This window comes from Tachypleus tridentatus, chromosome 10, assembly GCF_004210375.1.
Source record: "Tachypleus tridentatus isolate NWPU-2018 chromosome 10, ASM421037v1, whole genome shotgun sequence".
Lineage (NCBI taxonomy): Eukaryota > Metazoa > Arthropoda > Merostomata > Xiphosura > Limulidae > Tachypleus > Tachypleus tridentatus.
The window spans coordinates 133,195,223-133,327,910 of NC_134834.1; the positions used below are offsets into that span (position 1 = coordinate 133,195,223).

Genomic DNA, 132,688 nt, shown 5'->3' on the forward strand with positions numbered 1-132,688 from the left:
CAATATAAAGGAACGCCTTTATACCTATATTAATATAATAAATAAAATTATATATTCAAACATCTAATACCGCCCTCTACATTTCGACACACAGTTACACAACCCCTTTCAAACATGTGGTCAGCTTCCGGTCAGTTACCTCTTTCTTTGTGAACCTGACGATGACCGAAGAAGGTCGAAACGTTGTTCGCTCTTCTATGTAAAGTGTTTTCTCAGCCCAAACGAGCCGTTTTTGCATATAATTTCTCAACAAGTGGGTTTCTCGTCATCACTGATCACCTACAATAACATATCTTGTGGTGACAACATCTTCATTGATTTGAGATACATATAAGTAACCCTGGTAATATTGTTTGTTTGTTTGTTTTGAATTTCGCACAAAGCTACTCGAGGGCTATCTGAGCTAGCCGTCCCTAATTTAGCAGCTAGTCATCACAACCCACCGCCAACTCTTGGGCTACTCTTTTACCAACGAATAGTGGGATTGACCATCACATAATAACGCCCCTACGGCTGAAAGGGCGAGCATGTTTGGTGCGACCGGGATTCGAACCCGCGACCCTCGGATTACGAGTCGAACGCCTTAACACACTTGACCTCCTGGTAATGTTTGCGCAGGAAAAATTTATGGAATGAAAACTGAGAGAGATCGAACACAGTAAAAATCCATTTTTATTTCAAACAAAAAGCACAGAACGAATCCACTAAGCGTTGTATGGTGCTTCTGTAGATATTATACAGATTTGAGAAAAATGTATGCAGAAATTAAATAGAGGACTTAACTGTCAGGAAAAGCCATGTTATTTAAAATTCGTACAAGTTTTTGTCAGTTGTATGAGTAAAATTTTTGTTTACAACTTTCAACCACTTTCTTATATATCATCTAATGATGCCAGGTAAACCCGACAAATTGTTAACAAAAAAAACAAACAAAAAACATTTTATTATGTTGAACCGATAAAAACGTTTGTATTTGTTTGTTTCTGAACTTCGCTCAAAGTTACACAAGGGCTATCGGCGCTAGCCGTCCCTAATTTAGCAGGGTAAGACTACAGGGAAGGCAGCTAGTCAACATTACCCACCGCCAACTCTTGGTCTAGTATTTTACTAACGAAGAGTGGGATTGACCGTAACATTATAACGCCTCCACGGTTGAAAGGGCGAGTATGTTTGGTGCGACGGTGATTTTGTGAATATGTGCAGGAAACTGTTCTAGACTGAAAGGGTATGTCATTGTATACAAAAAAATAATGACGTAATCTCACAGAACGCAAGCTCTATCCATATCTTTGTTATCCCATGTGAAATTATGAATAATTTAACCTCTAAGGATTTCTTAATTTAAAAATGACGATATTGCTAGAGATAATAATAAAGTCCATGAGAAATGTCTAAAATTATTTAAATGAGACAGGGTACATTATGAAATGATTATTTGGTAAGTAAGTACATTTCAGTAACTTACATGATACTACCCTGTAGGCCCGGCATGGCCAAGCGTGTTAAGGCGTGCGACTCGTAATCTGAGGGTCGCGGGTTCGCATCCACTTCGCGCCAAACATGTTCGCCCTTTCAGCCGTGGTGGCGTTATAATGTGACGGTCAATCCCACTATTCGTTGGTAAAAGAGTAGCCCAAGAGTTGGCGGTGGGTGGTGATGACTAGCTGCCTTCCCTCTAGTCTTACACTGCTAAATTAGGGACGGCTAGCACAGATAGCCCTCGAGTAGCTTTGTGCGAAATTCCAAAAAAACAACAAACAAACAAACTGATCGTGCGGAAAGCATAATTAGTTAAACAAAAATAGAAAGTAAATATGAGACCTAACCTATCATTCTATTTACCACTTGTCATTACGTTATATGGTTTTTCAGTCCTTTGTTTCAGTTTAAGCTATTTTGTTTTGGACTTATTTATTTTTAAACAAAAGAAAATAGGCTAGAAGCGGGACTGAATTTTAGGCGCATGACTGGAACCGACTCATTGGTTTCGGACAATATCACCCTTCATATTGACAAGGGCATCTCGAAAGAGCAAGACTAGATTTCCTATAGTGATGGAGTGTACATTACATAAAAGGCATTTTGAATTGTCATTTACTTACTAAATGAATCTAAATTATATACGATTAAAAGACTATGTAGCATTGATGCTTATAATTTATTATTCTGAAAATACAGGGTAGTTTTGTTCAGGGGTCGCGGGTTCGAATCCTGGTCGCACCAAACATGCTCGCCCTTTCAGCCGTGGTGGCGTTATAGTGTGACGGTTAATCTAACTATTCGTTGGTAAAAGAGTAGCCTAAGAGTTGGTGGTGGGTGGTGATGACTAGCTGCCTTCCCTCTGGCCTCACTGCTAAATTAGGGATGGCTAGCGCAGATAACCCTCATGTAGCTTTGGGCGAAATTTAAAAAACGAACAAAATAAACTTTTGATAGAATCATCTGCGTCTGATTGTGAAATTTTAGATTTAAGACACTCATATTTAAGGTGAAAGTTAAATGCTCTTTACTCTTTGGCTCCTTAAAACCAATATTTAGAGGAAAAAATAAAAACTAAGATAAAATGGGTACAAAAAGTAATACATCATGTTGCAATAAGTTCAGTGTGCCCTGTTTTCTATTTACTGCATTTCACCTATTACAACTGAAATGCTGTTCTATTAGGAATGATTCATCACATAATTACACGATAGTTTAAAATAGCTTGTTAAAACAAATTAATTAATAAAAATTAGACTTTAAGTATATAAAAATATTAATAAAGTTTTTTTCACGCAAAATTTTGTCTCACAATATAAGGTGGCAGCACTTTTACACTTTTATTAACCAAATGCGTTATGAAGTAATATTTTTTTATATTGCCTACTGCAGTAGTGATGTATGCATAGGCCTAACGCTGATACAAAAGTACAAGCTCAACAACCAATAAGCAGGATGTAGTTTTGCAGCCAAAATAGTTATGTTGACGTTATTCTGGGGTTCACCATGGAGTTATATTTTAGATTATTTATATTTCGTAAATTGTTATATGCACTGACAATTTACATATTGTATTAACTAAGGAAAAGGTTAAGAAAATAAAAAATAAGAAAACTGGACGTATCGAATCATTACCACTACCAGGTAGGCGTGACTCTAAATGGTAAAACATTGAAATTAAGAACTAACACTAGAAAGTAGAATAGAATTGTTGTTTACAGACTAAAGCAGTAAAAACAGAGCTGATATTTGGAAAAGTACACGGACGTTGGCTGCGGCTAAAATATTTCTGTTTTTTGCTCACATTACTGCTGTACAAAAGAAAATTGGTCCAGCCGTGTTAAATATGGAAATTATGATTCATTAGTACACATTATAGCCTTTTATAGCATTCTTCTACACACTGGCAGTGATACTGATAAGCTTACCATTTTCTTTTAAGATTAAGTTATACTGATAGGTTCAATGCTATTAATTTTTTATAATTCAAATACTTTATCTGTTCATTGTGTTAGCTGTTAACAGAAAATAACCACCACTTACATTATAAAGCTGTTTTTGAGATATCATAAGAAAATAAAATATCAACCATTCATATTGGCACTGGTCATGAATTTGCTACAGCAAGAAAGTGGTAGATAGGCTTATATATAACAAGTACCTATTGTTCACATGTTTCCATGGGAGGGACAGATAACCAGTCCTTTCTCTTCTCAGTGTAGCATAATACAAAACCATAAACTTTTATAGGGTTATTTGAAGGTTATAAAGTGGCCATAGCGATGATTTCAAAACGTAATCCTAATTTAACCTTTAAATTATTGACTTTTTCATATTATTCATTGCTGTTAAGGTTTACATATTTCCTTTAACACCATGTGAAAAACTTAAAGAAAGAGGTTAAATCACTCATTTTCTTTGTGAAATATTTAGGGAATCGTAGCAATAATTAGTGAGATAAATTGCAATATTGATAGTCTTTTTGTTTATATTTTTGATTCATAGATTGTAACTTATTACTAGGGACATGTAACCATTAATTCAAAACCATAAATCCATAAGAAATTTAATGTGTCATAAGTTTAGAAAAGTGTTTGAAAAAAAGGAGAGCCATACAGGTTGTTCAAGTTTTAAGGTACAAACTATTGCTGTACTTCTGTATCATTGTCTTAAAAACATCATTCTTTCAGTAGAAACCTGTCGAATGTTCTTGGTGCTTTAGTTCTTACATCCAGTAGTTTTAACTGTTTGTGCCATATATAGGACATAACCAATTACTGTATAAATTGATTATGTTGCTGAACTACTGTCATCAAAATATAACGTAATATAATGAACAAATAAATTATAAGGAAGTATAATTGTCACTTTGCTACAAAACAGTAATTAAATATGGTAAAGTGACCCTCTTATATATCATGAGTTAGTATTTAAAACAAATTCAATATGAAAGATTCAAATGTTATTACAAAAACTTTAACCTTTCTATTCTTACAAAAAAATTACCTTATGCCTTGTAACATAAATACTTTGGAGCTTACTATTGAAACGCTGCTCATTGTGTAGGAGTGTGTATGTGGTGTCATCTCAGTGCTTTGGCAAACTAAGGATGTTATAATATGCATTGTAGAATGAAAATGCAGTGACGGTGAAATCCAACATTGAACTTTTGTTGAAATAAACTGTGAATTAAACAGTGCTTTCTTATTCCTAAAGAGTTCATAGTTTTTGTTCTGATCTAATCTGTTCCGATTCCCTGATGTTACATTTAATTCTTATACTCATTTTTTGTGTGCTTTTGTAAATATATTTGGGCAAAATTATTTTTTGCTTACTTTTACGATATTGAAGATGAAATCTCAGTCTGAAATGTTCATTGAACACAATACTTTTTGATATTACTGTAATTTTGGTTGTTTTATTATTACACCCTTTATACAAGTAATATTTATGTTGTCAGCTAGTGAGGTATTACATTAGGTTATAAATTATTTTCTTTATTATTAATACTAGCTCTAGGTTGAAGTATTTGCTGTGGTTTTCATTATGTATGTGGCTTTTTTGGAGGTGGGTGAGATGAGGACATTCTAACTCTGGTATCTTGATGTTTTGAAAACCTTTGAAGTTCCTCACATAACATTTAATGATTTGGATCTTTGTGAAACTGTAGAAAATTTAAAAGTATATATAATCTTTGTTTAATGTTAGAAGCTTCATGGAAAGTAATGCATCCAAGTTTAATGATGATAGAAAGATGTTTGGAAAGGTAGATTCTTTTATTCAAAAGGACTTTGTCAGTCTTGGAAAATTAAGAAGAAAATGGGAAATGGGTTATAGAGAAGTTAAGTAAATGGGATATGAAAGGAATAGGATTTAGGTGTTAATGGTGATAAAAAGTGTATAGCTATCAGAGCATGAAAATAAGTACCACCTGCACACAGTTATAAAAATTGTTAGACCTTAGTGTGGCATAAAATAATTACTCCTAAAAACTATTTATTTCTAGTATTTCCTACCTGCCCCTCATTTTCAAATACCTAAGCATTCACAACAAACATCTAAAACTGTCACATCAAACTTTGAGGACTTTCCTTCTTTGGTCTTATATCATCATATGGCTGAAACCTGAGCCATGGTAGGCTAGCTTAGATATAAATAGATTTGGACACGGATTTAAGTGGGTTATAAAGATAAATATCAAATTGAGTTGAGATATTGACAAATTAGATTTTATTAGATCTAGGCCCAAATCTAGTGTTTGGCTTGCATTTATCCATATAACTAGACTAATGGAAATCTGAGCTTCAATTCTAGCAATGATACTAAAAATGAAGTATTACATAACTTGGTCTCCAACTTTAAAGGCTTCATCAGTATTCCAAAGATTTATGTTCATGTCTTCTGACTGGCATTAGGACCCCTGCAGTATTTCAGTGATACTTATGTTAGGTATATCCCTCAAAACAGTATATATCAAGTTAATAATAATAATTGTATGTATGCATTAACTTTGTGACCAACACACATTTGAATTCTGATCAGGCAAAGATTGTTTGGCAACTTAGTAAATAGTTAATTGATCTACAAGTTGTCATTATTTTTAGTCAAGAAAACTATTTTTAATGGTTTTTAACAGTGAGATCATGAAGTAATACAATTAAAAATTTAGATATTGATTTATGTTCAAAGCACATTCCCTTTATGCTTACCAGAAATTACAATATTGCCTTATCAATATGTAGCATGAGATGGTTGCCAGCTAAGTGCATGCTTTTAAATCTTTATGTGCCCAATATAATTTTTAGGAGCATTTGCCCTTTATTCAGTCAGTCCCTTGAATTATTTTGTAACCTTTAATAAAGTATCTTGCTCTTTTCTCAAAAGAAAGTAAGTTATGATATCTTAACCCTTCCATCCCCAAAATCATCCTGGAAGCACTCCTATCAATTCTTTCCAATAAATCAATACTCATTTTTGATAAGGAGACACTATAGAGAGTTCCAAGTGAGATCTAAGTAGTACAGGATAGGCAGAAAGTCTGGGCACCCACCCTCATGAAAAGGAATTTATTCTTATTGACATACATATGTATCTCACATTCACACATATAACAAAAGTTTTTCATTGATCCAAAATGTTTGTCTGTTGGCTTTTATTTTCATGACATAGGATGTTTCCACTTGAGATGTGACATTCTTATAAGTAATCTAGAAATGACCATAGTGAAGTATTTAAAATTTTTTTTTGTTTCTAAACAATAATCAGTTGTTTCATTTTGCTCTCTTGCCATAATCATTACTAAAACCTGAAAAACTAAATTGTTAACATGCACTTTAACCAAGGAAGGGTGCCTAGTCTGTTTGCCCACTCTGTAGTTTGTATGTAGAGAATTACCTCTTTTTGTCTTTTAGTCAGTGCGTGTAAATATACCTTCAATTTCCATTAGCTTTACAACAACTAACAGAACACAGCTTTGTTGGCTTCAGTGAGTTATCCACCACAACATTAAGATTGACTTTTTTCAGTTATGTTATTGTATTGGTTCCCATTTCTGTTAAATGGGTGACTAAAATTATGATAATCCAAATAATGAATTCCATTACTGTGTAAGCATAAACCCTTGCACTTATTGTAATTAATGGTAATTTGCCAAATATTTATTGAATTTATCAGTTGATCAAAGGTATTCTATAATACTTTTAACATCATCAATAGAGTAAAAAAAATAAAATGTTTAATATCTTCTGCAAACTTTGAAAATTATGCTACTAGCAGTATCATTCATGTAAATAAGAAAAAAGCAAAGACCCAAGCATTTACCACTGAGACAGTTCATTAGTAACAAGAGTTCATTATATTCTTGGAATGGTAAATCATGATTACATGCACTGCAATTGTCATATCAGAAAACTTCACATATTTACCTTAACCCTCATTAATCAGATCTCTGGAGCATAAAGTGGAGAATTTGCTGAAATTTTGATAGAGTTATAGCTTTTGAGTTTTAATTATATAACATTTCTAATGTGAAACAAAATCTAAGAGTATTGAAAAGAAAATATCAAAAAGTTCTTTTCAAATAGAATTATTAACAAAGTAAAAGCCTGCAAATAATTTGTTAAACTGAAGTTGCTTCTAATTACACCATTATTGCTATAAATATTATTAATGTAGTAGGTCACAGGCATTATAGTATGTATTATAAGGTATTATATGGCCATATAAGGTTGTCCTTGCATATCTACCTTTTATTTTTTTACAAAATAATTGATTCTTATCTTAAAGGTCTGTAAAGTGCTAGTCTCCATATTGAAAGTATAAACTCATTCCATAAGGTGCTTGACCTGTTAGGAAAATAAAACTGCCTTAACTGAAACCTAGCCTGTCTTTTTCCAAACTTTTAACTTTTGTCCTGTTATTTTATTACTGTTAGAACATGGCATAAACAAACCAGAAGTCTTTATCTTGCTGATCCCTTGTATAGATGTGTAAGCTTTAGTAACATAATCTGTTATATTTCCTCTCTCCTAAAATAAAAATAAGAGATCTTAACTTATCTATGTAAGATAATATTAGTAGTCATTCTCTGAACTTTCTGAAATTAGTCAATATCCTTTCTTACATAGAGAGAAACTTGTAAATAGCATTCCAGGTGAGGCCTAACTTATGATTTATTATGTTACAGATGCTATAAGCATTATACACTTTCAAGTTCATCAGTCAGTTTTGAAACATCTCAATTTCCTAATGTATTTTTTAACCAAAGAATCCCAAAGAGCCAATCTTTGGCTATAAAAGGAGCTTTAAACACCAACTTTACATGTACCCAGAATATAAAAGGTTAATTGAAGTTTAGTCTAATTTTATCTGAGTTAAATAAACTAAAAGATCTAGTCTGTAAGTAACAAACATTTTTCTGTTACATTAGTAAAACAGTTTTTATTTTTATTTATTAATGTAAAAGCATGAAGTGATATCAGGTACAACTAGCTAAAAATACTCAGATAAAGGTGAATGAAAATAGCCTCTTTAAGGCTATATATTTAATAATGTAAAGGCATGATGTGATAATATTAGATTCAATTAACTAAAAATACTCAGAGATGAATGAAAATAACCTCTCTAAGCTGATCAGCCTTTAAATTTCCAAGTTTACAGTTCACTTGATAGAGCTCTTAAAGCTCTCTCTGTGATACAATTGACTTTGATAAATGTTTTGACATGCAAGTTTATGGAGGCTATTTATTCATCTGGTGAGAGAAACCATTTTTATAACAAAAGTATCTTAACAGCTGTCAAAGATTAAGTTGGCTTGGTATTCTAATGTAATTTGTCCTGAAGTGTGGATCTTTAAAAAATTTTGTTAATATTTTCTTTTGATTATGGATGTGAAAAGTGTTTTGATGACTAATTCTAAATTTCTGCTGAAAGTTTGTGTTTTTGTGCTGTTTTTTGTTTTTCCTAGTATATAATGCTTTATCATTTTCTGTTTTGTTAGTATTTTTTTCAGTCAATTTAGTTGTTGGTTGTAGTGTTTATATATGGCCAAGTCATGTTCTTGGATTTGGGGACAAAATATTCTTATAAAGAAATTTAGTGATCAGTTGTTTTGACTTTAGTAGAATATGTATTTTGTATGTATAATAATGTTGATATAAAACTTGGGTTTATCTTTGCTTTTGTAGGTTTAGTTTCTTGTCTTGCCTGTCATGAAGTTAATCATTGGGATGGAAGCTCTTTTTTGAGAGGCTGAAAATTTTGGAACATATCTTGGCCACAGAGTTTGGCTTTTTGTTATAGCTAATTTCTTTTTTTTTTTAAGTGGCTGAATTATTAAATGTCTGCTTTCAGTTAACAATGGTGCACAAATTTCTGCATATCATCTGACAAGGATATCAAGGAATAATTAAAAAAAGCTGTTTCCTTCATAAATACTTTATAATTTTGTTCATCAAGTTTCTTGAGTTTAGATAGTGAAGAAAATATTGGTAGTTTGTATTTCCAATCACAAGGCATTCTTACAGATGACTGATCCAGATAACACAGGCCTGTGAATTTAAATTTGATGAAAGTAGTTTTCGTTTTAATAACAGATTTTCCACAATTCAGCTAAACAAATTTAAAAAGTAATATTCATCTTTCTTTCATGTAAGGATTTTTACAAATCGGGAAGATAAAAATCCTTTACTTAGACCAAATTTACCACATATATAACAGAATATATTTGAGTCATTTACATATCCTATTGGTGCCACCACAATTAATAAGTGATATTGAAAAGAAAAAAATGTCAGAGTGCACACACAAACAGTTACTATCCAGAAAGGACGTTATGTGGTTTGTTAACCATTTATATGCTAGTTGTGTTTCTCATGGGTTCTAGAACAATCGGTATTACTTTCAAGTTGTGACTGGTCATGAGAAATCTGTAGCGAGTGGTTTTTAACATTTTAAACATAACAAAAGGTAACCCAGTTTCAAAGAAAATAAGTCACTTGTGTAAAAGTACACATGACATTTTGTGGAAAATCTTAAGTTATTGAGAAAAATGGATATTATTTAAGGATTTGGTATACAGGAATTACTGTAGAGCATGTAAACATTTTAAGACAATAAAACCACTGCAGGCCTTTGTAATTGGAGATTTGAAGAGTACTGGACTACAGTGTGTGACTGTATCTCTCCCCAATCCCTGATTGGCATAACTTGGAACTAAAGTCAAATTTGGAAGGTGAACAATCATAACAATTCTTATTTACAATAACAAACACTAAACAAAAACAAGAGCAGTTTTATTATTGTAGGTGTGAAATTGGTAAGAGACATGTTGTTAAACCTTTAATTAGTTTAGTTTGTTTCTCTCCGTAAGTTAAACTAAAATCCCATGAACCTTAAATGAAAACAAAAGTTACAGTTTAAATATTTAATCATTACACCAAGCTAAATCATAACTCAGGTCACAATAATTGAACTTTTATTAAAAATACACTTTAACTAAATTGCTCTTGCTAAAATTTAAGTACCAACATTGGAAATACTTGTATTAACCAAGAAGCTTAAAGTTTTTCATGTTAGTAATCACTGGATTCTAGTTAGAAAGTAATAACTTTAAATGAAACAAAAGATTAAAATGTTCTTTGACAAGTTAAAAGTTATTTTAATTTTTGAGAAATCATGTGAAATTTGTTATCTGCAAAGACAATTATGGCTTTAAATACAAAACATTAGCACTTGCAAAGTCAGGTTTGCACACATCACACACAGTTCTTATCTGCTGTGAACCGAGTACTAAGGCATGGTGGCCCCTGACTATTATCCAAGTCTTATTTCTGAACATCATATGCTATCTTCCTTAAAAGAATCTTGGTTAATTGCAAATTATGAACTAATATATTGTATACACCTAAAGAGGTTGAAATGTCTACTTGAACAACTCTGTATCTGAACTAGAAACCCTGAAAAATACTTTAATTTCAAAAAGTTTATTTATTAGCTAATAGGTTAGCAAATACATTGTACTGTCTTATACTGCATCTGTAATAATGCAAAGGAAAAAAATAGTGCTATCAATATGGCATCTCCAGAAATGTTTTAATACAGAATTATGAAAATACTAGCAGTTATTATCAACAAAAAAGTTTAATAATTGATTCAAATACAAAAAACTGAAGATCAACTGAAACTCTTAAGATAATAACAATATAGAATGTGCTATTCCAATAATCTGATGAATATGATTCTTATTATTATCATCCCCATAGTTTGAACATGGTTTTAAAATAACCGTTTCACTTTCAAATACTATAAATAAATTCTTGATCTTTATCAGTTCTCTTAACTGTGAAACAAAGTTTCAGATATCAGTGTACTTACCTAAATTTCTCCTCCTTCAAAACTCCAATATTTTCAAGTTTCTTTCTAAATTTCCCAGTATATAATTTAAAATTTTTGTAATTGAAATTTAGTACACATGTCCTTTTCAGTTTGCTAATTCTAGCATTAGGCTTTTTAGTTAAAAAAAAACAAACAGAAAATTGGCTGGTCATGATATTTATCATCAACCAATTTGCAAATGCTTCTGCCTAAATAATATAGATACCAAAGCTGTTAATACATAAACAACTAAAGGCCCAAAACAGACCAAGTCATCTGGTCTACAAATTGTAAGAAATCCCCTAACTTTTTTTGTCTATTTATTATGCTTCCCATTAATTTAAAGAGTATCAAATGTAGTAATTAATCTCTTACAAAACACTTTATCCTATGCTTTCTGAAATAAAAAGTATAAAAATTTGCTGGGAAAGTTTTATCCAAAGTAGCCCTTTTTTAAAATTATTCTAAGTATTGTTGATTAAAAAATATATATTGTGTGAGAGCTGTGCAAAGCTTTTAGTTTCTTTATACTTTCCTTACCAAAGCATCCCACCTGAGGTTGTGTTTTCCTTCCTTGGTTGGCCATACTGTTTCAGAACAGATAATCTGCCATTGCTCCTTTTGGCCTTCGAATCCAGGTTCAGTTGGATGAATTGGGTTTGTACTTGGATAACACTGCTGTATCCACTGGTCAGCCCATCCCACCATGGCCTCTTACAGTCCCCAAATGTGACCTATCTTTACGTCATCTGAGAAAAGCAGATATTCTTGATTGGAAATACTGACTGTTATTTGCTGAACATCTTTTGAACCATCCTTCCATTCCTATTTATACAGATGATTTGAAATCAGGTGACTGTGTAGGTTGTGTTATGGTTTGTTGAGGTTCAGTGGTTGCACGCAGAATCCCCTCCACAGCTTCTGTGTTCACTGCTGAACTGTATGCCATTTCTCTTGCCCTGGATCACATAGAAGCTAAGCAGTACTCACACTGCACTATTTATACTGACTTGCTTAGTCTTCTACTGTCCTTGGAATCGCTTCACATTAGTTCACACCCTGTTCTCACCGATATTGAAAACTGACTGGCCCATTTCTCTTTAACATCTACTTCTATCCAGTTTTTCTGGATACCGGGTCACGTTGGTATTCACGGGAAAGAGCTCACTGACATCACAGCTAAATCTATTTGCTCTAGCACTATCACCACTGTGCCTATTCCATAATTGGACTATGGTCCTGTATTTAAGGCTTGGCTCCATGCTAGCTGGCAGTCGACTTGGAGTGAGTAATGCAAAAACACCTTTTTCAAATAAAGCCCTATATTAGACTTTGGTCATCTTGCTTCCATAAGAATCGGAAAGAGGAAGTTGTTTTAATTAGACTAGATATTGGTCACAGTTTTTGACTCATGGTTTTCTTTTATCTGGAACTGATGCAACAATGTGTAGTTTTTGTAACACTCGGATCACAATAAGCTACATTTTACTTTCTTGCCATCCTTACAATTCTTAATGACAACACCATTTTAAATATGTTCTTTCCCAAGGTTTGTCCATAATGTTAAACAGTGTTATTGGTGATGGTGACACTGTCCACCTTGGAAATGTTTTCAGTTTTTTAAAGGCCATTTAATTTTTTTTTTTTAATTTATACATTAGACCATTTTTTAGTATGATTCCCTTTTAAGAATCACAGTCCATCTAGTTTGATTTGAAATTGGAAAATGGCTGTAACATCAAATAACTGGAAACCAGGACTGGAAAAGCCAACTTCAGGTGACTGATGGTGATTTTTATACTTACCTGTTAGTCTTCCTAGCAAGTTATGATAATTAGTTATGCTACAGAAAGTCCTTTACACCTTGTATTACTTTAGTTTTTCTCTTAACATTGTGGACTAGATGTAAACATTGGTTTTATGCTATTTATGTTTTTTTAACTTTTTGTTTTACCATGATTTCCCTTTGTGAATTTTACTAAATTTACTTTAATTTTAACTTTTTGCTGGATGTTTGGTGCAGATAGCCTAGCTGCTATGTGCCATAAAACACCAAATCAACCAACCAACCAACCAATCTTTATATTTAAAAAAATTGCATTTTAAAAAAAATGTGTCAAAGATGACATTTATTGTGAACAGGATGGATACCATACAAGATGTGGAGAGGAAGAGGAGGTTACAAGAACTGGAGGAACTCTTGGTGGACCATATGTCAGAAATCAACATTGATAGTTTACTGGTAAGGACAAAAGATGAATCTGTACCATTTTGATGAATGTTGTTATTAAGTTTTATTTTATAGTAGTATTGTTAGGTTAATTTTTTTTACCTTTGCATACTATATTATTATTTTTTAAACATTTCTGTACTTTCACCTTTAAATATTATGTTGCTTTTTGAGCAAGTTCCAATACAATGCCTTCTCTCTTTTTGCATAATTGCTTTTCTCATTCAGTGCAGCCCTGTATATAAACAAAATATTTCTCTTGCCACTAGTCTTGATACATCCACCTACCCCACATAGTAAATGTTGTACATTTGTGCTTCAGCATACAAATAAGCCTTCGACAAAACTCTACTAACAGTGACAAATCCTAATGGCATGTTTGGCTTCACGTATGTGGTAGAACTCTATCTTCATTTTCCAGTTTTTGAAGATGTGTTCAAATTTTGTCCATGTTTTATTTTGATTTTTAATTTTTTTTTCTTTTCCCACAACTTTTTTGCTTCTGCTTCTTTCTTTCTTTTTTTTAAATATGATTCACCTTCAGTTAATGTAGGTTATGACCTCTATATGTGGTCTCTATTGTTTCCTGATCTCAGACCTTTTGTAGTGAACCTGGACAAAATGATAAACATTTGAATAGTTTGTTTTTTTTACCATCTTATCCTTCTATGCAATTCCATAATCTTCCTTTCATTGCCCTCAGATTGTTTTCATCTTTTCTAGATATTGTGTTACAGGTATGTCTTGTGTCTTCTCCTTTCCTTTTACATTTTGCCTCTACCTCTAACTACCTCCCCCCTGCAGTTTCCAGATATTGAGGTCTATGCTGACCAGTTTGTGCTATAGTTATGTTCTTGGGTCCAGTACCTTCTTTTTCTTGCATTCCAATTGAGTGTTTTTATTTTAAGTTTTCTCCTTCATGTTTATTTATTTTTGTCTCCTTTGTCCTTTTTATCCTATGCCTCTTCCTGATTAGGACTTCACTATGGTTTTTCATGCCCTTACCCTACCTACTTTTAAACCTTTGGCCACCTGTTCCCTGTACCATTTGTCCATCAAGGCCTAATTTTTGTTCCTGTTTGCCTGTGATCATTGTCGGTCAGATATTTTCACCCTTAATGTATATGTCCATTATCATGGGAAATATCATGGAGAGAGGAAAGGTTCCAATGAAAACAAATGGAAAGGAGAACACAGAAAAAAGTCATGTGGGCAACATAAAAATGTACAGTATGAACAGAAAAGAGCAGATGATCCAGACTGAAATGGGAAATGGAAGGAAGGGAAATGTGACATCACCTTCATGAGTTGTCAACATGTTGAGAAACAAACTCAATCCAGATATAGAACACTGGCAAAGTGATAATGCACATATGATACATAATCACTTTAACACATATAGAACATGGCTTTTTTTCTGTGCCTCCAAGAGAATCGTTTTCAAAACAAATGAAAAGCCTTTTGACCTCCGTGGTTAAAAAGGTTGATGAATCAACTTCCACACCCATCTCTGTTCCTCCCATACCTTCCAACAAACCTCAAGATCCATGTCCTTCAGTTTCAAATACAGGCATTTCTTCTGATACATCTTTTTCTCCCACCACAAGAGACAAAACAATTATTCGTTTGCATCCTCAGTCACTGGATTCCCCTTCCAATAACAAAAACCTGCCCACCCGACCCAGAGCAGGATCCATGGAGGTTGACAGACCTCCTCCGACTAAAGACAGTAAAGAAAAAAGACGTGGTCGTAAACCGAAGGGTTCTCCAGCCACTTCACCTACCCGTCCTTAAAAATGGCCACCTTGATACAATGGAACTGTCGAGGTTTACAATCTAATCTGGATGATATCAAAACGCTGATTGCTTCCTACCATCCTGTTTGTCTTTCTTTACAAGAAACATTTCTCAAAACTGCTGATACTGTCTCCATTCGGCAGTTTTCTCTGTACAGAAATGACAGGTTGTGTGATGGTCGAGTACATGGAGGGGTGGCACTGTTGGTTGATCAACACGTGCCCACCCTGTCTTTTGTCACTCAACACACCCTTGGAGGCTGTAGCCATCCGTGTTTCCTTGTTCTCTCTACCTGTCCCCTGGAGAGACATTTGATCAATCAGATCTTGATGCTCTCGTTGAACAGTTGCCATCTCCATTTCTAATCCTAGGGGATTTTAATGGACATCATCCCCTCTGGGGAAGTGCTATTATTGATGGGAGGGGCCGATCTGTAGAGCGGATGCTCTCTGATCACAATCTTTCTCTTTCAGTACTGGTTCTTCCACTTATTTTCATGCACCTAGTCAGTCCTTTACCACTATTGATCTCTCAGTTTGCTCCCCTTCATTATTCTCCCATTTTTCATAGAGGGTTTACAGTAATCCACTAGGCAGTGATCATTTTCCGATCCTTTTGAGAGAGACTGGCCGTGGTTGATGCCACCCTACCCGCGTGCCCTGGTGGAAGCTGGATCAGGCAGACTGGTCTACTTGATCCTGCCATCGTAAATCAGCCATCAATAGACGACTGTGTAGCAGCGGTAACTGACTGTATTACACATGCAGCTGCTTAGTGTATTCCTAAAACCTCGACACGTTTTCCACGATATCCTCATCCGTGGTGGAATCCTGCTTGCCACTTAGCACGGAAGGCTCAAAAGCGAGCCTGGGATACTTTTCGTAGATATCCCACACTTTCAAACCGGGTTGCTTACCAACGGGCCCGTGCACATGCTAGGTGGGTAAGACGTCAAAGCCAGAAGGAATCTTGGATTAAGTTCACAACCAGCATATCGTCTACCACCAGTTCCAAGATCATATGGGACAGGATTCGAAAGGTTAATGGGCACTACAATTCTGTCCCCCTCTCGATCTTACTCTCTTATGGTCAGGAGGTGACTGATGTTCGGAACATCGCTAACACTCTAGGTGAAGCTTTTGCTGGGTATTTAGCACTTCTGCTTGTTCCTCCACCTTCCTGGCCATCAAGACTCGGGCAGAGCGATCACCTCTTTCCTTTCGAACTGACTGTTTCTTTGACTATAATTGTCCCTTTACCCTGGTGGAACTAAAAATGGCCCTTCATCGGTCTGCCAGTACGTCTGTTGGACCTGATGATATTCATTATGACATGCTGCACCATCTATCTCCTGCTTCTCTTGATGTCCTTCTGATTGTTTTCAACCTGATCTGGCAGGAGAATGTTTTTCCTGATGCCTGGTGCCAGGCTATTATTTTACCTTTCTCTAAGCCAGGGAAAGATCCCAAGATTCCTTCAAACTACCGTCCAATTTCTTTGACGAGCTGTCTCTGTAAGACATTAGAAAGGATGGTTAATGCTTGTCTTGTTTGGTTCCTCGAATCAAACAACCTCCTCTCGCCCACCCAGTGTGGGTTCCGTCGACAGCACTCCACCACAGACCACCTAATTTGTCTTGAAACATCTATCAGAGAAGCCTTTCTCAACCGCCAACATCTTGTATCAATATTCTTTGACATAGAGAAGGCTTATGACACAACATGGAGGTATGGCGTTTTGTGAGACCTCCATACATATGGGTTACGTGGCCATCTATCCATGTTTATTAAAAATTTTTTAATGGACAGGAGATTCCAAGTTGGTGTGGGTTCGACACTTTCCCGTTCTTTTGTACAGGAACTTGGAGTCCCTCAATGATGTGTATTGAGTGTTACTCTCTTCAGTATAAAGATAAATGCTATCACTGAACAACTCCCTCTCACTGTTGCGAATGGGCTGTATGTCGACAACTTTCACATCTCATGTCAGTCGTCAAACATGAGATATATTGAGCGGCAACTACAAACTGCCCTCAATTGTGTACGGAAGTGGACTCTGGCGAACGGCTTTAATTTCTCTCTCTCCAAAACTGTATGCATGCACTTTTGCCTTCGATGGGATATTCACCCTGATCCTGAACTTCATATCGGTGAAGTTTTGCTTCCAGTGGTCCCGGAGACCAAGTTCTTGGGGCTTATCTTTGATCGTAAACTGACCTTTATACCACACTTAAAGCACCTTCGGGTCAAATGCACAAGAGCACTGAACATCCTCCGTGTTCTCTCTTCTACCAGTTGGGGGCAGATCTCTGTTCAATGTTAAAGGTATATCGTGCTCTTATTAGATCGAAACTCGATTATGGATCAATGGTCTATGGCTCTGCCAGACCCTCGGCCTTAAAGATGCTGGACCCCATTCATCACCAAGGACTTCGACTCTGCACTGGGGCTTTCCGTACCTCTCCAGTTCAAAGTATATACATTGAATTTCATGAACCTTCTCTACACCTTTGCCGTTTGCAACTATCTTTACAATATACTTCGAAACTTCATTCCTTACCAAAGCATTCCACCTGGAAATGTGTTTTCCTTCCTCTGTGGGCAGTACTTTTTCAGAACAGACGATCTGTCATTGCTCCGTTTGGCTTTCGCATCCGGGCGCAATTGGATGAATTGGGTCTGTCCTTGGATAACATTGCAGATTCCACAGGTCGGCCCATCCCACCATGGCTTATTATAGCCCCCAAATGTGACCTTTCTTTCAGTCACCTAAAAAAGGCAGATACTCCAGATTGGAAATACCGTCTTTTATTCAATGAATATCTTTCAAACAATCATTCAGTTCCCATTTATACAGATGGTTCCAAATCAGGTAACTCAGTGGGCTCTGCTATGGTTTGCTATGGGTCAGTAGTTGCGCGCAGAATCCCTTCTACAGCTTCTGTGTTCACTGCTGAACTGTATGCCATATCTCTTGCCCTGGATCATATTGCAGCTGAGCAGTACTCCAACCGCACTATTTATACTGATTCGCTTAGTTATATACTTGCATTGGAATCGCTACACTTTACCTCACATCCTATTCTCGCTGATATTCGAAACCGACTGGCCCATTTCTCATTAGCAGCTACTTCAATCTAGTTTTTCTGGATACCAGGCCATGTTGGTATTCGTGGGAACGAGCTTGCAGACATGGCAGCTAAATATGTCTGCTTCAGCACCATCACTCTTGTGCCTATTCCGTACATGGACTATGGTGTTATCTTCAAGGCTCGGCTCCGTGCCAGCTGGCAGTCCACTTGGAGTGAGCAACGCGACAACAAACTTTTTCAAATCAAACCCAAAATTGGACTTTGGCCGTCTAGCTTCCGTAAAGTTTGGAAAGAGGAAGTTGTTCTCACTAGGCTATGCATTGGTCACAGTTTTTTTAACTCATCATTTTCTTTTATCTGGAACTGATGCACCAATGTGTAGTTTGTGTAACACTCAAATCACTATCAGCCACGTTTTACTTTCTTGCCATCGTTACAATTCTCAACGAAGGCAATATTTTAAACATATTTTTTCCCAGAGTCAGTCTGTAACATTGGACAGAGTTATTGGTGATGGTGACTCTGTCCACCTTGATAATGTTTTAAATTTTTTAATGGCCATTAATCTTTTTAATCTCATTTAAGTGTTGCATATTTATTCATTACACCTTTTTAATTGTGGTTCCTTTTTTACAGTTTTAATCTCTCTCATTCATTTTGACATTGGACAATGGCCAGAACATTAAATAACTCGACACCAGGACTGGAAAGGTCAACTTCAGGTGACTAACGCTACTATTTGAACTATCCGTTTGAACTACTCATTAGTCGTCCTGGCGAGTTGTTATTATACTTTTGCTGCATATCATTTCACACTTTTACTACTTAACTTTTTAGTACTGGCCATATTGACTCATAACCCGGAACCAGGACTGGAAAGACCAACTTCAGGTGACTGATGGTGGTTTTTATACTTACCTGTTAGTCTTCCTGGTGGGTTATGATCATTACCATTCTGCTACAGGTAGTCCTTTACAACTTTGTTGACTGGATGTCACCATTGGTTTTTACACCATTTTCTGTTTTAATTGCTGTTTTGTTTTTACCTTCATTTACTTTTACAAATTTTACTCCATTTACTTGACTTTATCTTGTTACTGGACATTTGGCTACTCATTGTTACAATTTTGCTATGTATCTTTTAAAGCTTCTATTCTTTTACATTTTGATACTGGTTGCTATGACACATAACCCAGAACCAGGACTGGAAAGACCAACTTCAGGTGACTGATGGTGGTTTTTATACTTACCTGTTAGTCTTCCTGGCGGGTTATGATCATTACCTTTTTGCTAGAGTAAATACCTTACAACTTCTTATACTCTGCCTTCTATCTTAACATTGTAGACTAGGTGTCAACATTGGTTTTATACTTTTTTGTTTTACCTTCATTTCCATTTATGTCTATTACTACATTTATTTATTTTTTTTTATTTTTTTTTACATTTTTACCGAATGTCTGGCGCAGATAGCCTCGCTGCTTTGTGCCATAAAACACTAAATCAATCAATCAATCAGTGTACATTTTAGATCCTGTTCTGCAGTGGGTGGTGCCTGTCCAGGTGTACTAAATCATAAAAGTTGCACCGTATGGCTGTCTGAGTCTGTAATGCCCACTCTTGAGATGGGATGTTCTATAAGTCCACTAGTATGTTCATTCACAATGTTTTGTGTCATAACTATGTCCATCCCAGACCATACCAACTCATGAACTATTATGAGTAAAGAAGTGTCAAGATGGTTGTCCATCCTTCTGAGCCTGATTGAAAAGGTCAGGACTGGCCTGCTTTTAAAAATAGTTTTATGGTCACCCATTACACTTCCTCTAGTGTTGCATTATAGATGATTTGAAGTCTCTTATTGCCTCAATCCTGAAGAGAAATACATGATTTTGTATGGTTATGGACTGGAGATGATCTAACAAAATGCCATTCAACTCTTTGGCTGGAATCCCTCATTCTATCATCACTTGGATGCTAGTTCCTAAATGGTCTGGTGTTGGATTAAAGCTGAATCAGCCAATGTAATTCCTCATATAGGTGGCTGATAAGTGGCCCTCATTCTACTGTGGCATGGGTGGTAAATTCCCAATGCTGCTTGGTTTTGGATTTGAGTGAACCATTACATAGCATTACTTCTTTCTGTCATCACCCAGATATTGGTTCCAGGGTGTCCTGTTTTCACTCGTACTGGTTTTGTGCACATGCCTTGCTTGGGTAGTTGGAATGAAAACTTTTTTCTTTCTGTTTCTGAAGGCTGAAGTGAAAATGTTTGGGACTTTCCTCCTACTGAGGACCAGAAGACAAATACATTATGCTGCCTGGTTATGAACTGGAGTTGCTCTACCATTTGTAGTCTGATGTGCCTTAACCACTTGATTGATACCATTTGGCACATCCATTTTTTCTGCATTTGTTCCTTTTCTACCTAAATTAGCAACAGATTTTCATGGTGGGCAAAGTGTTTAAATGTGGTGCAGTCACACTCCATGGATTGTTTTTTAAGAAATTATAACTTTCAATACAACACTTTATTTCCACTCATGTAATAGCTAGAAGCACACATTTACCTAAAATAATGTATTTCTGATAGATACCTCTTCTCCCACTTCCCACCCTTCCTCTCCACACTTCTAGTAGTAGTGTTTGTTTTTGCCTAATATCAAAGTGAAGATTGAGGGAACCAGCTGCACCAAAAGAGTGTATTGTACTCATACTTGTGGAAGATTGTTGTATACGTATTTTCATGCTACATCACAGCTGTACATGGGATATTAGCAAGCAAACATTTTGTGCATATAAAGAGCAGCAATGCACAAGAAAAACTATTTTGTGAAAGGAAGTGAGTATCTATTGGAAATACATTTCTAGTTTAAGAAAATTAAAACTTTCTAGAAGGTCAAATTCAAAATAGTGTTATATGCATGAATAGATAGATTATAATAGCAGTGAATAATTGTACAAGTTAAATAATTATTTTCCACTCTTTAAGAAGCTAGGAGAAATTTACATTAATGGCTTCTAATTCTTTTCCAGCTGATGATCAACTAGTTTTGATCTCTAAATTCCACAGACAGCTTCATACAGTGCTAAAATTTTAAAGTAATTTTAAAACATTAAATTTCATTATCTATTTTTTAAAATGCACAGAAATTGTATTGTGGGCCAGCTGAAATCTTCTCATGGATCCATGATTGGGAAACTGATGTATGTGAACTAAGAAAATTTTGTACTATGAATCATTCTTAAATTGAGAAAATGAAGGATTTTTTGAGATGCAGGAGTTTGACTTCATTAAATATGAAAGTAAAAAAAAATGGAATTAATTCAAACAAGTTACTCTACTGCTGAATTCATTTAGTGTATATCAATGTTATAACCTATGATACAAAACCCTAAGCTAGAATTTGAGCTTGTTTTAAATTCCCAACCTAATTATTTTATTATAATAATCTTATACACACAAGGAATAAGTGTATTACTATTTTCCCCACCTTTAGAAACTGTTAATTTTATAGTGTCTTATAATTGAAGGATGTTTTACACTGTTTGAGATTTTCTTTATTACACTACAGCTATTCCTCATACTATAAATAATATTTTTAGAAGCATGACAGTATTCTTTATTCCACAAGCAATATATGTATGTATGTCATTAGTAAACACCGAAATATATTTCTGATGAAGAATTAAAATAATACATCTGCCCCTTAATTTCAAATTCTACTGTAAGTAAAAGATTGTTACACGACATTTGTACCTCAAAACTATTAGAATACATATTGCATTGAAGTAACCTATTTGATGTTCTTGAACTTGTGTATGAAGTTACATTTGCTACGTAGATTTGAAACAAATCCATTATTACTCAAACTTCATTATTATAAAAATGTAGATAACTCATAATTTTATATTAAGGAAGCATAAGAACTATGTATAATTTTTTATTATTTTATTATTTTCAAAGGCATATTTATATCCCAATGGTGTATTTAAATTACATGATATAATTAGTTTAGTTGGAAAATGGGGTCTGGTTCTTGCTAATGAATATCTTGTATCCTGATTATTAGAGTATTGGCCCAATAAAAACTAGATCATAATTCCTTGTTAGTTTGTTTTGTAATAAACCTGTTGAACTGTGGCTTACCTACTGGACATTTATGATGCTTAGAATAGTAAGTATTGTATTCAGTTGTTGGCCATTGACCTTAAAGCATTTTCATAGACAATCTGACATGGTTTTATCTACCAACTGTGCACTTGTTTTTAGCTTGATGAAGCCTATGATACTAAGTGTAATATGAATGATTTGTGTATGTATTATATGGAAACAAGAATTATCATAGTGTACATGAGTGTATTACATGGAATTCAGAATTATTACATAATACATGCAGCCATACATTGGTATACCTGTTACTGAAACACTTAGTATGACCATAAACTCATAGTTGCAGTTTGAATTTTCAAGCTAACTTATTGATCCTTATATATATATGATATAAAATACAGCATGACATTAAAATCCACATTTCACTTAAGGGTACAATTATTTTATCAGTTTAAAACAATGAAACATAACTATGAAGATAAAGTGTTTGTGACTTGTAGTATTGTTTGTGTATATACATTGTTGTTCAATATTGTAGCTTACTGTACGATTTGAGCATGTAAACTTATTGCTAAATGATCACAACTCAGAATTCTTATGCTCTGTTTTACAATTAGATGAGTATTTAAAACTTAACATTAGACTTAATATTAGTTTTTGACATTTACAAATTATTCTAGAATAAACGATTACCAATGTTCAACAAGAAATGCCTCTAGCTTCCTTAACAAGTCTTAATATCTAGAGACTAAAATATACTAGTCTACAATGTTTTTGCTTAATTCAAAAGCTCTGGTTAAAAAAACATTGTATATTAAATATTACCAAGGTGATGATGTATTCAGATCATTTAATCCTGTAAATCTTAGTGTGCTAAAATATGGTTGAAAATGTGAAATATTATAACATTTGTTTTAACTTTTTTGTTATAGTTATGGCTCTTTTATTTTGTCTTGGACTCATCACAGGCTATGATCTTGCACTGTAGTTAGTTGCTTTTTTTTTCCCTAAGTAATGATAATTTTATAGACACAATGCAATCTTTAATCAAATGTTGTCAATTTTTGTTTGTTTGTTTGGTAATGGTAAGTTTTTCCTCTATAGGACACAGTGCAAGCTCTGATCTTAGACTGTGATCATCTTGCTCTAAGAAGAATGAAAAATTTTGAAAGTTTCTTAAACAGATGTAAGTAGACAAAAACTAATTAAAACATAAAGCTGATCCTACTTTTAAATATACTAGGTTTATTAAGTTTATACGATAAATTTCTGTAAAGATTTTCTTTGAAAAGGGGCATGAAAATTATTAGTCTGCTAATAAATCTTAACAGCCAACTGCAGAATTGTTAGTTGAAAATTAAATAAAATGACTTATTATTGACGTAAGTTATTTTTCTATAATCTGGAAATAATGAAGCTCTCTCGAATAAATTATTAAAAAAAACTAGATACAAAATATTAGCTAAAATAACACTTGATTTTTTATCTCCATAAACAGAACATATAATCATTCACTACATTATTAAAATCTGAGCATGAAGTGAGTATATTAGTGATATTTCAAGAATAACTTTCCATACATAAAAACTAACTTGAAATTAATTTTCTGACCTTTAGCCTGTCTGCATGCAGTTAATTGGCATTTAAATATCAGAATTCCACTGCCAAGCATAAAATATAGATAACTAGCAAAGGTGCTATTCAACTCAGGTTAAAAAATAATACTAAATGGGAGTGTGGGATGCAACCTTCTACTACTTTTGACTGTAGTATACAATCTGTTGTCCCATGCAAAGTTACGTGTGCTACATGCACCATTAAATGTAACTTTTGTTACTGACCATTGAGCTCAGTTGAGCCCTCATTCATAAAATTAAGGTGATAAAATTGAAACTAAACCTTTTATCCTCTAATAGGTTTTGAAACAAATCATAATTGTTGAAATATTTGCTGAAAGGAATTTTTAAATATAATTAAAAACCTGGTATTTTTGCACTGTGTATGAAAATAATAATTGTGAAAACAGTTGAATTTTTGTTCTGTGGGGTAAGCAATGGGGAAAAAATTATGAAACATTTAAACAAGTTTTGCCATAGTTAGCCATTAATTTAAGGTTCTGATTCATTATAATGATGGAAAAATTCCACTTGTATTGACATATATGTTTGAATAATATTGCAACATTTTCTGGCTAATTTCAATTTCATTATAGATGAATTACCTGGCAGGAATGTAGTTAGCTGTCGGATGAAGCCAAGTGACTTCATTGTGATTAAAACTATTGGAAGAGGAGCTTTTGGTGAAGTTCAGCTGGTATGCTTCAATTTTATATTTTAGTGTCATTAAAACTAAGGGAAAAGATATTTTGGTGAAGTTTATGGGATACATTTATATAATGTGCTTGTAATGATGAAAAAAAAATTGGAAGATAACATTTGTTGAAGTGGTTATTTGTATAAAATAACTTTTCTGTGATTAAAACAAGAAAGAAACGATTTTGTGTAAAGTTGACCTGGAGTATTTTTATGGTATACATTGTAAGTTGATGGTTTCTTCTGTTGACATAATCCAGATGGTGGCTTCATACATATAGTTACATGTAAACAGGAACAGATGGCTTACCTCAGGTGTGAAGCTTCTTTCTTGTAGAAACTTTTCCTGTTGGAATAATTTGTGAAAGTTAATAAACTTTGTCACAAGTAAAGTTTATTTTTAAAATATTTTTTTAGTTTATTTGTTCTTCAATGAAGGTTAAGATTTATATACTTGATGAAGAGTTGGTATTGCTTAATATAGATAAATTACTGTCAGTTTTTTTTCCTTTTAACACAACATTTAAAGTATTTGCTTTTAGCTTTAGGTGTTGTAAATGTGACTTAAGTTGCATAAATACATATTAATTATACAGAATGTTAAGTTACATTTTAATAATCATGTTTAAAATTGTTTCACAAGTAAAACTTGCAAGGAATATGACATAGCCTAAGGCTAAATTTACTAGTTTATAGACAATAAAAAGAGAATTTATCAGATATCTTTTATTTTAGGCTTGATGGAACATTTTATTTGCAGATTTTCTTTGATAGTGTTATATTTCTCAAACTGCTTAATTGATTAGAAATTGGTAGTAAACTTTTAAATGTTTGTAACTTGCATGAAAGGTAGAAATAAAAATTGTGGAATTTAATTTTTCAAGCTTGGTAGTGTAGTTTTTGGGGAATAAAAAACTATTTCAAGATCTAAACTGGAATTCTCTTTACAAATAATCTAGTCTGTCTTCCTAATTTATTGTTTTCATGCACTTGTTTAGATGCTAATTATGAATATTACAGATATCATAAATAATTGCCCAATGAAACTATTACTTGACAAACTTTAAAAGCTGTTAAAATTACTTTTAGGAGAAAAAAACTAATGATTTGGTGAAATGATCTTTATCGGGAGATTTTAAACTAACTTTTCTTGGTTCCAATTAAAATGAGTGAACCACATTACAAGCTTTATAAGCAATACCTAAGGAAATAACATTTGTTATTAAAAAGATAATTTTTTTCTATTGTCAAAAGTGTCAAGTAGTCATTATATTATTTTTATGTTTTTCTTCAAAAATAACATTAAACATTGAAATGTTCAGGTCCGACAGAAGTTCACAAGACAAGTTTATGCAATGAAACTCCTTAGTAAATTTGAAATGGTAGGTAAAAATGTTCAGAACTGTTGAATGAATGAAATATAAAGTATTTATTGTATATTTTCTGTAAATCTAGTAGTTTTAACTATTTTTATAGTTAAACATGTTTTAAGTAACTATTGAAAGAAGAAAATGTATCCTTATGAGAGAACTGATTAGAAAAAATTAAAAAAAAGGGTTTTATTTGAAATTTTATAGTTAAACATGTTTTAAGTAACTATTGAAAGAAGAAAATGTATCCTTATGAGAGAACTGATTAGAAAAAATTAAAAAAAAGGGTTTTATTTGAAATTTTATAGTTAGATATCTAATTGATTTATTCTGTATTGCATATTGGTATATACAAGACATTTTAATACTAGCAATAAATACCCTTATCACAGCAAATTGCTGTTTTTCTCTAGTTGGAGCCTAATTGTTTTGCTTTACAGCTTCTTCAGAAACATTTTACTGTAACTAGACTGTACAGGGCTTCAAAATGTTTAAATAATAAGTAATAAAACATTTTGATTATGTAAAATAATGTAAAAATGAGAGTACCAAAAGAAATGCAAACTAGAATATAAGGATGATACAACTATACATAGATCATTTGTACATCACTTTCAATACTGAAATTTAATGCATCATTGTAAAATTCACAAGCACAAAATGGTCATGAAGTTGGTTGAATTAAACAACTTGACTTGGTCTTCCTTGTACATAAGTCCAGGATGCTAGTTACATTAAATTAATGTCTACTGTGATATGACCATGATATTATTATAAACAGAATGGAATACCAATAGTCAGGAATATGTAACTTACAACTGCAGTAATATTGGAATCAAGTGTATGTTTTACAGTGTAGAATTAAATTTTAATGATGAAAGTCATGTAAGGATGATATGTATAGTTTTATCATTCCTATATTTTTGTTTGCATTCTTTTTGGCACTGCCACTTCTGCATCATTTTACATGTACAGAATTTTTTTATTAATTATTTTATGATGTTTTTTCCCTGACTGAAAGTTAGTGTATTCTATGAACATTTGTAATAAAACTTAATATTACTTGTATTTATTTTTTTTTACTCCTTCACCTCGCATAATATAGAGGTTGGCTCACCATAGACACTAATTGTATAATGTATGAAGAATTTAGTATTTTACATGTTACAGTAACCTAATGTTAATTTATTATTGGTTGGTAATTCCTGTTTCGTTCAGTGCTTAAGTTTTTTTAAAGGAACACAATATTTCTATAAAAAAGGCTAACTTTAAGGTGTAATGATAACATTGTTTACACTTGAATTATATTTTCTTTAAATTACAAACTACAATTAAGTGATGACATTGTGCACTGCCCAAAAACACACTGAGTGGATTTATGTTTAAACTGATGTTAGTGATAAAGTAGTTGTAGAGTTATCTCAACTGAAACATGAAGAAGAAAAATAAACAACTTGGCGAGTTGGTCACTTTCTGGTTTACAATCTTAGCATTGATTTCTTGCCATGTTTTGGGGTTTGTTGGGTAGAGATATAAAAAAGTGAGTTGCAGTCATATTTTAAAGTAAAACTCTCTGTCAATGTTGATATTTTTAGCATGCATATTTGTATTATGCTTATTGAGTACTTTGACTCTATCCCTACATAGTGTACAGATTGTGATTCTAATCCAATCTAAAGCATGCATTTCTACAGTGTTTTTTGACATGTTAAGTACTGAAGCTTATTGTGCAAAGAAAGATATTGTTGAAATAATGAACTGTTACTTGTAGTGAAAATAAGTTCTGTCCAAGTTACAAATTGAAATAACTTAAAGATACAATTAAAAATAAATTAATATTATAGGCACCATTCTAATGTCCTTATTCATCTGTGGTCATAGTTGAATAAGAACAAAGGATGATACTTATACTTTTGTTTTTTTGTTGGTTATTTTAATCCTATCTTGTTATTTATATCTGTAACTTTGATAGAACTTTTGTACATTACAGGCAACAGTTAGTTATTTCAACAACTTTTCTTTCAACAATAAGCTTTACTGCTTAATATGTCAAATGCATTCTGTAGAAATGCATGCTATAGATTCTATTAGAATTTATTATTTAAACCATTGGAAATTTTTTATCAGTTACAGTTTGTGTTTCAGTGGAACAATTCTGAAGAAGCTGTAAAGTGAAACATTGAGTGTCCAGTTAAAAAAACATAACAGTTTGGTGCTATAGAGTAGTTTATTTCTAGTGTGAAAATGTAAATACAGTGCTTTTTGTCAAATGCAGTTCTTTTGAATTAATTTGGAATGCATGTTAATCCAAGAGCTATTTCCTGGCATACTTGTTGTGATTGCACTCTCTTAAAGAGCTGTGGTTTGTTTCTCGAGGATCCCATGCATGCTTCATGGGTATATGTAGTCCATTGAATATGCAATTCAGCCCTCTTTTCTTTGATGAAATGGAAACTTTCCATCTTGTGCAGTCTGTAAAGCAAACTCCTACATTTTGGTTAGGACAGTTGATCTTGTTGTAGTGCATATGGAAGTATTGAAAATTCTAGTGTATTCATATGTTTAGTCAAACATGTGCACAAAGTTTATATGTTGATATAGGATTTTTCCTAATGACAATACATGTATAAGTGAAACTTTAAAACAGGTTACACGTGCATGCAAATTTAAACTTTTCAAAAATTTTTGGTTTTAGTAACAGGTTTTCAATAATTCATCTGCCCAAATTTTGAACATAATATTAATATCTTTTTATCAAGTAAGGATTTTTTTAACAAATCAATAGGGAAAAACTTATTTAGATCAAAGGAAGGTTATTGGTGTCAAATGATTATGCATCCTCATTCATCCTGATTTATTTTTGTGAAATCTGAGTCTTTTAGTCACAAAACTTTTGTGGTTTTTCTTTTGTGCCCTATGTCAAAAGCATCTTTTTTCAATGACCAATAGTAAATCAGCTATCATGTAGATGTTCCACCTTCTCTGATACCTCCTCTCCATTTTCCTGATGTCTTGATAAAACCTTTCACCTTATTATTTGCTGACAACACCAAGATTTTCAGGAAAATATTTAGTATGTGAGTTTAGGAAATAAACTTTCAAGCTAATATTACAACCCAACTCCTTGAATTTATCAACCATGTTATTGACGGTATTTTTGTAATTTGGATTGTTGTTCTTTCCAAAAAAGTTGTCATTAATATCTTTAAAGACAGTCCATGCTTTTTTTTTTTTAACACTCCTACGAAAAGTGGGGCCTAATAGGCCCCAGAGCAACTTGAAAGGTTATTAATATTAGGCTATTAATTTTGTATTTAAATGAAATTGCCATTTAAATCCATTAATGAATGGATTAACGAGATTCCCACTGTCCCTATCTACTATCTAGCGAAACCACAGCCAGGGGAACGGGCTTGGAGAAATCAGGACTAGAAACGTCTTTTCGTAGGAGTGTTAATTTTCCTTATTGTCTTTTCAAAGTGTTTATCCAAAGTAAATTTCTTAATCTGAGGCCCCCCCCAAAAAAAATCCTTTTAAATTTTACTTCTGAAAAAAAAAACTGGGAGTTGCTCTCATACGTACTTGAAATAGCCACCATCTTTAGCTAATGAATTTATAAACTGCTTCAACAAGACCAGTTTTATAGAAAGTGGAGGTTATATGACTTTCTTTGTGTCAACCAAAGTTTCAGGTTAAGCATTTTTAAATCCTGATATCAGTCTGAGTGTGCATGGTCATTGCTTCTTTGTTCAGTGCTCATTTCATGCTCTGCTGTCCCATTCACACAAAAAACAAACTTTGTATAGTTGGATTGTTGGCCCAATAACATACAAAAAGACTTTCAAGCAATAGGAACAGATGCATATTTGTTGCCATTGTGGAGGAGAACACCTTTTAGATTTCATTTTGAAGAAACAGTGATGAATAGTTGTCACTCAATTGTTCTGCAGACTGCATCTTCTAGCACTGATGTTAATTCAGCAATATTGTTGCAATAATTCAATGAACCTTCTTATGAAAAGTATACTGTAAAATGATCTCCTGGGAAAAAAGTAAGTTCTTAGCCTAAATTATGCACCACAAAATCTCTGAAGAATCCTTTGTAGGGCCTAAATCTCTCACTAAATCATTAAGTTCACTTTGTATGAAAAGTTGTGGTTCACCAGATATTTCAAGGTAAAAACATTCCCTTTCATCATTTGTGTTGACATCAGATTCAAAATTAGATTTCACAGAGTCTCCAGTGGAGTAGGTGTAGGTACATCAAGTTCATGAGCAACAGATCTGATTGTAGATTGGTGATTCAGATAAAAAAAAATTTTTTCAATATTGTAGGCTTGTACATTATATGAGCAAAAATAGCAGTCATCTTTGTGGTTTCTAGGCTCATGCCAGACCATTGGAATTCCAAAAGGCAAAATATTTTTTTTACCTTTATTCCATTGTCTCAACTGTTTAACACAAATGATGAATACTTTATACAGAACTCATGATTTGTATTAGCCCCCAAATTTTATTCCAAATGACACAAAATATGTTTCTGATGAATTCTGTAATATTTTGCCTTAGTTTCATTTTAACAAATGTATAACAGAATATTTTTCTGTCATTTACACAAACTCTTCTTGCCATAGCAACAAATAAATATATGAGTGCATGCATGAACAAATACTATCCAGAAATGACATGCCATGTGGCCTTTTAGCCATTTTTATTCTAGAAGTATGTTTCTCGTGGGTTTTATAATGATAGGTAAGTTCTCACGTCACAATTAGTCTAGAGAAATCTCTAGCTAGTGGTTGTCAATGCTTTAAGCATAAGAGAATGTGAGCCATTTTCAATGACAATGATTCACTTACATAAAAGTACATATGTCATTTTATGTAAACTGTGTGATTGGAAAAAATGGATATTCTTAGATTCAACATACAGGAATTAATGTAGAATATGTACAGATTTCAATACAATAAGACTGTTGCAGACTTGTGTTATTGAACAGGCCAATGACTACAGATGAGAACAGGTATCTGAAGTCTTTTCTTTATGAACATACATATTATGCAGAACTAACATAATCTGTTCGTTTTTCAGCAAGTTACACAACTAAGTACTTGTACATTTGTTGAATAATAGTGCTTTCTTTTGGTCAAATATGCACTCAAGGAATATTATTATTTACAGCTAAAAATAAATGAGGTGCTAGTTTTACATGTGTTTAAACAACCAAAAATGGAAATGGTTGCTAAGTATATGTAATAAATGAAAAAAAAATCAGAAAGCATACTGTTACATACAAGCACAGATATTGTTCAATAAATATATTTCATTTTCATTTAGAATAGATAACCAATATTCATGTAGTATGTTATGATTTTAAGCTTGAACATTATAGTAAAATTTTTGCTTTGTATCATACTACTATTTAATGATATACCTGTTACAAACAACTGCCATTATTATTTTGTGTTTGTATATTATATTTCTGCTAGCTACACAACCAAAATACCTTTTTTAAGTTTTATAATGGGTTGTAATATTACTTTTGATTCTTTGAAGAAATGTGTTTTTTTTCTGTTATTTAGATTAAAAGATCTGACTCTGCATTTTTCTGGGAAGAACGTTTTATTATGGCACATGCGAACACAGACTGGATAGTGAAAGTATGTTTATTTGTATTGGATTGGCTCATGCCAATAATCTGAATTAAAAGGGTTTTCTTTAATTTTTATTGTACTGAGCATTATTATACTGTGCTAATTAACAAATAAAGATAAAGCTAACACAGGAATTTGTGACATAGTAAATGTGCAATGTGACTGTCAAACAGCAATTTCTGTGAACTGTTTGGACTTCTAGTCCTTATTTTTTGTGTCAGGCAATGAAAATAGAAAAACATAGGTATTTACAGATGTGTATTATTGAATACTTGAAAAATCTTTGTTGCTGTGAAATATTTCTTTTACTATTATGTGTATAAAAATATAAGTTTAAGTATTGAAGTTAATTGCAAGTTTATATCTGAAGACAGTAATGAAGACAAAAGCAAATTGTGAACTAAAAATAGTTTTTATCTTTCTCTGCCCATTTTCTGCACTTGGTACTTTAAGTTTTGACTTAAATATGTATATTTGAACTGAATACTTTTTCTCTTGAAATTTATAATCACTTTCATAATGCGTGTTGATTATTAATGTTTAGTGCTGCAATTATTTATTAAGTAAAAGATGCGTTTTAGTCATGAAAAATATACGTTCAAGTAAATTTCATAGGGTATAGTAAAGACTTGATCAGCTTCATTGATAGTTTAGCTTATGTTTGCAGTCACTAATATTTCGGATTTTATCTTTTTTTATCCTTTTTAGTTTAAATGAATATATTTACTGAACACAGACAAAGTAAGTCTTTCTTGCTACATTTAGAAAGCAACAATTAAAAGGATTTTTAACATTATTATTGTATAGCTGAAACCGTATTTATGTTAAAATTGAACCCTACATTAATTTCAAGGAAAGACAATACATTTAATCAATGACAAAAATGTTTAAGACATTTTGGGAGGAGAGTAGATTAATGAAAAGTCTTTCTGACAAGTGATGTGGTATCAGTGAGATTGTAGTTGAATCAATTTAGTTTGCATCTTTTTGCAATGGAATTTGTTAAAATTTGATGCATTAATATCTACTAAGTAGATATAGTTAAGAACTTACTATGTGTTATTGACTTTTATTTCCTATCTCAGTTACACTTTGCATTCCAAGATAGTAAGTATCTTTATATGGTGATGGACTACATGCCTGGTGGTGACTTAGTCAATTTAATGAGCAACTATGATGTGCCAGAAAAATGGGCCAAGTTTTATTGTGCTGAAGTGGTTCTAGCTGTGGATGCCATTCATTCCATGGGCTTTGTTCACAGGTTAGTAGTCCAAAGGATATTGTGTATAGTATAAGTGTGATAAACTCTGCATATATAATTTTTCTGATGGTCTTAACTTACAACAAGTAACCTATGGTAATGTACATATTTCAGAGGCAGACGATATAAATGCTACCAATTCAGAATAGTGTTGGTGTTTTTACTCTTATCTGGGGCAAGTAATAATCATATTTTTTGTTGTTAACCTGTATACTGCATTATTTGATTTTTATGCTAAAAAATAAAGTTAAATAATGGCTTGTATGCTTTATGTTAAATATGTCCATATGTAAGTTTCAAAATCAAAGTGAACATCTGAACTACATTTATAATAGAAAATGGTCTCCCACATCTGTGCTGTATGTGTTGAGATTTTACTTTGTTACATTCTTACTATCAATGTATAGCAATAAAGTTAATATTTAACATTTATTGTTAATTTTTATATTATTTAAATTTTAACTCCTTTCAAAAAAAAAAAAAAAAAAGCCCAGCATAGTCGTATGGTTAAGGCACTCTACTTGTAATCTGAGCGTTGTGGGTTTGAATTCTAGTCACACCAAAACATGCTTGCCCTTTCAGCTGTGGGAGTGTTATAATGTGACGGTCAATCCCACTATTCATTGGTAAAAGAGTAGCCCAACAGTTGGTGTTGGGTGGTGATTACTAGTTGCCTTCCCTCTAGTCTTACACTGCTAAATTAGGGATGGCTAGTGCAGATAGCCCTTGTGTAGCTTTGTGTGAAATTCAAAACAAACCAAATCAGACCATTAAAAAAACCAAAAAACCCTGAAGCAAAATTCTTATACTTCTGTTTGGTGCACAATTTCAGTTAGTTATTACAGTATTTTAACAGTTGTACTTCGTAACTTGAGAACAACTCGACTAAACTGAATCTTCCATATATAAAGAGTCTGTGTCAATTGCTTTGTTTACACATTCTTCTCTCCAGTTCTGTAGGGCATGTTTAGAAGGAAGAGAAATTAATTTCTTGGAATCTTTGACAAGTGCCAGGCCTACTCTACACATACATTTGTGATTTCTCAGCCAATTACACATAGTTTAGTTATATGTTTGGAACCAATGGAAAAACTACATTTTGAAACACTACTTCACAACAGTTATTTTAAAATTGGCCCAAAGAATTTCATAGAGAATTTGTCAAACACTCTTAGCATTATTACTGCTTGTGTCCTCACTAGTGCTTTAGCATTATTTCTCACCTACAAGTATGTTTGTTAAATAGACAATTAAATTTTATGCTGGTTTTTTGTTTCATATTTTAGTTAATTATGTGTTACGTATGTGTTAAAATGTATGTTAGAATGGTTTAATGATACTTTTAGATACCCCTTGATGTGGATCCCTGTACGTGGTGAGGGGACCTCCCAGAAAAGGTTCTGTAATTTCAGTTTACCTCCTCTGGGATCTAAACATCCTCCTGCATGTTTGCCTTGCATGGTGACCTGTGAAGGGGAGGAGAGGATCCTGGTGGTTGAGGGGTCCAATTCCAACACAACACTTTGGTTTTGAATTCCTGTAGAAAGGCGGTCTTGGTGCCCCCCCCCCCAAATCAGACGGCTAGCCCATTTGGGCCAGGATCAACTGAGTGCCAGCATAGGACGTCCTCAACAGGTGTAGTGGACATTATGTCTGATACTAGTATTTGGGTATTGTGCTCAAAAAACCCTGGCATTGCTGCAGTGATCTTATATGGCACTGTACTGCATCCCCTCATAGGGCTCCATGGTGGGTGGGGTCAGTGGGCACTGATTTTTTTTTTTTTTATTATGGATACTCTTCAAATAAAAAAAACAAACAAGCATGACAGTATAGAGAAAAATCTGACTACTGGCAAATGACCGTGCATTGATGACTCTGTACGGTCAAACTCAAACTCACAACTTGAATTTGTTCTGCAATTTTTAATTATACATTCTTGAACTAAAAAAACACTTATTGCAGATGTCTCCATTTTTTATTCAGAAGGATTTAGAATGGCTTGATATATCATGTAATTTTCCACCACAATACATGAATTAAGTTTCAGGTGAACTAGAATGCTAATCTTCTGTTGACAAACCCATGATCTATACAAATGTTTTTTGTATAAATAACGCCCTCTCTGGCTTCTACACCTTATCATTGTAGGATCATAGCTAAAAGAGTGAGTAGAGATAAGTACGTACTGTTAAGTAAATATTTTCATAAATAAAAAATGTATTTATTTCCAATAATACTTTTCTTTTAAGCTGTCCCACCCTTCCTCCTCACAAAGATCTAGTGTTAGAGACTGGGATTGAGTCAGTCTCAAAAGAATTAAAACATCATCTAAATGGTCTGCTCGTATAGAGGGTGTATGGATGTAGGAAACAAAGCTGATAGTAGAGTAATAGCTATAAATGTGAAAAGAGTTAAGTATTAATGGAAATACATTTTTTGATTGAAGAAAATATTAATTGGAAAATATTGCACATTATATTTTATACATAAACAAATCAAGATGTGTGGACCTGTTAAAAACATCAGTGAAAACAGATGATGGGTTAAAATAGGTTTCAGTTGATACTGATTTATTTGTTAAGATGATCAGATCAAATTTTATCATATATTTGTGGAGCTAAATCTTTTCAGAAACATAATAAGACATCTAAAGTAATTAAATTACAGATAATTTTATGAATTTTGATTTTAAAATCAGGATAAACTCAAACACTGTAGTCTTGTATGTATTTCTATTGAAGCATTTTAAAATGTATTCTTGAAGAATAAAAAGTTTCTATGCAAAACAGTACTCAAGGTAAATGTCTGTAGATAAAGAATGGCATGGCAAACTTCTTAGTAATGTTTAAAGTTTCAGTGTTATTTATGTGCATGGTAAGTTTCATAAAACATTAACTAAAATTTGAGAAACAAAGCCAATTTTTGGCATTTAACTCTTTCAGAATGGGGATAATTTTGTGAACACATCAGGTTTTAGTGAGTTCATTCAAAATTTAATTAAATAGCTTTCTTCTTATTGTGTGTAAAAAAACTTGGCATAAAACAGTTAATAATCCAAATTTTAATATTATTCATGTTTTAAATTCCTAATTTCATAATGTAATATTTTAAAAAAATCCTCAATTTCCACTAGGGGGAGAAGTGTGATGTTTGCTGCCTGGTATCCTGTCTTCTCTAATTTATTTACCACCCATCTAAGAAGTACAAAATTTAATGTAAATTACTTATTATGATATCATCATCACTCAGGCAAAGTATAATTTACATGACCTTCAATCGTATTTAGTTAGAGAGCAATAAAATAGAAAATCAGACCCCTCTTGTCACATTGTCTTTCAGAAATTGTACTTTCTGACATTTAATACTATATTATTCATAACCAATAAAAAGCCAAGGTTTTAGTCTTATCAAATGACATACATTATATAGTTTTCTGTATAGAGAATTGTCAATTTCACTTCAAGTTCAAGCTTGATTTTCACAGGAAACAGCTGAATTTTTGCTGGCTGTTTTCATATAATTAGAAAACCAGAAAAATGTGATAGTTATAGGTCATTCTCTGCATTATTTAATTAAATAAAAAAGTTATTTACTGCAGTAGTGTCATCAGTATATTAAAAGTGTTAACTGTCATTAACAGTCAACAACAACAATAACAAAAATTATTGTTTTTCATTATTGTAAAAAAATGAAAAAAAAAGTTTTGTTACATTAGGTTACAAATAATATTTTATTCCAATTTTCTGAATGCTAAGTTTATTTATTATGTCTGTTATTGTGCAGCTATATAATGTGAACTGAATAATAGCCAGTGAAACTTCACTTTAACTATGTTTGATAGATTAGGTAAAATAAAGAACAAATTTTTTTTTTCTTTTGGAATATGCTCGTAAGTAGCCTGTGCACTGTAATTTGATAAGGTAATAAGAGCTTCACATACAGCAGTTGATTTACAAATCTTATTTTGGAAATATTAATTTAAACATGGTTAAAAATGCAATAAAACAATAACATTTAATTATAAACAATTATATGTTACAAGTTTAATACTATTTAGGAAAACAAATGTTTCATGTTACAAGATGAAGTCATTCTAGAAAGAAAAAAATATAACTTAGACTTATTTCAAATTTTTTATATTGGTCAAATTGACTGACCTTGTATGTAGGATGTGGGTAGAGTAAATAGCTGATAGATGTAAAGTTTTACTGAAAATAACATTTTATGATTATTTAGGAGGTTTGAGATTACACAAATAAAATTAGAAAATTGTTATTTCAAATTATTGAAAGTATTTTTAATCTTAACATGAAAATCACTTTGCACTGAGACTGGTATACATAACTGCTCTATATTTACAGACAAGCATTTATTAAAAGTACTTTAATTTTTTTTTCTGTACAAAAGTCATATGTAGAAAGTCTGTCAAATTTTGTGAGGATACACATACTCTATTAAAAGTTGTAGTATGAAAACTGTAATGAATACAAAATACTTGCAAATTCACTCAACTCAAGCAAGCCTGTGTGGAAAGAGTTAACACTTTCACAACAGGTCACAGGTCAGAGGCCATGTCATTGTGTTTGTTGACTTGAATTCAAAACTTTATTGAACTACTGTTTTATGAATTTGTATCAGTAAGTTTGGGATCAAATTGTAGATATAAATCAAACATTAATATTATATAGAAGTTAATTCCTTAATTTAAAAGTAAATTTTAAAATAACACATTTAAATATAATTTTAGTGGGTCACGTGATATGTTGAATGCAGTGCTGTTTAAAATTAGATGTTTATGATGTCAAAGTACTATGTCTATAGTTTCATGCTAATTGGAAATTCGAATTACCAATATTAACAGGCTAACATATAAAATAAGTACCTCGTATGTTTTAATTTTGCTAAGATAAATAAGGCTTATGTACTTAATCAAACACAGTTGCCCCCTTCACCTCTTTCCATTTTTGGAAATGGTCCCTTATACACACTTATTTCAATATATGATGTGAATAACCAATCAACATCTTGGAAATCCCCCTTGTGGTTTTCTTGTCCACTATAATCTGTGAAAAGACTACTGTGTTTTTTCAAATCAAGATTTCAAGAAGGTAGGTTGTGTTTTTAGTCTCCTTGAAGTTTCATATTTTTCTAAACCTAAGTACATCTTAGCTACTAAGCTTAATAAATTATAGTGTAGTGCTGTGATATCTGTGTAGTTATTTATGATTTTTGATTATTTAACCATATACATAAAACCTAAAAACATTTTGTTTGTTATTCTCCACATGCAAAATTTTAAAAGGCTTTGCAACCTGTGTCCAGTAGCAACCAACTTCAAAAATCGTAGGTAGAAGAGATAATTGCTTTTATATTTATTGTCCTACATTTTAAGAAAACCAAGTTTGATAATTTATTTCTAAATAGTAATAATCTACATATATCTGTAATGTGTAATTGAAATGTGAGTGAATATTACAAAATACTAGTCCAATAAAACCCAGATAGATAGAAAGAAGCATAAATTATAAATTTTTTTATGTTGGTTATGAGATTGGTCAGGTGAAAAAAACCCACATACTTAGGGTATATAAAATAACATAAAATATAATTTTTCCTGAAAAGAAATATTTGAAATGTATGTAGAAGGTTTTAGAGATTATGCAAAAAATAGTTGAGATATATGGGAAGAATAATTTTTAATTGTAACATGAAATCATTTTGCACCAATAGACTAGTAAAGAAACACTCAATGTTTTCACAAATAAATCTTTTAGAAAAATGTTTCATGAAATCTAATTTGTTGAGTACGAAAGAATTGTAATCTTTACTAAAATTGAACTATTTTTTGATGCTCCATCAAAAGTTATAGTACAAATACTTAATGTGTGCAAATGTGCAGATGAACTCGTGTATTATACCAAGCCAATTGTGAAAGGGTTATGTGAAACCTTGGAGAATGTACAATTATGTTTGAAAAGTCATAATGAACATTTATCTTTAAATAATTGTGTGATATACAATGAAGTATTTCTTAATGGGCATTTATTACTTTACTTTGGTATTCATATAGTTAAAGAACTTTCCATCATGTTTACAGAGATGTGAAACCTGACAACATGTTGCTGGACAAACATGGACATCTCAAACTGGCAGATTTTGGAACTTGCATGAGAATGGATCAGGTGTGCACAGTTCAGTCTTTGGTCACCTTTAAATGAATTGTTTATAATACTTAAGAATTATTTTCCCTTCTCTGAAGATTTTTGAACAGCTTTTTACAAGGTTCATTGAGAACTGTTATATTAGTTTGTTGCACAGGTTCTAAACATTATAAATCTGTCCACATCTGTTTTAAAATATCTAGGTTGATTTTTGGTGATATAAAATTATTACTCTTAATTGATAGTCAAATATATTATCTATATTGTTTTTCTGTTATATGAAACAAGAGTTAATTTACCTGTCTACTAATTCTAAATGCGAAGAAATAGTGTAGAAGCAGTTTGTGTAATTAATTATCTAAATATATTTAAGGCTTTGCTGTATATGTTAATAGAAATTCATTTTCATTACACTGTTGCACAGTATTAATAGGTACTTTAAAAAACATTATTTACTTGATAGATCCTCATCTTTCTAATTTCCATATATTTGAAGAATTAAAGTTGTTTTTAACTTAGTGTTTTTATTTACTATTATTTGGTAGGTTAACAGTTTTTATATATAGAACTATGTTCATATTAAGGATGGTCTTGTGAGATCTGACACAGCTGTGGGAACCCCTGACTATATATCTCCTGAAGTCCTCAAATCCCAAGGAGGAGAAGGGTTGTATGGGAGGGAGTGTGACTGGTGGTCTGTGGGTGTCTTTTTATATGAAATGTTGGTTGGTAAGTATTTCTCATATTCATCACATGTAATTTGATAATTTTTCTTCCACTGTACAGCTACCACTTTGTAGTCATATTGTTGATTTTGAAGCAAGTTAATATACTATAACTGTCACTTGTTTAAGGATGAAAAAAGTGCATTCACTGATTTTTTAAAACAACCATTAAATTCTGGTAAAAATTAAAAAATAGAGATTTTACCCAGTAACGATAAAGTATTTAAATAAAAGGTTTAATAACTAACAATACAAGAAATGTTTGATTGGAGTCAAAAGATTTTAGATACTTGTGAGTGGCAGAAAGAAATATATATATACACAAATAATTTTGAGCAAAATCTTTAGTTATGTATTTCTTGATGAATGAGTCTTTTTTTTTTAAATTAACTCTTCAACTTTAAATTCTTACAACATCAGTAACTCTCATGAAAGTTCTTTATAAAAATGAAACTAGTTGATGAAATAGTTTTAAATTTGTTTTGCATGATCCTAAGGTTATGTAGTTTTAGAAAAATAAGGGAATTAGATTTTTTCTACTGTTTATAGTGAAACATTTGTTAAATACAAATAATACATAGCTAATTAAAATATGTACATAAAACCTAAATGCAGTCTGTTTAACAAATTAATACATATAAGGTGAGAAATACTTGCCAACCACTAGGTATGTTCCAAGAGAACAATGAACTAAGCTTCTTTTCTATGTCATGTTACAAATTCATACACTGTTAGAGATTTTTTAAGCTATAACTGAATAGTGCAAAATATTCATTTTTTATTGGTTGTAAGTCATGTCATTCAACTTCAAACTGTCACCTAGCAACATAACTTTGACTTTGCAAGTGGTTGTGGCTGTCTTTAAGTTCAGAAATATGAGAATGTAAAACCCTTATCAAGAAATTTTTGGAAACTTTCCAAAGACTAATGAAAGACAGATGGAACTTTAATTTGACCTTGGATGCTGACAGTCTTTATTCTTACAGTATCGTAAAGTTTAGACTTATAAACACAAGTAGATTACGTGACAGCAAAAGCTGCAGTAATAAAATGTTTCTTTTTAAAATAAAGAAATAAAACTTAGATAATATAAAACATTAAGTTGTAACATACTTGATAATAGTACCTTCATTAAAATACATTCTTATTAAAGTGGTTTAATTAAATTTTGAATACAACTCAATAACATGTGCAGAAGGGATTTAAAAATGGAATTATTATCAGATTAAATGCGTCTTTCAGATGGTTGAAAGTAGATTAGTTAAAATGCATTTTTGTCATAAGAACATTTTGATGTATTAGTTTTGTGTTTTCTTTCAGATTTTACATTTGTAAACTGCTGTGAAACTGTTGCTTTCTATTTTTATAACTAGCATATTAGTTGCTAATTATAACACTACAAATTGATAATCTAAGGAAGAGCATAAAATACATAACCTATTCTTGGTTAGAATTTTGAAAGATTAATTGTTTTCCAGGTGACACTCCTTTCTATGCTGATTCTCTAGTCGGTACTTATGGAAAAATTATGGATCACAAAAACTCTCTCCACTTTCCTGAAGACATTGAAATCTCCACAGATGCTAAAATGCTTATATGTGCCTTTCTTACTGACAGGTGATGTGAAGATGGCATTTGATTAGTCAGTGTGTTTATGCTAACTACCTATTTAAGTAGGCTTCTTTGTAGTGATAATTAAAGTAGCTTATTTGTTTTTGGTCTGCATAATTGAATGTCATAATCTGAAATATGAATACTCATGAAAGTTAACTAGAAATGTGTATGAAATGAGATTATATTTCAGAAATGCTACTCACCTCTGTAGAGAACTTAGAACTATTACCTCATATTACTATCCAAAAGTTTTTTGTATCTGCCAAACTTTAAACGAAACTTTCACCCCTACGTATATTAATGTGTACTGCACCAGTCTGCAATGTAATCAATGTTAGACTATAATCCTTTTCCAGCAGGAGAGTAACACTTCTTCCATGTGTAATAGTCCATTTGAGCACATTCTGGATGACTAAAAACTCATTATTTCCTTGTTACTTTTTTTTTGTCTCATACTTTTTATTTCATTAAGATTTATGAATTTTTGTACTTATTATTTTACTGTTAGTTGTTCAAATTATGTTAATATTTTCACATTTAGTTATGAAATTTTGAGACAAATTTCAGAGTTTGTTTATGGTTTCTTTGTCAGCACTATTTCTTAACATTATTGGCCCACTGTGTTGGCTTAGATTATAATTTATCGGTATAACTATCGAAGGTATACATACAATGGACAAACTAGACCTGCTTTGTGAAACGTGTTAAAGAGTAATTGGTTTTGTGAATAAGCTCATCCATAAACTCTCATATTCATGTTGTTGATACCTCTCAAGGCAATAACACTATAACATGCATTGCTTGTTACTGTTTTTAGTAGTGACTGAAGAAACTCTGATAGTCATGTTACCATCATTCTGTGGGTGGCTTTTTCATTCTAACCTTGGATCTATGATTACTGATGTTCTGATTCTCTTGCTTAAACTGAGCCTGCTCTGTCTATTGATTATTTTCACTTATTAACATGGGATGGGTAACTCCATATTTTTTCTTTGCTAAGTTGTTAACACAAGTATGAGACTATTTTTTTATTCTGCTTAATCTCAGCTATCATCCTGCTTGTACCTCTTTCATGGTGAGGTGGCATTGCTGGTTGATCAGTGTGTGCCCACCCTGTCCTTGTCACTTGATACACCCTTGGAGGCTGTAGCCATTCGTGTTTCCTTAGGTCATACCATCACTATTTGTTCTTTCTACCTGCTTCCTGAAGAGATCTATGACCATTCATACCTTGATGCCTGTATTGAGCAGTTACCATCCTATTTTTTACTACTGGGGGATTTTAATGGACATAATCCACTTTGGGGTGCTGCTAGTATTGATGGGAGAGGTTGTGCTTTAGAGCATAGGCTCTTGAACCATAACCTGTGTCTCTTCAATACTGGTTCTTATGCTTATTTTCATGCACCTAGTCAGTATTTTACTGCTATAGATCTTTCTGTGTGCTCCCCTTCACTTGGAGAGTCAATGGTAATCTACTGGTTAGTGATCATTTTCCTATCATTTTAAGAGAGACTGGCCGTGGTTGATGCCATCTGACTTTCATGCTTCAATGACAGTTGGACCAGGCTAACTGGCCTTCTTTCATCACTCTCTCAGAACTTGATCCTGCCATCTTGTGTAAGCCATCGATAGACATTGATGTGTGGCAGCAGTGACTGACTGTGTTGTCTAGGCAACTACTCAGTGTATTCCTAAAACCTCGACACATTTCCCACAGTATCTTTGTCCTTGGTGGAATCTTGCCTGCCACATGACAAGAAAAGCTCAAGAATGAGCTTGGAATACCTTTTATAGATATTCCGCGCTTTTAAACCATGTTGCATTTCAGCAGGCCCGTGGACATGCTCAGGAGATCAGATATCAAACCCAAATCTTGGAATCTAGCATTTCTTTTACCACCAGTTTCAAAATCGTATGGGACAAAATTTAAAAGGTCAGGGGGCAATATAATTCTGTCCCCCTCTCGATCTTGCTCTCTGGCCAGAAAGTAGCTGATACCCAGAGCATTACTGATACTCTAGGTGAAAGCTCTTGCTGGGTATCTAGCACTTCTGCTTCATCCTCTAACTTCTTAACCATCAATACTTGGGCAGAGTAATCACCTCTTTCCTTTCAGGATGATCATCTCTATGACTATAATCACTCCCTCACAGTGGTGGAACTCAAACTAGTAGTACATCGGTTGAACCTGATGATATTCATTATGAGATGGTGCACCATCTCTTGCCTGCCTCTCTTGCTATTCTTCTGATTGGCAGAAGAATGTTTTTCCTGATGCATGGTGCCATGCTATCGTACCATGCTATCGTACTCCTAAACCTGGGAAGGATCCCAAGAATCCTTTGAACTGCCATCCAGTTCCTTTGATGAGCTGTCTCAATAAGATCATAGAGAAGATGGTTAATGCTCATCTTGTTTGGTTCCTCAAATCAAACAACCTCCTCTTACCCACTCAGCGTGGGTTCTGAAGACATTACTCCACCATGAACCACCTGATTTGATTTGAAACCTTTCTCAAAGGACAACATCTTGTTTCTGTATTTTTGACTTTGAGAAAGCTTATGATACTAAATGGAGGTGTGGTATCTTGCAAGACCACTCATATAGGTTGCATGGCAAGTTACCAAATTTTATTAAAAATTTTTTTAATGAATCAGCAATTCCAGGTTTGTGTGGGTTTGACACTTTCCTATTCTTTCCCACAGAAATTTGGAGTCCCTAAGGGCTGTGTCTTGAGTGTCAGACTTTTCATTATAAAGATTAATGGCATCAGTAAAAAACTACCCCATACATTTGCAAATGGTTTCTTCCTCGACAACTTCCACATCTCGTGTCAGTTGTCAGATATGAGGTATGCTGAGCGGCAGCTATAGACTGCCCTCAATCATTTACTGACATGGAGTACAGTAAACAGTTTCAACCTTTTTTCCTCCAAAACTGTTTGCATGCACTTTTGTCGTCAACAGGGTATTCACCCTTATCCTGAACTCTGTATTGGTGAAGTTGTGCTTCCCGTGGTTCCTTAGACAAAGTTCTTGGGGCTTATATATTACTGCAAGTTGACCTTTATTCCACACATCAAGCAGCTATGTGTCAAGTGTACAAGGGTACTGAACATCTACTGTGTCCTCTCTTCTATCTCTTTAGGGGGTGGATCGATGTTCCATGCTAAAAATCTATTGCACCCTTATTCAGTCAAAACTAGACTATGGGTCTCTGGTCTATAGCTCTGTCAGGACTTCAGCCTTAAACATTGGACCCTGTTCACCATTAGTGGCTTTGGCTCTGCACAGGGGCCTTTTGCACTTTTCCAGTCCAGAGTTTGTACACCAGAATCCCGTGAACCCCATCTACACCTTCGTTAGTTGCAACTGTCTTTAATGTATGCTTCAAAACTTTGATCTATACCACAGCATCTCACATGGGGTTATGTTTTCCTTCCTTAGTGGGCCACACTTTTTCTTAATAGATGGTCTGCCACCGTTCCTTTTAGCCTTTGTCTCTAGGTGCATTTGGATGAATGGGTTTATCTTTGGATGACATAGCAGTATCTATAGGTCAGCTCATCCCACCATGGCTAATTACTATCCCCAAATGCGACCTTTCTTTGAGTCATCTAAAAAAGACAAATACTCCTGATTGGAAGTATTGCCTTCTATTTGCCGAATATCTTTCGAACCTTCCTTCCATTCCCATTTATACAGATGGTTTGAAATTAGATGACCCTGTAGGCTCTGCCATTGTTTGCCATGATTTGGTTGTTGCACACAGTATCCCCTCTACAATTTCTGTGTTCCTTGCCAAATTGTATTCCATTTCTCTTGCCCTGGATCACATAGAAGCTATGCAATACACAAACTGTACTATCTATACTGATTTTCAAAACCGACTGGCTCATTTTTCTTTAACATCTACTTTTCTTCTGATGCAAGAATAGATGGTGCAAGGATAGATCCAGTTCTACTGAATTTCAGACCATCTTGGTATTTGCAAGAATGAGATTGCCAACACTACAGCCAAGTCTGTCTGCTCTGGCACTATCATTGCTGTGCCTATTCCATACATGGTCTGTGGTTCTGTATTCAAGTCTTGGCTCTGTGCCAGTTGGCAGTAAACTTGGTGTGAGCAATGTGAAAACAAGCTTTTCCAAATAAAACCCTTTATTGGACTTTGGACATCTTGTTCCCATAAGAATCGGAAAGAGGAAGTTGTACTCACTAGACTAAGCATTGGTCACAGTTTTTTAACTCGTCGTTTTCTTTTATCTGGGACTGATGCACCAATGTGTTGTTTGCATGACACTCACATCACAATAAGTCACATTTTACTCTCTTGCCATCATTACAACTCTCAATGACGGCACTATTTTAGACATTTTGTCCTAAGGTTTACCCTTCACGTTGGACAGTGTCATCGGCAATAGTGACAATGTCCACCTAACAAATGTTTTTTAGTTTTTTAAAGGCCATTAACATTTTTAACACTATTTAAGTTTTTAATTCATAAATTAGACCTAGTACAACTAGTTTGATGTGAAATTAGAAAGTGACCGTAATGTCAAATAACTCAAAACCAGGACTGGAAAGGCCAACATCAGGTGACTAATGCTGATGTTTGAACTTACCCATTAATCATCCTTGTAAGTTATACTAATTTTATACTACATTCTTTTACAACTTCTGTTACTTTACTTTCTCAATGTGGCTGTAACGTCACATAACTCGAAGCCAGGACCGGAAAGGCCAACTTCAGGTAACTACTGCTGGAGTTTGTACTTACCTGTTAGTTGTCCTGATGAGTTATGACCATTCAACTTATGCCACAGAGTGTCCTTTAAAACTAATATTACTATAATTTCTCTCTTACTGCCCTACACTAGATATAGAAATTGGATTTCATGCTGTTTAAGTTTTAATTCAAAAATTCAGATTTGTCTTGTTTTACCTTCATTTTATTTTTACAAACTTTAATACTTTTACTTTACTTTACTTTTAACTTTTTACCAGATGTTTGGCACAGATAGCCTAGTTGCTTTGCTCCATAAAATGCCAAACCCACCCGCCAACTCAACTTTTTTTCCACGGTGCACCAGTTATCTTAGTTTTTTTGTTTCTGGGATATGCTTGGTTGGAATGATCATACTTTATGGAATCATGTCCCTTAATTTTAACTTGGGAACATACATGTGTTATCTTTTGTTTGTGATTAGGATTTTTTTTTTTATATAGAGTTCCTTGTACACTGGAAACTTGTGTTGAAGCAGCTTATAAGCAGTATTTTCTGCTTGCTTTGCTTTTCCTCTTTCATCAGTCCACGGAACTCCAAGTTTCTCATCCTTGGGTGCATTATAGAGTCCTCTCTCTCTCTCTCCTGCTCCTCTTGTTCTCAATGTTTTTCAACATCTCCCCTCCCTCTTAGAAGACTGGGTGTTTTAAGTTGTGGGGAGTGGCTTGATTGTAGAGTCATCTGTTGGCTTTATTTTAGTGGAAGCATTCTACTTTTTTCACTTTACAGAAGATCTTTAGGTCAAACACGTGCTTTATCATGGGATTTCCCTGTCTTTCCATGTTCAACCTCCTATTTCCACTCACCTAGTTTCCTTGCATATTTGGCACATTTGGAGGAAGATATACCTTCTTTACAAGTCATAAACTCCATGGACTAGTTCTTGACCCCAAACTGGAGTTTTACTCATCTTTTTGTCATTCCAAAAATGCCAAGCAGTTAGTGACCTGTCATTATTATTGTTATTGTTGAACTAATGTTTTGCCAACCCTTATTTCAAAATTGTTGATTTTCTTAGTGTGAGGTGGGTACTCTCTCCTGGGCAGTGGATGACCAAAGTCAGTGTTTTGGAAGGATTTACATGTACATTGTGTTTTGTTGACTCTACCAGTTTCTTTAATTTGTTCATGAAGGTAAGATTTTTCAATTCTAATCCCTTTTTTGGGGGGGTTGGCTATGACACCATATGTTTTCATTTGGGACCTGAAGGCAGAGGATGCACTAATTTGGCCTACATTTCTGCTGCTGCATAGTGTTTGTCTCCTTGTGTCATCTAATAAGGGATTCTTGATTGTAATATTGATTTTCCTTTCAGGAATCATCTCATCAGGATTGGTTGGTCAAGGTTTTTAAGCCTGTGTTACTTCCACCCAGTTTTTGATTCACTTAAACAAATTTCTTTGAGTTAGTAGTCAGTTTAAATATGAGTTTAAAATGCTACTGTATGGGTTTCATTTTTCCACAGTGCATAGAATACAAATGATTTATTCTGGAGTTGTGTTTTAAACCAAAGAACTGTACAATACTCTGCTTATATTTTATTTTATTATATTTTTAAAAGCTTTTTCAACTCTGTTGTGGGGTAGGCTTAGTTGTGTTTGAAATATGAAGCTTCAGTTACCAAAGCTCTTGTGTTTCCTTCTCTTTCTGCACAAGAGCTTCTGTCTCATCTGGGGATTCTGAGTTATCTCAAATCCCTTATTCCTCACAGAAGTCTTCCCATATGCATCATTTTCAGTGGTCTCTGATAAATAACTGAAGTGTGTCAAGAAACCCACTATAGTTTCTTATGCCTCTCACTGTTGTGTTGACTTAGACAGTTCCACATGACACTAATCATCCATTTTCCTTCAATTTCTCCAGATTTATGTTTCTTAATAGATGTCTCTGCTTTGGTAAGTGCAGGTGGTATCCAGAAGAGTGGAATTTCTTCATACCAGTGTCCAAAATACCTGGGCTGCTTGAAGAAAAAAACAAGCTTGGTGGATTTCCCATTCTTATAAATGATGATAAAGCTAATTATAATAAAAGAATAATTAATTTGTGTTAAATAATATTGTGTTATTGCACCTTACCATAAAAGTCTGATCTGTAAATGACAAATAAAATTGTTAATACTTGCAATTAACTTAACCCAGTTCATACCCTATCAGTTGCTCCTCATGAAAACTAATGATATAAGTGACACATAGACCACTGCTGCATCCATAGTATCTTAATTGGCCTTGTGAGCCCTGATATTGAGTGTGGAAGACTTCATAGATGTATTGTAGTTGATATAACAAATTATTCTTTACTCTTGTTTGTAAGTTTTAGAGTTGCCATCATCTTCTGTTTTATCTGTTTGATCATCTTCATATGGCCCATTTAGACAACTCCACTGTCGTTGCCAAATTTATGTGACAGAGGTGTTTGCTTTCAGGATCTCTGTTTTGTGACTTAAGACTTTTTGTTTTGGGCTCATGACTACCAATACACTTATCAACCTGTCACATACTAGAAGATTTTTACTTTGTAGTAGATTGGCTCTTTCAACTAAAGGGATACTTTCAAATGATGTGATTTCTATCTTTTCTGATGCTTCAGTAGTTATATTCTCACTTTGGAGGTACTCTCATTGATACCTTTGCAACTCCTTTTACCACCAGGTTTCCACTTTTCTAGTCACCTGTACAGTACTATGTATTTTTGGTTATAAATACTCTGTGTTAGCTTTAATCCAGTATCTAACTATATTTTTGTTAGTGACTTTCAGCTATTATTCTTTTATTTTTTCACATCTTCTAGATCTCTTGTGAGCCTCTTTCATTAGTTATTGTTCTCTTCTGTTTTGTTTGTTTATTGGAATCCCTATTTAGTTATCTGAACTCTCACATGTCCCCTATTCAAACCTGTTATCCACCTGTTCTCTGTGCCAACTTCCTCCAATGATGCATCCTCTTTTTGCTCCTGCTTATGGTAATGTTACTGTGACATTTTTACTTTGGATACCTGCTGCATTCTTTACCAAGGGGCATGTTAATTTTATTCCCCAACTGTTCCTTCCTCTCCTGTACGGGTTATTCATGGTTATGTTTTTTTATGTAGGATTTCTCTTTTTCTTGTGAGTCATCTCTTTTTATTTTGACTACATATCTAACTTATTCAGCTTATCTATTCTTTCATGTTGGATGATGTTTTAAGCCTTTTTTTCATCTTACTCTTCTTAAAATTAGTCGTGTCTTGGGTTCTTTTGTCTCTTCATTGATGTCTCAAGGATGAGATCCTGCATTGAAGGATGTGGATGGCCCTCACCACATTTTTATTTCATTATTTACACCACAAAGAAGCTTCATTTCCATTTCTACAATCTTTTTAGAGGCTCTAAGGAGGTGAGTTGGTACTTTTTTTTTATTACAACTTCTACATCACCATTATTAAATCTGTATACAAGAAAATGATGGACCCTGCCACATGGTCTGCGTTTCCATGCTGGGATAACTTTACTCTCGTAAAATCTTCAAAGATTGGGGGATAATAGTAAGTAATAAGTCCATCTGCCCTTGCTCAGTACCTGCTTTTGAGGTGGGATGTTCTGTGAGACTGCTTTGATGGTTTATTTACCTTCCAGGCTGTTTTTAAGAAGAAAAAGAAGAAAAAACGTGATTCTGCACTCGTATTTGCCTAGTTCCTGTTGGCCCTATTTATTGTAAGCCCTTGTTTAGTCTGTCAGTATAGGACTTTATACAAGTGATAGAAAATTCCTGTGAAGTCATGTACCTTTTCAGTGTCATCTGTTATGCAAAATTATTCTTCCATCTTTTCATCCAGTGAAGTAATGAAAGAATCTTTGCTTCCCCAGACCCAACCACTTAGCAGATTGATGTAAAAAATTCCACCTTCTGGTTACCGTAATCCTGTTTCAGTGCACCCCTTGATCAGAAGTAGGGTTGGAGTATTACCTGAAAGTGTATTAAAGGCTAGTCCTATACAGAACCAAATCCTTTCAAATGGTTAGGTCAGTCACGTAGTCCTTTTATTGCTGTAGGATGGATGTCTGTGACCTTGCACCTGCTTATCTTACTGCATATTCCAGTTAAGTATTTCTCGTGTATTGGACAGTATAATTTACTGCTTTATCCACAGTACACGCCCATACCAGCTAACTTGTATTCTGAATTTTCTTCATCTAGCTCTCAGTTCTGTGGAGTGGTGAGTAGTATTTCTGAAGTTAATATTTTTCCTACCTGGAAATATATTTCAGATAGATATTTATCTCTCAGTAAAACCAACCACTCAGCTTTCTTTCCACGTACAATGTTTTTTGCCTTATCAACAATGAGCTAGTGACAATGCACAGTGTACTTTCTGGCTTCATTTTTCAAGAAGGATGAGTTATTTTCCTGTTGATTGAGGATTATAATCTGACTGCATTATACACTGGCTGTGTACATATGAGAGCTTATTTAAAGGCTTGTAACCTGTGCACAAACAAAGATCTTTTTGGCAGTTACACAAGGTAATAATTCTCAATTCTGTGGACAGATGAAAGTCTCTCTGAAGTATATTTTCTGACAAAAGAAATATAAACTTCTGTAAGAAATTACTTTTTTTGTAAGAAGCAACTTCATTGATATATAATTTATTTAAAAATTTAATTAGGTAAATTTATTTGGAGATCCTCAAAAAGTTTCAAAAACAACTTTTGTTGAGCAGTATTCAGATAAAATACATTTGTTGTTTCATTTAACAAGTAATTTAATGTTGGTAACATTTAACATTTCTATAATGATTGTTAGTTTGTATTATTCATTTTTTCATAGAAAAAAATGTTAAAGTAAGTATTTAAATTTTATGATTCAAAAAAATACATTACAGAAATTTTTGTAGGCTAAAACTTTATGGCTAAAGTGCAATATGTTTACTAGATTTTGTTTTTTTTTTCAGTAAAGTAGAATTTTTCAATTTCTACAGGTCACAACGATTAGGAAGAAATGGCATTGATGAAATTAAAAAACGACGTTTTTTCCAGAATGACCAGTGGACATTTGAAAACATTAGAGAATGTAATGTTTTTGGTTTTTTTATCCAAATAGCTAAAAGATAAAACTGTAAAATTATTTAAATTTGTATTGCATCCTTGAAATATAAGTGTATGCAATGTTTGCAAGAAAGAGGTTTAGCTTGCAAAATGTTTTTGATTCACTGGTGATGATGTTTGACAGTCAGATTACATTAACTATAAAGTTTAATAGCATGTTTTTTTTTTCACACATCAGTATTGTATTATAAATGTTAAACATTTTGTCGAATCACCAAAGCCATAGGAAAAAATGCTGCCTAGATGACATGTATTGGCTATTGGTTTCAACTTGACCAATGTTGTATAGTATTTCAACAAATACCTCGGTGTGGATTCCTGTACGTGGTGAGGGGACCTCGCAGGGAAGGTTCTGTTCTTTCAGTTTACCTTCTCTGAGATCTAAACATCCACCCACGTGTTTTCTGTGCGTGGCGACCCGTGAAGGGGAGGAGAGAATCCTGGTGGTTGAAGAGTCCAACCCTAACACACCACTTTGAATTCCTGTAGACAGGCAGCTTTGGGGTGGCCCCTCTGGGGTCAGTCGGCTGGTTCACTTGGGCTAGGGTAAACCAGTTGCCAGTGTTGGATGTTCTTGACAGGTATTTTGGACATTGTATCTGATGCTTGTGTTTGGGTATAGTGCTCATGAAACCCTGGCATTGCTGCAGTGTCCTTGTTTGACATTGTGGTATCTCCCCCGTAGGGCTCAATGGTGGGTGGGGTCAGTGGGCAATAAAATTTTCTTTTTTTTATTATGGATCCTCAAAATAAGAACTTAAATAAAATGGTAAAAACAGTCCATAGGTAAACAACCATGTCAACATCTCTAACACCTGTTGTACTTCATTTTCTTATTCCACATTCTCTTTCAGACAAACCTTTAGGGCAAATGTCTCCCTTTTCATTCAGAAGGGACTAGAGCAGGGAGTTCCCAACCGGTTGCATGGGGGTCGCGAAGCCTTGGCAAGGGAGTCACGAAGCCTTGGCAGGGGAGTCGCATAGCCTTGTTAGAAGTAGCTTGGGATAACATTAATTTTATTTCATCAATTACATTTTCATGTCACGAGTGCCAAAAGGTTGGGAACCCCTGGAGTAGAGGGACTTACTGGCTCTCCAAAGTCAGTAAAGAAGCTTGGATCTGGTGACATATTGGTGGAAATATCCACATCTCAACATAGTGAACTCCTCTTGCATTCAAAGGCAATTGGGGATATACCTATTGAGGTTACACCTCATGCTACTTTGAATTCATCACGAGAGGTTATTGTTGAGGAATTTAAAGAACATCTCCAAGTCAGAGATTCTCGCTGGTTTCTCCACTCAAAGAGTTTCTGCAGAGAGAGGTGTATCTCCACTCGCAAAGATGGAATTACGATGCCAACCAATATTCTCGTTCTGACGTTTACATCACCACGTCCATCTGCCACCATCGATGCAGGTCACCTTCATTGCAAAGTACAGCCATACATTCCAAACCCTCTCAGATGTTTCCAGTGTCAGCAGTTCAGTCACTCAGAGATGTCATGTTGTGGTTTTTTGATGTGTGCTAATTGTGGTGACAAGGACCATGATGCCTATGAGTGTGAAACGGACCTTCATTGCATCAATTGCAATGGCTCTCACCCATCCTTCTTTCATTCTTGCCCTAAATGGTTGGAAGAAAAAGAGGTGCAGCATTTAAAAACGATTCATAACATTACTCATCCTGAGGCTCAAAAGTTGCTGTCCACCACTTCATCTTGGACGTATGCAGCTGCACTTTGTTCCACTACTACAGGGTTGACAATAATCCATGAGGCAGTGATCATTTTCCTATAATGTTGAGAGAGCCTGGCGTGGTTGATGCCACCCAACCCATGTGCCCCAATGGAAGCTAGATCACACAAATTGGCCCTCTTTCACTGCTCTTGCAGAACTTGATCCTGCCATTGTTTGTAAGCCACCAGTAGACAACTATAAGGCAGTAGTAACTGACTGTATTTGTATTACACAAGCAGCTGCTCAGTGTATTTCTAAAACCTCAACATATTTTCCGTGATATCCTTGTTCGTGGTGGAATCCTGCCTGCCACATGGCAATGAAGGCTCAAAAACGGGTCTGAGATACTTTTTGTAGATATCCCACACTCTTGAATAGCACTGCTTTCCAGCAGACCCATGCACGTGCTCGGTGGATAAGACATCAAATCCAAAAGGAATCTTGGATTAAGTTCACAACCAGCATATTTTCTACCACCGGTTCCAAAGTCATATGGGACAAGATTCGAAAGGTCAGTGGGCACTATAATTCTGTCTCCTTCTCGATCTTACTCTCTGATGGCCAAGAAGTAGTTGATACCCAGAGTATTGCTGATACTGTAGGTGAAAGCTTTTGCCGAGTATCTAGCACTTCTGCTTCTTCCTCCACCTTCTGAGCCATGAAGTCTCGGGCAGAGCAATCACCTCTTTTCTTTCGAGCTGATTGTCTTTATGAATATAATCATCCCTTTACACTGGTGGATCTCAAACTGGCCCTTCATCAGTCTGATAGTACATTAGTTGGAACTGATGATATACACTATGAAATGCTATGCCATCTATCTCCTGCTTCTCTTGCTATTCTTCTGATTGTTTTTAACCGGATCTGGCAGGAGAATGTTTTTACTGATGCCTGGCACCAGGCTATTGTCCTACCTTTCTCTAAGTCTGAGAAGGATCTTAAGATTCCTTCAAACTACCATCCAATTGCTTTGACAAGCTGTTTGTGTAAGATGTCATAGAGAATGGTTAATGCTTGTCTTGTTTGGTTCATCGAATCAAACAACCTCCTTCCGCCCACCCAGCGTGTGTTCTGATGACAGGGCTTCGCCGTGGAGCACCTAATTGGACTTGAAATGTCAATCAGAGAAGCCTTTCTCAAATAACGTCTTGTATTAATATTCTTTGACATTAAGAAGGCTTATGATACAACATGGAGGTATAGCATTTTGCGAGACCTCCATTTATTTGGGTTACATGGCCATTTGCCCATTTTTATTAAGAGAAGAGATTCCATATTTGTGTGAGTTTGACACTTTCCCATTCTTTTCTACAGGAACTTGGAGTCCCTCAGGGCTGTGTTTTGAGTGTCACACTTTTAAGTATAAAGATTATTGCCACCACTGAACAACTTCCTCTTACTGTTGAAAACGGGATCTATGTCGACGACTTTCACATCGCATGTCAGTTATCGAACATGAGGTTTCTTGAGCAGCAGCTACAGACTGCTCTTAATCATTTACTGAAGTGGACAACAGCAAACGACTTTAACTTTTCTCTCTCTAAAACCAGTTGCATGCACTTTCACTACCAACAGGGTATTCATCCTGATCCTGAACTCCATATCGGTGAAGTTGTGCTGCCTGTGGTCTTTGAGACAAAGTTCTTGGGGCACATCTTTGACTGTAAGCTAACCTTTATACCACACACCAAGCAACTATGGGTCAAATGTGCAGGAGCATTGTACATTCTCCATGTCTTCTCTTCTACCATTTGGGGAGAGGATCAATGTTCTATGCTAAAGATATATCGTACTCTTGTTCGATTGAAACTCGACTATGGATCACTGGTCTACGGCTTTGCCAGAACCTCACCCTTAAAGATGCTTTCCTCACTTCCCCAGTTCAGAGCTTATACGTAGAGTCTCATGAACCTTCTTTGCACTTCCTCTGTTTGCAGCTGTCTTTACTATATGCTTCGAAACTTTGTTCCTTACCAAAGCATCCCATCTCGGTAAGCCATCCTTTTTCAGAACAGATGATCTGTCATTGCTCCTTTTGGCCTTTGTATCTAGGCACAGTTGGAAGAATTGGGTCTGTACTTGGATAACATTGCTGTATCCACTGGGCAGCCCATCCCACCATGGCTTCTTACAGTCCCCAAATGTGACCTACCTTTAAGTCATTTAAGATAAGCAGACACTCCAAATTGGAAATGCTGTCTGTTATTTGCTGAACATCTTTCGAACCATTCTTTCATTCCTATTTATACAGATTGTTTGAAATCAGGTGACTCTGTGGGCTCTGCCATGGTTTGTTGTGGTTCAGTGGTTGCACGCAGAATCCCCTTTACAGCATCTGTTCACTGCTGAACTGTATGCCGTTTCTCTTACCCTGTATCACATAGAAGGATCAGAAAGAGGAAGTTGTTCTAACTAGACTAGGCATTGGTCACAGTATTTAACTCATTTTTTTCTTTTATCTGGAACTGATGCACTAATGTGTAGTCTTTGTGTAACACTCAGGTCACAATAAGCTACATTTTACTTTCTTGCCATCCTTATGACTCTCAACAACAGCACCACTTTAAATATGTTCTGTTCCAAGGTTTGACCATAACATTATACAGTGTTATTGGTGTTGGTGACACTGTCCACCTTGGAAATGTTTTAGGTTTTTTTAAAGGCAGTTAATCTTTTTAATGCCATTTTTAAGTTTTTTTTAATTTATATATTAAACCATTTTTTAGTATGATTTCCTTTTAAGAATCATAATCCATCTAGTTTGATTTGAAATTAGAAAATGGCTGTAACATTAAATAACTCGAAACCAGGACTGAAAAGGCCAACTTCAGGTGACTAACGCTGCTATTTGAACTACTCGTTAGTTATCCTGGCAGGTTATTATTAAAATTTTGCTACAAGTCTTTTAAACCTTCTATTTCTTTACTTTTTGAAAATGGCTATAACGTCAAATAACTCGGAACCAGGACTGGAAAGGCCAACTTCAGGTGACTGATGGTGATTTTTTACTTACCTCTTAGTCTTCATGGCGAGTTATGACAATTACAGTTATGCTACAGAATTGTCCTTTACAACTTGTAATACTGTAGTTTTTCTCTTAACATTGTAGACTAGATGTAAACATTGGTTTTATGTTATTTTTGTTTTTTTAAACTTTGTTTTATTTTACCTTAATTTCCTTTTGTGAATTTTACTAAATTTACTTTAATTTTAACTTTTTACCTTATGTTTGGTGCAGATAGCCTAGCTGCTTTGTGCCATAAAACACCAAATCAACCAACCAACCAACCATTTCAACAAAATGTTTAATATTATTTAGCCATACTTTTAACCATTTAATGAAATCAAGTATCTTAACTACTGAATAATAACTAAAGGCATTGTTAAAATATAAGACAGAATTTTTTTATAGTGGTTCAGGTGCTTGAAATTTGTACATTTTTATAAAATAAAACCAGAGTTAGTTTGGGAGTTTTTAGAAATTTACTTAAACTTTTAGGCGTACCACCAGTTGTACCTGAGTTGGCAAGTGATGATGACACCAGTAATTTTGATGAAATAGAAAAAGATGATAGTTCAGAAGAAAGCTTTCCCCCACCAAAAACTTTTGCAGGCAACAATCTTCCATTTATAGGCTTTACATACTCAGGGGATTACCAGTAAGTAATAGTACCTGAAGAATTTCTGAAAATACTGTTATCAGTAATTATAAATTTGTTTTATTGTATCTTTTCCAGTATTAATTGTAATAGTCTTGGTAAGTGTGAAGCCTTTGTTTCTGGTTAGAACAAATTGTATATATAATTATACTGGTAATTTAAAGTTTTTTTTGTCAGTATTTGTTATAATAATCTTAGTAAGTGTGAAGCTCTTGTTAGTTATTATTTCATTCACAAAGATATTGATTATAAAAATGTTCACTTTTGAGAAGGATGTTTTTTTTTTGTTTAAGTTATAATAGGATTACTAATTATAATTCTTTTTTCTTTTTTGGCATTTCTGTTGATTAGTTTTGGTAATTATAAAGCATTTTATAACTTTCCTTGTTTGAAAGAAAATCAGCTACGATGATACAATCTGTTAGTATAGGAATATTTGTTAGGTTTTTGTATTTTGTTTTTTTTTGACAGAATAACATCATGTTTTTTGTATTTTACATTAGGTATAGTGATACTAGTAACCACAAAGTAGTTTTTATGCTGTGGTATTTTCTGTCATGTTTCAGTTGTTATGTGTGGCAAATACAAAATTTTTGTTTTTTAATTTTTAATCATGCTTTGGAAGTTTTTACACCACACCAAAAAGATATAATAAGGCTTTACAATGATAAATTTAATTTTAAAATTTTAAAGGATGATGTAATTATTTATCTTTAATAATTTTTTCATTGAATTTTTTAAAAACAAGTCAAAGTAATGTGAAGGCCTTTTATTTTATTGAGTATAAGTATACGTAATAGCTTATTGATATGAAGTGTAGATAGCAGATTTTTTTATTTTTGGAGACAGTGTTGTGAATTTGAAGAAACCAGGTTCTGCATTTTGCATCTAAGTCCTTATAGCAGTCAAATCATAATTACATGTTAAGATACCAAGTGAATATTCTCCCCCACCAAATGTGAAAGGACAGTTTATTTTATATAAATGAGAATCTACTCTTTCTATTGGTTGTGAACATGTTCGTCAGCCAGGTAAGTGTGGTTAGCGAATAAAATGAGATAGAAAGAGGTGGTTCTCTTATGGGTTGGAACATTTTTTGATATCTCAGCAAATGAAAAAGATAGGAGGTTAAAAGTTTAAAATCTTACATATAGTTATATATAATTTGTATTTGTAATTGATTGGAATGTACCAATATATTTATTTTACTAGTTAGACATAGAAAAGTGAAGTTTCAAATTTTCTGTACATTTCTTTTTGAAATTAAGTTAGAAAATATCAAATTTCAATTATAAAGTATAATTTCATGCCATGCTTGTTAATATACATAAATAGTAAAGTAATTTTGAAGGTAACATTGTAAAAGTCATGGTGTGCACTTTGATGCAGTTGTACAGACATTGAAAAGTTTAAAGTGAGTATGGGTAATAGATGTGAAAATGTTTGTTCAAATTTTTGCTATTCATTTGCCTCATCTGCTAATTGTACCAAAATGTCAGATGTTGTGGTTATTAAAAACTGTTCTCTTTGTTAGTTAACTAGATTTTTAGGATTCAGGTGATATTTTGACAATGTGCTGTCTGTGAAATAACTTCTTAATATTAATTATAGGGATCATTTATAATTATGATAGTTGTGATTTATTTAAGTGATAATATAGCCCAGAAAATATACCTCTTCAGGAAAAATTAGGAAAAGATTAAATTTGACAGATGTTAGTATTAAACATACTCTGTAATGGATCAAAATCTGTAAGAATTGTGACTTTTGGTTCCCCCCCACCAATATGCTATAATTGGTGAATTATGACTTTCTTTCACAAATGAAATTGGATTTCTCACAAAAGTATATACAGTAGACATCAAAATATATTTATTGTAATGCTGTCTTGCATACAAGAGTTTTGAAACTTCTATTATTCAGGGGAAAAATGCTTTAGGTCAGGGTTTTTTTTTGGGTTTTTTAATACAGCCAGTAGTCACTAACAGAAATTTTTTGGGCATATCCTGAAAATTACAAAATTTCACTAAACCTCTTTATCTTCATCTACATTTATATAAATGTAATTACATGCCAATTTACCTGTTATATGGAATTGGCCATTTTCAGTTACTTTTCTGTAAAGATACATGGCTTGAGCTTCAAAAGAAGATTAGTTAGTGCTTTTTTATGATATTTGTTGTATTGCAGTTATAACTTTCAATAGACTTTTATATATAGGTTTGTATATATATGTACAAGACAAGGATAATACAAGACATAATTTGTAGGAGGGGTCCTTGAGAAACATTTGAAAGCCCTGTTTTGCATGCTGCAGTTTTGGTTTGTGTTTGTTATACTTAGGTTACCACACATGTATAATTCTGTCAGTCCTCAAAAAAATTATTTTGCTTTCAATATTTTACAACTCAGCAAGGTTCAGAATACAGATTTATGGTGATTTAAATATTATGTCATAAAAATATTGTGAAAAATTTAAGTATAACTCTCAGCATGAGTTCAGTCAGTTTCACCTGACCACTTGACAAGTATTTATAGAATTAATACTTCCAAATAGACAGATTACAAAGAAGATGCATAAATTTATTAAATTTTTTTTAGTGAAATGTTTATCCCAATTGTTATTTTTGTACCAATTATAACAATTTGAAATTAAAAGGCATGAATCTGCAGTTTTATTTTACTTTACTGTCACTGAGGCACCTATTAAAAAGTCAGTTCATATTTGATATTTGAAAAAATTAATCAGTTTATTGATAGTGTGGTAAATATTGTTTCCCTTACCATATTTCATAAACCAGCTTTTCTAATTTTTTATTTTTGGATGATGATTATTATTAGATGCTTAAGTTCTAAGGTATGGTGGTATTTAGGCATATTTTCTGGGGTTTTCTTCAGGTTTTTGTAGATTTATTCATCCAAGATTTTCCTACCTTTTATGTATTATAATTTTTCTACTATCTACACCATTATAAGTTGTATTTCATTTGAGGTACATGCAGCTGCATGTTACACTATCAAATTACATTACTCATTAGCTACTACAAGCTGCTTCAGTGCATGCTTCATGAGACATTTTTATTATATTACTTATTTAAATTAATCATAACTAATCAAAAAGTGATGCCTAATTTTACATTTTAGTTACATTTATAGTAATAAATATAGAATAAACATCAAAAACAAGAAATGAAGTACATACCTAGTCTTCTAATTCTTACTGTCAGTTGTCAAGTATACATAAGCCTACTATTTTATATAAATGGTACTAATGCACCAAATTATTTCTTTTTATTAATTAATGCAACAAAGAACATAGAATAATAACAAAAAAAGGACAATTTCTCTTAACTCTCAAAAATGTTCTGGCTTTTTAACTGTTTGACAAAAACTGTTATAAATTCATCTAGTCCAACTGTTAAGTTTCCCACAGGAATGAAGGTTTTACTCTGAGTGAAATTACTGAGTTTCTGTTTAAAACAACATATTATTCACCTCCATTACTGTATAAAATAATAAAATGCAAGTAAATGAATGTGTATAATACAGTAGTATGTATATTACAAATTAGTTGTGATTTCTCAAAGTTTATGTATTAAACCTTTTTTTATTTTATCATTCTTTGAGACATTCTGCAGCTGAGATAATGAATTTGAAATGCTGGAAGGGGAACAATAGAGGAAAGCACGGGTTTAGTTTTTAGGGACTTTTTCTATACTAATTTTTTGTTAAATTTCAATTTCTTCTCTGTATCTATTTTCTGGACTAGTATAAGAGTTTTAGCATTCTATGTAGTATTAAATGATCTTTTCTTAGGAAAAACTATTTCCATAAATCATTTGTCAAAATTCAAGATGTTTCATAAAGTATTAATAAATCATCTGTGGAATATTTAAGTTTCATAAAATGTCCTAAACTGCAAGTCTCTCTGAATTAGGTATCATGATATATTCGTTTTATTCAAAACAAACTTTAAAGTCAATTTGATAAAAAGTTCATTGAAAAGTTGCTGAAGATTTTTATATAAGGTGAGCTATGTATGCTTGTCTTACTAAAAACTTATTGATTTTAGATTGTTATCAGGAAAACGAAAACACCATGAAGCCATTGATGAAGTGAGTTGTGAATTTATACTTTAGAAATGTCCACATAAAATATTTTATTGTTTTAATTGAAAGATAAAATATCAAAGGTATTGAAGATGACACAGAACTTTAAAATTTAGCATTTTTATTGCTGTCTTTTTCATAGTATTTCATAGTATTTAATCTATAGGTTTGTGCAATAGTGTTTAATCTGTAGCATAATTATTATTTGAACTCAGTAGCTTGAGTTTCTTAATATGTGACTTAATCATCAGCTGTTACATTGTGCTATGTTTGTTGCTTTATAAATTTCCAAGTAGCTTTGGTCTTGTGAGTACTTGATGAATGCAAACACATGATCGTTTTTCTTACAATTTGAAGATGATTTTAAATTCAGGAAAATTAATAAAGAAAAATAATAAACAGATTTTATTGTAATTTTTCCTTGTTTATAAATTAACTGTGTACTAGTTATATAACTTTATTTCTGTCTCTTGGGCATTATTTCATGCATTCTTCTCTGTTTACCTTTTTACTTTGTGGAAACTTTATTAGAGTGAATGTTGAATATTATATTTTTAAGTTTCTTTAACCTAAGACATTGCCATTAAAAACTTAGAACAAATTAATCACATGTTTGTATGGTTCTGTTGGCACTTTAAGGTGTGGTAGATATTAAAATGTTGTTTTTACTGAGAATACATCAGCAATTAACAAATTTTGTTGGTTGTATGGTTCTTAGTCTTTATCACAGGATGTAAGGAACAAATTGGAGAGCCTGGAGAATGAGTTGTACAACTTAAGAAATCAAAATGAAGAACTCGAACAGAAGTATAGGTATAAAATTCTTCTCATAATTGTATACATGTAAGAGTCAATTGAATATTAGTATCTCATATGTTATAGCAGTTTTTGTGTGTAATTTCTTCCCTGCCAATGTAAATGTCTTAGGCTATCTATATTTGTACCACTATTTTTAAACAATTGAATTATGAAACTTTTAACAGTAGAAGTATGTAATATTGTCACAAACAGATTTTAAACTTACAAAATATGTAAGTGTATCATATTGACTTGATTCAGAAATAATTAATGTAATATAAATGCACATTTCTGTTCTAGTAAATGTGAAAAACAAATGCACTTACAAAAATTGTTACTTTAAAGTACTACTTTACCACTGTTGGATGTTGTTAAACTGTACTTATGCAAACTAGTTTTTTTTAGTTCAGATGCATACAGAAGCATACTACAGCTAAATAATGTTTACTTAAGAAAATATTACATTGAAACTGTTTTTAGTGACTGAGGCCATTAATTGAACATAGAACTACAATTACAGTAGATGCTTTAGCATTTTACCTGTCTTCGTAATGTACTGTCACATCTTTTTGAAGCATGGTTTTCAGCAGTGACTTGTTAATAATTCAGAATGTATTGCTATAAATGTATATTTATACACAAAATTTAAAAATGTAGAGTCAAATGTTCTAGCAACAACTGTTGTTTTGATTATATAGAGCTTGTAATTGTAAAGCTTTAACATTCATACTGTTCTGAAGTTTAAGATGAGGTAAAGGATGGCATTATATAAATGTTTTTTGTAATAAGTTTGCAATTAGTATAGCAGTTCAAGGTAATTTTCCATACCTCTAAATAATTAAGAACTTTTATATGCAAAACTAAACATATTTATTACTATTTTATGTTTTTTTAATTTGAGTAAACTCAGCAGTTTGCCTTTGGATAGTTGATGGGTCTGAGGAAATCATTTTGGTCAAACTTTCATGGGAGTTGGATGTTTAGTGTTAGTTGAAATATCTTGCAGATTTCAATATATATATTTTTTTTTCTGTTGAAATGCTAGAGGTAAGGTTTTCTGAATAAGAGAATCTTAATAAATTTTTTACATGGTATTTCACAAGCTTTGTTTTGCAAACCTGATTTAGTTTAATATTAGTGGAGTGTTTTAAATTTAAAAGCAGAAATTACGCATGTTTTGAATGTTGGAGTTTGGGTTTTTTACTATAATAGTCAAGTATTTCTGGTTGTTGTTATAGAATGTCATTAACCCAGATGGAGAAACTTGCTCATCAAGAGAATACGATCTATAGTATACGTAATGAAAACCGAGAATTAGAAAAGGATAATGCATTAATGAGACATGACCTCAGAGAGGTGGGTACATATAAAATTACAGTATTAAAATAATACAATATTTTAAAGTGATTATCATATCTTTTGTAAACATTGTCAAAATTGCATATTTTCATTCCATGGAAGTTATTAAAGTAAAGAAAGCTAAAATATTCCCAGTTTGTGTAGTATTATGCAAGGTTAGTAAAGAAGGCCAATATTCTCAGTATAATGTTATGGAAGGTTTATGAAAATGGATAAAAGTTTTCCAGTATTTTGTTGTCTGTTGGAAGCTTTGTTGAAAAAATTTAAAACATCAGCTTGTTGGTTTATGAAAGGTTAGTAAATGAGGCTGAACCATTTCTGTTATATTGTATACTTTTGGAATGTTAGCAAGCCAGACCATTTTTAGTAAAACTTTCTTTAAAATTAATAGTAGCTATGCAGTTTCCTTACTGTTTTTTTATTAATTTTGATCTTATTGAACTAAGACTAGTAATACTTTAATGTAACTGAAGTTTAAACACATTTAATATTTACTGTTTACTTGATCAAATTATTGTTTACTTCAAGAGGTTATGAGGTTTTGTCTACTTTTATAAATACATTATTATACATTTTTCTTGTACATAAGGGTTTGTTTCTTGTTTTCAGCATTGAGTTTTAAATTCACCTCACCTTTTTTGGAGTCTACTACAGTTCATATTTTCATGAAATTGAAAACTTCTTCTTGAAAAGCAATGTATAATTGTGAAGTATTTTCAAGTTTAAAAAATATTGTCCTAAACTCTGCATAATATTTACCTTACTGAATTTATCACTGATAAAATGGCCAATATAATTTGAAAATAAATTGTATTAAAGTAACTCATCAGTGGAAAAGAAAGTTTTATAATAAATATTGAAAACATGGTAATTCCAAAAAAACATTTTGAATTAAACATATGTCAGAATTGTTTTGAATTCAGTCATCAGCATTAAAACCTCAAGAATCCAGTTCACAATATTCTAACTACAAGAAATAACATTAGCTATAAAGCAATAGTTTTTGTTATACAACCAAAAGTGTAGAAAGAAAATATTAAAATGGTAACAAACATAATGAAATGTATGGTAAAATGTGTAGTATATGTGTAATAATATTGTTAAGAAACATTTTTAGGAAGAAAGGCTTAAATATAAATATGAACATTGCATTTTTAAAATAATAATAAAATAAAAATAATGAGAATCTGGAATTGATTAAAGAAAACAGAGTATAGTTAATGTTATTATTTAAAGTTGTGTGATCACTGAAAATGGAAAAGTTTTCTTTAATTAATTGTTTGTGATCTGTGGTTCCAAAATTGAGAATTTTAAAGTTTTCATAAACTATGAGGTGGTTGTTATTCTCACTGTGTAATCAAATACAAGAGTTGGGTAGATTAGTTAGCTTATATCCACTATCAGTTGTAATTACCATGTGAGCATGTGCATGAACTTGTAAACTGTGTGTGGCTTCTTGGTAGGTTCCATGTTATTTGTCAAAGTGTTAATGTAATAGAGTGTAAAAAAGTTAAGGATAAAGCTATTACTTTGTAACATGTTGTGAAGTTTGGAAATTTCTGAGCTAAAACAGAAGTAGTCAAAACACATTATACAACCTGTTTAGAGGATTTAGAACACAGATACATTTGAAGGAGTTTGGTATCAAACTGTAAAAACAAAAGCCTATAATCCAGTAAATATTTTGTCAAACAAGACGAAAAACTTGAGTAAACTAAGATAAATATTTAAGTATTTGTCAAGTAATCTGTGAACTTTATCCTATAGGTTCGTTTTTCAAACTTGTGTCCCCTCGGTTTGGATTCCTGTACATGGTGAGGGGAGGGGGATCTCCCAGGGAAGGTTCTGTTCTGTCTGGTTAACTTCTCTGGGATTTAAACATCCACCCATATGTTTGCCGTGCATGGCGACCTGTGAAGGGGAGGAGAGGATCCTGGTGGTTGAGGGGTACAACCCTAACACACCACTTTGGCCTAGAATTCCTGTAGATGGGCGGCCTTTGGGTGGCCCCCTTGGGTCAATCGGCTGGTCCACTTGGGCTAGAATCAACTAAATACCAGTGTTGGAAGTTCTCAACGGGTGTTGTGGACAATGTGCCTGATCCTGGTGTTTGCGTATAGTGCTCATGAAACCCTGGCGTTGCTGCATTGTCCTTGAATAACATTGTAGTGCGTCCCCTTGTAGGGTTCCATGGTGGGTGGGGTCAGTGGGTACCGAAATTTTTCTTTTTTCCTATGGATCCTTCTTCAAAAAATTTAAATAAAATAGTGAAAAAACAGTCAATAGGTAAGCGACCACATCTTGAAGACTCTGAGCAGCAATCTTCAACATCTGTAACACACGTACCTCATTTTCTTATATTACATTCTCTTTCAAAAAAACCTTTAGGGCAGTTGTCCCCCTTTTTTATTCAGAAGGGACTAGACGGTCTTGCTGGCTCTCCAAAGTCAGTAAAGAAGCTTCGATCTGGAAATATGTTAGTTGAAACATCTACAACCCACCACAGTGAACTCCTCTTGCTACCTTGAATTCATCACGAGGAGTTATTGTTGAGAGGGATTTGAAGAATGTCCCCGAGTCAGAGATTCTTGCTGGTCTCTCCACTCAAGGAGTTTCTGCAGTGAGGTGCATCTCCACTCGCAAAGATGGAGTTATACTACCAACAAATACCCTCGTTTTGACATTTACATCATCACGTGCACCTCCCACCATCAAGGCAGGTTATCTAATTTGCAGGGTACGGCCATACATTCCAAACCCTCTCCGATGTTTCCAATGTCAGAGGTTTGGCCACTCAAAGACATCATGTCGTGGTTCCCTGATATGTGCTCGTTGCGGTGGCAAGGACCACGATGCCTATGAATGTGACATGGACCCACATTGCATCAACTGCAATGGTTCTCACCCTTCTTACTTTCGTTTTTGCCCAAAATGGTTGGAGGAAAAAGAGGTGCAGCATTTGAAAACAACTCATAATATTAGTTATTCTGAGACTCGGAAATTGCTGCCCGCCACTCCATCTCGAACATATGCTGCTGTACTTCGTTCCACAACTACAATGGGAGTGCAGACAGATCTCTCTGTACCTCCAAGAGAATCGTTTTCAAAACAAATGAAAAGCCTTTTGACCTCCATGGTTAAAAAGGTTGATGAATCGACTTCCACACCCATCTCTGTTCCTCCCATACATTCCAACAAACCTCAAGATCCACATCCTTCAGTTTCAAATACAGGCATTTCTTCTGATACATCTTTTTCTCCCACCCCAAGAAGCAAAACAATCATTCGTTCGCATCCTCAGTCACTGGAATACCCTTCCAATAACAAAGACCTGCCCAATCGACCCAGGGCAGGATCCATGGAGGTTGATAGACCTCCTCCGACTAAGGACAGTAAGGAAAAAAGACGTTGTATTAAACAGAAGGGTTCTCCAGCCATTTCGCCTACCCGTCATTAAAAATGGCCACCTTGATACAATGGAACTGTCGAGGTTTACATTCTAATCTGGATGATATCAAAACACTGATTGCTACCTACATCCTGTATGTCTTTCCTTACAAGAAACATTTCTAAAACCTACTGATACAGTCACCATTCGGCAGTTTTATCTGTACAGAAATGACAGGCTGTGTGATGGACGAGTACATGGAGGGGTGGCACTATTGGTTGATCAGCATGTGCCCACCCTGTCTTTGTCACTCAACACACCCTTGGAGGCCGTAGCCATCCGTGTTTCCTTGAGTCATACCATCACTGTTTGTTCTCTCTACCTGTCCCCTGGAGAGACATTTGATCAATCAGACCTTGATGCTGTCGTTGAACAGTTGCCGTCTCCCTTTCTACTCCTGGGGAACTGTAATGGACATCATCCCCTCTGGGGAAGTGCTGTTATTGAGGGGAGGGGTCGCTCTGTAGAGCATATGCTCTCTGATCATAATCTTTCTCTTTTCAATACTGGTTCTTCCACTTATTTTCATACACCTAGTCAGTCCTTTACTGCTATTGATCTCTCAGTTTGCTCCCCTTCATTATTCTCCCATTTTTCATGGAGAGTTGACAATTATCCACTAGGCAGTGATCATTTTCCCATACTTTTGAGAGAGACTGGCCATGGTCGATGCCACCCGCGTGCACTGGTGAAAGCTGGATCAGGCAGACTGGTCCACTTTCACTGCTCTTGCAGAACTTGATTCTGCCATCAATAGACGACTGTGTGGCAGCAGCAACTGGCTGTATTATACAAACAGCTGCTCAGTGTATTCCTAAAACCTCGACACATTTTCCACGATATCCTTGTCTGTGGTGGAATCCTGCTTGCCACTTAGCACAGAAGGCTCAAAAACGGGCCTGGGATACTTTTCGTAGATATCCCACACTTTTGAACTGCGTCGCTTTCCAACAGCCCGTGCACATGCTAGGTGGATAAGACGTGAAAGCCAGAAGGAATCTTGGATTAAGTTCACAACTAGCATATCTTCTACCACCAGTTCCAAGGTCATATGGGACAAGATTCTAAAAGTCAGTGGGCACTACAATTCTGTCCTACTCTCGATCTTACTCTCTGATGGTCAGGAGATGGCTGATGTCCAGAGCATCGCTGATACTCTTGGTGAAAGCTTTTGCCAGGTATCTAGCACTTCTGCTTGTTCCTCCACCTTCTTGGCCATCAAGACTCGGGCAGAGTGTTCACCTCTTTACGTTCAAACTGACTGTCTCTTTGACTATAATTGTCCCTTTACACTGGTGGAACTGAAAATGGCCCTTCATCGGTCTGGCACTACATCTGTTGGACCTGATGATGTACACTATAACATGCTGCACCATCTATCTCCTGCTTCTCTTGATGTCCTTCTAATTGTCTTTAACCGGATCTGGCAGAAGAATGTTTTTCCTGATGCCTGGTGCCAGGCTATTATTTTACCTTTCTCTAAGCCAGGGAAAGATCCCAAGCTTCCTTGAAACTACCGTTTAATTGCTTTGACGAGCTGTCTCTGTAAGACCTTAGAAAGGATGGTTAATGCTCGTCTTGTTTGGTTCCTCGAATCAAACAACCTCCTCTCACCCACCCAGTGTGGGTTTTGACGACAGCACTCCACCACAGACCACCTAATTCCGTCTTGAAACATCTATCAGAGAAGCCTTTCTCAACCGCCAACATCTTGTATCAATATTCTTTGACATAGAGAAGGTTTACGACACATGGAGGTATGGCGTTTTGCGAGACCTCCATACATATGGGTTACGTGGCCATTTACCCATGTTTATTAAAAATCTTTTTAATGGACAGGAGATTCCAAGTTCATGTGGGTTTGACGCTTTCCCATTCTTTTATACAGGAACTTGGAGTCTCTCAGGGCTGTGTTTTGAGTGTCACACTTTTCAGTGTAAAGATAAATGCCATCACTGAACAACTCTCTCTCACTATTGCGAATGGGCTGTATGTCGACGACTTTCACATCTGATGTGAGTCGTTGAGCATGACATATATTGAGCAGCAACTGCAAACTGCCCTCAATTGTGTACTGAAGTGGACTATGGTGAACGGCTTTAATTTCTCTCTCTCTAAAACCGTTTGTATGCACTTTTGCCACCAACGGGGGTATTCACTCTGATCCTGAACTTCATATCGGTGAAGTTTCACTGCCAGTGGTCCCTGAGACCAAGTTCTTGGGGCTTATCTTTGACCGTATGCTGACCTTTATACCACACTTAAAGCAGCTATGGATCAAATGGACAAGAGCACTGAACATACTCCATGTCCTTTCTACTACCAGTTGGGGAGCAGATCGATGTTCTATGTTAAAGGTATGTCGTGCTCTTATTCGATCAATACTCGACTATGGATCAATGGTCTATGGCTCTGCCAGACCCTCAGCCTTACAGATGCTAGACCCCATTTATCACCAAGGACTTCAACTTTGCACTGGGGCTTTTCGCACCTCTCCAGTTCAGAGCTTATACATTGAATCTAATGAACCTTCTCTGCACCGCTGCCGTTTGCAACTATCTTTACTATATTCTTCGAAACTTCGTTCCTTACCAAAGCATCCCACCTATGGATGTTTTCCTTCCTCAGTGGGCCGTACTTTTTCAGAACAGACGATCTACCATTGCTCCATTTGGCCTTCGCATCCAGGCGCAGTTGGATTACTTAGGTCTGTCCTTGGATAACATTGCAGATTCCACAGGTCAGCCCATCCCACCATGGCTTATTACAGCCCCCAAATGTGACCTTTCTTTCAGTCATCTGAAAAAGGCAGATACTCCAGATTGAAAGTACCATCGTTTATTTAATGAAAATCTTTCAAACAATCATTCCGTTCCCATTTATACAAATGGTTCCAAATCAGGTAATTCAGTGGGCTGTGCTATGGTTTGCTGCGGTTCGGTGGTTGTGTGCAGAATCCCCTTTACAACTTCTGTGTTCACTGCTGAACTGTATGCCATATCTCTTGCCCTGGATCATATTGAAGCTGAGCAGTACTCCAACTGCACTATTTATACTGACTCGCTTAGTTCTATACTGGCCCTGGAATCGCTACACGTTGGCTCACACCCTGTTCTCGCTGATATGCAAAACCGACTGGCCCATTTCTCATTAACTACTACTTCTATCCAGTTTTTCTGGATACCAGGCCATGTTGGTATTCGCAGGAATGAGCTTGCAGACACGGCAGCTAAATCTATCTGCTCCGGCACTATCACCACTGTACCTATTCCGTACATAGACTGTGGTCTTGTATTCAAGGCTCGGCTCCGTGCCAGCTGGCAGTCCACTTGGAGTGAGCAACGCGACAACAAGCTTTTTCAAATAAAACCCTATATTGGGCTTTGGCCATCCAGCTTCCGTAAGGTTCGGAAGGAAGAAGTTGTTCTAACTAGACTACACATTGGTCACAGTTTTTTAACTCATCGTTTTCTTTTATCTGGAACTGATGCACCAGTGTGTAGTTTGTGTAACACTCAAATCACTATCAGCCACATTTTACTTTCTTGCCATCGTTACGATTCTCAACGACGGCAAAATTTTAAACATGTTTTTTCTCAGGGTTTATCTGTGACGTTGGACAGTGTTATTGTTGATGGTGACTCTGTCCACCTTGATAAAGTTTTTAGTTTTTTAATGGCCATTAATCTTTTTAATCTCATTTTAGTGTTTGATATATATTCATTACACCTTTTTAATTGTGGTTCCCTTTTCACAGTTTCATTCTCTCTAATTTGACATTGAAAAATGGCCAGAACATTAAATAACTCGACACCAGGACTGGAAAGGCCAACTTCAGGTGACTAACGCTGCTGTTTGAACTACCTGTTAATCGTCCTGGCGAGTTGTTATTCCAATTTTGCTGCATGTCTTTTAAACTTTTATTACTTTACCCTTTGGTACTGGCCATAATGACACATAACCCGGAACAAGGACTGGAAAGACCAACTTCAGGTGACTGACGGTGGCTCTGGTACTTGCCTTGTTAGTCTTTCTGGCAGGTTATGATCATTACCATTCTGCTACAGAAGTTCTTTAGAACTTTATAGATTGGATGTCAACATCGGTTTTCTGCAATTTTCTGTTTTTAATTGCTGTTTTGTTTTTACCTTCGTTTACTTTTACAAATTTTACTACATTTACTTTACCTTTACCTTTTTACTGGACATTTGGCTACTCATTATTACAATTTTGCTATATGTCTTTTAAAACTTCTATTATTTTACATTTTGATAATGGCTGCTATGACACATAACCCAGAACCATGACTGGAAAGGCCAACTTCAGGTGACTGATGGTGGTTCTTGAACTTACCTGTTAGTCTTCCTGGTGGGTTATGATCATTACCTTTTTGCTAGAGTAAGTACTTTACAACTTCTTTTACTCTGCTTTCTCTCTTACCATTGTAAACTAGGTGTCAACATTGGTTTTATGCTTTTTCTGTTTTTCAATGATATTTTGTTTCACTTTCATTTCCTTTTCTGTATTTCACTACATTTAATTTATTTTTACCTTTTTACCAGACGTTTGGCACAGATAGCCTAGCTGCTTTGTGCCATAAAACACTAAATCAATCAATCAATCAAAGTTGTGTATATCTTAATGAAAATATGCTAAAATGGTTTATTTCTCACATCTATTATATTTGTTCTTGGTTCCTATGTTCACAAACTTGCTAAATATTTTGTACCTCCACTAAGTTCACTGACTGAAAATGAATTTTCTTTAAATATTATTTTATATTTGCTTAAGAAATTTATAAGTTTTCTAATGAAAACTAGCTTTGATATATAATCTGTATTTACTAACAGTTATTAAATGTTTATGCTCATCCCTGTACTCTAACCAATAAAAAATTTAAACAGCTTCTTAAATTAGCCCTCAAGGATGATAATTTCATATTAAGGATGCACTGTATGACAAGATAGGAGGAGTAGCGATAGCATCACCTCTACATACAACTCTTGAAAGTATTTCTCTTTGTTATTATGAATGTCAGTGGCTGGATCGTTGCTGTCTCTATTACAAAATTAATATTATATAGAAGATACATCAATGATACTTTTCTACTTTGACAACACTCACTCATGCCAAGGAGTTTTTAGAATACCTAAACTCACAGCACCTCTTTATAAACTTTATATATGAGATGGAAGAAAACAATAGCTTAGCTTTCTTAGATGTCCCAATAAATTAAATCAAACCATGCATCTAAGAATGGCTATTATGGGTATTAACACTTTTATTGATAAGCAAAGAACAATATTTCAACCTTCCTAGGTCATCTTCAGGTTAAGAAAGAGAGAATTTGCAACTGACCATTGCTGGGCACATATCTTAGGTATGGGATTGTAGGAGGCATTGCAGTTAGATGTTAGGTTATTAATTAGTATAGATTTAAAGGTGTTTTTTTACATTGATTTAATTTTGGTTTTAGTTGTAGATCTTCTTTGATTTTGCATTTGTTTATATTTGTTTCCCTACTTAATATCTAGGTGTTTTCTATGGTTATGTTGTGTTTATTTAATTTGCATTGTTCAAAAATTTATGAAGGTGTTTTTTGTGTTCTTTGAATCTACAGGGTGTTTGGAAAGTCACTGTGCACTTATATATTTATTAACAGACATGTTTCAATATAAAATACAGGAGGTAAATATGAATGACAATTATAAACAATGTTGAAAGTGACCCTGGATCCTTTTTATTTTGTTTCTAAACACCGCTATCAGATGCTGGCTTGAAATAGACTGAATAAAATATGATTACAAAATTGCACAGTGAATTTCCGAACACCCTGTAGTTTCCATTTTTCTGCTTGTTTCTCCTATATAGAAGTTGTGGCAGTTATTGCATTGTATTTTATAAATTATGTTGGTGTTGCGTTTGTCAGTGTAGTTTCTACATAGTATGGATTTTAGTTTTGTATCTGTTTTTTTTAATAAATTTGGTGTTTGCTGGAATGTTGTGTTTTGTTATAATTTTTTTCTGAATGTTGGTTATTTTTTTCGCTGATGTCGGGAACATACGGCATGCAGTAGTGTAAGGTTTTGTAGTTTGTTGTATCTTGGGATTGTTGTTTGTTTGTTGTTGGTTTAGGTGTGTGTGTATAATTTTTTTTCACAGTTTTTGGAGGAAATTTGTTGATGTTGTTAGTGTTGTTTTATTTTTTGATTCCATCATTAATTTTATCAGGTGAGCATACTTTTGTGGCTGTGTTTATTTGGTTTCTCAATATGTTGAGTTTTTTTTTTGTTTCATGTGCTGAGTCCCAGGGATTGTATAACTAATCAAATAGCATTTCTTAACCTCAAGATCACTAGAACTGATACACAATTCTAAACAGAAATCCACAGAAAAATCAGATATACTAGATTATGTCTTTTGTGTTTGATTATACTTATTGAAAAATTTAAAATTCTCAACTCTGGGGTGACAGATTACAAACTCCAATTAAAGAAACCTCTTCCATTTTCAGTGACCACCCAACACTAAATAATATTAACTCCATTCTGTTGTCATTAATCAATTCCAGATTCTCATTGTTTTTATTATTATTATTTTAAAAATGTAGTGTTTAAACACATGTTTAAGCCTTTCTTTATATAATGATTTTTCCCAAAAATATTATTATACACATGCTGCATGTTTTGTCATAGGTTTCATTATATTGTTATATTTAAATCTGTTCTTTTTAAACTTTTGATTGTATAAAAAAATCACTCAATAACTAATGTCGATTTTTCTGCTTAGAATATTGTGAGCAAGGTTTTTAAGATTTTTAACACTGATGAATAAATTTGAAGAAATTTCTAAATGTCTATAATTTAAAATGTTTTTGCCATTATAATGTTTTGTATATTTATTATATAAATATACTAATATTAGTGTCATGCTGTTACATATGAAATGTTGCATTTTCATGTGCAAATTTGAAACTCGATTTAAAGTTGCTGAAAGAGAGACATTGTAAATTTGTCAATAATATAGTCATATTGATTTTTGTCACCATAGATGCAGTTGATATGTAATTTTCTTGTATAAGTTCAAGCTTGGTCACAATGCAGCTACAGTAGCTTGTAATATCTATCATGCATTTGGTAATGGCATAATGTTGGTTTAGGAGACTTTGCTCTGATGTCACAGGCCTTGAAAATGAACTACAGTGTAACCCTCACACATTATTAATGAGGAAGAATTGAATCAGATATCTGCCAAACCATGAGAGAACTTGCTAACAAATTAGTGTTCATTATTCAACAGTTTCCTGATATCTTGAAGTAATTGGTAAGGTGAAAAAGCTCAATAAATGGTACCTCACTAAATGACTGAAAAAAATCAAACAAGATGAGTTGAAATTTGTTTCTCACTCCTTCTCACAACAAAAATGACCCGTTTCTCCATAGAATTGTCACCTGTCATGAAAAATGGATTCTTTATGACAAATGACGATGATCCTGACAATAGCTTGACTATGAAGAAGCACCAAAACATATGCCCAAACCATCTCTTCTCCATAAGAAGTTTATGGTTAGTGCTTGGTAGTCATCAGCAAATGTGATCCATTATTCATTCTTAAACCCAGGAGAAACAATCACAGCAGAGAAATATTGTTGCAAACTTGAAATTATACATCAGAAGTTATCGCAAAAACATCCAGCAATAGTCAATTGCAGTGGACTTGTGCTGTTCCATGACAACATTCGACCTCATGTCTCACACATTACTATCCAAAAAACTAAACAAATTTTGGTGTGAAACTTTACCTCATTCACCATATTTAACACATCTTTCCCTTACAGATTATCACATTTTTAAACATTTGGACATTTTTTGAAGGAAAAAAGAAAAGTTGGCAAACCAAAGGTCAATTGAAAGAGTCTTCGAAGACTTCATTGCATCAAAAGGTGCCTAATTCTTTAAACATGGCATTTATGAACTTACAACTTATTGGCAGAAGTGTATTGAATCTAAAGGAGCTTATTTTTTTTAAATAAATTAAACAACAAAAAGATGTACTTGTTTCACATTTTCCTTAAAATTCAACATTTGGCATGCAACAGCTTGATAACAGAATTAAAGAAATCATACTTCTGTAGGATACATAGATGAAACAGTGTAAAAAGCTTTGAATTATCAGTTATTGTAGTGAAAACATATTTTGGTGTTTGAATTATTGTTATTTAAATTTCAGGTTCAGAGAAAGCTAGAAAATGAAATTGAAAGCAGGAGGAAAGGAGAAGTTAAACTGCAGGAGTTACGAACTAAATTAGAACAAGAGCAAGGTCTACGGGTTCACCTTTCTTCCTCTTCCCAGCAGGCTTCAGATAAAGTTGCTGCTTTTGAAAAACAGATCCGTGAACTTAATGAGAAATTGAAAATGGAAGCTGAAAATAATAATAAATTAAAGAAAACTAACAATGAACTTTCTCTGGTTAGTGTAACTTTGTGTGTAACTGTAGATAATGGGTTTATTTGTTTTCTAACCATTTAAATCATAGTTATAATTTTTTAAATATTCCCAGTGTTTTATCTGTTTATTAAGAAAAGTGAATACCTACATATTTGGTTTTAATTAGTTATGGTAAATGCAATTACTATTCACTCTGGAGTGTGTGTTTTAAACTAACTTACTAGTAACTTTTGTTATTGCTTTTACAACTACTCTGGTTATTACTTACAATGTTTACAAGTGTCCATTAAGAACTTGCCAGTGAATGAGTTTAATAATTTTGTTTACCATCCTATATTTGTAATTTTCATAAAGTGCATATTTTCTCATCTTTGGTTTTTACATAGTTTATTGGAAGTAAAACATGCTGTATGCCACAAAGATATTGAAATTCTATAATCTTTTTGGAAGGTTGTGACATGATTAACAACTGGTGAATCAGGTCTAGAGGTTTTAGTAATTTTTTGGAATCTCAAAAAGCTTCTCCTTGTTTGTTGGAGTTTCATAGTGAAACAATACCAGGAACCAAGATAATACAGAAAAATTTATTTGGTCTGCCAATTCTTTTTAATTATCTTAGTACAGACTCAGTCAATTTGACCAATCATGTGGCTTCTCTGTAGTTGTTCAAAGTCTTTATAGATTTGATTCACTAACTTTTAATATAGTGTGTATATCTTCATGAAATTATGCCTTTTACGTACAAAAGTCATGTTTTTAGTAAAGTATTTTTAGCTTAAAAATGATTTCTCTGTAAATATGTCAAGTATTTGTTTCGAGTAGTCTGTGTGAAAAGTTATTTTCTTGTTGAGGTTAAAAACATTTTTCTTCATCCCAAAAATATCAAATTTCATTTGTTTAATCTCTAAAACCTCATGAATACATTTGGTATACTTGTTTACAGTAACATTTTATATTTTATCTGCTCTAACATGAAACTACATTTGTTTATCCTAATTATTTTTAAAATCATAACAGTATACATCTATTTATAATTAAATTTTATTGTTTGATTGTCCTTTGAAAAATTCATAACTTCTATTCATGGTATTATAAGTTGTAAATCACTTGGGGGAATGTGCAGCTCATATTACGCTATTGAATTACATTACCATTAAAGTACTCCAAATTACCTATGTGCCTCATGAAATATTATTATTTACCCAATCTAACCTTAACTAATCTAGAGATCCATATTTTTACCATATAGTTACTTTTATGATAAATAAAAAAGAAAAATAAGAAATGAAATACTTCCTTGGATCTTTTAAATTCCTGATGACTCTTTAAAAAACTTAACTATGTTTTTTGTACTAACAATAGTAATGCAAAAAATAATTTTTATTTAATTCAACAATGCACTAAAGAGCACAGAATAATAACATGCAAAAAGCAGACAATTTCCTCTGATTATTAAAATTGTCTAGCTTTTTAACTACGTGGCAAGCCATTAAAACTTTACTGAAGTTTGTGGACATGTTTCCCATAGGAAACAAGCTTGAAGTGGAAGTAAAATTGACATTTCTTAGTTCAGTAACACAACATAATATAATATGTCATTTGATACATGAAAACCTTGGCATTGTATTTGTAATAGATAATATAGAATTAAACATATGTGAGAGAACTATTAACAAATCCTGAAAGTGAATTTGTGACAGGTGTGGCAAGAGAGATCTAATTTTCTATTTGATGGCTCTGTAACCATACAAAAGTGAAAGCTATAAAACTTATTGTTTGTCTAAATAATAAAGATTTATAGGACATTCTTTTTGCAACACCCCTTATTTTGTTATTTTCTCTACCCAGCCTTTATATGGGATTGCTCAATTTGACTAACATCATAATTACCCAAAAAAAAAATTGAACTATATCTATTATTCATGCCATTATAAGTTATACATCACTTGAGGAACTTGCAGCTTATGGTATACTGTTGAATTACATTACCCACGGTTTCTCGTCATCAAGAATTACCCACGAGCTATTCACATGCATACCTCATGAAACATTTTTATTATATTGTTATTTATTTTACTTAATCAGATCTTAACTAACCTAAAGAGATCCCTATTTTTACACTTTAGTTACTTCTATAATAATAAAGAATAAACATGAAAAACAAGAAAAAGTATTTAAACAGTTTTTTTTTCCTTACTGTTGTGTTGATGACACTTAATCCTACTTTATTTTATCTTAATGATAGTAATGCACTAAATAATCTTTATTTGATTAAATAATGCACCAAAAAAATAGAGTAGTAACATTCAAAAAGTAAGCAACTTTCCCTAATTCTCAAACTTTTATGGTTTTCTAACTGCAACAAGAGCTATTAAAAATTCATCCGAACTAGTTGTTGGAATGGAGCTTGTATTCTGAGTGAAATTGACAATTATCTCTTCAGAACACAGCATTGTACGGAACATCAGTTGATAGATGTAAACCTTGACTCTCTATTTGTTATAGGTTATATATAATTCAATTAAGAGAAAAATATTAACAAATCCTGCAAGAAAGTATGTGATGGGTGGATCTTGAAGGAATGGGTCTGATTGTATATTTGATAGCTTTGAAACCAAACAAAATTGAAGGCTATAAAAATTATGATTTGTCTGAGCAATGACAATTTTATAGTTAGTAATTTATCTTTAATTTCTTATTTTTTGGAGGGATAGTGGATAAAATATAGAAGATATCTAAAGAAAATGTGTCACACTAGGGAAAATTAAGAATTTCATGTAATATTGCCCTGTAGAATTAAGAAATTAAAACTTGTGTGCTATTAAAATATGAATTCTTAGGAAAGATATGTTATAGTAATTGGTATACCAATACTAAACAAAAAGTTGTTTAATAAAATTTTGAATGTAAGATACTAAAACCTTTTGTCATGCAATAAAGAATATTTGAAGTGATAGAGTTAAGCTGTTTAAGGTAAACAATTATAGTTTTAGGTTACAGTTTACAGTCATTATAGAAAAGTGAAAATGGTAGTTTAAGTTTATTTTCTAATGATATATGATCATTATAAGATCTCTCAACTTGCCCAACACTGTATATTTGTATATATATTTGTGTACCCCTACAAGGCAAGAGAAAACTATGTTTGTACACATACAACGTCGTACAAGACTAAAAGCATTGCATTATTAAGTGGTAGTAGAACGTGTGTCCCAGTATGAATATTGAAGAAATTATATGATTTTTATTTCTTAAATCTGATAACCCTTTATTCACTGTGTCTCCTAAGTGGAAACTGTATTATGATAGTGGCAGGAAATACATCAGTAAAGCTCCCATGGTTATGAAAAGAAAGTGACAAAAGTGATAAAGTTTTCTATACACTTTGTCAGTGCACTGTTATGTCTAAATTGTACAGTTTTGCTCAACATGAAGCTCATTCTAAACAAATCTATAACTGTTGGTTTGAATCAAAGTACTTTATCATTATATGTACATAGGCCAAAACCAGTTGTACAAATTTGGGGAAACATTAAACAAGCTGAAATTCAGCTTGCTATAGCAATGATTTGTCACTGTAATAATGGCTATTGACCACTTCAGAAAAATAATGAAAAAACATGGAGAAGGCAGTGGCAGCATTATAATACACTGGACTAAATGTACTCAACTTATGAAAAAGGTGGTTGGTGTTGCACTACAGGAAGATTTGAAAGAAACTGTTAAAGGTATGAAGATTGCTCTACTCATTGATGAATTAGCTGACCTAACTATTCAAAAGCATTTATGCATAGTAGTAGGATTTTTTTGTGAGAACTTGGGTATTATAAGAGCGTATTTAGGATTAGTTCCAGTATCATTGGGAACAGCGCAGTCCATTTATGATGCATTGAAGACTGAAATGAGTAAATATGATATAAATTTAGAAAACTGCATTGGATTTGCGAGCAATGGGACTGCTTCTGGACCTGAATAAAAGAAGTAGCACCCAACTGTCTGCAAATGAAGTGCATTTGCCACTCATAGGGCACTGTGTATTCAACATGCCTTTGTAAAACTTCCATACAGTATTGGATTTCTCATAACTGAGATTCTACTCTGGTTCTCCAATAGCAATTTACATAGAGAAGAGTACAAATCTATATTTGAAGCACTTAATGCAGAAAGTAAATCTGAAAATAGTTATCAAGCACTTCTGCCAATGTAAAAGGTTTCTAAGACTAGATGGCTTATCAGAGAAAAGGTTGTGCTTAATATTTTACTTAACTGGCATGAACTTAAAACATATTTTTCAGTATTAAAATACTGTGACTGCCTTGATACCAAGTACAAAGCCAGAATTTTGAAAGAAATGCTGTATGATGATATGAACTTTTTTATGTATGTGTTTGCTACACCAATTGTAAAAGAATTTGAAACTGTAAATGCAATGTTTCAAGCTTCCAATATGAATCCTTATACTCTCTCTAATGAGTTGGTGTTACTCAAAAAGCAATGTTTAACAGACTTTACAATCTTGATGGAAGTTTATGGGTCCAAATTTAATCAAGAAGCTGGAGCTTATATAAATAAACTGAAAGATAGCCCATATGAATGTGAAGAAAAATGTAAAATTGTTGAGGTAAAAATAAAATGCAGAGCATTAATTACTGAATCAATAGTTCAAGTAAATAAGAGATTACTTGACTCAGCTGAAATCTTTCATTGCTTAATCTCCACATCAAACAACAAAATTTAATTTTAATGACCTACCTATATTGCATTTAGCTGCTAATAGTTTAGATGAAATTGAACAGCAATACAGGAAAGTTAATCTAATTGACTAGTGACAAAATATTTTTAAGAAGAATGAAATTCCAAAAGATACTGTAGAATTTTGGATAAGTGCCTTTAACCATTGGAATTTTAAGCAGCTGTCAAGTTTAAAGTAGATATGGTGTATGAGTATAAAACTAACATTCCCAGTAGTAGCTTTGCTAGTCCAAAACAAAAGGAGCTACTTGCCTTAAGGAAGGAGGAGGAGATTAAAACTTAACAATTTTCTTATAATTTGAGGTGACTTATTTTAATTATCAGTCTATTTTAATTTTTTTTATTATATATTATAATATATTTATTAAAATTATATTTTTAAGTTCAGTTTTTGTTTTATAGTAGTGTTTTGTATGGAGTTTATGATTTGGCTGTGTTGTGGTCTTTTTTAACCATTAATTTGGCTATAAATCTCCCCAACCACCTAGTAACCCTGGTACAGAATGTTGACATTTTACTGTCCTAATAATCTGTGACATTTTTCATTACAGTTTCAATGAGTATTCTTCTTAGTTTGAGGAGAAACTTTTCATGTCCATGTGTATAATATTTGCAGATTCACACTGAGATCACAATTTTTGATTGAAATTAATTAACACTTAAAATATTAGTAAAACTCTTTTAATATGAATGCCTTCCACACTAAAGTTATTAACTTTGAAGGACTGCAAATGAATGTGTATATGATGATGTGACCACCTGATAATGACTGCTAACATTAGAATATGAACCAAAAATTATAATATTGCTAGCAAAATAAAGCTTTCTTCCTATTTAAAAATGTATGATTTCCATTCAGTATTCATTTTTCCATGGTTTTAAAGGACTGTACAAACCTTGTTAATCATTAGTTATAAAAAATTTAAAAATAATAGGTACTAATTAATCATTATTCATCCAACTTTCATACTAGCTTATACCTAGAGTCTATGATTATAAACAATATTTTGAGTATTCACTCTTAATTTGTTTGTTTTTTAGAGCAATGCATCTAAGGATCAAACTATTCAGGAACTTAATGAGAAGTTGACAGCTGCTCAGAATACGAAGATTTCCCAGGAGAGAGAAATCCTTGAACTTGAAACTAAAATTGAGAAGGAGAGGAGCTCACGTTAGCAAGCTTCTGATAGATCTCAGGAGTTGGAAAGTAAGGCTTATAACTTGTATGTTAATGTAATGAAAAGTGTAACTTTGTTTATTGAAATGTCTAGTAGGATATATATAAATTGTTAAAGTTAGTTAAAAGACTCATGAAAGGCTGAGACCACCAGATTGTAATTTGGTAATAAAATCTGTGTGATTTCATTTCATAACTCCTCTTAGTTTAATGTTTTATCAGTTAAAGTAGTAATATATCTATGATTTTAAGAACCTTGAATGTCATTTGTGTGTAATTTTTCAAAAATTACCCCAATATTTTTCCCTACAAGATTTCAAGAAGATTCATTAGACTAAACTACTTTGCAAAAAAACAAATTATGCTAATATTGCTAAGAATAGTTTTGTTTGTTTTTAACTTGATTATAATGAAATGATCTTTTCTTTCTTTTTCAGACCAAAGACAAGTTTTGCAGCAAGAAATAGAACGATTAAGGGAACGTGAGGCTATGTATACTTTAGAAAACCAAAAGCTTAATGACAAACATATTGAAATGGAAAAAGTAAGTAAAACGTTGGGTAGTATGGGTTTATCGTTTCATATCATCTTGTAACTGGTACCCTTGGTCATTTTATGCATAACATATTTAAAGGAATTCACCATCAACTAATTAGTAAGTAATTGATGAAAAACAAAACGTTACTGGATATATCTAGATTCTTTACTCAGCAAATACTTCATCATTCCCACTGATGAATCTGCTGAATGCTTTGTTTTCATTTGTAAAGATATTAAAAAGTGATAAAGTATCATACAAAAAAACATGGTTTATTGTACTTTGTTTTTTTGGTGTACATTGTTATCTTGTGTAATACTTAGTTTCCAAACTATGTAGAACACCATACAATTACAGGTTTACTTTACTGAAAAAGCTGCAACTGAGGATGTGATGGGTCGAAGTGGTAGTGGTCTGAAATACATTGAAAAACATGTAAAGAAATACTGTATTATTATTTTAAAAATCCATCATGAATCCATTCATAGTCATTAGTAATTTCAATAAATATAAAGAGAAAACTAAAGACTTATGAAACTTTACATTTTAATGACCTTTAGTATCTCTATTGATAAAATTAGTTTTCCAACCAATTTCAAGATCTTTTAAAAAACTGGTAAGTTAATGAATTATGTTTATGATGATGTTACTCAAAAATTATCTTTTTTCATAATAAAGAAATTCTAACAAAGTATGTACATTTACTTGACAGAATATTTATACATTTTAGGCAACATATATAAGTACAGGGACTATCTATGGGTTGTAACTTCAGTCTATAAGTTGCAGATTTATTTGTATTCAAACTATATTTTCATTCATAACAAATTTAAGTGAGAAAGATAAAGCTTTGCACATACTAAACTTGTAGAAATATTAAGACTTCCTTTCATGTGTTTCCATCAGCCAACCTAACCTGTAGTTAGGTCTTTCTAATGATGTCCCTTTAACCTAAATTATTTTATTCTGGATTTAGGAAGCTGAACTGATGTGTGTCAAATATTTTGTTGTGGGGAAATAGATGTTATGAGATAACCAGCTCGTTCCTACTAGGCATTTATTCTTTTGGCCTCATGCTTTTGCTGTCATTTGATGTATTACTAACATGTTGAAATACTGCCAGGTGCCTTTACAGAGATATTTCTGTATCTGATATATCAGAATAAATCATTTGTCTTTAAAGTGATGCTGTTCATCACCTGCATGGATACTGCCATGGTAGTAACTATGTGTATGCCTAAAATGTGTAGCATCTTCTACCAGTCATTATATGAATGACAGTCTAATATGAGGTCTGTTCAAAAAATACGCGGACTGTTTGAATTGCGCGACTCTAGTTGGTTCCAGGGGAATCCGCTTGATGTCACTAGGTTCGCACAGATCAGCTGATTACGACGCCATTTCCCAATTGCAGATATCTTTATTTGTGTATTAGCTACGCGGTTTTAAGTGAAGTGCGATTTTTTTGTTTGGCGGATTTCAGAATGAATGACCTGAAGGAGCAATGACTTGCTGTGAAATTTTGTGTTAAACTTGGAAAATCTGTGTCTGAAACTTTTGCTATGCTTAACACGGCTTACGGTGATGTTGCTATGAAGTGTACGGCATGTTTCAAGTGGCATGAACGTTTTAAGGATGGTCGACAGTCCATTGAAGATGATGAGCGTCCTGGACGTTTTTCCACGTCAACTGACAACCCACATGTCGACAAAATCAACACCCTGATGTAGGCAAATCGACGCCTGACTGTCAGGGAGCTTGCTGAAGAGTGTGGGATATCAGTTGGATCTTGTTATGAGATTTTGACCGAAAAATTGAAGATGCATCACGTTGCTGCGAAATTTGTGCCACACCTGATGACGGACGAACAATAAGCCCATCGTGTCCAGGTTTGTCAGGAACTGCTTGATCGTTCAGAAGAAGATGAAAACTTCTTGTCAAGGATCATAACAGGTGATGAATCATTGAAACGAAGGTCCAATCGTCCCAGTGGATGGGTGAAAGATCCCCCAGACCCAAAAAAGCTCGCCAAGTCCGATCCAAGGTCAAGGTGATGCTGACAGTTTTCTTCGATGCTAAAGGTGTTGTTCACCACGAGTACCTCCTCGAAGGCTCCACAGTGAACCAGGAGCTGGAGGACATTACAAAAGAAGCGTACCAGGACTGTTTCAACAAGTGGAAACACCGTTGGGATAAGTGTGTGCGTTGGGGAAGAGAGTACTTTGAAGGGGTCCCAGACCTGTAACTTCTAAATAAAGTACATTTTGTTTTATGACGTCAGTCCGCGTATTTTTTGAACAGACCTTGTAGTTTAGAAGTTCTAGTGTAAAACACAATGCTAGACTAAGCTGTGCAAAGGTAACCTATTCGTGCAGGAAATCTAAAGTAATACATGCTAATGGAAGCTCTGATTTTGACACTGTCAAATGTATTTATCCACCTGAACTTGCTTGAAGGGAGAAAAAAAAAAAAAACTACTACAAACAAAACACATTACTTGGATTTAGATATAAACGTAGTTAATCTATCCCATAACCAGAATGTCTCGGTGGCAGGGATTGGGGTAGAAAATTTGTGCTAACTCGGAAACTAAAGTTTCTATTTCCAATATAAATATTCCACCTAAGTCAAACTACTATTCACAATTTATTAGGTATATTAGAATTTATTCAACAATACAATATTTTGTGAACAGAGCTTATAAACTTATTTTTCAGAGAAAAGGTTTTTCCACATTTTGGACACCATATTTCTTCAGTTTTGTACAAGAATCTTATGCTATCAGTTATGGAATTACTAATTTTACAGGATATTATAAAGTTTTCAAAACTATATTCTGTCTACACTTTAATTTCTTAAATATTTTTAAGATAAAAATAAACAACTTTATTATAATGACTTTCATTAGTTTAGCTCATTTTTATATATTTTTATCACTTCCCATATTTTACAGCACATAATATTTACAACAAAGAATATTTAAAAACAAATCAGTATATGAAATCATTTTTCTGTCTTTGAATGGAATTCTTATAACCATTAGAAATAGCTGAATTTACTGTTAGTCTCCATGTTAAGGAGTCATAAATAATAGATTATTTTTCAAATGGCAAGCTTATTTTCTCTATTCAGTGCATGTACTAGTGTTTTCAGAGAGTAAGCTATACTGGCTTGATGTGACAACAAGGAAAAAGACCAAGATGTCTTTTTGAAGTGAGCAGTTTAAAAACTGTTACATTTTGCAAATAAGAGCTGTAATGGATGGTAATTTTCATGAGAATTCTGAACACTTAACTGCTCAGCACAAAAGAACCAGGTGAAATTGCTCAACTATATTGACACTGATTGTCTTGGATTATTATTATTACACTGGGGAACACTCATTTTGTTACATTTAAAAAAAGACCTTTCTATAGTCAATTTGAGTGTGTTGATTTCAAATCTGAAGTCGGTTTTTGTCTGCAAGCTACAGATTTTATGCAATTTGACATTTTTATTTATTTTTTAAGGCAGACCATTGCATTTTCCTTTGGTCCAGTCTCGAAGCATTTCCTCACAATTGTGGCACACAACATGAGGAGCCCATTGCTTGTCTTGATCACCAAGATGAACTTCAAAATATGCCTTGTAGGCACGCTTGACGAACGAGGATATGTTACGTCTCTGACGATTGAGTGTGTAGCATCCACATATGTAGCAGAAGGCATCAGGCTTGTTTCTGCAATGATATCTATTTTTGGAAGCCATGTTTGATCTGAAACAAAAGAAGAATGATCAAAATATTAGAATCTATATATATATATGGACGTGAAAATGCTTATACATGGTTTACGCAAGTTCACATTTGTACAATTTCATTAACCTCAAATTGCATACAAACTAGAGCTTGTAGAGAAAAACTAATTTCAGATTTGAAATCAGCGCCTACAACTCCTTCAGAATCAGTTAAAATATCCAATGCAACTCAAAGTTACTGAAAAAGTGTTCCCCAGTGTTATCTATTATAAATACACTAACATATTTACCAATTTTTTTCATTAATTGTAAGCTTAATCATATTTGTGTACAGATTAATTTTTATATTTTAATCTACAGTTGTCTGGGGAAAGACTAGGTAGAATTTAGGTTATGGGAGCAAAACTGAAAAATGCATTTTTTTTAACTTCACATGTTAGACAAAGGATGATTTTTGGAGGCTTTTTATAGGTAAAGAAAAATGTCTTATATGCCATTAAACATGCTTGCATACTTATTTGTTGGTTCTTAAGATTCCAGTTTATTACATTTCATTGCCTGCTTTTGTATAGTGGATAGTAAAAATGTGGGATTGTGTTAGATGCAGCCCTCAGTATATTTAGTAAATTGGTAGTGTTAATTTATTCATTGCATTATTTTATTATTAACTGAATTTTGTCTTAGCTTCACAAAAATTAGTTTTTTTAGTTTTTGTTGCTATCCAACTCTCCAGTTAAAGTGACATGTCATATTAATTAGTCTTGGGTGTTAAGGTACTCTGAAGTTGCACTATAAGAACCATTTGATCCTCTGTGTGAATTGGTCAAAGTGTGTTACAATATATTATTTTTAAAAATTAATTATATAGCATAAATATTGTATATCAGTAATAATGGCACCACAATATAGTTTATAATTTAATTATATATGTTTTAATTTTTTAATTTGAAGGACAATATAATAAAAATATGCCAAATGTATGTTTTTGTCTTGCTTATGAATTTATATTTTATTATGCCTACTATACAATGTGCATACTGATTAATGAATTAGAAACTCAAACTTCAGACATTTACAAGCTAGAATATAAAATAAGAATCTCCCACTTCTTTGGTTTTCTGAGATAATATATTTTGCAAACCTACAGGGGAAGCCCACCCATTACTGTTTTATTGGAATCTCTTGTCTACTAATATTTATTTCTTTTAAGTACATGGTTATAACCAATAAAAGGAGCACTTTCAAAGCTTTGTAATCCTGAAAATAGTCTGTAATTGATATGAAAGGGTAATTTATCTAGAAATTTTAAAATCTAGTGCATCATTTTTCTGAACAAAAATGAAATTTTTTTAAAACTTGTGTATAGCTTATAGAAAAGCAGCTAAATTACAGTGGTTTTATTTGTATTACTATAGTAATCTGATAAGTTTTGGGTTTGTAAGAATGCATCTGTGAAATCTACAGAAATTGTCTTATCTTTCCATTCAAGATTATATTTAATTTCCACTTAATTATTGGGAGTAAGAACTTACATACTTTGTACACCTATACTACCCTGGTAGAATAATTTAACATCCAAATACCTACCATGGTTATTGGATCAGCCTGAATTTTGCAAAGAACCATATCATAAATGTTTTCTTGCAATTTTATCCTTTTAGATGGTCCATTTTGCAACTTCTGTACTATAAACAAGTTTAAGTCCTCTCCCACTGTGTTCTCACTTCTTGTAATTGCTCTACACAGCTTTATTTGCTGTTTATGGTATCACATCATCAGTTTAATGGCAGGAGCAGTGATATATTGCATTATGCTTAGCATACTTCTATTTCAGCTGCAACAGTAAAATAAATATAGGTATGTGTGAAAAAGTTAAAATATAAACTCATAGGGGAAGTAGCTTAGCACTTTGTTGTCATTACTGATTTTTGTATTTACCATATATTTGTTGATCACCTGCTGTAATGTGTTTTTCAAGGCTGGTTTGTTAATATATGTGTTTAGATGACTGAAATGTGTGTCAGCTTACACTCCATACCTTTCAGACTAGTTCTGATACTTTCATAATGCATAATCTTACATTTACCAAGGAAAGTGTTAAAAAGAATGGATAATGCAATGTTTTCTCTCATTATTATTATTATTATTACTGTTATAAATTTTTATTATGTGGACTATTTTGCAACTTTAGTTTAATATATAGATTTAGGATTAAATCACCTCATGAGATATTTATTGGAAAACTGTTAATAGTGAGGTTACCAAACTAATGAATCAATGAATTATAATATTTATAAGTAATTGTATATTAATTTAATTATTCATTATTGGGTTAAATTTTAGTTCTGATCTGTGTAGGGAGCTTGCTCGGATTGGAACTTTATGATAGTTTATGATTTAGTGCTGGAGTTCATGTGAATGTAAGAAACATCATAACAAGGTGCAGGATTAAGTCTTTATATTATAATTTTAGCCCTTTACATAACAAGTAACACTTGTGGTAAAATTGCTGAAAAAGTAAAGAAAGTGATATACTAAAGTCTATTAAATAGGTGTCATAAAATCTATTGCCAGATTACAGATTTACTGGTTTCCTTATAAATTCAAATATTGTAAGTTTTTTTTCTACCATAGTATTTTATGCTAATATATAAACTTTTACATCATTTTCTTGTCAGCAACGTGCCATGCTTGAGCTTGAAGTGAAAAATCTTCAAAATAAATATGAGCAAGAAGCAGCCACCCATCAGGAAGACATTGCAAACTTTACAGCAGACAAGAAACGACTTCTGTCCTCAACAGAAGAAGCTAATATGGAAGCCATACAATGTAAGTTACATAACAGTACTCTAGTCACGTTCTTCATTGTTAGTCTTAGGAGAAGTTCAGTGTGTCTATGAGAAGTAGTAATGTCCTTGCTAATTCATTTTTATACAGTTGTTTAGTGAAAAACTGAACTCATTACAATAAACTTTTATAACTACTTTTAAGTGTAAAGTCATATGAAGTGACAAAAATTGTCACTTAGTAAGGACTTAAGATTGAAACAGTGTGCAAGTTCTATGTGAAGGGTTTTCTACTGTTTATAAATTTTATAAAATTGCCTGCTAGTATCTTCAATGGAGAAAGAACAACATTGTTTAAATAATATGTAATAGCTGTTGTCATTGACCTGAAAGTTTAAAATGAAGTTTTACATTTTATAGAAGCTAATTGAACTCTACAGTTTATAATTTAATTATATGTAATGTTAACTTTAAGCTTAGATGCTTTGAAATATTTGTAGAAAAAAAAATAGTTTTTTTCATAATGCTTCAAGTTCACGATGTTCATGAACTATTGCAGTTTGCATGGATAAACGTTGAAGCCCAACATGAACTTTAAACTTGTACACTACTAATGAGAAACTTTTATACTATTTAATGTATACATGTTTGTAAGAATAATGCTAAAAGAGGCTAAAAAGATTACAGTTGTAAAAGCATATATCTGTTGTTAACTTTGATAGAACAGTGCACACTATATCTGTCTGAGGGAATTGCTGACAATGGGATGAATTTAAAATCTTATACTTTTCTGAGGGTTAAAAACATGAAGATACCAGAAGACATCTTTAGATAATAGTACATTTATTTATTTAGTTTCTTCAGTGACTTAGATATGCATTCAATACACAGATTTAATCATGATAACAATCACAATGTTCTGTTTGCACAGTATCATATATAATATCCATGTAAAAGATTTCAGCTAAGGAATCACAAAATTGTTATATATGTAAAATGTTTAACTATGATATTCATGTTTTAAGATATAACAATTTTCCTCCACCCCTTTCTTTTACCCAAACTGATCACACAACAGTTGGTTTGTTTTTACTGTGCAGTAATCAAAATTATTTTTAATCATCTTACTTTTTTTTTCACAACACTATTTATTCCAGAAATGTAATAATCTACATGTTAATTTTAAAGTGACTCATAAGCTTAAAGAGTAGTTTGAAATGTATCTAGAGGATATTTGGATAACAAATTTGCTAACTGGAATTTTTTAAAACAGCTTTGAAAACCAAGCTGAGTGAAGAGAAGAACCTTCGACAAAAAGCAGAGTCCATCAGTCAGGAGAAGGAGAGACAAATATCAATGTTGTCTGTGGATTATAGGAGTTTACAGCAGCAATTACAAAAAGTTGAGGGAGAGTACCGACAGGAAGTGGACAAGGTACGGTCTGCAGTTTTAATGGATACTCTTTTGAAGATTAAATTGTAATGACTTACCTTTGTTCAGAAGATACAAACTACATATATAATATATTCTCTTTTGGATAAGATATTGTATAAGCTGCTTCACTGATATTGAACTCAGACTAAAACGTTAATGGTTTCGTATTCAGATAAAATATATATGCTAATGTTTGAGCTACTCTTCTGGATAAGGTGCAGACTGCATCTGTAGTGACTAAACCTGTTTTCTTTCTTAATATTTTTTAGGTGAAGGATTTTATTTGGGGACTGATATGTCACTGAAAATTTTTTTATTGAAGGTTATTCTCTATTTTACTCATGATGCTGTTTTAAGGGTACTTAGCTTCTTACACCAAAATTTATCAAGAAATAAAACCCTTAAACCTGCAAAATATATAGAGTAAAAAGGGGTTAAGTTTAGATATAAGTAAATTTTTTCTCTGCTCTGTTGAAGTAAAACCTTACTTATGGAGAAAGGATGTAGAGTACGATTGAAGTATGATTTCATGGTTGTTTCTCATGTGGGTTTTGTTTGAAGAAATGTCTTTAAAGTTTAATTTTAAAACACTATAATATACAGTAGTCCATCATGTATACAACGCTTCACAATTAGCCACGAAAAATGAGAAAACCCTTACTAGCTAATTAGTAGTGAAAATTAGTGTTTTTTGAGGTGTCAGATCATACATGGTGAGTAGTTATTCTGCAGCTTGCTGTAAAAATGTTACATGTATCAAAGTATTCTTAATGCATTTATTAATCATTTTAAGCCCAGTAACTCATTGAAAATACATTTCGCTTCAACTCTTTTTATCACACAAAGTGAAGAGAAACAAACGTTCTAACAAACTTGGGTTATCTTTTAGGCTCCAAAGGTTTTGTGAAGCTTGAAAGAATTTTAAATCTAGGTTTCTGCCATGAATTTTAATTTTTAATTTACATCAATCACATTTTTTGTGCATAGATAGATTTTTTCTCACAATGCCTCAATAAAAGTAAAAAATGTAAAACCTCATCTCTCTTTCATATGCTGAAAATGAACAACAGAACACTTCTTGATATCATATCTACTAGACTAATGAAAAATGAAAGTGACCCTCTTAAATGTACAAAACAAACAAACAATTTGTCATATTTTACATATATGTTTTATTAATTTAAAATGTGATGAGTTATAAAATAAATGTAATTGGTGAATAAACTTCTTCATGTAAAACACAAACAAAACAGTTTTAAGTTATTATTATTGAACTGTTAACCATTATAATTATATCAATTTTCTTTATCATTTGATTGTGTGTACAGTATATTAACCATTATGCTTAAGCCTTAATAATAGCAACTTGATCATTCATTACCTGGTTATTGATCTTTTGAACGGTGACTTCCTGTCAGATACAACTTTTTTTTAATCATGACAGGTAGGTTGGTCATATCTAAGAGAGACTAATTTAGATACTTGTGATAATGAAGAACCAGTTTTACTTCATATGAAGTTTATTTAATTAAATGGAAAACAAAGTGTGGTATATTGTAAGTGACGGATTATGTCAGTACTGTTGTTTACAAATTAATCTGTATTCCACTAAACATATAAAACATGCTTATTTTGGGGACTTATGTTAATATTAGCTTTGTAGTTAATTGTATATCTGCTCTGTTAGATCAAATCACATATTTTATTACAACATTTAAGAGTATTACATTTTTTTACTTAACACTTAAGGTTAAAGCTCTAACAATCCAGTTGGAAGATGAGGTACAAAAACGCAATGGATTGCAGGCTGAGATGTCAGCTCAGTTAACTGACTTAAACCTAACCAGGAATCGGGAAAGACAACAGACTAAAGAACTTTTGGAACTGAGGGAATATGTGAAGAATTTGCAGGAAGAACTTAAAGAAACTAAAATGTAAGTGTGAATGTTTTATGTAAAGGAAATTGTTAAAACATAAAGTGGTAACATATTTGTTAGTTTTTGTTTTTTTTATTCATTATGTTGTAAAGCACTTTCGTTCCAAGACATTTTGGTAAGCTATGAAGAAATTTTTAATGTAATTTTAAAACTTTCTATTACAATGCCAAAAGAATTATAATTTTGACACTTTTTTTTTTCTTGGGATGTGAAAAAAGCTTTATAATTTGAACAATTACTGCTATAGTATCAATATAGTAATTTATTTTTGGTGATGTGTAAAAAACATGAGAATGCAGCACTTAATGCTAGGATATTTAAATTGTGTCTTGTCTTTTTACTGCCAGTACTTGAAAGTGGCATGTGTTATAATTTTGACATAGTCTGCTGGGGAGAAAAGTATTATAGTCTGATGCTTGGTACTATGAGTAAAGTTTTTATCATTTTGACTCTGTTTGCTAGGAAGTAGTGTAATACTGACACTTCTTACTATGTAGTGTTGTAAGTCTTCCAGTCAGTTTGTTTAGATTGATGAATGTTATTTAAAAGGACATTGTTATTAATCTAGTTCCAAGAGTTCTAATGAATTCCATATGAAGGATCTGCAAGACCAACTAGAAGCTGAACAGTACTTCTCAGTAAGTATGATTATATTCTATAATTATTTTGATTTATTTTGTAAAAGTTAAATGTTATATTTATAGTCCTCACATCTTGCATATATCCTTTTATCTTTCAAAGTTTCAATGAATCATTTATTTTAATAACATTAGTCAAAGCTCATAGGTAATTTATTGTACTGAGTTATTCATTTTGCTTGATGAACCAAGTGAGCACTTCAGCTGGGAATAGTAAAATCATACTCATGATATATTGTTTGTCTCCCAATTTAGTTTTAAATGTCTTTTTTTGTGTTTTTTTCCAGCAGACAATTAAGATCAGTTACAGTGTACATAGAAGCATTGCACTTGGATAGTCATTTATTTTCATCAGTGATTTAAAAAAAAAAGTGTATTGATAGAACTGGTAGAAATATACTATTTTAAGATATTTTTGGTAGTTTTCTATTTTTGTCGGGTTTTCATACCATATTTGTTTTATCCCCCCCCCTTTTTTTTTCTTTTTTTTTTTTTTTTTTGCTAGACCCTGTACAAAACACAGGTAAAAGAAAACAAAGAAGAATTAGAAGAAAAAGAACGAGTTGTTCAAGAGCTTCAAGAAGAAAGGTGTGTTTTGAAAATTAATCCATGATACATATTTCAGAATCTAAGATAATGCATAATACGTATTTATGGACCTAGGTTAAAAGTTCCTGAATCAATGAAAACACTAGGGGATAAACTCATGTGTTACATATTATGTATGTAACAATTTTGACTTTTGAAATTTTGTTTAGCAAAAACAATTTTTTTGAATGGATATAGATAGGATTTAATCCTCGAACTTCATATTCATAGTGTGTGCATTTTGTGCATTTCCATATAAGCCAAATCCCCTTGGATTTTTTTCACATAGGCAGCATTATTAAGTGTATTACTAGATGTATGAGAAAGATGTACATATTTTAAGTAAATAAAGTGGTAGTCCACTAACATCAATCATGGAAAATGTATAATTAAAAATAATTTTATTCCACTAGAGAGTAAGCTTGTTCTTTGCATGCAAAACATATTTAAATTTTTAAGTCTAATTGTTAGTTTCTAGGCACTAATACTGAGATAATTGGAAACAAATATGTTATAAGATTTGAAAGTTATAGTCTCAATAAATGTAAAAGTTAACTGTTATTGTGTGTTTTATTTTGTAAATTTCTTATTGCATGTGTGTCTAAATTGCATTTGTACATAACATCTAAAACATAATTTTCTTTTTTGTGCACTATATTAGCTGTAGAGCATCAAGAATGAATGAGTTTGTGGCAGTGATTATAAAAGCTAATTGCTATAGATTATATAGCTGGTAAACTCGTGCTTCTTGTATGGAAAGTAGACCTAATTGTTGATTTTTAGGTTTCTGTTGAAATTTGTATTGAAATGTAATGGTATTAAGTTATTTATGTGCCACAGAAAGGTAAAGAATTAACTTAATGCATTTATTAATGTTACTGGAGTAATTGTCTTTAAAGTTAATATCATAAATATCATAGTTTTGCACTTGAATAGAACAATAAACATAAAACATCATTCACATTTGCACTCATGTGAATGTAGAAATACCATTGTACATTTAATCAGTAGGAATAATGGAATCCATGTGAGCTAATGTGCATACACATATGAACTGACTGATGCACATTGTTGTATTTATTTACATAGATAAGAGTATATATTAATGTACAAAATTTTAAATCTTTCACTGTATTTGTAGAATTAGTACATTACCATTAACTTCAAATTTTATACAAATTAAAAAGAAAATATTTTGTACATTTTAATGTAGTTAAAATTTATAGACATCCTAAAATTATCAAAACAACAAAAATTTGTTGTCTATTAGAATTTACTTCTTTTTCATGACATAATTCTTTGATTATATCATTATGAAACCTAAATTTGGTTCAATGACATTTTGGCAAAAACACTTATAAATAAAGCTATACAAGAAGTAGACATATCTGTAGTTACTATTAACAAATGTGGAACAAGAAGGTGCAATTATGTCTAATAACTAATGTACTTTATTGTTTTAATTGTGATCTATTTACGTTGTTATGCAAGTTTTTGTAACATAAATTACTTTTTGTTATAACTTTAAACTGTGTTCCTGTTATCTTGGCATTAACACTGAGTCTAACAGACATGGCTGCTAACTAGTGGGCTATGAAAATAGTGTTCTTAGGTAAAAGATCTCTGAAAGGCTTTTTTTCAAGACACTCCAGTGAATTAGGTAATGTACTTTTGATTACATGCAAGACTTTAATGACTGCCAGTATTTGTCAGTGTTTTTCTATTAAATACAAGTAGCTCAGAATGCACTTTGGTAAATGTTGAGGAGGTCATTTATCATGTCTTGTCACTCTTACAGAGATGGTCTGTTGCATCAATTGGAGCTAGCCAATGCTCGGGCTGAATCTGAAGCATTGGCTCGCAGAATCGCTGAGGAAACAATCTCTGATCTAGAGAAGGAGAAGATGATGAAAGACATAGAAATCAAAGAATTAATAAGTAGACATCGCATCGATCTTTCCAACAAAGATATTGTTATTTCAACTGTAAGGGTTGAGTTTTTAGTACTTACTTATCATAGACAAAATTCTTTGAGTGCAGAGTATATTTTCATTGCAAATTTTGTATAATTATCCTAGATCACTTGATACTGAAAAATACATTTTTGAAAGATTTTTCGTAATTCAATTTAACTAATTATGTAATCTTAGATAACTTAAAATAATTCTTTGCATATGTTTTTATATGCAAGTATACTTGCATGAAACTTCAAATTAATGCCTAGTTTGAGGATGTCTGGTATTCTGTGTAGAGTACTTAAAAAAAGTAATGTTTGGTTTGAACGATTTAAAGTACAGTTTAATTAGATGTTTTTAAAGGTATATTAATTAAAATATTGTAAAGGAATATTTTGTGGAACATATTGAAGCATTTAGTAATGCTTTCTTTGACATTAATTTTGTACTAGATAAAAGACAAAGAGGCTGACATAAAAAAAAATCTGGAACAAATCTCAAAAGAAAAAGATGAACTTAATGACAAATTGAAGAGTACATTTGAAGGTAAGCATGTGGTGAAGCAGGTTTAGATATCTTCAGTAAAGAGTACATATTTTAAAGAATGTAAATATTATGTAATAAAGATATTGTTAAGTGTTTTTAAAATACTTTTTACCATATCTTTATTTTCTTGTTATAAAATTTATATCTATGATATGGTCAAATTTAATAGTTTTAATGAGTAAGTTTAAAAAAATCAAAATATTCAGGAAAATGTGTATGTTTAGAAATGTGGTTGGTGGTTCTTTGACATAATTGATGAATATATAATAACCTATACTTTTATTTTTCAGCTAAAAACAATATTGTTCCTTTCAACTCATTATTGATAACTTCATACATCTTATTATTTACATTTGTAAAACGCAACTTTGAGACATTTCACTCGCTATTGGTAATTTGTATTTTGTATAAGTAAGCTTTGTGTTTTGGTATTGCATCATCAGAGAAAATTTTCATACGTTGCAGAATTGAAAAACACACTTAACCAGTCTCAAGGTACAGATGGGAAGCTTGATCAACTTCAAAAACAGCTTAATACAGAGAAGATGCTGAAACAACAGGTTTGTCCACTAGTCATGCATTAGGTAAAATAATGATGAAAAACAACAGCAACAATGAACATTTGATACGTGTACAGTATCAAATATTTAATTCTTAAATGTTTTGGCATATACCTATTCCATCTTCAGCAAGCTTCTATGTAGAGCCAGTTTGTATTCAGCAAGACAAATATAATAGAAATAACTTGTTTGATGAAATCCTTTAGGGCATTCTTTAACATAAAATCAAAAATAATGTCACCTTAAAATATATAAGCTATTTAATAAAAGATACCACCCAATCTTTAGAGGGTTTAATTCATTCTAAAAAATAGGCTGTGTAATGAGAGTTAATTATATAAATATTGCTTAAATTAATAATACAAAAAAAATTGCAAACTTTGGTGTCTTTTTAAAAAGTTGTGTTTATATCAAATACTTTATTAAGCTTTACAGCAACTTTACCAGTACATTAATTTCAATGAAGGATTATCATGTTTGTAATGTAAACAAGAATTTTATTAAGCATATGCAGTTTTTTATTTTTTAATGAAAACATTATAATTTATTTTATTTTCCATGCTTGCCCATTTCTGTGAAATAAATTTTCCTTTATTCACACAAAATAGTTTGATTGATCTCAGACAACACAGCTCAACTTGTTTGACTTTACCCCCATAAGCATTCATTAAGTTCAGTTTAAGCAAAATAAATTTGAATAACAAAGGAATTCTTTGTTTTGTAACTTTCTTGCTAGTGAATAAATAATGATAATTGAGTTTCACACTTAATACATTCTGTTTTTAGTGAATGTAGTAGCTTATTTTGCTTCAGGCTTTCAATCAATATACTTTTTTTGTAATTGCTTGGTAAAATTAAATTTTGGAACTTTTTCACAATGTATTTCTCTTTTCACAAAGGAAAAAAGAAATCTGAATTCTTAGAATAAAGTATCTGAGAAAACTTGTTTTGTCACTTCTGTTTCAGGCTGTCAACAAACTAGCTGAGATAGTGAATAGAAAAGACTTCTCAGGTAAAATGAAGAACAAGGCTAATGCAGCAGACCTTCGTCGCAGAGAGAAAGAGTGTCGAAAACTTCAACAAGAACTAACACTTGTAAGAGCTTTGTGGCAGAACATTACATATATTCAAGAAATAAAAGTATATATATTTTTTCATATCCTTTCATAACTTAATTTTGTTAGTACTACATAAAAAGCCTTGAAATTATTTATAAATATGTGCTAAACATTTTGTTTTGGCTGTGTGACTTAGGAAAGAGATAAATACAACCAAATGGTAACCAGATTCCAAAAGGAATTAGCAGAAATTCAAACAACTCTTGTAGAAGAAACTCAGATTAAGAACAAACTTCAGATGGAATTGGACTCCAAGGACTCAGAAATAGAACAGCTTCAACAGAAACTGTCATTGTTTTGTAGTGAAACAGCAAGCATTAACAGTGGTCCTGATAATGAGTCAGATGATGGAATTACTGGTGAGTGACAAATTGATGATTCATCTATTTTTTGTAACTTGTTGGCTCATAATAGATATTAACATCAAGTGGTTTGTTTCTTCAAATTGCTTCTTAAACATTTTTCACTTTATATTGCTATTTCATAAAATAAATTTTTCTCTCACATTAACGATTGATTCATAAGCTAATATTTCATTTTATAAATTTTTTTTATTGGTGTTATTGTACATTTGTTTAAATGTAATTTATGTTAAGTTGCTGCACAAATTGTTTGATAGTACTTGCTACAATTATTATCTTAACTGATTACATGATCTTAATTCTGTACAGTTATGTAAAGTAGATAATTTTATTTAATGTCATTGAATAATGAATACAGTTTTCCTTTTGCAGTAATAGTTTGCTGATGCCAAAGATATCCTCTTATATATTTACCTTATATTTTATAGAATTTTTCTTAGATTGTTTGATAACGAATCTACCCAATAAACAGATCTGTGTCTTCAAATTCTGCCTAATTTCAAAGGGATTTCAACTTTCACAGAATATGTGCCACTGTAGAATTAGTTTTTTATAACATTATTTATTCATGGTTCAATAGTTATAAAAGTTTTTAATCATTTCATACATGCATAATTTTCTGTTGCATTATATATTTTCTTGTTACTATTTACCAAGCTTCCCTTTCTGGTTCCAAGATCCATTATTCAAAGCTAATTTGTTGAAACATGCTACATATTCTTATAAAGGTTTCTGAATGATAATATTTAGTTCCTTTTTGTGGCTTAATATTTGAGCAATATGTGTATATACAATTATGATTTAACCATACATAAAATGTTTTGAATTAATTCATAACTTTATGTGCTTTACAAATTGATGTTTTTCTATATTCTAGAAGGTTGGTTATCAATACCAAGTAAACAGAATATCCGTAGGCATGGATGGAAGAAACAGTTTGTTGTTGTTAGTAGTCGAAAAATTCTCTTCTACAACAGTGAAGCAGACAAAGCTAATTCTGACCCAACTGTTGTATTAGATCTTAGGTTTGTATTTTATATTTATTATTAAATTTTAAAGTAGTTCCTTTATAAGATTACTTTATCTAACTGTTGCCAGTATTGGTTTTACTTTTAGTGTTTATGCACCATTGTTAAATAATTGAATAAATTTAGTTTTTTTGTTTTACAATAGCAGTTTAAGTTTTTAAGTTTTCAGTTTACTTTGTTAATTCATAAAATGTATTTATTTTCTACTTGCATTAATGATTAATTCATAAGTTAATTTTTCATTATATCCATTTCTTTTTTTATTTGATGATGATTCATAAAACAGTTATCCTTTGTATTAACCCTTTTGCAAAAGGTACTCCTATAAATTTCTTTCTATATAATTCATTAAGTTACATTTAAAATTTAAACAACTTTACTATCAATGTATATCAATGAAATTACCATTATAACGTATGTTAGAATTCAAACTTTTATCTTATCTCAGTTTTAATTCCTTTGTTTAAAAGAAAACTTTTAAAAATACTTAAATTTCAGTTTTATTGACATGTGACCCATGACCTGTGAAAATCTCAACTTCCACACATTCTATCCTGAAAAACATAAGCCTGGTTTGGAATGTGTCTTGGGTTTACTTTCCCTATTGATACATATATTCCAATATTCTTTGGTTATGTTGGAAGTAAGAGAGAAGTTCTATATTATTCTTTGTGATTTACAAATCACATGTAGTTATTTTACACGTGTATATATTATTAGAGAGAGCTAATTTTAAACTATAATACAACAATAGTTATTTTGAAATTGGTGCTCAGTTGTCTAGGATTGATGTATCTGTTGGTAATATTAACTGCTTTGCTCATGATAGTTCTTATGGTTATTTCCTATATAAATATGCTATTGTTAAGAGACAGTTAAAGTGCATTTTGGTTTTACTTTTGTATCTCAGTTAACTGTGTATTATTTGTATCGTAAAATGCACAATTGGGAGGTTTAAACATTTTATATGCTCATCTCAAACATTGTTCCAGTTCTCGAGGTTTACAGTCTTGCTTATTTGTAAAATAATTTTGTCAGAAGTTTGCACATCTATCCCAAAAGTACTGTAATATGCCCCAAGGACCTTAATGACTTGTGTCGAGATGAATAATAAATGACAAAGGCCCCTTTAGGTGGATTCCTATACATGGTGAGAGGACTTCTCAGAGAAGGTTCTACACATTCATTTTACCTCCTCTGGGATCTTTTTTTCTTTAACATCCATCCATGTTTTTGCCATGCATGGTGACCCATGAAGGGGAGGAAAGGATCCTGATGGTTGAGGGGTGCAACCCCAATATGCCAATTTGGCCTTGAATTCCTGCAAATGGGGAGGCCTTGGGGTGGCCCCACAGAGTTAATCGGCTGGTTTCATCGGACAATTGTTGTGGATGTTGTGTCTGATGCTGGTGTTTGGGTATAATGCTCACAAAGCCCTGGCATTGCTGTACTGTCCTTATTTGCTATTGTAGTACATCCCCTCATAGGCTCTATTGTGAGTGGGGTCAGTGGGTACTGAATCTTTCTTCATTTATTATGAATCCCTCAAGTCCAAATAAAAATAAAATAATAAGAAACAGCTCATTTGTGAACAACCACGTCTTGAAGACTGAACAAGTCTTCACCTTCTTCTATACCTGTGCCTCATTTTTTCATATTAGATTAATTGTCAGACATATCTCCCTTTCTTATTCAGAAGGGACTAGAGGGGCTTGCTAGCTCTCCTAAGTCAATCAAGAAGCTACATTTTGGGGACATCTTGGGGAAAACGTGCACCCCAAAACACTCTGAACTCCTCTTTCATTCAAAGGACATTGGGGATATACCCATTGAGGTTACTTCCCATGCTACTTTGAATTCCTCTTGAAAATTAATTTTTCAGAGGGAATTGAAGACATTCCCAAGTCGGAGATAATTGCTTATTTCTTCACCCCAAGAAGTTTCTGTAGTGAGGTGTATCTCCACTTCCAAGGGCAGAATTATGCTGTCTACTAATATTTTAATCTTGACACCTACATCACCATGTTTTTTGCCACTGTCAAGGTGGGTTATCTGAACTGTAAGGTATGGCCATATATTCCCAATTCTCTCAGATGTTTTCAGTGTATGGTTCAGTTACCTGAAGACATCATATTATGATTCTTTGACATGTTCATTGTGGTGGCAAAGACCACAGTGCTTACAAGTGAGAACTGTACCTTCACTGTGTTAATTGTAGTGGCTCTTTCATTCTTGCCCAAGGTGGGTTGAAGAGAAAGAAGTATAACATTTGAAATGTTTCACAACATTTCTTACTGAGGCTCAGAAGCTACTGTTTCCACACCCATCTTGGACATATACTGCTGAACTTCATTCTACTGTTTCAGTGGGAGTGCAAACAGATCTTTCCATGCCATTTTCAAACCATAAGCAGAGTCTTTTGCCCTCTTTAGTTAAGCATGTTGATAAATCCACATTTATTTCTGTCTCTGTTCCCACCATTTCTTTCAGTGACTTTCAGTTCTGCTTCCTTTGGCCTCGTATTCTGACGTATGCTAAGGTCCATCTTCTTTGGCCCCAAGATGTATAATGATTATTAATTCGTCTTAGTTGCTGGAATCTACATCTACAGACAGAGACTTGCCCATGTGATCCAGGGCAGAATCTAGTGAAGTAGAAAGACCTCCTAATAAAGAAAAATGATGTGGTCATAAACTGAAGGGTTCTCCACCCAGTTGTCATCCACTTAAATACAAATGGCCATATTGATACAGTGTAACTATCAAGGTTTCCATTTTAACATGGATGACATTAAAGCTTTGATTGATTTTTATCATCTTCTGTATCTTTTCTTACAGGAAATGTTTCTGAAACCTGTTGATTCAGTCACTTTTTTGGCAGTTTTCTTTGTATCAAAACAACAAATTGTATGATGGAAAAGTGCATGAAGGGTGGATTTACGGTTGACCTTGTTGCTGTCAATAGATACACACTTGGAGTCTATTACCATCCATGTTTCCTTGGGTCGTACCATCACTGTTTGTTCTCTCAACTGCCTCCTGGAGAGATCTATGATCATCAGACCTTGATGCTCTTAGTTAGCAGTTTACATCTCCATTTTAAACCTGGGGGACTTTAATGGACATAATTCCCTCTGGGGTGGTGCTAATATTGATGGGATGGGTTTGTTCTGCAGATCATATGCTCTTGGATCACAACCATTCTCTCTTCAGGACTGGTTATTATACTTATTTTCATGCACCTAGCCAGTCTTTTTCTGTTATTTATTTCTCTGTCTGCTCCCGTTTACTTTTCCTGGGGGGGGTTGACAGTGACCTAAGGGACAGTGATCATTTTCCTGTCATTTTGATGGAGACTGGCTGTGGTTGATGCCACCTGACCCACATGCCTCTGTAGAAGTTGGATCAGGCAAACTAGCTATTTTTCATTGCTCTCTCATAACTTGATCCTGCTATCGTCTGTATGGCAGCAGTAACTTACTGTATTGTCCACTCAGTCTATTCCTAAAACTTCGACACATTTTCAAAGTATCTTTGTCTGTGGTTGAGTCCTTTCTTCAGATGGTACGGATGGCTCAGAAATGGCCTGAGATACCTTTTGTAGGTATCCGGCACTTTCAAAATGCATTGTTTTTCAGCAGGCATGTGTGCATTGTGCATGGTCAGCAGATAAGGCATCAAAGCCAGAAGGAATCTTGGATTAAATTCACAACTAACATCTCTTTTACCACCACTTCCAAAATCATATGGGACAAAGTTGGAAGGTCATTGGATATTTCCTTCCCCCTTTTGATCTTGCTTTCAGATGGCCAGGAAGTTGCTGATGTCCAGAGCATTGCTGATACTCTAGGCAAATCTTTTTCTTGTGCATCTAGCACTTCTGTTTCGTTTCCCACCTTCTTAGTCATCAAATCTTGAGCAGAGCAACTGCCTCTTTCCATTTGAATCAATCATCTCTATAATCACTCATTTACACTGGTGGAACTCAAGCTTGTTCTTCATTGGTCTAGCAGTATGTCAGTCAGACCTGATGATATTTACTCAGGATGCTGCACCATTTCTTTCCTACCTCTCTTGCTATTTTTCAGGTTGTTTTTAACCAGATCGGGTAGGGTAAATTTTTTCATGATGCTTGACACCTGTCTATTGTCCTCCCTTTATTGAAGTCTGGGAAGAATTCCAAGATTCCTTCTAAATATCATCCAATTGCTTTGACAAGTTGTATCTGTAAGGTCTTAAAAAGGATGGTTAATGCTCATCTTGTTTGGTTCCTTGAGAAAGCTTACGATACCATATGGAGGTACGGCATTTTGTGATACCTCCACCCACATGGGTTCCGTGACCATTTTCCCACTTTTATCCAAAACTTTTTAATGGACTGGCAATTCCATGTTCATGTGAGCTTTCCTATTCTTATCCACAGAAACTCGGAGTCCCTCAGGGCTGTGTCTTAAGTGTCACTTTTCAGTGTGAAGATTAATGCAATCACTACACAACTTTATCCTATTGTTGCAAATGGATTCTGTGATAACTTCCACATCCCTTGTTAGTAGTTGAGCATGAAATTTATTGAGCAGCAGCTTTAGACTGCCCTCAATTGTTTGTTGAAGGGAACTACAGCAAATGATTTTAACTTTTCTTTCTCTAAAACAGTTTGCATGCACTTTTGCCACCAATGGGCATTCACCCCAATCATCCCAAGCCAAACAATCAAATGACAAAGGACAAAAAATAAACAAATAAAACATTACAAATTAAACATACATAAAAGACTTGAAATTACAAATATCACCAAGAGATCATCTTTTAAATGAGTCTACAAAAGATTAAAAGGTGTGTACATTTTTCTGTTTCTTAATTTTAAATATTTCATAGTGCTGTATGTTAATGAATATCTACAGTTAGTGAAAAGGTAGAAAAAGTGAAAAATAAAATATAAACATTTACCTTAAAATAATTTTTAAGATATTCATCTAAGTGATTCTAGAGGTCATGCAAATAAAAATTGAAACTAATATGAAGAAAAATATATTTTTATACTCTATGAAAATCGTCTTGCAGTTGATGATCTATTCGGAGTCTTAGAGCAAATAACTGCCATAAATATATAGATAATATATTTTTAGTAAAGAGACTTAATTGAAATATCATTTTTTGTGTACAAGATACTTATAATATTTAACAAAACATTACCTGTTTTAATGAGGATACATTATGAAATCACAAAGTTATCATAACTACTGTCCAACTGTTATGTATTATGATTTATTTTGGACAGGCCTCCAATTTATTATGTTACATATTACAATTTGAAGCAGCCTGAAACTGAGTTAAATTGTAATTTGAATGTAGAAGTTAATTAAATGTAGATATGTATCAAATTTATAATATTTGCCTATAAGATTGATACAGTTTTCTTTCTTAGCACAAATATAATTTACTATACAAACAATAATGCAATTTATAATAATGGTTATTATAAATAATAATTAATATAAAAAGTTTCACAAACAATATTGAGTCTTCTGTCTGAACTGGAACCTCCTTGATATCTTACTGTGAGGGTTTATCATGAGCAAATTAATTATGAGTTTATATTGGAACAGTTCATTTAACCAAGACCTAGCTAGCTCTTTCCTAATCACACTCAAGTTTTTGCAATAGATATTTAACAGTACAAGGTAAATGCATTTCTAAATATATATATTTAAGTGAAACAAACATCCATAATAAAATAAATATACAATAGTAAATCTGTAACACTTCCCTCCATAGAGAATTAGGTTGGCATTATACAATTTTTAACTATATTATTGTAATGGATTACCATTACACATTAATACCTGTGTGTGTTTCAATTTGATGTATTTGAGGTATATTATTGGATGTGTATTGTGTAAGTCCTGCCTGTTTTCTAAATTTATAGAAGATTCTTGAGAGTAGGTATCAACAATATATGTTTTATGAAAAAGCTAGCATGTTTTCGAATTTTGTTGAACATTCTAGAAACTTGCGTGATTCATATAAAAGCAGCTAAATGAGAAAAAATTTTATATTGTTGATCAGCTAAAGTCAGTATACTATAAGCTTCAGGAGCATTAATTGTGATTAATGCTTATTGATCACAAAACTACAGAATTTGACCAGGAACATGTATAGATTTTGAACATTACAAATAGTTCAACTTCAGTAATTTAACTTTTGATGTTAATATTTCAATGAGAACATTAGATATTTTCCTCAGTAAAAAGTCAGCTTGTAAGGGTGTGGAGTCAACCAAGCTAGCTAGCTTAAGTGAGGTGTAACAATATACATTCACAATTAATTTGCTTGTCATGGGTCTGAATCGTGAATAAAATATTTGGTTCTATGCCAGTTAGAAGACTCAGTATTGTATATAAACTAATAATTGTAATAACTGTTAATATTAATTGTATTATAATTTGTATATTAATCTACATTTGTGTTAGGAAAGAAAATTTTGTGTATCAATCTTGTTGGCAAGTATCATAAATTTGGTACATATTAACATTTAATTAACTTCCAAATTCAAATTAAGATTTCTAGATGTTTGAAGTCATTATGTAATGTACATAACATAATAAATCAGAGCCTCATCCAAGGTAAATCATAATATGTAACAACAATCATGACAGTGTATAACACAATCAATACAAATAACCTTATGATCATAAAAGTATATAGCATATGAAAATTCATCAGTACAAATTCCATCTTTTTGGTAAGTACCCAACATAATCAACAAGCACATGGCTGAGGGGTTCTTTGAAAGATGGGATAAGTTTCAAAGGGGTAACAGGAATTTTCTTGTCAGGTTTTCTAACCAGTAATTGACAGGTATGAGCAGGTTTATAAAACTGAAAAACATCTTGCCTAATTTTTGGCCATAAGAAGTATTTCATAATCTTATCACATGTCTTGACACCTGAATGATTTCTCATGGGTAGTTCATTGGCAACTTATTTAAGAATAATATTATTTTCAAACAACTCTTTGGTAAACTACAACCCAGTCCTCTGAAGCAGGCATATCACTTGGTCTCCATTTCCTTACAAGTTCTCCATTTTTGAAAAAAATAACCATTTGGAACTTTTATCTTTTGGGGGTGCATAGTTAAATAGTAAAGATATCTGTGGATCCTTTTCCTGCTCAGCGATGACTTAACATATAGCAAACGGTACTTCACTGGGTGAACAAGATCCCTCACATCAAACATTATTGCTCACCAATGAATCGTCAGTAGGATAGTCATCAACAAGATCCCTGTTAAATCAAAAAAATTGTTTGAGACAAACCTATAATATCTGAATACATGTCTGTCATTTGTTTTTGACTTAATTTCTTAGCCTGAACTGGAAGGAAACATGTTAGGATTCTCCTGAACATCATCATCCTCCTCAGATGAATCAGTGATCAGGTTACTAACCATTTTGGGTTCAGCAACAACTTTTTTTCCCAGCTAAATCATTTCCAAACAATGATGATATACCCTGAATTGGCAGAGTAGGCCTTACTCCAACCACAACTGGTCCCAAAACTAGGTCTGATGTTAAACAAATGTTATGAAGAAGAACATTAACAAAGCCAACCTTAATACCCTGAGTAACAACAGACTCACTGGTGACAGAACTGGAATCTAATGGCAATATACCCTCTGACAACAATGACTGAGTCATCTCAGTATTCCTTCCTAACTGCAGAGTTGAGTCTAATTTCCATTTCTTTCAGCCTAATTTCTTTCTCATCTTCAATACAAGCTTGTTCAAGCTCAATTTGTTTGAGTTTTGGCTGGATCACTAACTTTTCACTTAACAGTGATTGGCTGGTAGAGACACTAGAATATTCTCTTAATGCTTCCTCAGACAACAAATCATTATCAAGTGGTATTTGAATAATACATTTTTTAGTTTATGTTTTTCTCATTGAATTCTTAACCTTTAATTTTAACATTTTGGAAATTTCAAGCAATTAGCCTTTGTTATATCTTTCTAGTTGTTTGAGAGAGGCTAATTCAAGAAAATCTTGGTAATCAGACATGATTAATTCTTGTTGGCACTGATAAATGTAAATTGAATTATGATTTTAATTCAGATCCCTCAGACAACAAGCCCCCAATTTGTTACATATTAAAATTTGTCTTGGATCAGCCTCTAATTTATTATATTACATACTACAGTTTGAAATAACCTAAAACTGAGCTAAATTGTAATTTGGATTTAGCCAGTAATTATATTTTGATACGTATCAAATTTGTGATATTTGCCAAGACAATTGAGATGTACAGTTTTTTCTTAACTTAAAAGTATTTTAATATACAACAATAATACAACTTATAATAATGATTATTACAAATAATGATTTATATACAACATTTTTACAAACAGTATTGAGTCTTCCACCTCATCTGGAACTTCCTTGATGTCCTATGGAGGGGTTCACAATGAACTTTATTTAGAGTTGCTATAGGCAGTTCACTTAACACATGCTAATCACAGACAAGTTTCTTGCAGTAGACATTTAACAGCATACATTACATGCATTTTTTAAAATACATATTTAATTGAAATGCACATCAATAATAAAATAAATATGTAATAGTAAGTCCGTCATATTCCCCAGTCAAGTTCCTGAAAATTACAGGGGACCAGTGCAAAAGAGTTAGTGATTGATTCATAAGTTAAGTTAGATTTATTACTTAAACTTAATATTCTAATTGTAATCAACAGAAGTTTATTGTGTTTTTTAATTAAATAAACTCATGTTTTAAGGAATTTGATTATCTGTTTTCAGTAAACTGTTTCACGTACGTTCAGTTACTCAAGGTGATGTAATACGTGCTGATGCCAAAGACATTCCTCGTATATTTCAGGTATGTTTGCAGATTCCATATTTTTGTTGTTTACATTTAGAATTTATCTTTAAAAAGATAATAACTGCTTATTCTTCAGTAGGTTTGCATCTGTCTATTTAAATGTTATGTTTTTGTTATTTTAGAATTTTAAATTTGGAACCATAAGTTCTCCTTTGCTGTTTTTAAACATAAAACAGTGTTTCATTTTGAAGTTATTGTGTAATATTTTCTGCTTTTTTTAAATTCTACATATTAAAACAATAATTCACTTGTTTTATTTCTTTTTCCAGTCATACAGTGCTTTTGATTTGGGTTATGTTTTAAATACAACTTGTCTTAATTTACTACACAAAATGTTTAATAATATAAGTTACAGTTATGTGAACTAATTACATGATTTGCCTACTTTACAGTTGTTATTTAAGTAGAATAATGAGATAGTTAGGCAATTTTGTTTTTTGTTTTTTTTTCTTAATTTCACATTAAAGCTGATTATACTTGACTGTAGTTTGAGTCTGTCAATATGCAGATGTGCTTTTGAAATAAGATTGCATTTATTATTGACTTTATATGAGATTTTAAAATTGGTTTCATAGAAAAGCTTTCACAGTCAATTAAAGCAGGTTGCAGTAAACTTTGTTTCTGTGTTTATGTATTTTTTTCTTTGGTTAGTTTTGTAACATTTGTCTTAACTAAATATCACTAATCTTACTTTTGTTAGTGACTATAAAGTTAGTAAATTCTTATTTTTTTTGTTCTAATAGTTATAAGTAAACTGCAGTCTTATGTTTGTTATATAAACTAGAGAACAGCAACTATTTATTACACATATCACCTAAACAAAGTACTATCAGTTCTAAATTTATTATATAAATTAACTTAACAATTTACCGTGAGTCATTTGGTTTAGTTTAAGAATGTAAAATGCTAAAAAACAAATAGGGTTTGATTTTCTGTGGTGGGCAGAACTCAGGCAGCTAAAATGAACAATATTTTGTTACAGTTGTTATATGCTGGAGAAGGAGAAAGCAGAAAGCAAGGAGACACCAGTCTTCTTCCAGAAGTTCAATTACCCAAAGATGTAAGCTTGTTATATTTTAATTATTTAGACAGTTAAGTGGTATTCTTTACATGTAATTAATCACTGTTGTCAGTTACAGTGAATTAATTTAAAGAAATTATATGCAATCACTATAAAGAAGCTAACAATTTTAAATCTCACTACAAGATCAGTCTAATCAAATAATAGAGTACACATGAAAAACAGAAGAACAAAAAGTACTTCCTTGGGTTTTCTATTTTCTTGCTAATAAGTGTCAATGACACTTTACTCTTTTTGTACTAATGGCGGTACTGTGCTAAATAATATTTTACTTGATTAAATAATTACAAAAGAGCACAGAAAATTTCTTAAACTATCACAATTTTTCTGGCTTTCTAACTATGCAGCGAGAGCCATTAAAAATTCAGTTAAGCTCTTCAGTATGTATCCGATGGAAATCAAGCTTGAACTGAAAGCGAAACTGACAGTTCTTTTTATGAAAAACTTTGTAACATAATACATTGTTAGTATATGAAAAACTTGGCTGTCTATTGATTTTTCAATAATAATATAGTATTGAACATTGGAGAGAATTGTGGGCAGTTTTTGAAAGTGACAATGTTACAGGTGGGAATGACAAGAAGAGTCTGTTGTCTTTCTCATGGCTCTGTAATGAAATAGTAATTAAGGCTATAAATATTATGCTTTGCCTGAATGATGACAATATTATAATGCATAATTTACATTAAATTTCGTACTTCTTGGAGATGTGGTAAATGAATCGGAGAAAAGGGGATGCCTATAAAACAAATGTCACAATTTTTACACATAGAGAAATTCTAGTTTTTCAACATGTTGTTCCTTCTCTACTTCTTCAAGTCTTGATAATTAATATTCATTATATATCAGTTTTTCATGACTGATACCAGACCACAATTTTCCAGAATACATTAGTACATAGTAGACCTTAAGTATACTACTGCAACATTATATTAACCCTCTTGCTACATTACTATCTTATAGAGTTACATTCAAAATTTAATGAAATTACCTTGTTATCAATACATGCAAGTAAACTTGGCATCAAAATGTAGTTATTGAATCACATTTTAATATGTTTTTAAGTTCTTAATTTTAAAAGGAAATGTTTTACAAATTCAGTCATTTCTAGCATGATAATCATGACATTTGTTGTCTACACCTTCTCTAATTTATTTACCATCTCAAGCTGAAGTACAGAATTAATGTAAATGACTCATTATAATGTAGATATTACCAATGCAAAGTCTTTTATCGACTTCAATCTTATGTGTCGAGTCATAAATTAAAAAATCAGACCCACTTGCACATCCAACTGTCTCATCCTCTTTTTCACAAATAGCTAACATTTCAACCTGACATTTTTAATACATTATTCATAACCAGTAGAAGGGCAGAGTTTTAATTTATCGAATGACTTGTATTGTTTTCAATACAGATAATTGTCTGTTTTGTATACAGTTTTAAAGTTTCTCTTGAGATGTTTAGATTGAGGAGCTTTGTGAATTAAGGCTCTTATGTCATAGTGAGAAAGCCAGATAAAAGATGATGGTTACAGGAGACTGTTTTGCACATGTTATTCTGTGTTTTTAGGTGCATTATTTAAGTAACTAAGAATTATTTGAAGTCAACAGTAAATACTATATTCTGTGTTTTTCATATAAAGTAATTTAAATGTAAGAATTAGAAAACTATTAGGTTAGATTAGGTAAGATGATAATAAAAATTCCTCACAGGGTATTTTTTGACTAGCTCATTCCTACTGTAATTCAATATGGTAGCATGAGCTACTTATTTGCCTAGTAATATACAACTTGTGTGGTGAGACTACATGGTGTGGTGAGTAAACATGGCTCAAAAGGTGATAAAACAATAAAATTAAGTATAAACAGATGTATGGTTAAATTTTAAGCTATTTAGGGTAAAAAAAATTGGTAATTTGATTTAATATTTCTTAAGTTAATTTCAAAGTTAGTCAAACTGACCAAGATAATATAAAATTCGGGTAAAAAATAAAATACAAAATTTTATTTTTAGAAATATTTTAGTGTGAGTAGAGGTCATACAATTAAACTTTAAAATTTTCAGTTGAAGTATTTTTAATTATTAGCATGAAAATGACTGCATTCAGTGGCACAGTAGTATGTTTGTAGGTTTCAAAACTTGTGGTGGTAGAACACAGACAGCTAATTGTGTAGCTTTGTACTTAATTTCAAACAAACACTCAGAGCAATCAACACTCTGACATGTATTCATGGACAACTCTTTAATAAAAATACTTAAGATTTTATTTTCTGTGTACAAAATACTTTTAACATGTACTGAAAGCTTGACAAGTTGCTTGAAGATGCATGAGAAGTATCAAAAGGTATATTTTATGGAAACTAATGGTTACTTTGTGGTTACTACAAGATTGATCACTTTGATAAGCCTGTATAGCAAGAGTTAAAACATGACATTTGTTTAATATGCGTTTATTAATCTAATATTTGACCTCTTTCTGTACTGCCTTAACATAGTTTAATACTTGTTTGCTATTCTACTGCTTTGCTGATATTGTAAAACTGTCATTATTCTGAAGCTTGTATCCTCCTCTAGTGTTAAAAATTAGAGCACTTTTATTCTGTTACTACTGTTTAATACATTACCACAGTTTTAAATACTTGAACTGTTTTAATATCTAATATTTTCCAGCTAATGCAGCCAGGAACCTTTGACCACAAAGGCCATGAGTTTGTGTCTATCAGCTTCCACATGCCAACAACTTGTGAAGTGTGTCCACGGCCATTGTGGCATATGTTCAAACCTCCACCTGCACTAGAATGTAGACGTAAGTATGAAACCTTTTTTGCAATGGTGTAAGATATTATTAACTCCTAAAATTATTCTCTTAAAATTACAAATAAAGCTTCATAATTGTTTGTTCTTATGTGTTACTTAGTTTATTTTTACTGTTGAAACTGCCATAAATTCAGGGTTTTACAAAAATGACCCTTTTCTATATTATTTATTAAACTTCTTATTTCTACCTAAGAGCAGATGGCATCCAAAGTGTACTTTGGGGTTAAGCATAGTATTGTGGTGAGTATGCCAGTTTCTTACAAAAATGTCAAAAATTTGAGCTGTAATGCAATCAAACACTTTAAACTTCAGCTGTTAGTTTGTTATAAAAATGATAGTAATTCCATTGTCAGTTGCAGTAGTAAGTGCTTTGATTTATAGTTCAAAGTAATTGCAACACTCCAACCCAAGAAGTTTCTGACCTGTTTACCATGCCAATGTGTTGCTTCAGGTGTCATTTAGGTTGAAAATGTGAAAGTGCACTTAATGTTTGTGAACAGTAGAATGGCACAAACAGCATTGTTTGGAATGACATATATGAATGTTGTGTTCTTTACATGTTAAGGAATTAAACCATATTTTATTAGTAATGTTTTTCTAAAGCAAGTTTATGTTGTATTAGAGTGTTCTGTACATAACTTAGTTTATGCATAGCTTACATAATATTAGTTAGTGGAATAAAGACTTTTATGAAAGGTTAATGAAAAATTTTAAACCATAAACACTAATTGTTAATCATTCTAACAAAAATTTCCAACAGTTATAAAAAGTATTTGACACTCTTCATGAAAAATGCAAGACAAACAAGGAAACTTTATTATTAAATATTTAAAACACGCATAAAGTTACGTATTGACCACCACATTAGTTACTTAATGACATGTTCTTTCTGTTTTGCTCACTTTTTCCAGGGAAAAGTTAAAAAATTTATTCAGTTTTTCAGTTTGTTTCATTTTACAAAGTCTTTATAAGGTTTCCGACTCCATATGCTATTTTGTACAGTAAATATTTACTTTAATTTGAAAAGAAATTTAAAAGACATAAGTTAATGCAAACAAGTATAAAGACAAAGTTGAAAAGAAAAGAGACATGGATCTCTTAGTTCAGAGTTCTAATCACTTATTTTTTGTAGGGTGTCGGGTAAAAGTTCATAAAGATCACCTGGACAAAAAGGAGGAAGTTATAGCACCATGTAAGGTAAATTATGATCCAAATTCAGCTAAAGAAATGTTATTGCTAGCAAGCACTGTGTTGGAACAACAACTTTGGGTTTCTCGTTTACGTAAAAAGATAGAAAAGTGTGGATATGCAGCCAACCAGGAAACTCGAGCATCTCCAAGGTTAGAAAACTTCTAGGAACTTATTTCAAGAGCTCTTACTCTTGTGGGTATTTTAAAATTAGAATATACTTGAATTATTTCACTTTTGATTTAATCTTGTAGTTGTTGGGCCAGGCATAGCCTAGATGGATAGCTTGTCTTACTGTGGTTTTGAGGATTCCTGATTTATTTCTTTGTGCCACAAAGTTGCATTCTGCAATGTGAGGCCATTGGTACATAAGTAATTTTAAAATCCCATTACTTAATTAAAATACCCCAAGAGTGATAGTGGGTGTTGATGACTAACCACTGTGCATTTGATCTACCACTTCAAAATTAGGAACAGCTTGTATTGGATAGACTTTGCATAAATTTCTGAAACAAACATAAATTCTAAACTGTAGTGGTTTGAAATGTATCTATAAACGTTTTTTGTTTTGTTTTTAAATATTAAGTCTTTCAGCCAGAATTCCAGGTAGAAAACATTACAGTACATTATAGTACTATTGTTCAAGCAAAATTCAGTTTCCTGTATGTTTGACATTTTTTTAAAAATTGGTAATGTGCTACTGATAAATAAAATTAGTACCCTGAAAGTTATTTAATTACAAAGTTTAAGCTCAAGGGAGATCCAGTTCAATCTATACTTTGATCAGTGTATGTTATTGGATCATACTAGTTATAGAGAATTTCACTGCTTATCAGTATCCCTGAGCACATGTTAACCAAAGAGAGATAAGTTGGACATATATCGTAGTGAAAAATATCAAACGTACTGTTGGTATGAATGAGCTCATAATGAATATAAGGCATGTTCACACCAACAGAATTTTTAAATATGCTAGTAATAAATATAAAATATCAACTTAAAATGTGTTTACATTTCTTATAAACATTCTACAAAATACACAACTTTATTACTTGCTATTGACAGTTCTAACATCAGTGACGTGAATCAAAATTAATATATAAAATGAACATATTTTCCAATATTATATTTTCATTTTTTAAGGGTGTTCTTTTATCTCTAACTTTATTTTGTTTTCTTTTAAGGTCATCAATGAGGTCGACAAACAAATATCAACCCCAGAAGTCCTCTACCTTACCTCCTTTTGGATATTCAGCATCAATGAGAAAGTGAAATCAATATAAAATTAAGAATAAAAACACTTCAGTGTTTCTTGTGCATTTTATGTCAAACAAAATGTACTGTGATCAGCCAGATTACTAGGCAAAGTGTGCCATAGTTGTTTGGCAGATTGAATCTTTAAGAAGAATCTTACCGATCAGCCAGGTTGCTAGATCGTTACGTTAAAGATAGCAGTAATTGTTTATATTTTAAGAACAGTCGGGTACAATTTTCTGTTTCATGTTAACTGCTATGCAAAAAAGTATTATATGATGCCATACTTCAGTAGTATAGTGACAGCTGCTGCTCCATACTTCGGTAGTATAGTGACAACTGCTGCTGGCACATTGATTCTGAGGTTTTAAGTAACTATTCGTTGCTATTATAACAGTCTTGTACAGTAATGCATTAATAAGGGTTTCATATCTTTTAAGAGATTATTTTATTATGTATGGAAGACTGCCTTAAAATAACTAAATGTTCAGAAGATAAAACAGTGATTCACATATTGTCATTTTACTGGCATGTTTCAGTTCCTGCTATGTTAGGCTTTATCAAAGTTATATGGTGTATTGCTATAGTAACTAGGCTCTCAGAATTTATTGTCAAAACTTTATTATTTAGATGTATTTTTTCTATAACTGCACATTAATACCTAAGATTACTCTTTCTTTCAAAACTAATTGAGTTGTGTTTGTAGATTCTTGTTAACCCCTAGGCACATCCCTTTTGCACTGCTGAGTTCATTATCCACTTTAATATATATATATATACAGGTGTCCGTCAAGACTCCAATAAGAGGCTGATAACAAAAATAGATAATGGTGAAGTCTTAGATGTAAAATTTTAAAATAAAACATCAAAGTAAAACAAAGCAATGGGAAAAATCTACTTTATTGCCAATACTGCATGTTTAATAAAACTAATTTTATTTACAGTTTATGTTAATATATCAGGAATTAAAAGCATTTGTTAATTTTTAACATTTATTTTTATCTTTCAAACAGAACAGATGTTTGCACAATTGAAAAAAACAAAACAAAAATATTTACTTTGTTAAAATGCTAAACATTGTACTGTACAGTCTATTGCAGCTGAACAACTCAAGTGTTAAATGGTTGTTTCCTGAATGTTATAGGATCAAAGTATTTAATAAATATTTTAACAGCCTTATGAAAACTATGCAGATAAATTTTTTTTCACTCCATTAGAGGAAAGAAGACTAATTCTTGCTTAAATTTTTATTTCAGAGAGGCAGTTAGAAGTTTTTTGTAATTATAAAAATAAACCTGAAATAAAGAAACGTTATGGCTCTGAATTTTTGTACAAAGTCCACACTGAAATTTTTGTAGGACTAAAGGAGTGCCTTTCATATTAGTTTCCTAGCTGACTGCTTTCAACTTGCTTCAGTGAGTTATAAATGATTTGAAATACTCTTTATGTAAGAGGTAATAGTTAATAACAGAATGAAACAACTGTTTTAGAGTTTGAAGGTAAATAATTTGAAAACTTAAAATGTTGGATAGCATTTCATAGGATATTTTCTTGTGTACCTAAAGATATAGTGCAAAGAATGTAAATAATCCAAATATGTGAGAAAGACTGATTATCTTGTTTGCTTTCACAGATTTGATGTGTAGCACTAAATACTGTTTATCTGCACTAATGTTTTCTTCCTTTATGATTTCCATAAAATTGTAATTTTTTTAAAAAGTTATAAATGAACTTTAAGTTTTGAAAAATGTTTTCAAGCTAGAAATATTTTGATATATTTTGAACATCTTCATAGATTAGTAAATCTTTTTAAACAGTATTTTCAAATGGAGATATTTTGAGGACCATATTACATTTATTTCTTATCAAATTTCTGTATTTTTAGTAGAACAAAGAGAGGTTAGTTGCTAATGTTTCATTTGAATTGCATGCAAGTCATGATAGGAGTGTTTATTAAGTGTCCATTTTCAAAACTATTGTTTTTCAATGTTTATTACTTTACTAGGAAAACCAAATTATTCTGGTATTTTCAGGATTTTTTGACACAGGCTTGTTTCATTTCTTGTCTGAAAATGGTATCATTAACTTTGAATTATTAAATGTCTGTTTGTGAAAGAATCTAATAACAATCCATGTTGATACATATTACTTTTTGAGAAATTGGGTGTACAAAAAGAAACTTTTCTTATTGGATAAAGTTCTGTTAGAAATCTTCTATTCTTAGTAAAACTGTACATCAGAAATACAAAATGCCTTGGTTTAATTTAAGTAATAATCTAGGCCAGTTTAACATTATGGACCTTTTTGTTTCTTTTTATTAATAAGACCTAAAAAGTAGGTGTGGAATGATGTTTTCAGTTTCTAAAGTGTTCAAATTTTAACATGAATGGCATCTTCATTTTCGTTTAAGGTCATTACAAAATGTTTTTGTTGTGCTCATTGTTTTTCTGTCATCTTTGAAATTTAGCAAATATATTTCTGAAGGTTGCTCATGAAACTGGAGCATATGTCTATAGAAAGTAGCTACCACTGTTATTTTTTTAAATTTCACTTTAAATTGTATCATCTAGAATTTTTTAAAGTAAAACTTGGAATTGGGATATGATTTCTAGTGCTTGAAAAGTAAAGTTTATATTATTAAACCATCACTCAAAAATTCTAGTAAAATGTTTCCAGGGAGATAGTGATATTTTTCATCACCATATTTTTTTTATTTTTTTTTATAAGTTTTACTGAAAATGACAGTTGAAAAGATTGAACCATTATTGACTCCAGGATGTAAATTTTTCCCCATAGTTTCCTTCTAGTTTCTCTTTATTTTTCAACCTTTGGGGCTCTTTTGTAATCGTTACTAATAACATGCCTTACTGAGTGCCTTACAGGAACTTTAGAATCTTGAACATGAAACTGTTTCTTCAGGTATTTGCTCAATGTCTTAGGAACATATTCTACAATGAAATTATTGGTCCTTGTTCAATAACTTCTTGACATTTATCAGAAAACTCATTGCATGGGCAAAATTAAAGCACTTGTTATAAAGAAACCTAATGTGTTTGTCTTTTTATCAGAGCTTTATTTAATTAAATGCTTGTTATTTAATATTAAGTTTTAATTCCAGATTTATCACTGGTTATAATTCAGTGCATGACACTGGGTGTTAAGGTGATTGAAATTTTACCAAAGTAAATACAGAATTGATCGAACAGAACCTAATTTGTTTCACAGAAAACACAGGCTGGAATTTGTATGTAAGAAACATCATGAAGTATATAAAAGCATACTGACAAGTAGGAGCATTGCCCAAAGTAGTTGGTCAAATATAATATGAATTCATATTTACTGTATTGGTTTAATAGAAAAGATGAGGGGTATTCTTCTAGGTTTAACAATCTCAGCGACTGAATAAGCAATGTTGTAAAGCATTTATGAGAATAAAAAAGAACATGATTAGAGTAATTAAGTTGAAAAAAAGAAACTCAAGACTTTTTTTTCCATGGCTTGGTAGGATGCTTAATGTATTCATGTTTTCATAAGATAAGTATTTTGAATTCACGTAACATTGTGTTAAAAGTCCTTTTGGTTTCCTTTTGATTATTTCCTTAGAAGACTAATTGCTCAAAAGTAGTTAATCCCAGAATTATTAGGTTTCTATTAAAAATTAGTTTTTAAGTCCCAGTATCTTACTTAATATATTTTGCAACCTTACAATTTTGGAAAATCTCAAGTGTTTCATATTTGCTACATTTTGAAAACTTGAATTTTTCATACAAAAAACATTTATCAATTTTACCCATCATTGCTATGAAACTGTTTCAAAAGTTTGTTTTCTTACAACAAAAGTTAACTCTAGAGGCTGGTTGTGTTTTTCTTTTCCCACTTGTATAAAATGGCTCTTAGAATTCTGTATATGAATATTTAGTCATGTTAGAATTGAAATCTTTTTTTGAAACAAGCTTTAGGAATATCTTCATGTATTAGCCACTTATTTCAAGATATTTAAGGTTAATAAGCTGGTTTACTGTTTGAAATAAAAGTTATTGTAACCTCAAAGTTAAATATAAGATCCTTTAAATATTAAAAGAAATGCAAGGAAATTGTACCACTTTGTGCAAGTTAAAAAAAAACAAACTAACTAGATTGTTTGAATAATATGACATAAAAAGGCAATGTTATCAAAAGTTAACAGAATTGTATATGAACTTTTTATAGTACTTACTGTAGATAATGTGATTTTTTTTCTAGAATGGACCAGATATTTTATCGTGTATGTACTTACACTGAACAATTCTGAAGGATATGAAAGAGATGGGAACATTTGTAGTCAGTCATATATGTAGTTTGTTTTTGCTTTTAGTGCAAAGTTCTTGAGGTGCATCTTTCCTTCCTATGTTTGACCATGTAAATCATTGTTGTATAATATTTCTTGTGTAATATTAAGTATATTAATAAATTCATGCTTTATTCATACACTGGTTGTCTTGACCACAATTACTTTTTCCTTCATGATCATGTTGCCTTGAACATTAATATTTAAAACCTAATTAATGGCAAAACTTTAAAACGCATAATTATGAAGACATTAAATTGGATCTGGCTTCTGTTTGTTGTGGAGTTTCACTTGGGTAAGAACATTTTTAATAATAATAAAGCTTTGTTTAAAGATTTATTCACTCAGTGGAAAGAAAAGGCTAAAATATATTAAATAATATTTTTGGGTAATATTAAGTATATTAATAAATTCATGCTTTATCCATACATTGGTTCTGTAGATCACACCTACTTTTTCTTTCATTAATACCTACTTTTTATTATTATGGTGGGTGTTGGAGAATTCCTTAAGCTTGTTCTAATACGTCTTCTGTAAACTAAGTCATATGAAAATACAGAAATAATGAATGCCATTGTCCATACTTTAACGAGAATGATAAATGCACATTGGGAACGTTGCTCTATTTGATTTTATAAGAAGTACAATCATAGTACGTTTTTGTTCATATTCTATATACATGTTTACTCATAGTTATCCAGACTCCTATTCAGACAAACTAAAAGTAAAGTATACGCAGATCTGAATTGGTAATTTCCTGCATCAGTATAAGAACGTAAGTTGTTTTTTGTACGTAAGTTCTGTTAATCATCGATTTGTCCTCTATTAGGTCTACGGATTTACAACGCTAAAATCAGGGGTTCGATTCCCCTCGGTAGACACGGCAGATAGACTGATGTGGCTTTGCTGTAAGAAAAACGCACACAATCATCGATCTTTGATAAGGTATTAAAATTTGATTGAACAACAATGTCCATGGCGTGTTTTAGTGCACTTTATCTCGTCGCAGGTTTTTAATTGGAATGTTCTTATCACATTAGTTAATTTCATTGTAGTGTACTCTAAATAATCATGCTGACAGCAAGGACAAGTTTTTTTCTTGTTTTTTTTCTTTATAATATAATAGAATTTGGACAGAGAATAGAATTTTGTGGCACGCCAAAACAGTGGAGGTTCAGTCCTTTTTTCTTTTGTTTTAGGTTTTGATTTCTTTTTTCTAATTTATAACACCTATAAAGATCGGTTTTAGGCTTTCAATTATGCTAAAATAACCACCCATTCATTGGTATCACTTCTGTAATAGGTAGATGAATCATTTAAAGTTACGATTTTCACTGCCCAAGTACGAGAAAAAGTACTTGTTGCTTAATAAACATTCCAAATAGGTTAGTTACAACAGAACTTGTCGTACATTAAATCTTCATGTAAACGAGGTTTCTCCCATTGTATTTTGCAGGGGCCGCGGAACGTTTTTGTGAGTGGGGGGGGGCTGACAGGCGGGGTCCAGGGGCAAAGCCCCTGGCGGGGGTTCAGTGGGCGGAGTCCCCTGAAGCTCCTCGATTTTAATCATATTGATAACCCATTCTGAGGCCCTGTTAGCAGTTCTTCTTCTAGTGGGGACTATCAAAAAAAAAAATCGGTTTTCTCTTTCTGTGCCTTCCGGTATGACTTAAATTAATCTTAAATTACTGTGTTTAACTTTGCTACTTTGAATTCTGCAACATCAACTATCATTAGCAGGTCCTTACAAAGAAATTTTCTAAATAGAGACTTAACAAATCTCTGAGATATTCTGATGCTAGATGCTAACCTAAATTTAATGAAGTAAAATGTGTTTCGATGCGATGAATCAAGGTTTGTTGTCAAGGAACTAGGGACGATTCAGATTGTGTTTGCGGGGAAGGGGGGAGAGGATTGAGTATGAATATGCATTTAGGTTGCTTACAAACTTAGGACTGAAAAAAAAAATCGAAATAGAGCTAGCCTTAGTATCTCAGTAAAATTATATACATGAATGACACGTTACTTCATCAATGCATAGCTATATTAATGATCTTTTAAAATGGAAATATAAATCAATAATGCCACATTTGCTCTACTGGCCTATTCACCTTTATATATCAAATTTCATATGAAAACTGATATCATAATTTTACTGACCTCATTATCATATCGCAAAAGTATAAACTGATGTACGTCGATGGATAGAAATACAAATCACTTTTACCAAGGAAGAGTAAAAGTACCGTATGTGATCTAATGATGGGAACAACTTCCTCCAGCAAAGTCGTGTTCCGTGAATACACCGAGCTTCACTTTCCTTCTGTCATTCTTTTGTACAAAGTCATTGGCAATAGAAACGAGGTCTAACGATGCTGTGCGTTCCTTGTGGATGTGGAGAACTGCCAAACTATTAAAACGAGATTGGTTCATTGTTGATCGTAGCCATGTCTTGAGTCTTCTGGCCGTCGAGAAGCTTTTTTCTCCTACAGCATTAGTTGATGGGTTAACAAGCAGGAGTTTGACTAGAATTATCACTTCCGAGATTAGGCATCTTTGAGGTTCTTTCAGTTGCTTCACGGCCAGATAAATGTCGTTGAAGCATTCAAAGTGACGATCTTCAGTCACCACGTAACAGTCCATTGAGAAGAGGTAGTTGTCCCTTGACAGAAAGGATGTCCAGATCATCACCGTATTTGTCCGCCAAGTACTTCAGCTCATCAGGAGTATCCTCTTCTCGAAGAGATTTCAAGAGGAGATCTTCCATATGTCGATACGCCTGGAAGCCTGGCTGATCAAAACGACGGTTGATTGCGTTACTGGCAAGGTCAAGAATCTCAAAGTACTGCCTTCTATAGAATTCCTTGGGAGACGACGGGCGATGGCTCACCGGTTCCTACCTCAAAACGCTTGGGCTCTCTCTTCTGCCTTGGCATTTGAGGTTCGGAAATGTTGAGCTCCATTGCCTTTCGGTGCACTTCTTCCTATATCTTATCAAAATTATCATCGTTCCTCATTTTATCACCTGCTACCAGTTTTGCATTTTGTTGCCCCTGTGCTGCAGACATGCAGGTCTTCTGCAATGTTTTTAACAAATTGTCCGTCAAAGAGTACATGGCGACACCAAGATGAAGAGCGAAGAAGTACTCAAATTTCAACATTTGGGATCTGACAGCTATTATTCGTGCCCTCATTTCATAGTCTAGACGATCTTCCAGACAAACGTCCCACTCCAAGAGAAGCACTTCGTAGTTGGCAATGATGCGGTCGAAGCTTTGGCCGCGAACTGTCCAGCGAGTTGGGCAAATCACCTTTAGACCTGCTGTTTCTAGGTTGATGTCAGCTTTTATTTTTTCGAGCAGACCTTGATGCTTTGGTAAAAATTTTATAAGCTTGCAGATTTCCTATGTGATATCTAGGGTATCAGCTAACAACTTACACCCTTTTGTTACGTCACATACTGCCAAATTTAAGGCATGCTCATGGCAATGTGTATAGTGTGCCTTAGGAGCATCTTTGAGTATTTGTTCAGCAACACCTCTTCGTGATCCAGCCATAGGACATCCGGCATCGTAGCACTGGCCCCGACAGTTGGTCAGGGTCAAGTTCATCCGAATTATCGCGTCCTTGATGGCCAATACGATGGTATCTGTCTTTATGGTGGGGATTTCATAAAATCCGATGAAGTCCTCGTGGGGTTCCAGATTGTCGTCAATCCATCGAATACATATTGTAAGCTGTTCCTTGTTTGCAACGTCAGTGCATTCATCGGCAAGGATGGAGAAATAACGACCGTTTCTGATACAAGACGCCACATCTCGCAACACCTGCAATGCCATTACCTCTAATATTTCGTTCTGAACATCATGTGTAACATACTTGTTGGGTTTTTTCTTAAGCCACTCTATCATTTTAGAACTGTCCTTTGCTCTGAGGTGATAAAGTTGTATGAAGTTCGATTCTTCATCACTGTGTCCTTGCAAAACCAGTCCCTGTCTAGCCAAGAACTGTAAGTTCTCGATGATCTTGGCCATGTTGCTCCTAGATTCTTTCTTCTCTTCTCCCAATGAGAACTCTTCTCCCAATGTTCGCCAATGTCAGAACATGTTTTGGGAAGAACTATTACATTTTCTACTGCCATTTTATGGCACTGCGACATTTGGTGATCTCGAAACTTTTCCCTTGCCTTCTTCCAGTTTGAAAAGCCATCTCGGAGGAAAGCCAATTCCTTGTACTTTGCATTGAGTTTCTGCTCTTTTTCTGCCAGTAAGCAGGTGTGACAAAGAACCGTATCTGAAAACTCTATGTAGTGTAACCAAGGAAATTCTTCGTATCATGACGGCTGAAATGATCGTTTGAATTGCTTGCATTCCCTTTTGGGGTACTGGAAATTTCTTGGTTGATTTGGTTTTGACGGGATTATCAATTCCGCCTGTAAACTGTCATCCATACTTGCTTTGCTACATACAGAAGAATGGATGCCTTCTGAAGCTGTCGATAGACCAACAGTTTCTACTGACGACCCGCTTTGCTGAACCTCTGCCTGCTGTATAGTTTGTTCACATTTCCCTTGTTTAACAGGCAGCTTGGGACCACAGAACTTTTCCATCGATGACTGAATTTTTCTTTTTCTGGGAAGGGGCTTTGGTCTGACCTATTGAAATACGAAAAGAAATGACTGTAGGACGTTTCCCAATTCAAATCGCCCTATTTTTTCATTTGGGTCATTTGTGGCAGAAAGGGTACCCATTATTAGGGATTTTTAAGAAGAACAATTGACCCATTTTAAGGGTTTTTTTTATGGGGTACGTTCTACATTCACATCCATTGTGAAATCCTCCATGATGCGCAGGAAGTCATTACCCCATGTAACGTATCCATCCCGCGCCGGTCCGTACGAAGCTATCTAGTTAGCTGCGTGCGGCCGACCGGCCAGCGAGGGATCGGGGCCGTGCGCACACCCGTGATTTTTAAATGTTGCACTTGAAATTTAAAAATCACGCGTGTGAGCAACGTGTACACATCAAGCATGAGCGACAATAAGGGTGAGAATCGGTACGAGAACTCCGGGCGAGAACTGTAAGAATATCATTTTGAGCGATAAACTTACCCATATTTAGGTCAAAATGGATTGGGGGGGGGGCATATTCAAGGATATTCCGGCAAAAAACATACCCCATGTTTATGGTTTTCTTGGGAAAAAAAGTAACCTATTAGAGTGGCATACACCCATTAGGCGAGTACCTCTTCCCCCCCCCCTTCGTCCGCGCAGTTAGAACGCACACATGAATGTGACCAGGTGGCGGATACGGCAGCTGCACACTGCTAATTCCAAAATATCTTCCGACCATGTGATGGGTGGATACAATCACTGAATCTATTACCAGTGGCAAAATTAACCATGTTTAACTGAGCAGACAAAATGTTCAAGTTTTCCACATATAAGGTCTAGATTTCAGGTTATCAAAAATTTTACAGGACTATGGACATAGGTCGATTATTAAACATGGAACTTGATTAAGGCCAGACGAAACACATGGAATTTCAGTAATATGTTTCAAATCAAATGACTGTGTTGTGTTTTCACTTCATCAAACTAAGCTGTGCGTAAAGCTGTATGCCTGTACATAGATTTGTGAATGCAGTTCATATTCTTGGAATTCACAATGTTCTCGTTTCTTTAATTGTCAAAGACTCCGCATTTTCTGGAAATCTTAACTGTAAAATTGTAATTACATTGGGGAAGGGGGATGGAACGGGATATTGACAATTTAGACCAGTCTCACGTACAGGTCATGTTTCCATTTATGTTTTGAATATCAAATTCAGGGCTGCCACTCTAAACTTTTATTAATAATTTTTAATTAATAATTATAAATAATTACCCATACCCACATGGTTACTGATCTTTATTAAGTGGGATTACCTTGAACATCATTCTCATTGGATTTGCTCAAATTTAACAAAAGTTAACAATTTAGAAAACCCCACATCCCTGCGAGTGTCCAAACTTGATTAAAACCATCCCGCGTGTCAGAGTTGTGCACAGTAGGCCTATTAAATGCTTATTCGTAAATAGATATCCTACAACTTACAAGGCTACAATACATAACATAACTGCCCAAGAATAACCTGACAATTCTTAATCTAAGTTTATTTTGTACCTCACTCTCCTGATCCTCACTGGTAGAAGCATGATCCATATTGAGCTTAAATTCTGTATCAAGGCATCTGAGGGAAATTTTGGAGTCGTAATGAGACGTCTGGTAGGTTTTATAATTAGTCTGAGCCAACTTCGAGTGTAGTTTATCATGCACACATGTACGTTATGTGTATGCATACTGTGTTACGTTTTGTTTCGGTTCTTAGAATGCATATATTCGTGCGTGTTGTGATAGTGAGAGTCACCGAGCAAGTCAGACGTGCCAATATCTCCGCCAATATGCTATTTAGAACGAAACGTTCATCCTCGCCAGTCAGGCCGTTAGTGCCGCCGGTAATCGTCGACGGCCTACTGTCGAACCTCACGCCGCACCAAGTCGCCACGTTGATCGCCCGAGCCAAGCCTGGGGCAACCATTGAAGCGTCCAGGACCCGTATTTTACGCCGAGGCGGAATCCTCATCCAACCAGCCTAACTAAACTAAACTAAACTAACGTGGCAGGGGTTCAGTTTAGAGAGAGAGAAATCAGAAGAGTTCTCTCTCCAACTGGGGTGTTCAGGAACTTTGTAGTTCCTCTTCGTCCCCTTTCGTGGATTGTTATTAAGATTAAGTGGTGTTTTTTATTTTTATTATTATTTTAATAAATTAATTATCGTTATTATTCTTGACTTTTTGGGTGGAGAATGTCTCACTAAATGTTCTTTTGGGTGGAGGCAAAGGCAGCAGTGGAAAGAAAGGCCGGGACCTGTCCCGAAATGAAAAAGTTGGGCAGATGTGAACATGAATGTAATTCATTCAAATTCAGGTCAAATCAAACTGCCCGATTCTAACCAGCCACTACTGCAGACCAAATTTATCTGTGCCAGCCATGGAACACTGAATTTAAAGTAAGTTGTTCCCCCACTAAAAGTCCAGTCAATCTTTATTCTGTATTCCTCAGGGGCGTCGACCCATCAATTCAACCAGAAGAAATTAGACAAACCATAGAACCCCAAATACAAGCCAAGGTATATGCAGTTCATCGAATTTATTCTAAGAACAGTAACCATCCCACGCACTTCATGAAGATAGTGACAACGTCGAAGTACAGTGCTGACTGTATTTTACGTGACGGCTGTTATTATCATATATTTCATTTTAGAGCCGAACGCCCACATCGACGACCACTCAATAATGGTTCAAACAAAGCACCTAGATATCGCAAACAACCAACGGAAATCTTCCAACATGAAACTACCGAAATACCGCCGAGTCCAGACCTAATTAGAAGAAACATGAAGACAGATTCAGACAACTCAACTCAGAAGACAACTCCCACTGTTAGCAACACGCCAAGTTTCCAGCAGTTCAAGAAAGAAAAAGGACAGTTCTTGCCAGACTTCAATCCCAGTTCCACAGAATTCAACAACCAGCCAGACTCAAACCATTACCAAGATAACCATCGTTATCTCGGCAGTTGTGGCCGAGTGGTTAAAACGATGGATTTGAAATACCACCAACATAGTTCATCAGTTTCTTTTATATCTTTTTTTTTTTTTCTTTTCTCTTCCCAGCTACTTCCGGGCACAGTCTGGGTAGATTATTCGGCGCCCAGTCCGTGAAAGTGGGTTTTCTCGGGGTACTCCCGTTTCCCCCCACAGCAAAATCTCTGGCATCGGACCTGTGGGTCCCAGCCTCATTCTGAAAAGGGCCGTTTACCCAGTCACAGGGTATCAAATCACTCATAGTAAATTTTAAAAATCAATTCGCCAGCTGCCAGTGTACTCCGTCCTCGAGCCAAGGTCTGGCTCACTTCACTTTCGCTGCCCTCGTCCAGTTCTTCCGCCCTTCTTCTCACTCACAAATACCCCACTCCATTTTTGAAATATTAAAAATAATGTACAAATTCCACAGATATTTTAAAAAAATTTCTCATGTAAGGGGACGAAGAGGAACTACAACGTTCCTGAACACCCCAGTTGGAGAGAGAACTCTTCTGATTTCTCTCTCTCTAAACTAAACCCCTGCCACGTTAGTTTGCGTTTGCGTAGTTAGCTCACCACCACGCACGCAAGGTCCACGAATAAAAAAAAAAATCGTCACATTCTATTTGAAGTCACGCAACAATACGCGCGCACAGCCCCATGCAACGCATACATGATTGATATAGTGTGTGTCTACATCTCTGTAAGATAACGGTCATAATATGCAATCAAATACAGGGCACGGTATGTAGTACAGATCGATACGCGCGCCGTAGGCCTCGCTCGTTTATTTTTTTTAATGTCGCGCCCCTACGTCACCGCTTGTGTAGGAATTTAAATAGGGTAAAACAAACGATGTTGATACGAGCAGGATTTACCAAGCAACAGAATAATGAAAATTTCATTTTAACCACGAATCAAAATATTATCTATCTGCGACATTTCATTTTTTTTTTTTTGCACTCTTGAAAAAAATGGTTGTTAGCCAAAAGTGTGCGGGGGCTGCAGCACCCCCCCATCCGGTTCCGCGGCCCCTGTTTTGAACATCAAATTCATACAGTTTTGCGGGAATTTCAACAATGTTCTTACTTCTATAGAAATATAATTAACTATTCTAAAACGTTCGAGTTTCGGGATATTTAATACTAGTTATAGGTTCAAACATTCTGCAGACTATCATAGCATTTACAAGACTTTCCGTATTGATTGACCACTATTAGTTTGAATTCGTGTAAGTATATATACATATATAAATATATATTAGTTAATACTAGTTATATCACAGTCGCGTATATAGTATAACAATACATCATTAGTTGAAAGAGTTTTACAAATTATTTCATCACATCTATCATTTTTTGTTCCTTTTTTCTCTTTTCCACTTCTTGTGAGCCTTGCAACAAGTGATTATGGCACTCGACTCGCAGTCTGAGGGTTACGGGCTCAAATCCCAGTTTCCCCACACATACTCGCCCTTTCAGCCGTGATGATCAATCTCACAATTCGTTGGTAAAAGAGCTGGCGGTGAGTGGTGATGACTAGTTGCTATCCCTCTAGTTTTACGCTGCTAAATTAGGAATGGCTAGCGCAGATAGTCCTCGTGTAGATTTGCGAGAAATTAAAAATAAATCAGTCTACTCCATGTGTTCTGGTAACTGACGCACATTAACGATGAATTAGTATACCTCATTTGCAGAACCTACAAACACTATCATTTCTTTGATGTAATTTTCATTAACAGTGTTGATTAGTTGTTGCTTAACATATTTAGTTTTATTATCTTAAATATATTATTATCATACTTTTATTACAGATATTATTTTTGCATTGCTAGCTTAGTACATGGATTTAGGATTAGCCAAAATCTACTAAGCTGTCTAGACCTTGTGAAATACTTGGTTCACAACCAAAAATGTCGTTAACAGTGAGGGTGCTCGGAGGATAAAACAATGTATTCTGACCTGTATAATAACTTAAGAACAATGTATTTAATTAGCTCTATCTATTAGAGGATTCGGTTTTATTTTTTATATAAGTAGGAAGTTTACTCTGATCGTTACTTAATATTTTAATTTTTATGTTAATTCAGTTGTGATGTACCCTATTTAAGAAACAATAATAAACTAATAAATCTCATTTTTTCATGAGCACGTTCATAAATAAAACGTAATGTGAAAGATAGAATAATTTCAAAAAAGAAAATAATTTTTAACCGAGCCTGATATATTACGAGAGAAACGAGGAAGTAATTCTTTGATTAACCTTTCATAGAGTAATGAATAATCGACTTTTGAAAAATAAACTACCCAGACGTGTTTTCCAGTACAAACGATTGGATAAAATATGGAACTAATTTATTTACATACATACAAGGACATTTTAAAACTTCATGAAACATACTTTGTACCAACAGTTTACTTGGTGAACTATGGACTTACGAGTCCAACGTTTGCATCACATTACTGTGAAAACAAGACACTTTGAGTGTATTGTGCGTTATAATGGTGACGTTCACATTCTGCTGCCCCTTCCGGTGGCACAGCAGTATGTTTGCAAATTTAAGTGCTAAAAACCGGGTTTCTGCTTCTATGTGTGGGAGTCCACAGACATACCGTTGTGCCACTAAGGTCCCTTGAATATGCAACGTATTTTTCATCGTTTTTTGAATTTATAAAATATGAGAAAATATTTATTATTACAATTTTAAAAACGACTCGTTATAAACATTCATTGGGTCATTTCCCCTGCATGAGTAAATCCTACACCTAAAGGAGACTTAAGTTGAGGTACTGAGATCTGTAATCCTCATTTCCCATAAATGTGAAGAAAATCATTTGCGTTCGTCATATGCTCTTTTTCGTACGACCAAATTTTAAATTGGCGGGAAGTTGCAAAATGTTACAGTGTTGAATGCACTTGAGAATGATTTGTTTGTTTTTGAGTTTCGCGCAAAGCTACTCGAGGGCTATCTGTGCTAGCCGTCCCTAATTTAGCAGTGTAAGACTAGAGGGAAGGCAGCTAGTCATCACCACCCACCGCCAACTCTTGGACCACTCTTTTACCAACGAATAGTGGGATTGACCGTCACATTATAACGCCCCCACGGCTGGGGGGGCGAGCATGTTTGGCGCGACGGGGATGCGAACCCGCGACCCTCAGATTACGAGTCGCATGCCTTAACACGCTTGGCCATGCCGGGCCCAACATAGGGCTATCTGCTCAGCCCACTGAGGGAAATCGAACCCCTGATTTTAGCGTTGTAAATCCGGAGACATACCGCTGTACTAGCGGTGGGCTGGAGGTAACAGAACTTTATTTGTTCAACAAAACTTTCACGTTTAATAATCCGTGATGACGAAAAAACCCACTTGTATATGTAAAAACGGCCGCCTTCAAACATGTGGTCAGCTATGGGTCAGTTACCTCCTTCTTTCTTTGTAAACCTGGCGATGACTGAAGAAGGTCGAAACGTTGCTCGCTCCTCTACGAAAAGCTTTCTCTATTCATACCAGCCGTTTTTACATGTATATTTCTCACGTTTAATATTTTACAGTCCTGGTATCAGGCTGTTGCTTATTTAAACAGTGCTGATTTAGTGCTCTGCTGTCCAATTCACATAAAAACATGGACACTTTGTATAACGGAGTTATTGACTAAATAACATACAAAGTTTCCCCAAAGTAACCACTTGGGTCTTTTGTATTAGGCCTTATTAAGAAGTTCGTAATTTTCGTACGCTTTCTTCAAATGAACCGAATGAATAGTAGGAAATATCCATGTATGTTACCATTGATAACATAAAATAAATACACACTAAAAACACACGGTAATATTATTGAACACTGGATCTCTCCGTCAATCATAGACAAATGTTTTTTGGTGACACGTAAAGAAAAAATAAAATTCCGATGGTGTTGAAAAGTTCGGGATCTGCTATATCCAAATATGAAATACATATGATAGTTACGTTTTTCAATTAGAAGTTATGATAAGTTTAAAAAGACAGATAGTTTTTTATTTCTCAAATCAAATTGTGCAACTTTTCTCCATCACGTTTTTAAGATTTTGAGACCTTGTTCATGATCTTGTAATAGAATGGAAGGCTACTACTACTACTATCAATACTGTCTTTGTCAGCACAACGCCTATTTCAGAGTGCCTACACAATACATATAGGATTAACGAAGAGCACACAAGACCACTCATGTAACAGACCTGTAGACTACAGTCACTACACAACACAAAGTACTGTTAATAATTACGATGTTTCTGCTGGTAATATGATCAATCATTATTCGGTCAAGTTTTGTTCGATTTGGACTCTAATCATAACCATTACATTACCTATGAATTTCACAAAAATTAGATAAATTTCGAAATTTTATACTTCCGATTCCAAGCACCTGGTTGAGGGAGAGATTCAGTGTCAAGTTTAACCGAGCTAGTTTGCCTCGCTCCGTAATTTCATGCTGTTTTTTATTATATTTAGTTATGTTATTAACTAATGTTCAATTTACTTGGTGATTCTTTAAATTAAGTTTCGTTTTTGTATGGTATTCAATTTTGACATTATGTTTAAATTTTTTTTATCTTGTTTGAAGCTACTTCCAGTTCTATTTTCCATCTTATTTAATTATCATACATAATGTTTAAGATTTCATTACTTATTTGTATTCGCTGTATTTTTTACAAATTTTACTATATTTTTCTATGTAATGTAACTCATCTTGTAAATTCAATTATACAATTATTTATGTATTTAGAATTAATTTATTCCATACTTTACTTAATTTTGCATAATGTTCTGTCGTAATTTTTGTTTAGCTGTTTTTTGTATCGTTATATTTCACCCTGCACTTTACTATTATTTATAAGTTTGTATTATTTTACACCCTTGTGCAAGTTAATTGAGACAAGACAGAAAATTACGATTTTTTCATTTTTTTGCGCTTTATTTCTGATAATTTAAAAATTACTCACAAATTAATACATGATATGCCCGCCTTTATTTTTTTAGAAGATCATTAATCCGCTTTGGCATCGAGTCCACGAGTTGACTACAATTTTTACTAATTTTTGGATCGCAGTACCACACCTCAATTATGGCCTCAATTAGCTTATCTTTCGAAGTACAGTCTTTTCCCCGAAGCCTTTCTTTACAAATCGCTCAAAGATTTTCCATAGGATTTAAGTCCAGAAAGTTTCTAGGCCAGTCCATTCGCGTTGTAGTCATAAAATTCTTCACAAGTTTCGATGTGTGGCACGGAGCCAGATCTTGCTGAAAAACGCCAGATCCATCTGGAAATCTCTTTTTCAATTCTGGAACGACTCTTCTCTGCAAAACTTCGATGTACTGTGGTTCTGGCATCATACCTTCTACGATATGCAAGCCTCCGACGCTATAGTAGCTAAAAAAGCCCCAAAACATCTTATTCAAGGGATGTGTTACGAACTGACTGATGCGAGATTCTCGAAGTTTCTCACCTGGAGATCTGCAAACATGTAGACTTCTTTGACCCTGTACGAAGAAACGAGTCTCGTCACTGAATAACACCTTCCTCCATTGTTCCTGCGTCCAATTCTTGTATTTCAGATCCCATTAATACCGTTTTTTCTTCATTGAATTAGTAAGAAGTTGTTTTTTGACTGGTCTCCTTGCCCTTCTAACGCAATTTCGAATGACGTAATATTCCTAAAAATTTCGTCATATATCCCAAAAATAGATCGACCGTACTGCAAAACACCGCTAATGACGCCGTATGAGTGAAAAAATGACCATTAAAGGAAATCAGCCTACACCGGCCGCCATGCTAAAAATATTGTAAAATGACCATTTGTTTCAATTAATTTGCACAAGGGTGTACGAGTTTATTTAGTTTTATTGGCTGCTGGAATTTCTATGTTTTATAGTTTCCTTTTGTAATTCATTGCATACCATAGCATCATGCGTATTATCCATGGAAGTGATTGAGGGAAACTGTGGCTATATCCTGACACTTTCTCCAAGCAATATGCCATCTCTAAATTATCCACAGATATAGCAATTGCTCTCAAAGTTACGGACGCAAGCAGACTAAAGTAATTAAACAATTAAGAACTTATTCAGACCCCACAATGCCTCAAATGAACAATACATTTTTAAGCTTTGGTTTCAACAAATTTGATTCTTTAATTAAGTTATACCTTAGATAAAATTATTGAAACAAAACTTTATAAAATATGAAATATTTTGTTTCAGTTCACAGTGCCCATGCAAGTTTTACAGATGTTATCAATAACAACGATACAATTTTTACTTCTTACTATACTAGCCTTTGCTGAGTTAAAAACTTGATATAACCATGAAACCACAAAATTATAATTACCTTGAGCAAACGTGGTATCATCATATAAGATGCTACTACCGTAAGTACAATTTAGGAAGTTTTATAAACACATAAAGGAAGTGAATAAGCATATTTGTTTCAGTACAAAGCTCTACCTGTATGTATTCTGTTTAACGTGGAGAATAGAATCCGGAATTTTAGAGGAATAAGCCCATAACCTAGTAATAATCCACGGTGCTTTAAATCACGTTTACAATGTTCTACGAAGATTATAAGCTATTCAGTAGCAAAAAGACCAGTAGCTTTTATTAGGGAAAAGCAGAAATTTTAACTAAGAAGGAGTTTATCCAACTGGTGGTTGAACACGTGCATGACAGTATGTAACTCTTGTCGATTTATTTTATGTAGTTGGCTTTATTAATTTGCAAGTTTAATTTTTTGGCTTTTATTCTGTTATTTTGATCACAGTTATTAGTACTTATTACTCCAAACTATAATGCATTTATCCCTATTTTCAAACGTATGTTATATACGGCTCTAATTCTATTAAATTTCAAACAATAATGATCGACAATTCTTCAAACCAACTGAATATTGAGATATTTTATATAACACAAAAATCTTTGTACAATGTTATTAATGTTTCCCGACTACTATAAAATTTGAAAAAAATGTAAATGCTCTAGTTTTCAGTACACACAAGAAGTGATTGATAGGTTGGACATATATGTGCAAAAAACATGAAACTATATGAATATTTATATACCAAAAAATGAGCTGATTACATAAAAATCGGTGTCCTCTTAGTGGCTCATCTGAGGGCTTATTATACCACACATCGAATCTTAATTCCTGTGATGAGCATAATCATTCCATTCTGTAGTTTTGTACTTAAGATAAACAAACACA

The 132,688-nt window shown here is 33.1% G+C and overlaps 1 protein-coding gene and 1 pseudogene across 1 annotated transcript; one reads left to right on the forward strand and one right to left on the reverse strand.

The window, feature by feature from the left end:
- The first annotated feature begins 2,850 nt into the window (after window positions 1-2,850).
- On the forward strand, window positions 2,851-117,967 carry LOC143230355 (rho-associated protein kinase 2-like). The gene is given in 34 exon segments (XM_076463785.1): window positions 2,851-3,123; window positions 13,495-13,594; window positions 23,686-23,767; window positions 24,794-24,894; window positions 26,216-26,275; window positions 31,846-31,923; window positions 33,003-33,178; window positions 39,279-39,363; window positions 39,927-40,071; window positions 41,546-41,684; window positions 51,423-51,514; window positions 56,789-56,948; window positions 61,021-61,063; window positions 61,776-61,870; window positions 63,094-63,211; window positions 74,893-75,132; window positions 80,905-81,070; window positions 81,478-81,584; window positions 87,992-88,142; window positions 89,373-89,533; window positions 91,283-91,467; window positions 92,039-92,108; window positions 92,614-92,696; window positions 94,495-94,681; window positions 95,104-95,197; window positions 95,663-95,757; window positions 96,724-96,852; window positions 97,012-97,234; window positions 98,115-98,262; window positions 107,076-107,154; window positions 108,140-108,217; window positions 110,912-111,047; window positions 112,191-112,398; window positions 113,431-117,967. Coding segments are annotated over 33 exon segments (4,101 nt in total). The 5' UTR covers window positions 2,851-3,123; window position 13,495; the 3' UTR covers window positions 113,519-117,967.
- A 2,702-nt stretch (window positions 117,968-120,669) lies between these two features.
- Window positions 120,670-124,030, reverse strand: LOC143228511 (zinc finger MYM-type protein 1-like; annotated as a pseudogene).
- Between the last annotated feature and the right edge of the window lie 8,658 nt (window positions 124,031-132,688).